This window comes from Prunus mume, linkage group LG1 (assembly GCF_029339155.1).
Source record: "Prunus mume cultivar Tortuosa linkage group LG1, ASM2933915v1, whole genome shotgun sequence".
Classification (NCBI taxonomy): Eukaryota; Viridiplantae; Streptophyta; class Magnoliopsida; order Rosales; family Rosaceae; genus Prunus; species Prunus mume.
The window spans coordinates 8,860,006-9,002,076 of NC_142698.1; the positions used below are offsets into that span (position 1 = coordinate 8,860,006).

General features: G+C 39.0%; 12 protein-coding genes, 1 long non-coding RNA gene, 1 other non-coding gene and 4 pseudogenes across 17 annotated transcripts; 6 read left to right on the plus strand and 12 right to left on the minus strand.

The window, feature by feature from the left end:
• Positions 1-3,223: 3,223 nt before the first annotated feature.
• On the plus strand, positions 3,224-6,180 carry LOC103333111 (Pentatricopeptide repeat (PPR) superfamily protein). Its single transcript, XM_008235904.2, has one exon. It carries the CDS (start codon positions 3,245-3,247, stop codon positions 5,582-5,584), a length of 2,340 nt encoding a protein of 779 aa, XP_008234126.2. The 5' UTR covers positions 3,224-3,244; the 3' UTR covers positions 5,585-6,180.
• A 3,148-nt stretch (positions 6,181-9,328) lies between these two features.
• LOC103333117 (alpha/beta-Hydrolases superfamily protein) lies at positions 9,329-11,769 on the plus strand. The gene is made up of 4 exons (XM_008235911.3): positions 9,329-10,074; positions 10,896-10,988; positions 11,080-11,147; positions 11,385-11,769. Exons 1-4 carry the CDS (start codon positions 9,451-9,453, stop codon positions 11,545-11,547), a joined length of 948 nt encoding a protein of 315 aa, XP_008234133.1. The 5' UTR covers positions 9,329-9,450; the 3' UTR covers positions 11,548-11,769.
• An 864-nt stretch (positions 11,770-12,633) lies between these two features.
• LOC103333125 (uncharacterized) lies at positions 12,634-14,263 on the minus strand. The gene is made up of 2 exons (XM_008235924.3): positions 13,127-14,263; positions 12,634-12,783 (listed from the first exon to the last, which is right to left on the minus strand). Exons 1-2 carry the CDS (start codon positions 14,022-14,024, stop codon positions 12,719-12,721), a joined length of 963 nt encoding a protein of 320 aa, XP_008234146.2. The 5' UTR covers positions 14,025-14,263; the 3' UTR covers positions 12,634-12,718.
• Positions 14,264-14,396: 133 nt separating this feature from the next.
• On the minus strand, positions 14,397-14,487 carry TRNAY-GUA (transfer RNA tyrosine (anticodon GUA)). The gene is given in 2 exon segments: positions 14,397-14,432; positions 14,451-14,487. It is a non-coding gene; the product is annotated as a tRNA-Tyr (tRNA).
• A 422-nt stretch (positions 14,488-14,909) lies between these two features.
• Positions 14,910-16,932, minus strand: LOC103333135 (linamarin synthase 2-like; annotated as a pseudogene). The gene is made up of 2 exons (XR_016123233.1): positions 16,282-16,932; positions 14,910-16,078 (listed from the first exon to the last, which is right to left on the minus strand). The product of XR_016123233.1 is annotated as a linamarin synthase 2-like (transcript).
• A 124-nt stretch (positions 16,933-17,056) lies between these two features.
• LOC103333146 (linamarin synthase 2-like) lies at positions 17,057-20,970 on the minus strand. The gene is given in 3 exon segments (XM_008235943.2): positions 17,057-18,197; positions 20,420-20,624; positions 20,626-20,970. Coding segments are annotated over 3 exon segments (1,443 nt in total). The 5' UTR covers positions 20,935-20,970; the 3' UTR covers positions 17,057-17,268.
• Positions 20,971-21,538: 568 nt separating this feature from the next.
• On the minus strand, positions 21,539-24,543 carry LOC148920950 (linamarin synthase 2 pseudogene; annotated as a pseudogene).
• Positions 24,544-24,647: 104 nt separating this feature from the next.
• LOC103333156 (linamarin synthase 2-like) lies at positions 24,648-32,456 on the minus strand. The gene is made up of 3 exons (XM_089043993.1): positions 31,902-32,456; positions 30,374-31,153; positions 24,648-25,018 (listed from the first exon to the last, which is right to left on the minus strand). The coding sequence occupies exons 1-3, from the start codon at positions 32,413-32,415 to the stop codon at positions 24,858-24,860; spliced, it is 1,455 nt and encodes a 484-aa protein (XP_088900119.1). The 5' UTR covers positions 32,416-32,456; the 3' UTR covers positions 24,648-24,857.
• Positions 26,887-27,663, plus strand: LOC148920951 (uncharacterized). Its single transcript, XR_016122850.1, has 2 exons — positions 26,887-27,005; positions 27,179-27,663. It is a non-coding gene; the product is annotated as an uncharacterized LOC148920951 (long non-coding RNA).
• A 5,551-nt stretch (positions 32,457-38,007) lies between the features above and the next one.
• On the minus strand, positions 38,008-40,830 carry SKIP (chromatin protein family). The gene is made up of 2 exons (XM_008235963.2): positions 40,633-40,830; positions 38,008-40,071 (listed from the first exon to the last, which is right to left on the minus strand). The coding sequence occupies exon 2, from the start codon at positions 40,048-40,050 to the stop codon at positions 38,230-38,232; it is 1,821 nt and encodes a 606-aa protein (XP_008234185.1). The 5' UTR covers positions 40,051-40,071; positions 40,633-40,830; the 3' UTR covers positions 38,008-38,229.
• A 5,957-nt stretch (positions 40,831-46,787) lies between these two features.
• Positions 46,788-48,754, plus strand: LOC103333177 (linamarin synthase 2-like). The gene is made up of 2 exons (XM_008235974.3): positions 46,788-47,429; positions 47,689-48,754. The coding sequence occupies exons 1-2, from the start codon at positions 46,913-46,915 to the stop codon at positions 48,618-48,620; spliced, it is 1,449 nt and encodes a 482-aa protein (XP_008234196.2). The 5' UTR covers positions 46,788-46,912; the 3' UTR covers positions 48,621-48,754.
• A 1,465-nt stretch (positions 48,755-50,219) lies between these two features.
• LOC103333185 (Haloacid dehalogenase-like hydrolase (HAD) superfamily protein) lies at positions 50,220-53,243 on the minus strand. Its single transcript, XM_008235985.2, has 11 exons — positions 52,765-53,243; positions 52,567-52,660; positions 52,219-52,263; positions 52,077-52,127; positions 51,773-51,847; positions 51,642-51,675; positions 51,196-51,251; positions 51,052-51,111; positions 50,730-50,789; positions 50,552-50,598; positions 50,220-50,461 (listed from the first exon to the last, which is right to left on the minus strand). The coding sequence occupies exons 1-11, from the start codon at positions 53,112-53,114 to the stop codon at positions 50,413-50,415; spliced, it is 921 nt and encodes a 306-aa protein (XP_008234207.2). The 5' UTR covers positions 53,115-53,243; the 3' UTR covers positions 50,220-50,412.
• Positions 53,244-60,823: 7,580 nt separating this feature from the next.
• Positions 60,824-61,776, minus strand: LOC103333197 (EPIDERMAL PATTERNING FACTOR-like protein). Its single transcript, XM_008235997.3, has 2 exons — positions 61,383-61,776; positions 60,824-61,262 (listed from the first exon to the last, which is right to left on the minus strand). The coding sequence occupies exons 1-2, from the start codon at positions 61,503-61,505 to the stop codon at positions 61,008-61,010; spliced, it is 378 nt and encodes a 125-aa protein (XP_008234219.1). The 5' UTR covers positions 61,506-61,776; the 3' UTR covers positions 60,824-61,007.
• A 27,992-nt stretch (positions 61,777-89,768) lies between these two features.
• Positions 89,769-92,121, plus strand: LOC103334441 (uncharacterized; annotated as a pseudogene).
• A 3,524-nt stretch (positions 92,122-95,645) lies between these two features.
• On the plus strand, positions 95,646-98,952 carry LOC103333815 (F-box protein FBW2-like). Of its 2 annotated transcripts, none has more exons than XM_008236715.2 (3): positions 95,646-95,899; positions 96,258-96,576; positions 98,058-98,952. In XM_008236715.2, exons 2-3 carry the CDS (start codon positions 96,269-96,271, stop codon positions 98,698-98,700), a joined length of 951 nt encoding a protein of 316 aa, XP_008234937.2. In that variant the 5' UTR covers positions 95,646-95,899; positions 96,258-96,268; the 3' UTR covers positions 98,701-98,952. The 2 variants fall into 2 exon arrangements, with proteins under 2 accessions (XP_008234937.2, XP_008234931.2); XM_008236709.2 differs by having other exon boundaries at positions 96,261-96,576.
• A 376-nt stretch (positions 98,953-99,328) lies between these two features.
• Positions 99,329-106,117, minus strand: LOC103333828 (ATP synthase subunit B). Its single transcript, XM_008236726.3, has 14 exons — positions 105,695-106,117; positions 105,404-105,469; positions 105,266-105,314; positions 104,273-104,418; positions 103,371-103,472; positions 102,886-102,960; positions 102,697-102,797; positions 102,523-102,604; positions 101,824-101,916; positions 101,077-101,141; positions 100,661-100,673; positions 100,488-100,565; positions 99,623-99,731; positions 99,329-99,524 (listed from the first exon to the last, which is right to left on the minus strand). The coding sequence occupies exons 1-14, from the start codon at positions 105,818-105,820 to the stop codon at positions 99,418-99,420; spliced, it is 1,212 nt and encodes a 403-aa protein (XP_008234948.2). The 5' UTR covers positions 105,821-106,117; the 3' UTR covers positions 99,329-99,417.
• A 2,178-nt stretch (positions 106,118-108,295) lies between these two features.
• On the minus strand, positions 108,296-113,103 carry LOC103333834 (uncharacterized). Of its 2 annotated transcripts, none has more exons than XM_008236739.3 (3): positions 112,265-113,099; positions 109,540-109,650; positions 108,296-109,004 (listed from the first exon to the last, which is right to left on the minus strand). In XM_008236739.3, exons 1-3 carry the CDS (start codon positions 112,898-112,900, stop codon positions 108,849-108,851), a joined length of 903 nt encoding a protein of 300 aa, XP_008234961.2. In that variant the 5' UTR covers positions 112,901-113,099; the 3' UTR covers positions 108,296-108,848. The 2 variants fall into 2 exon arrangements, with proteins under 2 accessions (XP_008234961.2, XP_088898606.1); XM_089042480.1 differs by lacking the exon at positions 108,296-109,004 and adding an exon at positions 109,364-109,407 and having other exon boundaries at positions 109,488-109,650; positions 112,265-113,103.
• A 1,372-nt stretch (positions 113,104-114,475) lies between these two features.
• On the minus strand, positions 114,476-117,197 carry LOC148920952 (uncharacterized; annotated as a pseudogene).
• Positions 117,198-142,071: the final 24,874 nt, after the last annotated feature.

Consider the following 142,071-nt stretch of genomic DNA (forward strand, 5'->3'; position numbering starts at 1 on the left):
TGGCCAGTCTTTGATGGGTATAAGCCAACAACGACTGATTTGCATGCCAGAAGTGAAAGTTGGACTTTATTTTGCTCATGCATTGATTACAAGGAATTGGATGCACAATTTTCTTTTGATTGCAATTACAGATTCCTCTATTGTTCTCATTATGATCCATAATTCCCATAAATAAATAAAAGGTTCAAACCAAAAACCTATCTACAAATATTGTTTTGCCATGCCACTATGGCAAATTCATAAATTAGGCCAAAGAGAGTGCCTTTTGAACCACTTGCCGCAACTTTTAATTCATTTGACTATTAGTAGTGTGCCCCCATTCACTATTAATTAATTTGACCATATGCATGCTAGAGGAACAAATACAATGCTACTCTAGCTAGGAATTTATCATCTTTGTCAACATCTCATCTAACACATGTAAGAATGAGAAAGAGATTCAACTCACTTAGACACAAGTTGCATTTTTTTCCACATATACTATATCTAGTTGGTGATAAGATTCCCAAAGTACGATTCATACAATATAATCAAATCAACCCCATCGTTTACAAAAAGAAAAAGAAAAAGGATAGTGCGTAGCCCCGTCAATCTCATCATATCAACCCTCATCTTTGGTCCAATACCAAATCCTAGCTCCATAGCTCCCTATCTCCCAAAAAATATTTTTATAGTCATTTTCACTTTGAAGCAAAAGGAAGTCAATGTTCTTCCTCCCATCTCCCCTCTTCTCTTCCTCCCTCTCTTCTTCTTTCATTTTGTTATGATTTTCCTCCAACCATCACAGATAGCTGTGTCTCGATCGGTGTCGGATCTCCACCTACGTTTTGGCGTCAGATATCCACCACCATCCTTTTGAGGTTTTTTATGTTCGGAATGAGTCACAGAGACTTTTTTCTCTGTGTAGTTTTCACATCTCATTTCATGAGAGCTTTCACCTCTCCTTTGTGATAGCTTTATTTGTATTGTTATGGCTTGGTCTTTGTAAGCTTTATCTTTTTATGATTATTCAGAGTTTGCAATCTTGGTTGGGATGTCTATGCCAGAGTTTCTTCGGTCCTACGTGATAGTTAATGGAGACACACCAGATTGTCTTAATTTTGATGTTGGACCGCTCCATTATTGTAATGGCCCTTTGTGGCTAGTTTGTATTGGTCATTTGTGGCTAATAGCTTTTTTGGCTAAATTATGAATGCAATTCTAAATTTCTCAACAACCAAAAAAAAAAAAAAAGGAATAGTTGATCATGAAGATACTCCATTAACTACTATAAACCTCCCTCATTTTAAAGTCTTTAAAGGCATGAGACCCCTTGGTTTTTTCAAGTATACAAAAAATTTCATAGAGTATGAATCCCATGATAATAAAGTATTAGCTCTGGAGCTATGGTCCGTGAACTTTGTATCGACTTTAGATTTAGTCCCGTAACTTTCAAAATTGTTTCCACAATCCCTTAACTTCACTTTCATTTGTAGCAAAGTTCTTGGAGTAACTTCTGTTACTTCTTTTTGTCAAAATGAGAGTTTTTTAGTTCCCACCAACGTCAATCTCATTTTCCATTTTTCTTCCTTGGCATCCTCTGGTTCTTTGACCTTCAAGTTTGAGAAAAAAAAAATAACAAAAGAAGCCCCAAAACACCTCTCTTTCCTATCCATTTCCCAACCCGATATTAACAACCCACAACCAATATTATTGTAACCAGGGTAGTGTTTTACTTCTAGGATTTATAATAAATTCAAAAAATTTAGCACAAATAAAAGTAGTCAAAAAAAATTTCTGGGCAGTGTTCTTCGACCTCCAAGTTCATATATGCCCTCACCGGTGGAACTTTCTGCGTTCACTGTTCACCGCCACTACTAGAATCAAATCATACTCATTCCCCAGATAAACCTCCCACCCCTCACACTTCTCCAAACTTTGCATAAATATGAACTTAGACTTGCGAGCCTAAGACCAGTAGCAAACTCATTAAGGCGCAAGGAAGTGCAGTGCACCTCCTCTAGCCGAAAAAATCATTGTAGTTTTTTCAAATTGCCCATTTGCTCAGTTAGTAGTGGCACACTCCAGATGTACAGATTACCATATTTCCATTTTCCGATTTATGTAAATGTTTTTGTACTTTTACTTTCATTTATTTTTATATTACTCCATTTACTTAAGTTTACAATGTAAATAAGGAAGTACCCCCATTTGGATTCAAATAAAAATACTAGAAAATCAAATTATTACCAAATCAAAATATGAAAATCAGTTTAAGTGCAAAATATGATTTATGCTAAAAATGATGGCTCATTAAGTTAATATATACTTCATACTAAAATCTCATGAAATCAAGTTTTCTTATTTGATGTGCAAGGAATAAAAGCCGCCAAAAATTATCTTGAGAAAATGATTATTCCGAAAAACTATTTTTCATACTTAGTCAATATTTTTACATAAAACAATTTTTCATGTATGATATGAACGCATGAAGGGACTTAAGGTCAATCTACGTACGTAGAAAGCCTTAAATGTTCAATCCAAAAAGAGTGTTTATCCTTTCATAATTGCACCTCAGCTAAAAAATTCCTGGATTCGCCAGTGCCTGAGACAGAGCCCAAACACATACCTACTCCTACATCTCATCACAAAATCTTCAATCCCTGATGAAGATGGGGACCCTGGGAAGAGTAATCTACACCGTTGAATTTGGGATATGCGAGACCGGCCAAGCCATTGATGGCCTTGGTTCCTGCCTCCAGGGCAACTACTACTTCCAAGAACATCGTACGCCTCCCAATCCTTCTCCTTCAGCTCAATTCCTCCAAACCCTAATATGCTCACACGCACAAATGCACAATTTTGATTATGTTGCTTTTGTTTATCGAATCAAATTTTTGATATCAATGAGGAGATTGACGTTTGTGGGAACTACAACCCACCTAAAAGGACCAAAACAACTATCATTTTGACGGAAACAAGTAACATAAATTACTCCAAAGCCTTTGCTATAAACGAAAGTAAAGGTAAGGGACCGTGGAAGCTATTTTAAAAGTTGCGGGATTAAAGCTAGAGTCGATGCAAAGTTCAAGGACCATAGCTCCTAAAAAGCTTAAAGAATTTTACAACGATCTTCAATCATATAATTTTTGCTTTACTTTGTAATGGTTAGTTTTAATTTAGGGAGTATCAAAGCGACACCGTTTTGTGCACATCTTACAAATAAAAGGCGACAGCGCAAGGAACATAGCCGTTAGAGAATCCCATGTTCATGGTCAGACACAAACCCATCCACCTCTTCAGACGTGTTCCCTCCTCTCTTCCATTTTGCTCATTCTCTGCTTCTAACTACCTTAACTGTCGGCTTGACTCTTTCCTCTCCAACCAAAATTCAAATCTCCAATATCTCTCTCAATCCCATGCTCTCATTGTCACTTCTGGAAACTCAAACAACATCTTCATAGCCGCAAAGCTAATCTCTCTTTATGCGTCTCTCAGCAAACCCACCTTTTCCACCAAAGTGTTTGGTTCAGTTTGTCCCAAAGACACCTTTCTTTGGAACTCCATAATCAAAACCCATTTCTCCAATGGCGATTACTCAAAAGCCCTTGATTTCTTTTTCCAAATGCGAGCTTTGGGTTTCGCTCCTACCCAATTTACTCTTCCAATGGTCGTTGCCTCCTGCGCTGAGCTAATGTTGCTAGAACATGGCAACAATGTTCATGGGTTGGCTTCGAAACTCGGGATTTTCTCAGGTAATTCGGCAGTTGGGTCTTCGTTTGTGTATATGTATTCGAAGTGTGGTCGAATGGAGGATGCATATTTTATGTTTGAGGAAACTACTGTGAGAGATGTGGTTTGTTGGACCGCGCTTATCATCGGGTATGTGCAGAATGATGAGAGTGAGAAGGGTTTGGAGTGTCTTTGTGAGATGCATAGGGTTGGTGGCTCTGATGAGAGGCCAAATTTTAGAACATTGGAAGTTGGGCTTCAAGCTTGTGGGGATCTGGGTACTCTGGTAGAAGGTAAATGCTTGCATGGTTTTGTAGTAAAAAGTGGAATTGGGTGTTCCGAAGCTGTTAAATCTTTGCTTTTGTCCATGTATTCCCGATGTGGGGCACCTGGTGAATCTTATCTTTCGTTTTGTGAAATAAAAGATAAAGATCTTCTATCATGGACTTCAGTTATTGGTGTTTATGCCAGATCAGGTTTAATGGATGAATGCTTAAGTTTGTTCCAGGGAATGCAGGTCAGTGATATTTTCCCAGATGAAATTGTAGTCAATTGCATGCTTTCAGGATTTAAAAATTCCACAACTATCAACGAAGGAAAGGCCTTCCTAGGATCAGTCATAAGGAAAAACTATGCATTGAGTCAGATGGTTCATAGTGCACTGTTATCCATGTACTGCAAGTTTGAGTTATTGACTCGTGCAGAGAAGCTCTTTTTTGGAATGCAGCATCAAAACAAAGAGTCTTGTAATACTATGATTTGTGGCTATGCTAAGATGGGACTACATGTAAAATGTATAGAACTGTTTAGGAAGATGCAACATCTAGGCATTGAAGCTGATTCTAATAGCTTGGTCTCTGTGATTTGTTCGTGTTTCCAGTTGGGAGCAATCCATCTTGGGCGATCACTTCATTGCTACCTAATTAAGGTTTCTATGGATGAAAATATATCGGTAGCCAATTCACTCTTAGACATGTATGGAAAAAGCGGTCATTTGAACATTGCAAGGAGAATTTTTAGTGGGACACAGAGAGATATTATAACATGGAACACAATGATCTCATCTTACACTCACGCTGGACATTCTGCTGAGGCTATAGCCCTATTTAAAAAAATGATTGCAGTAAATTTCAAGCCCAATTCAGCAACATTGGTAACAGTGCTTTCAGCTTGTTCTCATCTAGCATCTCTGGGAGAAGGTGAAAAGATTCACAGTCACATTAAGGAAAGACGACTTGAGATCAATTTATCTCTTGCCACTGCATTAGTTGATATGTATGCAAAATGTGGGCAGCTTGAGAAATCAAGAGAACTGTTTGACTCAATGGAAGAGAGGGATGTCATTTCTTGGAATGTCATGATCTCAGGTTATGCAATGCATGGACATGCAGAGCCTGCATTAGAAATTTTCCGCAAGATGGAAAATTCAAATGTTAAACCAAATGAACTCACATTTCTTGCTCTTCTCTCAGCCTGTAATCATTCAGGACTTGTCGAAGAAGGGAAATATCTGTTTGGTAAAATGCAAGATCTTTCTCTTGAACCAAATTTGAAGCACTATGCTTGTATGGTAGATATTCTTGGAAGGTCTGGTAATCTGCAAGAAGCTAAAGATTTGGTTCTGTCAATGCCTATTCCTCCTGATGGTGGCGTGTGGGGGTCATTGTTAAGTGCCTGTAAGATTCACAATGAAATTGAGTTGGGTGTAAGGGTTGCCAGGCACGCTATAGAATCTGATCCAGAAAATGATGGCTATTATATAATGCTTTCCAACCTGTATAGTTCTGTTGGAAGGTGGGAGGAGGCTACAAATGTGAGAAAAATGATGGATAAAAAGGGCATAGGAAAGACACAGGGTTGGAGTGTTGTCTAACTTGTGTAATCGAGAGAAACAGAATTTTTTTACTAGAGAAGTAATCAGGATCTACACTGACCGAAGCAAAAAAATTCAACCCTTGTATGTCCTGAATTTTGGTCCACCGGCGAAGAATGTGGCTACAACTGCTATTGAACTAATTTAGATTGCAGGTAACATTCTTGTTTAATGCACTGGACTACTTTTTAACCTTTTGATACTAGGCTGTTGGAGATACTGCAGAGAGAGACATGCATTGTGGAATAACTGTTATGCTTTGTTAGCAGATAGCTGTGCTGCCTACTGGTTATTTGGTAAGTGCTGCTCTTAGAACAAACTGGTTTAATATGGGGATATTTGGTCAATAGTTTCCTAAAAGCTTTAGCTCATCAAACACTGGAGCAGGAACTATTATTGGGATGGATGAATCTAATTTCAGGGACTTGATACATAGATCTTTATTGATCTGAATTTAGTTGCTACATAAAAGTTCACTTCTATGGTATGCTGGTGTTTCTCTTGAAAACAGCTTCCTTCTAAAAAGCAGTACAATGTCATCAAAACATAAATCTACTTCATTTCTCTAGTAGAAATTCTGATAATTTTTCTTTTTCCTACTTCCTCTTTCATCTCACTAGACTTAAAACCAAAGCTATACACTTCTGGGTCTGTGTTGACCATAATCGTTGTTAATAATTCGAACATGGGACCTCGAATGCAGGGGTACCTGCTCTAGAAAATGACAAGATGAAATAGAGCCTTTAGACTTAAGCGTCCTAAGCCAGCAAGCAGACAAACTGAATCAAAAGTAGGTGACTTAACACTCACAAAAGTGATAAATGTCATCAATTTCGACTTTAATGCATTGTTAACAAACTAAACAGGTCACCAACGTTGGGTCAAAACAAATGGCCTGCTTTCCCAAAAATAAACAGGTGGCCTGTGGAAAAAAAAAAAACATTATTTTGATGTGGACATCTATCCACAAAGATTGATTCTAGCAGCTGCTGCTCCTCATTGGTCTGGTGTTGTGTAAAACTTATTATTTATCTGCATCTGCATGCATCTCTCTACTAATAACGAAGTTGATAGGCTGGTCGGCTATGTTTTTCTACACGAAGCCTTTTTTTCCTTCGTAATTTATTTGAAGAGTCGTTTTATTATAACTTTTTTTTATCGGTTACAAGGAGGGCCGAAGCCCAAGAAAAGACCAGAAAGAAAACTGCAGTGGGACAAGCCTAGCAGTGGTCATCCTAACAGAATCATTTGCCAAGAGGCTTACAATAGGAGGAGGGGGAAGATCAACAACATGATAACCCAAATTGGAACTTTGACCCATACGTGCCATATATATGGTCAGCAACAATGTTTTGTTCTCTATAAATATGAGAAATGGAACACTTCCCAGTCACGTAAAAGTCTGTCTTTTGCAACTATGGATGAGGCTAGAGAGAGGGTGACAATCCAAAAATCAAAACTTCTGAATTACAAAACTTTGTTAACAATCAAAACTTCTGAATTACAAAAGCACTTTTTGTGCTTTTTTAACCGTCACTTGGAATTTTTAATCTAACATGTTTATAATAAAAGCACTTATAACTGAAAGTGTTTTCTACAGAAGTAGTTCCAACTTCAAACACCATCCAAAAATTCATAAAGGCGTCTCTTCTTAAAGCATGCAAATGTTTATTCTTAAGAAACAATTTTTAAAACAAAAATCTTTAGCAAAAGACTCACTAATATAGTAGTTAGGAGAAATTGCTCCTCATTAGAGGTCCTAGATTCCAGTCATGGCATCTGTGTAGTATGTGTGATCGATCCTCTCAATATAAAAGGTCTTTAAAAAAACATATTTTAAAAAAATATTTCAACTAAACACTATAAAAATTGTTTTTAGTTTGTAAAAACATTTTTGACGAGTTTTTATTGCCTGCACTGGTTATATATATATAACTAGCCTCTCCCCATGAAAATATGAGTCATTATCTGATTTTTCTTTTAATTTTTTTTAATTTCAATTCTTAATATTTACATTAATTAAGGATATTTTCTGATATTTTAAATATTTTACTATTTTTTTAATTGTGATATATATATAGATTATGCGCATATTTCGCTGATCACGTTATAAAAGCACTTTGGCCCACGCATTAAGTATTTCATGTGAAAAACAAAGGAAGTAGGCACAAGGATGTGACAACATGAGACATCAGCAACGGACAATGTCAAGTGTTGTTGTTGCTCTGTGCCATCCCACACACGCAACAATGCTAATATTTAATACTAAATTGACCAAAAAATATTTAAAACTAATTGCCTTTTTGGGGCTGTGCGGTTGACGCCCATCTTCGTTGATGTTGTAAATGAAGGTCAATCTTCATCATATAAGAGTCAAGTGTTTTAATTCAATTAATCAACGCCGTTCAAAAAAATTTACAAAGGCAAAAAGTCAACAGCTGGATAGAAGCTTCTGTTTGGCAACCAAATTCTCAATAGTAATAGGGTGTAGGGTATGCCATTTATGTCGTTGCGCGTTAAATTTTTATTGCATGTTTGAGTACATGTGCTTATGGTTATTTATTCAGGGATTTTAATTATTTTTTGAGTTGTGCGTATTCTTTCAAAATCAATTTAATTTGTTATTACGTTTGGTCACCAGAGAAGTTGTATTCATATTCGGCACTTTAGTTGCTTTGTACTTATTTTTATTTAAATTATTAATAAAATATTATCGCTCTTTTATAAATAAATAAAAAGAAAAAGAAAAAGAAAAAGTAATAATACAATCGTCAATTTCGATACATGCTATAGACCAAAAAGAAAAAAAAAAAACAAGGATTTGACGGAAGGGTGGAATTGGAGCACGTGCAGGACGACATAAATTAAAAAACTAAGTTGGAGGACTAAAATAAAAACCGGATACAAGACCAAGAAATCCCTAATGGCATTTGCATACAAATCGCTGAACTCCAAAATGGAATAAACGTTTGCTATGAAATTGTATTATGTAGGGAGGGAGTTGGGGCAATCCTCTTTATTAGTTTCACATTTTTTCTGGGGTTGGTAGACGAATATTCTTTCTTATATTAAAAACAATAATCATTTTTCAAAGGAGGAAATGCATTTACCACTTTGTAACAATCTATGCAAAGTTTCCTTCATTGTTTTTTTTTTTTTTTTTCTTTTCTTATCTATTTCTATCTGTACTAGAAAGAGAATCCTCCCCATCAATCTTGATATAGAAAATGTAAATGATACTCTTATTACATTTTTGTTTGACAGTTGCACTAAATTGTTTTGTCAATAAAATTTCTTGTTTATACTCATTTCAATTTGTAAAAACAATTACCAACTAGCCTTAACTAAGGTCATGGTAGACTAACCACAAAGCATGCGAATAGCACGTAGAGTATTTAATTGACTTTTGTCATCACTCCCACATAGATAGTGGCAAGACGATATATAATTCGGATAAGGTTCGATACTTTTAATGTGACTAACTCCATTATAATGGTGTAATTTTGTTATAGATGTATTGGCCCGTTATGAAAATAGTCTGTAAATATCACAAAAATACTCATATTAAGTGCCATAATAATCATAACCCACTTTTAAACCATTGAAACGAGAAAAAACGTGTTGATTTTCAATTTGCTCCTCCTCCACTGTAAAATAAAGACAAAGAGAAAATTCCACTTTGCCCTTTTTTTATCTTTTTAATTTTTATATCCCGCCCTTAACAAACCATATAAAGCCTCCTTGTCGCCATGTAATAAGATAGGCCGGCAGCTAGGCTTCGCCATTTCCATAAGCCTCTCTTTGACTCTCCAACTCTCAAACTCCCACCATTTTCTTCTTCTTCTTCTTCTTCCACGACCTCAAAAATGCCGGGCTGCTTTAGCTTGACAGCGTCGCGCGACCGCTGCTTCCGCTACTCCTTCTCATCGCACGGCCTAAAATCCACCACCACCGATTTGGGCGAAGGCACAATCATGCACTGCTGGGTCCCCAAATCCCACTCCCAATCCAAGCCTACGCTGCTCCTCATCCACGGGATTGGCGCCAACGCAATGTGGCAGTGGCACGAGTTCGTCGCCCCTCTCGCCGCCCGCTTCAACCTCTACATCCCGGACCTTATCTTCTTCGGCGACTCCTTCTCGACCCGACCCGACCGCTCCGAGACTTTTCAGGCCCAGTGCGTCGTGGGCCTCCTGGAGGCCCACGGGGTGAAGAAAATGAGCGTCGCTGGGATTAGCTATGGTGGGTTTGTGGCCTACAGCATGGCGGCGCAGTTTGGGGAGCGGATAGAGAGGCTTGTGTTATGCTGCGCCGGGGTGTGTACGGAGGAGAAGGATATGGAGAAGGGGATGTTTCAGGTGAGGAGTGTGGAGGAGGCTGTGAGTATTTTGCTGCCTCAGAGGCCTCAGCAGGTTAGGCAGCTGCTGAAGATCTCTTTTCACAAGCCTGCTAAGAATGTGCCCTCTTGTTTTCTCAATGATTTTATTGAGGTAAGCAAAACTTTCTGAACCCTCCTTTGTTTTTTTTTTTTTTTCCCTGAGAATGAAATTGCATGTGTCTCTATGTGTGTTTTGGCGTGTTTAATTTGTTGGGTTTAATTCAAAAGAGCAAATTGGCATCTTAAAAAAAATGAAGTTTCTTTCTTTCTTGCCTAATGCAAGTTAATATAGTTGATGCATTGTAGAAACATACATTTCAGTACCATATGAATCTGGTTTGAATATTCACAGAGTATCTGGGATCATACATGAATCATAGCCAAATCAATTGTCAATTGGCTGATTCGTACTCATAAGAAACAAGATAAAATGATGCTTCAAAACTGTGAAACTAGCAACTAATCAATCACGGGAAGTGATATTTGTGTTCGGTTGAACACAACAAAACCCGTTTTGGTCCTGTTTGTAGGATGAAGATGGTAAATTCAGATTGACTTATGCACATAATCACTTTCATCTCTTTTGCCAATAATTTCTTTTTTGCGCTATCAGATTGCATCTCTTTTGTCTATTTTGGACTATGTTTTGCCTCACATAAAGACAGAGCTTTCCTCTGTTATTCAGGGATATGTGTCAATCCTAAGTGTCAATGGGAAAATCTTTAGGCTGCCAGAGACTACAGTTCATGGTCATAAAGTGCTCAAAATATTGTTTGTTTACCGTTGATTCTGTAATGCAGCGGCAATCATGGTGCAAGTCCTGTTTGTTCGTATTAAATGAAGATGTTCTTCAATATTTCTCATTTCCGAATATTATAGGCGATATAGTGATTTCACCTGAAACTTGTCTCATGAGTTTCGGTTGGCTGGCAGGTGATGTGCACAGAACACCTTCAAGAGAGGAAAGGATTGATTCAAGCGTTGCACAAGGACAGAAAATTGTCTGATCTTCCCAAGATATCCCACGTAATTTTCTAACATGTTTTGCATTTGGGGGCATTGTGTTTATCTTTTTGGTTTTCTGGAGTTCTTAAAGCAGAATTTCTTCTTGATGCAGCCCACACTAATCATCTGGGGAGAGCATGACTTGGTATTCCCACTGGAATTGGCGCACCGATTAAAAAGGTAAATCGGGTGGGCTTAATTATTTCTATAACATTATTTGTGTGTTATTTCTACTGAACATTATGATTAAGACAAACCAAAATCATGTCCATGATGTTTACTTTTTGCCTTGTTTAAGTTGACTTAGACAAACATTGGAATTCATCCAATGGGAAGACCTCTTCTAAACATAATTGCATGGGTCTATGCATCAATTTTTTTCGAAAGTTTGGTCTTACTGTTCTTCCTCTGTTGCAGGCAAATAGGTGAGAGTTCACAACTAGTGATCTTAAAGAATGCAGGGCATGCCATAAATGTAGAGAAACCCAAAGAGATGTACAAGCACATGAAATCTTTCCTCATTGATCCACTTCCTCCACCTAAAAAAGAAAGCCACAGCAACGGCCGCAAGGTGGATTGAAATTTGAAGAGAAGGTGAAGAGCAATCAAGATGACTAGATAAGTAACTGGTTTTCATTTAAAATCTACGGTATGAGATATGCTGGTGCGTATTGTGGATTATGTGGTCATTTTGTATATTTATAAGACGAAAAGGTGTATATCAGCGCAGTAGAACCGGATTACGCAGATGTTTCTTTTAATGATTTCATGAAAATATCATGAGGGAAATGTTTTCTTACTAGATTGTCGGTGACATAGGATACTTGTATTGCCAGACTATGAATCTAGACCTTTGGATCATATTAATTCTCACATGAACGCTTGCAACATAAGCAACTATTTGGCAACATAATAAGGGGTAATAAAGACTATGCTCTTAGGTTCCATTTTGGATTTGACAAGGCTAAATTTGCTATAGAAAAGAACTAGAAAACATTGGATTCAATTTATTTCAAATAACTAGATGTAAAACATTTGTAATGGATTTAAAATGATTATATGTAAGGACTCATTTGAAATCCATTTATTTTCTTCATTTTCTTATACAAATCTTAACATATGTGTATCATGGATTGTAGTACAAACAATTTAATCCCATATTTGAAATTACTCCATCCAAGCAAAGATAAGATTGCACTTGCCTTGGAAGCTTTAAAAGTTACACTCATGTTAGTGCTTTTAAAAAGTAAAAATTATGTTGGTGTCCATGAAAATGTATATGTTCCATTCTCACGATTCTAAAAGCCAGTAGCATCATGAATTTAGCGTTTTTATAATTTGCAATAAACCACCCAAACTTCCCAACCAAAAGCATATCAATTGGTCAACGAGGTCTAGTCCAGTGAAAAAGGGCATTGAATTTGACTTGTATATCAGAAGTCTCAAGTTCGAACTCTTATATGGCATCTTAATTGTGTGTGTGTGATAAACCCCATTAACTATAATGTAGACTATCATCGTACTATAAAAAAAGCATATCAATTGATCCGATCCTTGAACGTACCTGAGGCTGAGGTTAATTTAATTGGATGGTTAAGGTTTCCAAGTGGAGCATCACATCCTATATGTGAGGAAGATGCTGATGCTTTGCTCACCTTTATTCCTCTTCCTTTTCAATTTGACTGTTTTATTATTCTAATTTTGTTTTTTTCACATAGCCACATAAATATTTTTTGGGGTCCAATTACAATTCAAAAAAGATCAAAACAAGAGTAGGAGATTTCCCCAAAAACCACGAGCGCAAACCACATTTTCCCTGCAAAATTGAAAAGATGACGAAAAAGTCAGCACTAAAGTTTAGTTCCCCATTTGCTAATTCTGTAGCTTCCGCCTTAAGGCCTAAGCTATCTCTTCTTTTTGCTCACGCAATAAAGTTGTCTTTATCCTCCAATACAAGTCCCATCCCAAACAAACACACAAAGTTCTGCAAAACTGGACTGCACTTTCCACTAAAGCTCAAGAGCATCCGGTGGCATTTTATGACAGCGAGGCATCAACATTTAAAAATGATTATCTAATCAAAATGAAAACTTTTTTTTCTTCTTTAATAATTTAAATTAAAAGAAAAAGAAATATATCGAAGAAGAAGAAGAACTTACAAGCAGGTGGTAACCTAGAGGCAGAGCCCCAAAACAGGTCCTGATCTGGACTGAAATTATTGTTGCAATCCGAGGAGGTGTTGTAGCCATTCTTACACACGCAGAGAAACGAATAATCATCAACCCTATACCCACAAACCCCATCACTCATCTCACAGCTCTTGCACTTGGTGTCCACAATGCCATTATCCAAATCACCATGGCTATACTTTAACGCCACCCCATACTCCCACCGGGCGGGGTCCGTCGGGTAGTCTCCAAGGGACACCACGGAGGTATACCCGGCGCACTTCAGGCCGCAGAGGTCCAGCTCACCCTTGCTATCAAGATTGCCCGGTGAATACACACAGCAAGTGTTGGTAGGGGGGAACAAAGGCAGGCCAAGACCAACCACAGAAGGGCACGTGTAGATAGAAGCACAGAGGTTAGAGTAGGAAGGATCACAGACCGGGATGCCGGAGGAGCCTCCGAGCGTGAGAGAAGAGGTGGGGGGTGGGCAGGACAAGAGGATGAAAGTTGATCGGCCGAGCTGAAAAGGGCTGGCCCAATCGAGGCCGAAGTTGGATGGGGAGGGTTGCATGGAGGAGCAGGAGGACATGGAGGGCGGCGTTAGGGTTAGGGTTTGGGTGGAGTAGGAAATGGAAGTGATTGGGTATGAGGCAGTGTGGGTGGTGAGGAGGAGCTGCTGCTGCTGCTTTTGGTCCTTGCTGGTAATTTCGCAGGTAATGTAGGGTTGGAAAGTTGGGGAGCCACAGCCAGCGCCTGTGCCAAAGGGATATTTGAGTATAAGGGAACCACATGTGGTTTGGCATGCAGGAGGTTTTTGGGCTATGGTGAAGCAGAGGAGGTTGAAGAAGATGATGCATGAAAGAACTGGTAGGAGTGTCTTTTGTTCCATTGTTGGGATTCTCTTGGCTTCTTTGTCTAATATATGATGATGTTATGATCTTATCCAAGAGGACCAAGAGGTGTGTATTTGTGCTTGCTGGGTATAGGAGGAGAGACAGGGGAACAGATGTAAGCAAGCAGTGGGCAATCAGATAAATTTACTACTTTTTTATATATAAACGATATGCTAAATTCATCTAACTTATAGAGGAAGAGACTTGAGTTTGAGTGTAAGGGGACGAACTCACTCTCCCCCACATCGCCCACAAGAAGTGTAGAAGAATTGATACAAACAAAAAAGAAGAAAAGTGTAGGGGAAGAAAGCAAGAATCATTAAAGATTTGCATAATATAAAGGTACTAAAATTGATAATAAAAAACTATCCGACCTGCCGGATTCGAACCAGCGACCTAAGGATATCTACCAGGTTACCCCACTACAGTCCTCCGCTCTACCAACTGAGCTAAGGTCGGTTGCTTGTTTGTCTTGGTGGTAAATAATATTTATACCTTATAGATGTGAAAATAATTCAAAAATTCCCCTTAAAATGTCCGAAATTTTGAGTCAGCCCTCTAAAATTGGTGCCATTCCGTGATAGTAAAATTGAGTCAGCCCTCTCAAAAAGAATACTATACCAAAAAGAATAATAAAATTGTCAAGTGATAGTATATGTATAAGAATTACTCTTGACAAAAAGAAAACGACTTGTACATTGTCTAATGAATAATGATCTTAAGTTGAATTGAAACGGTACTTTTTTTATATAAAAAAATCTTCGACAGAACGAGGAGAAATTTTAAAAAGAAGAATTAAACAGCAAGGGGATAATTGGCCAATAAAGCCAACTCCAAGAATGAGATCAAACTAAACATGCAAAATCAACGAAAGCGAAACATGAGAAAACCCACCAAATCTTTAGCAGAATCGGTAGCAGCCCCAAAAAATTGAAACCGTACTTACATAGGAAGAGATTCAAATATATGACTTTGGAGTCAAACATTCCACACTCAAATCTCAATATTAGGTAAAAAGCTTTGACACTAGGTGGTGTAAATTTGACACAAATGGACAATTTTTGTCCTTTAAACTGAGATGCCCGACTATGGGGCTAGATAGTGCTATACACTAGTCATCCGTCGTAATGTAGATCATTTTTTATCAATCTCTCAAAATTATTATAAGAAGGTCCACCAATATCAGTAGCTTCAATTGCCTTGTTCTTCCATTCTAGTGCCTTTTGCTTCAATTCCTTCCCCTTCTCTCCTTCCATCATTTCCTTAACAAGTGCTTCAATTTCATAGCGCTTCACATCATGCTTTACCTCCAAACCAATTCCCCAACTGCTGCATGCATATCCACAGTTCGTCTGTTGATCGGCGAAAGAAAGGCCAGCAAATCACAGGCACACCCTCACACACAGTTTCCAAGATAGAATTCCAACCACAATGTGTCAAGAAAACAGCAACAGATGGATGTGCTAAAACTTGCTCTTGTGTGCACCAACTTGCTATCTTTCCCCTATCTTTGATCTCCACAAAATACTCTGGAGGCAGAAGTGCAGAGTCATCACTTCCCATTACCACGTCAGCCCTAACTATCCACAGAAATGGGTGCTTGCTATTTGCCAGCCCCCATGCAAATTCTTTCAAGTGTTGCTCTGTCATCACAGCCACACTCCCATAATTTACATACACCACTGAGTTCGGTTCTCTCTTGTCAAGCCATTCAACACATTCTCTGTCTTCCTTCCATAAGCTTGGGCTTGAGTGACTTGATTTGGCTGTCATCAGCTGGGACATGCCTGCATAGCAAAGGAAGTGGACCTATTGTGTAAATGTTGGGGAAAATCCCCGAGACTTGCTTCTAGCACTTGGTGTTCGAATTCGTCGAATGTGTTGAAGATGATTGCAGAGGATTTCAAGCAGTTTTGTGCTTCTGATCCCATGAAATCAAACATTATTTCGTTAGGGTGGTAAGGGATGTCTTTGAGCCTAACATTTTTCATGCCCGGGATCCAATCGATTAGCACATCAAGTGTATCATCTTGATTATCCAAGTTTTTCTCTGAGACACATACATGTAATGGAAATTTGTGATCAGATTAAGAGCTGATGGTCATATAAAGAGTAATTCTGCATATTTCAACAAATTTGTCAAAGCAAGTAATTCTTCATATCTATTCATTAACTAACACTTAATATATTAAGATTCCTTGAACTCCTTAAAATTGAGGGCTTGAATGAAAACAAGAACTGAAAATTGAGCACCTTTGAATGGAACCAAGCCTCTTTGTAGGAGTTCACTATACTGCAAGTAACCCATGAAGCCACAAGCAGAGGCAGTCCAAAACTGAACCTCTGGAATGCCCAATTCCACCGCAGCCCTGCTCCCAAACCCCATGACCCCATCAGAAATTACGCAAGTAACTGGGGGCACTTCAGACAATTCACCAAGCTTAACCAGAAGCTCTTTGAAGGGACCAAGACAGTTTTTTCTGATGGAATCACTGAGTGCAGGAACATCTTGGGTAGCATCTTTGTCAGATGGTGGAAGCCCATCTGGTATGGCCTCAAATCTAAAGCCAGGTAAGCCCACAAGGGATGATGGGTGCCCTTGAGACCTGATCAGGCGCCTGTGGTTGAACTCAGAGTTGACAAAGGTTATGTGAAAGCCCCTTGAGTGTAGGAGCTTGGCTAATTGCATCATAGGGCTAACATGCCCTTGTGAAGGGTAGGGGACACAAACAACATGGGGTTGTTGTGTTCTGCCTCCAACTGGAGCCATCTTGGGTAAATTTTACTTGGCAAGAGGCAAAAGCTGCAACTAGACATGGAAGAAGTCTCTTGTTTTAGACGCTGATCCATAAATTGGCCTTCCAGTCCTTCGCTCTCTTTTTTTTTTTTTTGGAATACATCCAGCCTTAGTGATCTTATCTCATCATATTCATTGGCTTTTGTCTTGTTTTGTTATTCAACTCAATACATAGTCAACAGGTAATTCGAGTATCAATCATATATATGCATTTGGAACAAACTAGAAGGCTGAACGGAAATATTAATTTTATTCATAAGCTTAGCCAAGTCTACTTGGAAACTGTAACAGAGTTGGGCTGCAAACAACTGACGTCCAAATAAAACATAAACATTATTACAGCACTTGAACATGAAAATAAGATAAAACCCCTTAGCAAATAAAAGCTTAGCCAAGTCTTGACAAGGAACCACATTTGTTCTTCATTGTAGCAGTCATCCACCTTAATGGAGAGACTTAATCAATCTATCAAAATTATTGTACGACGATCCTCCAATATCAGTAGCTTCTACAGCTTTTTTCTTCCATTCTCTTGCCTTTTGCCTCATCTTCATCCCCTTTTCCCCTTCCAGCATTTCCTTAACAAGTGCTTTGATTTCGTCACACTTCACATTGGGGCTCACCTCCATTCCAATCTCCCAGTCAGTGCATGCGTATCGACAATTCGTTTGTTGCTCAGCAAAGAAAGGCCAGCAAATTACAGGCACACCTCCGGATACACTTTCAATAGTAGAGTTCCAGCCACAGTGTGTTAAAAAAGCCCCAACAGATGGATGATCAAGCACTTGGTCCTGTAGACACCAGTTTGCTATATAACCCCTATCCTTAATCTCCTCAAAAAATTCATCGGGTAAAATGGCTGAGTCTCCCTCTACCACATCAGGCCTAACAATCCACAAAAATGGGTGCTTGCTATTTGCAAGCCCCCATGCGAATTCTTTCAGATGATGATCTGTCATTGTAGTTATGCTCCCATAATTTACATACACAACTGAACTAGGTTTCTTCTGATCAAGCCATTTCAAACATTCTGTGTCTTCTTTCCATAAGTTTGAGCTAAGTGACCCGACCAATTTCGTTTCGGTTTCAGGCAATTGCCTCTCAAGCAACTTAAGGGGGCCAATGGTGTAGATGTTAGGGAACATGGTCGATATTACCTTTAACACTTCATGTTCAAATTCATCATATGTGTTGAAGATGATTGCAGAAGACTTCAAACAGTTTCGTGCTTCGGATCCCAAGAAATCGAACATTATGTCGTTGACATCTGTGACTCTGATGAAGCTGGGGATGTCCCTGAGCCGAGCATTTTTCATGCCTGGGACCCAATCAATTGGTGTATCCAGTGTACCATCATGCAGGAAAGTCTCATCTGAAATATGCATGGAAGGTGAACAATATGTGTGATCATACTTTATATATGGTCACATTATAAGAGTATATTTGATCTCAAATATTACACTAAACTCATAGGCTAATATTCCACTTCAAAGTGTTCAGACGAAAAATATATATTCCAACTCAAAAATGTTCAAGAACTGAGATTCCATACATACAAAGATCATAACTATATATTTTTTTGGCATTAATGTGCAACATATATTTATTTATTATTCTACGAGGAAACGTTTCACTAAACCAAATGATCATTAGTAAGAGGGTAAATTACTCAAATGGTCCTCAAACTTATACTAGATTTACATTTTGGTCATTCATTTAAATTATTCGTTCAAATAGATCAATCAACTTTATATTAATTGCTCCATTGATCCTACTGTTACATTATGTTAATGTTGCCATCAAATGTAAGGGTACAACCTTCCATAATCGTCCTATGTTCCCAAAATATGTGATAAAGTGATGATACATAGGTGATACAGTGGTGATAAAATAGTGATACATAGGTCAAAAGTCTTATTTACTCCCACAAATGTAGCATGTGCTGCTCACATGACTAAATGTAACAGAAAATGTAACGTTAGGATCAAAGCGCCGATTAATAAAGAGTTGGTGGACCATTTGAACGATTAATTTAGTTTAGGAACCAAAATATAAATCGGGTATAAATTTGAGGACAATTTGAGTAATTTTCCCATAGTAATATATTGATTCTTCGATGAAAATATACAATAACAGAAAGGATTGTAGCTAGGTCCATCTAACAACATTGTTTTCGGCGCTGGTTAGCGAGAGTGAGCATTTACAATTCATCCAAGTTCAAAATGCAAGTCCCCCACAATAATTGGAGTAGTTTTGTCTGGTTTCTGTTGTTTATTATTCATTATGCTCCGATTCTCTTTTGTGCATCGGTTACAACGATGATGTTTTGGCTTTTTGCTGATTTTTCTTGTTTTTTCCTTTTTCTGCCTTGTTTAAGCACTATTTAATTCATGCGATAAATTTATCCAATTCTATTTTTCGCTCTGACAAGGAAGATAAGATTTATCACGCTGTCCCCAGCAAATACAGTAGTGGAGATAGACATTGAAAAACGTAGGATAAGACATCACATTCACGTGTCTTTCCACATGCCAAACATAATTTTTGCAACATAATTAAGGGCGGACTCAGATAGTGGACTGTAGATCCAGTGATGTTTTCTTAGGAAAAAAGGAAAATTACACCTATATAGTCCAATGTTTTGACCTTAAAATACACAAAGTTAAAAAAAAAAAAAAAAAAAAACCAATATGTGAAGTCTTTAGTCCTAACTCTCTAATTTTATTTTTAATGAAATTTACTCTTTTATGAATATATTGGCTCTAATTCTATTGTTCTTGTGTTAACAACTAATATATGCACGTCAAAGTTAATTATTTATGTTTTTATAGTTTGACGTCAATAAATTTAAACTGACTCAAACTGCAAAGGTCATATTTAATTCTTATTATGCTAGTGGTTAATTTTTTTAATATTTTCATTTTGAATAATGAAAAATGCTAGACATACAACATTGTGTATTATCTCTCTAATAAAAGTGAGCCCCATCATATGAAAGCCGCCATGAATCTTAATAGCAAAAAAACAGAGAGATGCACCCCGTTTGGTTTCTCTTGTTTATTATTATTATTATTATTATTATTATTATTATTCTGTTATGTTTGTCGTGGGTGCAAGTTTAATATGCACTTCCTCTCTCTGAGAAATTTATTTATATAATCACGAGGTTAATCAGGTGATATTATAATAAGTGCATAGCTTATTAATTACTTTATAATATAAACTATATATTCTCACTCACCCATTTTATAACAAAATTTCTTAACTAGACCTAACTTTCCGAACAAAATAATTATGTATTTTGAAAGTGATTAAGAGTATTTACTTTACATTCTAACTCTTATGTTTGATTCCCCCTCAATCAATATTCTCCATCAATATCGCTTTGAAAGAAGTTAAAAGATTAGTCTTTTGAAAAAGCAAAAAGCAAATGTGCTTGGAATTGAATGATTCAACGTCAAGTCATGCGTGTCTTGATAATTTATATACACATAATAGTTAAAAATGTTCATAAGCCTAAAATAAATATGCAACGGATTAAAGGTTAACAATAAAAATGGGTCCACAATAATTAAGTTAAGGAAGTATATATACCTTTGAATGGAACAACGCCTCGCTTGACGAGCTCACTGTATTGCAAGTAACCCACGAAGCCACAAGCAGAGGCAGTCCAAAACTGGACCTCCGGAATGCCTAACTCCTGAGCAGCTTGCCTCCCAAATCCCGTGACACCATCTGCAACTATACAAGTAACTTGTGGCACTTGAGATGAGGAGTTGATCTTAGTGACCAGCTCCTTTGAATGGACCTAGACAGGTTTTCCTGGTGGAGTCGCATAAGGCTGGAACATCTTGGGTTGCATCCTTATCCGAAGGAGGCAGCCCGTCCGGTATGGTCTCGAACTGGAAGTCGGGCAAGCCCTTGACGGAGTCCGGGCCTTTGGACCGGATTAGGCGCCGGTGGTTGAACTCTGTGTTAACAAAGGTTATGTGGAAGCCTCTTGAGTGAAGAAGCTTAGCTAATTGCATCATGGGGTTAACATGACCTTGAGCTGGGAAAGGGACACAAACCGCATGTAGTTTTTTGGGTGCTTCTCCTATTGAACCCATCTCTCTTTACCAATATAAGCAATACCTGTGTGGTGAAAGCCAACTTTGCTCGTGTCGTGTCATTTATAGAAAATGTGCCAAGCCTTGCCTCTTCGGCACTTGATACCGACATTGGAGTAACTTTTGTCAGAACAAAACAAAAATTACAGTTTACTACTATACAAGTGATGTGTCAGTAACAATAAAATTGCCCATTTCACTAATGCTTCAGATCATCACATGGGCCGACATGGGATAGGTAGAAATATGTATGATTACCTTGCCCTTGCTGAAGGGCCGCCCCTGCCTACCAATGGACACCTGTGCGTGTAAGAGCTCGTTTGTTATTTTCCTTTCTATGCTGCTAGCTTTCAACAGATGAATGACCCCGGCAACATTGGAGGAGTAATTAATTTTACATCGTTGTCATTGAAGGGCACGTTTTCTGACTAAGAATATAAATATTGTAGGTTCATAGAATACGGCCGTTCCTGCAATTTTGAGAATCATAAAATATAAATATTATAGCTACATAAAGTATGACCGTTCCTGCGATTTTGAGAGTCATAAAATATAAATATTATATAAATATTATAGCTACATAAAGTATGACCGTTCCTGCAATTTTGAGAATCATAAAATATAAATATTATAGCTACATAAAGTATGACCGTTCCTGCGATTTTGAGAGTCATAAACAACAAACGAATACAACGAGGCCCTTATTTTCAAATTTGTTTACTTAACACAGAGAACAATATCGTGTACCCAAAAAATAAAGAACAATATCATGCATTGATGAGCACAACACAACACAATGCTTACTTGTTTTAGTCTTCGGTGCGCACTAAGAGGAACAAACACGTGGGGAAGAAAAAAGAACAAAAGAACAATTGCATTGTTTATTTGTTGTGCTTGCAAACAAATCCGCAACAATCAACACAACAATAATACATGCGGGTTAATCTGGCAGAGATGGTTAGTCAAATACGTGTGGGAATTTTGGGTTTCCTTTTTGGGAGTTTCTATTCCCCCCTCCCCCTCCCTTTAAGTAAATTTAGGTTTTAGCCAAAAAAAAAAATTCACTTTTGGAAAAAGTCAAAGCTTTTTCAAAAAAGATAGAAAAACCTCTCAACTTTCAAATTAAAGACATACAAATGTAAAGGATTCTTTAGGAAATCCACAAATAAATAAGGGCAATTTTGTCCATTTTGACTTCTTTTACAAAATTTCTCTCTCCTTTGTGTTTTTCCAAAGTCTCCCTCTACTTTATGCGATCTTTGGGTAATGGGTTTATTAAATATGTTAGGCCATTTTTGTTTTAGCTAGTCTAGTTGCAATTTTTGCTAGGCTGAACCGATGAAATTAAATTGTAATTATCGATTTGGTTTGATTTTGATTAAAAAAATGTCAAATGGTTTAAAAATCGAATCGGACCATGTATGATTTGGTTTGGTTTGATTTTGAATTTTTATAAACCGCTCTAAATCAAATCGGATCGTTTATGTGTATATATATTTTTATTTTATATTGTACATGTTTAATACTCTAATCATGTAATAACTATATACGGATATTTGAATTGAGCTATATTAGTTTTTGAAATTTGAAATTTTTATGGCATGTTGAGCTTTAGGATGGTTTCATACTATAGAAAAAAATTAAGTATGGAGCAAGTTGTAAATTTGTTGGTTGTAATTGGGCTAACAATGTTGAAAAAATGCAAAAGGAAAGAGAATTGGGCCCAAACCGGCCGAACCAAACTGAACCAAATCGTCTTAAATTGATTTGGTTTGGAATGATATTTTCTTGACTTTTGTCAAAATCGAACTGAACTAAATTGTTATATTGAAATTGGTTCGGCAGTTGTTGGGTTCATTTTTATACATGATTTATCATGTCATTCACCCAATGTTTTGAGTTAGTTCTTAAAATTTTATAGTTTTTTTACTTCCTTTTTGTGTTTTTATGGATTTTACTTTGGTTGGAATAAATGTGAGCTAAAAGTGCATTATTGAATATAAAATATGTTTTTGCTCATTTTCGTAGGTCAACTTCTTGGCCTTGGTCAGAATGTTCCGGTGCTCGGATGCGGTGAAGCTCTTCATGAAACTTGTTCCAATGGGTTTTGATTACAACATATCCAAAAGTTAGCTCCATTGAAAAAATATTACCTCCCCAACTGATCCAACATTGATACTAATTCTGAAAATCTATTTTGGGTCACTTTTACCCCTCTTTTGGTATCATCTCCCCTTCTAATTGTTACCACACCTCTTGGTAACAATTAATTACGTTGTAGAGATTTGATTTCAGATTGGTAATAAATTAGAATCTCTTTCTATGTATTAAAACCAAAATGAAATGATGGAAGTGAAGAAAAGTGGAGCATATGCCAAAGACTTTGGGTAAAAGGTAAAGTATCTTATGGATTATGAGTAGAAAGAGAGAAATAGAAGAAGGTAGCTAAGGGGCAGCAGCCAAGCAAGAAAAATCATTCTCTACACTTTGCAATTTCTGATTTTTAGAGAAGGAGGAGAGCAAGAGCAAACAAAGAAAGGGGAAAATGACATGATAATTGGAGAGAACCTTGGGGAGCCTTGAGGCAAGGATCCAAGAGGTTGAAAATGCAATTCTCTTTCTCCTCATTGTTTTTAGTTTCTTTCATTTTATTTATTTATTGTATTTTCTTAGTGTCAATGTTATTTCTTATTTTTCTAGCGCTTAGGTTGAACCCCTAAACATAATTACACTTTTGTTTTGATATGCTTTGAGTTTATGAATTTCTAGATGTTGTTGATGAATTCATTTTCACTAAAAATAAGAAAACAAAAGGGTCCAAGAAAATGAGTACCTTTGAATGGGACCAAGCCTCTTTTTAGGAGTTCACTATACTGCAAGTGACCCATGAAGCTGCAAGCAGAGGCAGTCCAAAACTGAACCTCTGGAATGCCCAATTCCACCGCAGCTCTGCTCCCAAACCCCATCCATCTGAAATTATTCAAGTAACTGGGTCCACTTCAGACAATTCACCAAGCTTATCCAGAAGCTCTTTGAAGGGACAAAGACAGTTTTTTCTGATGGAATCACTGAGTGCAGGAACATCTTGGGTAGCATCTTTGTCAGATGGTGGAAGCCCATCCGGTATGGCCTCAAATCTAAAGCCAGGTAAGCCCATAAGGGATGATGGGTGCCCTTGAGACCTGATGAGGCGCCTGTGGTTGAACTCAGAGTTGTCAAAGGCCCTTTGAGTGTAGGAGCTTGGCTAATTGCATCATAGGGCTAACATGCCCTTGTGAAGAGGGGATACAAACTACATGGGGTCGTGTTCTTCCTCCAACTGGAACCATCTTTTGCTAAATTTGCTTGGCAAGAGGAAAAAGCTGCAACCGATCAAATATTGTCAAGGCTTCTTTTATTATATTTTTACCAACTATAAGTTGGCCTTCCAGTCCTTTGGTCTTTTTTTTTTTTTGGAATACATCCAGTCATTTCGTCTTGGTGATCATATCTCATCATATTCATTAGCTTTTGTGTTTTTTTTATAAGGTTTCTAAATTATAAAAACCGATTTTGGTGTTTGGAGTCAAATTCTATTTTTGAGTTTAAAAAATCGTATTAAAATAGAATATATACCAAACGAGCCCTTAGCTTTTGAAACGCTTCGAAATCTAAAACAGGGATCGACCCAATACATAATCAACAGGTAATTCGAATATCAATATACGTATGCATTTGCAACAAACTAGAAGTCTGAACGGATATTAATTTTATTCATAAGCCCAGTCTGCTTGGAAACTGTAACAGAGTTGGGCTACAAACAACTAGAGAAACAACTGACGTCCAAATAAAACATAAACATTATTACAGCACTTGAACATATACATATTTGGGAGTTCTTAACAAGGAACCATATTTGTTCCTCATTGTAGCAGTCATCCACCTTAATGGAGAGACTTAATCAATCTATCAAAATTATTGTACGATGATCCTCCAATATCAGTAGCTTCTACAGCTTTTTTCTTCCATTCTTTTGCCTTTTGCCTCATCTTCATCCCCTTTTCTCCTTCTAGAATCTCCTTAACAAGCACTTCGATTTTGTTAGCTGATGTTACTAGTGACACGTGTCCTTGGTGAGGTGGCAAGTTTGTTAGCCCTTCACGTGCTTAGTTAGTCTGTTAAGCAATCTGTTAAGCAGGTTAGCTAGCTATATAAGCTTGGGTCTGTGGTTCATTTAAGAACTATGTAAAAACACAATTTCTGAGAATATACAGAGCTTTACTTTTCTCTCTTCAGCACTTCTTCTTCTCCATAGTTAACATGGTATCGAGCTTCGGCTCTTGATCTCCGGCTTCCGCTCCGCTTGAAAAGCTTGATTCTGTACCTTTCATGGCGAGTTTTCATGGAAATTTTGTGCTGCACAATCTTGCGATTCTGGATGCGATTCTTTGCTTGTGTTTGAGCTTCTTCTTCGTTCAATAAATTCAGCTCTGGTATGAATTCTAAACTTGTTCTATGCATCGACATTGAATTTAGATCAAATGATTCAGTGAATTGAGGCATAAAGCTCCTATTACGGCACGAAGCCTATATTGAAGCACGATCGTTTAATTTCGATATTTTCTTTTCCGAGGCACAACGCCATTGTTGAAGCACGAAGCTTTTATTGAGACACAAAGTACAGATCTGAGGCACGAAGCCCTGTTTTCTTGAAGCACATAGGTTTTCTTGCTTATATTTCATATCAGCAGTTGATTGTCAATCATGACTTTTCCGATGCCTAGAATTGAGGGTTTATTAGGAGTCTTAACCATTAAGCTGTCAGAAGATAATTTTGTCAAGTGGCGTGATCAATTGCAATCTGTACTACAGGGATATGATTTGTATGGGCATTTTGATGGCACTACTGTGTGTCCACCGAAATTTACCATCTCTGAGTCAGAGGGAGTCACAACAGAGATTACTGAAGATTATAGGTCTTGGATTCAAGTTGATAAGGCACTTTTAAGTCTTCTTATTGCCACATTATCCGATGATGCTATGGAATATGTCATAGGTTGTAAAACGGCAAGGGATGCTTGGTTGAATTTAATTGATAGATATGCCTCAGGTTTCTAGAGCACGAGTTAATCAACTCAAGACTGAATTGCATACTCTACATAAGGGCAGTGATTCTATTGAAAAGTTCTTGCTTAAGTTGAAACACATTAGGGATCAATTGTCTGCAGCAGGAGTTCACTTAACTGATGATGACATTATCATTGCTGCACTTAATGGTTTACCTCCTGAATTTGACATGATTAAAACGGTGTTAGTAGCAAGGGAAACACCAATCAATCTCAAGGAATTCAGAGCTCATCATGTTGTCTGCAGAACGTAATATTGAGGCCAGAATTGTAGCAATGTCTCACTCTATGCATGGTATGATGGGTGTAACCTCCTTTGAATTGGGATCTTCATCTACTGCTAACAATGTGCATAGTTCTTCAACCAATTCATCTGCTACAGTGGGAACCATAACTGGTCCTTCTCACTCAAATACTTCACCAACTATGGGATTTAATGCCAGGTTTCAGTCCTCCTCTGTGCCTCATTCTCAACCAACAATGCATTATTCTCAAGCAAGTCAGCCTACTAATTCACACTACAATAATAGAGGTCGAGGCTTTCATGGCAATAATGGTGGCCGTTTCAATTCTCAACCAAGGTCTTTTGTTCCCAAGTTTTCTTCTGGTCCAAAAACACAGGCAATTCCTGAATGTCGATCAGAATAAGAGAGGTCACACAGCTACAAATTGCTTTTATCGAATTCCTGAAAATTCTGCTCCTCCTCCTATTGTGGAATGTCAAATCTGTGGGAAACGTGGACATATTGCTTTAAATTGCTATCACAGAGCGAATTTTGCGTATCAGGGAGCCACTCCACCTCCTTCTCTACAAAGCTATGACAGACACGTGCCTTCTGTATGCTCCTGATGATCTGTGGATAGCTGATAGTGGCGCTTCACATCATATGACTCCACATGTCTCCAACCTTATGACTGCTACTCCATACTCTTCTGAGAATAAAGTGACAGTAGGCAGTGGAGAAGGTTTGGTTATTTCTAATATTGGTACTTCTATGTTGACAGATCTCCCTGGATCTTTACATTTAAATAATGTGTTCCATGTTCCTCATCTTGCTGCCAATCTCTTATCTGTTTATCAGTTATGTCGGGACAATCACTGCAGGGTTATCTTTGATGAACACTACATCTATGTGCAGGACAAGCACACCAATCAGATCCTGTACCAAGGGCAGAGTAGACAAGGCCTCTATCCCATTCCTCAGTTTGAGAACAATGCCTCTTCTACTTCCCTAGTTCAATCTAATAAATCTGCCACAGCGTCTCAGCCTTCCCCAACGGCTTTTCTAGGACAACAAGTGACGTCAAAGCTATGGCATCTTCGATTAGGACATGTCTCCAATGAAGTGCTGCTTCATATACTTAAGACCTCTCGATTCCTTGGCATGCAGATACTAGTTCTGAAGTTTGTGTTGCTTGTATTCAAGGCAAAATGCATAGATTACCATTTTCTCATTCTCAATCTACCACTATAGTACCTTTTCATAAGCTTCACAGTGATGTTTGGGGACCTTCAGCATGTATAGCAGTGGGAGGTTTTCGATATTATCTTACCATCATTGATGATTGTACAAGATACATGTGGATTTTCCCACTTATTAATAAATCTGATGTTTTGCCAACATTTGTCAAGTTTCATGCCTATGTTGTTAATCAATATCAAGCTCATATCAAAATTTTTCAATCAGATGGAGGGGGTGAGTATACTAGTAAAGCTTTTCGGGAGTTCTTGTCATCTAAAGGTATTAGTCATCACCTATCATGCCCTTACACTCTCAGCAAAATGGAGTTGCTGAGAGAAAGAATAGACATGTGATAGAGACAGCTATTACTCTCCTACAGACAGCTGAATTGCCTCTAATCTCTGGTATTATGCAGCAGCTCATGCGGTTTTTCTTATCAATAGAATGCCTTGCAAAGGATTGGACATGACTTCTCCATATTATAAGTTCTTGGTCATCATCCGGTTTTAAGTGCCATGAAGGTGTTTGGTTCAGCTGTATATCCTTTGCTCAAACAGATAATACTCATAAACTGGAATCTCGATCATCCCAATGTGTGTTTCTAGGATATTCATTGAGCCATAAAGGAGTTTATTGCTATAATATGCTCAGTCAGAAACTTCACATTTCTAGACATGTGATTCATGATGAGAGTCTCTTTCCCTTTAAGGTGTTAAAGTCACCTCCAATTTCTACTACAGTTGCTTCATCTAATCCAAGGCCAGTCAATATCTCGGTTACTTTGCCTCATACATCTTCCCAACAATCTACCTCTTCTGCTCAGTCTTCTATGGAACCTCATTCAGAACTTCCAATGCCCAATAATATTGAGCCCTTGGAGTTCTCATCAGGTTCTATATTACCTGTTACTTCAACCAATCAATTGGAGGTCGTGTTACCTATTCCATCTAACTCAAATATTCATGAGTCATCGGATGCCTATGCAATGCCTCTTTCTACTAATTGTCATCCTATGCAAACCAGACTCAAGTCTGGGGTTGTTCAGAAAAGACAATTTCCAGATTTCTCATGCTTTGCAACTATGCTTACTTCATCATAGAACCCGAGGCTCCAACTTATTTTAAGGCAGCAGCAGCTCAACCAGAATGGCAACAGGCTATGGCAGAGGAAATTCAAGCTCTTCAATTACAAGGTACATGGAATCTTGTTCCTTCTCCTCCTGACAAGAATATTGTAGGATGTAGGTGGATATATAAAATAAAAAGAAATTCAGATGGAACAATTTCTAGATACAAAGCTAGGCTGGTCGCTCAAGGATTTAGTCAAGAGCATGGTTTGGATTATGACGAAACATTTAGTCCTGTAGTGAGACACACCACAGTCAGATTAGTACTCAGTTTAGCTGCTATGTTTAAATGGAATCTACGGCAATTGGATGTAAAAAATGCTTTCCTTCATGGGGAATTACAAGAAGAGGTTTATATGAGGCAACCTCAAGGTTTTACTGACTCTACATATCCTAATTATGTGTGCAAATTACAGAAATCCCTATATGGTTTAAAACAGGCACCGCGTGCATGGAATGCCAAGTTTACAGGTTATCTGCCTTCTTTGGGGTTTCAATCATCTCACTCAGATCCTAGTCTGTTTGTCAGACAAAATTCTACCTCTGTGGTTATTCTATTATTGTATGTTGATGATATAATCATCACTGGATCAGATACACAAGTGGTACAATCTGTTATTGATTCTTTGGGGGAGGTATTTGATATGAAAGACATAGGTCGTCTTACCTATTTTCTTGGATTGGAGGTTCATTATCAGGACAATGGTGATATTTTTGTCAATCAAGCTAAGTATGCTCGAGATTTGTTTAAGAAGGCAGGCATGGACACTTGTAAACCATGTTTGACTCCAATTAAACCTCATCAGTCTGTGTTGAAAGATGAAGGTACTCTTCTTTCTGATCCAACATTGTATCGAAGTCTTGTTGGAGCATTACAATATTTGACCTTTACACGACCAGATATTGCTTTTGCAGTAAACACAGTGTGTCAATTTATGAATGCTCCCACTGATACACATTTTGCTTTGGTCAAACGTATCTTGCGATATCCGCAAGGTACTCTTCAGTATGGGATCACATTCTCTCCTGGCTCTATGCTTTGTCTGGCTATTGTGACTCTGATTGGGCAGGTGATCCTAACACCAGACGTTCTACCACAGGTTATGTTGTATTTCTTGGTGATAATCCAATCTCATGGTCATCGAAGAAGCAAGCTGCAGTCTCTCGTAGTTCCACTGAAGCGAATACCGTGCTCTAGCCAATTGTGCAGCAGACATTGCTTGGATTAGACAGATAATGTGTGATTTACATATGACACTGCCAGAGGCACCTATTATTCATAGTGATAATATGTCAGCATTGGCTCTTAGTGTCAATCCAGTTTTTCACTCGCGTATTAAACATTTGGAGATCGATTATCACTTTGTTAGAGAAAGAGTTCAATGTCGAGATCTGGTTGTGCAATATATTCCCACAGATGGTCAGGTTGCAGATATTCTTACCAAGGGACTTCATAGTCCAGTGTTCATTCGACATCGTTCCAATCTCAGGCTAGGTAACAACCCAGCTGAGATTGAGGGGGAATGTTAGCTGATGTTACTAGTGACACGTGTCCTTGGTGAGGTGGCAAGTTTGTTAGCCCTTCACGTGCTTAGTTAGTCTGTTAAGCAATCTGTTAAGCAGGTTAGCTAGCTATATAAGCTTGGGTCTGTGGTTCATTTAAGAACTATGTAAAAACACAATTTCTGAGAATATACAGAGCTTTACTTTTCTCTCTTCAGCACTTCTTCTTCTCCATAGTTAACAGATTTCGTCACGCTTCACATCGGGGCTCACTTCCATTCCAATCTCCCAGTCAGTGCATGCGTATCGACAATTCGTGTGTTGATCAGCAAAGAAAGGCCAGCAAATTACTGGCACGCCTTCGGATACACTTTCAAGAGTAGAGTTCCAGCCAGTGTGTGTTAAAAAAGCCCCAACAGATGGATGAGCTAGCACTTGGTTCTGTGGACACCACCTTGCTATATAACCCCTATCCTTAATCTCCTCAAAAAATTCATTGGGTAAAATAGCTGAGTCTCCCTCTACCACATCAGGCCTAACAATCCACAAAAATGGGTGCTTGCTATTTGCAAGCCCCCATGCGAATTCTTTCAGATGCTGATATGTCATTGTAGTTATGCTCCCATAATTTACATACACAACTGAACCAGGTTTCTTCTGATCAAGCCATTTCAAACATTCTGTGTCTTCTTTCCATAAGTTTGAGCTAATTGACTCGACCAATTTGGTTTCGGTTTCAGGCAAATGCCTCTCAAGCAACTTAAGGGGGCCAATGGTGTAGATGTTAGGGAATATGGTCGATATTACGTCTAACACTTCATGTTCAAATTCATCATATGTGTTGAAGATGATTGCAGAAGACTTCAAACAGTTTCGTGCTTCGGATCCCAAGAAATCGAACATTATGTCGTTGACATCTGTGACTCTGATGAAGCTGGGGATGTCCCTGAGCCGAGCATTTTTCATGCCTGGAATCCAATCAATTGGTGTATCCAGTGTACCATCATGCAGGAAAGTCTCATCTGAAATATGCACGGAAGGTGAACAATATGTGTGATCTTACTTTATGGTCACATTACAAGAGTATATTTGATCTCAAATATTACACGAAACTCATAGGCTAATATTCTACATAATACGGTGTCATTTTCTAGTTAGGAGAACTGGACCTAACTTTCCGAACAAAGTAATTATGTATTTTGCAAGTGGTTTAGAGTATTTACTTTGCATTCTAGCTCCTATATATTTGATTTCTCCTTCATCAATATCGCTTTGTATATAAAAAAAAACAAAAATAAATATTTTTATATTAAACAAAAAAATTATGTCTATGTTATCATGCATACAAAATTAAGAGTGAATGACTTTCAACATGCTTACTTGTTTTAGTAGTGGGGAATCCTAAAACTAGTTCTTAGTTTAGTAATATTTTTCTCCGTTTTGCTTGACACCTCCTCAAAATCTAATGGAACTTTTTTCCATTTTTAAAAAAAGAGATATCTAGTTTTCAAATATCTAAAAGGAACAAAAGGATACAAAAGAGTCAAAAGGATAGAAGGATAACACCACAGCTCAACCAAGAAAAAGCAATGGTTGAAAAACTACGCAAGTGTATCATTTGGTCTACCTCAAGCCTCATAAAAAATTTATCACTCCAAGGAATATTATCGTGGGATTGAATGATTCAACCTCACACATAAAAATGTTCATAAGCCTAAAATATTAAAGGTTAACAATAAAAATGCGTCCATAATAATTAAAGGAATATACCTTTGAATGGAACAATGCCTCGCTTGACGAGCTCACTGTATTGCAAGTAACCCAAGAAGCTACAAGCAGAGGAGGTCCAAAACTGGACCTCCGGAATGCCTAACTCCTGAGCAGCTTGCCTCCCAAATCCCGTGAGACCATCTGCAACTATACAAGTAACTTGTGGCACTTGAGATGAGGAGTTGATCTTAGTGACCAGCTCTTTGAATGGACCTAGACAGGTTTTCCTGGTGGAGTCGCATATGGCTGGAACATCTTGGGTTGCATCCTTATCCGAAGGAGGCAGCCCGTCCGGTATGGTCTCGAACTGGAAGTCGGGCAAGCCCTTGACAGAGTCCGGGCCTTTGGACCGGATTAGGCGCCTGTGGTTGAACTCTGTGTTGACAAAGGTTATGTGGAAGCCCCTTGAGTGAAGAAGCTTGGCTAATTGCATCGCGGGGCTAACATGGCCTTGAGCTGGGAAAGGGACACAAACTGCGTGTAGTTTTTTGGTTGCTTCTCGTACTGAACCCATCTCTCTTTACCAATACAAGCAAGACCTGTGTGGTAAAAGCCAACTTTGCTCTCATGCCATTTATAGAACATGTGCCAAGCCTTGCCAATTTAAGCAAGATTGTGACATTGGAGTCACTTTTGTTAAAATAAAAATAAAAATTACTGTTTACTAACAATAAAATTGCCCTTTTCACTAATACTTCAAATTTATGTCCCGTGTGCATCCGGAGACAATTTCTCATTTGTTTTTAAATTGTCAATATGCTAATCACTGGCATAATCTTTCACCTTTTATATAATTAATTGTTTTACTGTTTGCTGGAAAATTTGAGAACCAAGGAATCGTCTAGTCTTTCAAAACAAGGCACCACAGTTCCATGAGGCCATTTCACACCTAAGAATTGAAAACTAAAAATTAAAATTGAAATGGTAATCAAATGGGCCCAAGATTTTGAAAAATATGAACTATAAATATTGGCTATGGTAAATTTGTTAACATGGAAATATAGTTTTTGTTTTTTTTTTTCCCATATACAAGCAATACTCTTAACCACTTAAACCACAAGTTCTTTAACCACAATATGTGGTGCGGTTGGCAAACTGCCACCTCCAGCTGGCGGACTGATCCTAGTACCTAACTGGTAAGAGTTCGAAATCAATTGGAAACACTTTGTGGTTAGAGGCAAGTCGAACTCCGAGCGGGGATTAGTCTTACCCTTCGAGCGTGTGGACACTTCGTTGTATATATCCAAAAACCTACAAGTCCTTTGCTGACGTGGAAAGATAGTTAATGGACCTGCAAGTCGTTTTTTTAGAGATTTTCTATTTAAACCTCACACTTCTCTTAGTTCACCCCAACTTTTAATTTAAATTTTCACATTTTCTAAGAAAACCCCACTATCTTCCCAAACGACACTTAAATACACCCCAAATTGAAAAAATAAGAACTAAAAGAGATTTTCTATTTAAACCCCACAATTTTATTTGTTCTTAGCAAAAAAAAAAAAAAAAACAAACAAATGAAATCCCAAATCCGAAATTTAAAACTTTCTAGAGAAAGAGAACAACTTTATCTCTCTCCAAGAACTATAACTGGAATTCTAACACTTGGGTATTATTGAGTTGAGAACTTGAGAGAGAGAGAGAGAGAGAGAGAGAGAGAGAGAGAGAGAGAGAGAGATTTTGTAAATAGGAAGTTGGAAGGAGGTTTCTAGAACTTGATATGAAGAGTGATGGGATATGTGTATAGATGTACTAGGGTTAATTATTAAGTTGGATGACATTTTTTGTCTTTTTACACAATAATAAAATTTAGGGAGTTTCACTAAAACACCCAAAATGAAGGTTGAAATTATAAAAAAACCCAACACCCAAAACACTTTATAAACACACCCAAAACCCATCATTACACACACTCAAAACCTATTTATAAACACACCCAAAAAGTTGACTTTGGGGTTGATTTTGGGTGTGTTTCTATGTTTAAATAGTGCTTGGGTTTTTTTATAAATACATGTCTAGGATTGCTTATTTATAAATTTGTATAAAATTTATAGTTTAATGATTTAAATATTATAATAAATAAAGAGAAATGCGAGGTTTAAATAGAAAATTTCTTTTTTATATCTAATTTTCTATACATAAAAATTCAAGTACATTCATTTTTTGGTCAAAAAAAAATCCAGGTAGAATCTTGACCAGTGAAGATAACACCAAATAATGTGTTGTGTTGTCTTACAAACTCAATGCAAGTACGCATCCTGCTGTTACATCACATCATCCATCACTCAACTAGTTCATCAAATTTCGGACTTATGGACAAAAATGACTGCTTCTCACTTGCTGTTTGTGCAAAAGGGAATATGTTTGCTTCAAATATCGGCCACATGTCACAACATGTTGCATCCTTTTAATGTGGGAGACTGGGACCACCACTAAAATTTAATTTAGAAGAAGAAAAAAAACTCCAAAGAAATTGAGATAAACTCTCCTGTCTTCGTCTTCTTTCTATTTTTCTTCCCTCTTGCACAAAAGCCAGGGTCCCGATCAGCTAATTAATCATACCTGTACTCATGCGAAATTTTCTTACGTGTGTGTCACTTCTATATCCCTACCAATGGAAACCGGTGCGTGTAAGAGCTCATGTGTCATTTTCTTTTCTATGCCACTAGCTTTCAAGAAATGAATGACCCCGGCCACATTAGAAGAGTTGTTTGAGAGATTGTTCTCTGTTTTGGTCTTCTTAAAGCACTGTTTGTTGCTGATTTATGGATCCTCTTCATCTGTAACTCCAAGTAAGCTGGACTTCCAAGTTGTATATTTGTTCTCACTATATCCTACAATGTTTGTGTCTGTTTAATCATTGAAAAGTTCAATAAATGGATTCTCAAGGTGGCCCTATGGATTCATTTTCAACCCATTCAAGTTTATGACATATCAACCTATTCAAGTTAATTGCGTCCCTACAGTGTGGTAATAAAATCCCGTATAGCTTGTGCTGAGTTCAAATCCACACACCCTTTATTTTTGGGATTTTTGTTATATCACAAATGGTCCTGAGGTTTGTGAAATTATCATATTTGGTCTTTAATGTTTTTTTTATGACACTAATGGTTCTTAAAGTTAGTCTCCACTTATCAAAATGGTCCCTATCGTTTGCTTTCATCAAATTTTTTGTTAAATTGATGACGTGGCACATGTGTGGTACCCACACATCCAATGGTATAGAGCCACGTGGAAGCATGAAGGTGAGTTCTTGAGTCGTTTTGTGAGGGAGAGCATGTGGGAAGCACAGGTCACGGCTTTGGTGCCGAGTAGTGTTAACAGTGGCAGTACTAGTAATATGAGGGAAACCCAGTTTGACAAAACAAAAGAATTATGGAAAAAAAACCGAGTATAGCCGAGCGTCTATACTATTCTTGGTCAAAAATTGGGAAAACTGAGTATCGCCATCCGCTATACTATTTCTTTGAAAACAATTTAAAAAGCCTCGATAGCCGCACGGCTATACTATTTCTTTGAAAAAACATTAGACAAAAATGAGTACAGCGATTTCTTTAAAAAATATAGAAAACAGAGTATACCAGCCCGGCTATACTATTTCTTTAAAAACAATTTAAAAATCGAGTATAGCCATACGCTATACGATTTCTTTTAAAAACATTAGTAAAATCGAGTATCGCGCTGGCTATACTATTTCTTTTATAAAAAAATGTCTTTGAAAAAATTAGAAAACCGAGTATATCCGGCAATGATATTGTGTCTTTAAAAATAGAAAAACTAAGTACAGCCGGGCGGCTATACTATGTCTTTAAAAAATAAGGAAAACCGAGTACAAAGACAGTTAGCCTATTTCTTTGTAAAAATATGAAACCCAGAGTATAGCCGTATGCTATACGGATTCTGAACGACCTGGTTCGGTTTCTTGGAGAAATTGTGTGGGAGGGCTCATGTACTCTGAGCCGATGACATCCCTAGAGCTTGCCACTGCACCATTGCCCCGTCTCAGTATTGTTAACATGGACCTGTGAGCAAAACTCAAAACTCCTCCTATTTTTTTCCTTTATTAATTTCTAATTCGAACTTTACTTTTCCCCTACTTTCCTAGCAACCAAACAGATTTCCTTGCGTGTTATGGTCTCTTTGATTGCTTAATCTTACTGATTGGAACGAATTTTTGGTGTGTGCTTAGGTTTCACCTGCTATTCAATGCATTGCCTGGTCGAATTTGCCTGTTGTTCGTAGAGAAGACGGAGCACACGGTGACGGGCGTTGTTGTTCATCAGTATGAAATGCGGGCTGATCCCTAGTCTCACCAAGAAAACGGAGAAGCCCAATCACTATAAGATGGTAATAGTAGTTACATTTGTGGTTGATGCTTTCCAATCATGGTAGTTTAAATTTGTTATCTTTCTTCAAATTTCAATCTCGATTTTCCATATAAGCAAGCTTGGATTGTGTTGAGATGCAATTTGTGTTTGAAGCCGCACGGCTATACTATTTCCGGATGTGGGCTTTGATCTAAATCAGCATGATGAGGATGGTGCGTGAAATGGAGTAATCAGCCATAAGGAAGATGTGTTACTTTACCACAAGTCTCTAGATTAAGTTGAAGAAGATGTGGCATGGAATGGAGCACTTTTGCCATCAAACTTTTTGTGAAATGCGAATTCTTGGAAAAGTTTGTCTGCCCACGAAAGCAATGGCAAGCCAAGTCTGGACTTCATTCAGATAGAAACATCGTGTATTATAGGCTTTTCTTAAAAGAAAAATGAAAAAAACTTAACTCAATGAATTTTTTTTCCTGCAGTTTTTGTTTTTGTTGTATGAAACAATTTCGTACAAAAAAAATTTGGCATATCCTCTCCTTGGTCTGAGCCTAACCACTAGTTCGATGTTCAAATAACTTTCAAATGTCTTTTACAAGCTGTTAAAAGAATCTATCGCTATATTAAAGACACCATTGAACATGGTATTCCGTTCCTCCATTGATTTTTCTTTGCAAGATTTTTTGGATGCAGATTGGGCTGGATCCTTGGATGATAGACGTTCCACTACCGGTGCTTGTATTTTCCTTTGTCCTAATTTGCTCACATAGACTACTAAAAATCAATCACGAAGAGTTATGCGATCCTGAAGCATAACTTGCACACTTTATGTGATATTTATGAATAATATGAGTAGAGGTTGATGTTGCACATTTGGTAGTTTACGGATATAATATTATACCATTCAAATTCTGCATGTCATTGTCACATATGGATTAGTTAATGAGTCCTGGTTTCAGCCATCCATTAGTTATATTAGTGGGTTAAATAATTTTTTAGTACACATATTAGAAGACAGACGTCCTTAACAAATACATCCATTATTTTTGCTTTATTATTTATTATTTTGAAAATATTTGTGCTTTTATTAGCAAATTACTGGAATATCCTTTTAATGTAATTTGGGCAGAGTTAAACACGAAATGGCTTAGAAAAATCGAGATGGCATAGGTCCGTTTGATAACCACTTAATTTTTAAATTTTAGTTTTTATTTTTTGTGTTAGAGTACAAAGGAAAATGAGAGTGAGAATGGAGTGAGGATGAGATAGAGAGAGAGGATGAGAGAGAGGAGTAACAAAAGTGAAAACAATTATCCTATAGATTGCAACACTACAACAAAAGAAGATAACTGGCATCGTCAAATTTGGGGAAAGATTACACACAGTAACCGTAAGATAATTTTTTCACTGCAAATCCTACAAAACACAATGTAAAGTGAGTAGATATTGACATTAGCATCAAACTATCCATCTGGCCAGGGGAAAAAATTTATTTCGAAAGGAGAAAAGCAAGGCATCGATGATTATTGATTGAAAATAAATATATAATTATCGGGCTGGGGTACGGGTACCCGTACCTGACAGGAATTTTTACAATTCAGGGATCCTCGTACCCGAACCCCAAATCTCCCTTTATTAAGACCGAGGACCCAACAAGAATTTATGCCATCCCTCACTTCCATTTGCACTCCTTTTCCTCTATACTTACACAAAAAATAAAAACTAAAAACTAAAATTCAAATGGTTATGAAATGGCCCAAAATTGCCATATAAATAGAGATGGATTGAGAAAACAAAAAATTAATAGAAAATTCTTCGAAAAACATTTAGAGGAAATAATAACAATGCTCCTGAAACACCATTACACATTTGATTAAAACATGGCACATCCATCACCATCGTATATTACATAACCCATTGAGAACTTCACTTACACATCAACCTTGGAAGCAACCAAAGAAACATCAAGGGCAAGTACAGACCAATTCCAAGCAAGTTGAAGAGAGTTAGCGACCCCTTTCAAACCCAATACGAGTTCTGCTGGAGCCCCCGCCTTCATGGCCATCTCGCATTGAAGACCCAGCACTCGCTCTCATTGTTCCTCCTGTACCAACTTTTTCCATGGCTTTCTTACCCTTCTTCACCTCTGTCAAGAACTGGTCCAGACCAAATGGATCGGCTTCTTCAACATCCTTCTCAAACTCCACCGGCCTATCTCTTGGACCGCTCCTCTCAGCAGCTCCCCCAAATCCTTTGTCCGGTTTGAAGCGATCAGTCTTCATAATCTTATCCATCTGCTCATCAGCACCTCCATACATATCAGCATCAGCATCCTTCTTCGGCCTGTACAGGGTTGAGAGTGTAGGCTGAGCAGTAAACAAGCCTTTGTCATAGACATTGTACTGGTCATCAGTGGCAAAACCAGAGTCCATTCCTTTCTCCTGGTTGAACAGCCTCTGGTCATACATGACCTCTCCCCCTCTTCCTGCTCCAGCAGAAGCCATGCCAAGGGCAACTTTCTCACTAATATCACGATCTCTGTCTCTAGTAATTTTACTCTTCTTTCCCATCGCTGCATCTTTGGCCTCCAACCTTCTTTCCCTTTCCCTTTCTCGGCGTCGCTCCTCCCGGATCTTCTCACGCTGCAACCTCTCTTCTCTTTCCTCCCTTGTCTCCTTCGGGTAATCCGTCTCCTTTTCCCTTGGACGCTCATAATCCCCTCTCATTTCAGTATCCATTATTGTTTTCTCAGAAGGCATAGGGACAGAAGCAGGAGGTGCTGCACCTGTCCTCTCAGAACGAGCTTTTTGAGCTAATGCCCGCAGCTCCTGCTCTTTCTTTTCCTTCTCCTTCATTATCATCTCCTTCTGAACTTTAGATCTCATTGCAACTGCTTCTCTAGCCTTCTGCTCTGCTACATACAAAGACTCGGAAAGCTTTGCAAAATTATCATTAATCTGAACATCTTGAAGGCCTCTCCCATCAGCTGCTAGACGTTTGTCCAATGGGATGGTGTACCCTTTCGGGTTCTTCCAGTTTGAAATGCAAGGTGGAATCTTCCAATCCTGCTGGTCTTTTACGGTCACTGGACGAGGAGGGGAATGCATGACTGGCACTGGTGGGGACCCAGAAGCCCTAGGAACACGCTTATGCTTGAACTTAGGAGGCTCAAGTGGATCCACAGGCATCTCCACCATCCTGATAATCCTCTCCTTGGCACCAGAATTAAATGCCAGTGATTTCTGTGATGGCTTATACTTGATAAATTTCGAGTCTGACGACTGTTTGGGTACATTTTTTGGCTGCGCAGCACTCAATCTCACATTCACAATCTTCTCAAGTGCAGCCTTTGTTTCTGCTGTTGTTTCTTCAATCTCTTTCTGCAGCTCCTCCTCTTCATCATCATCCTCTTCCTCTTCCTCATTTTTCAAAATTTTAGGCACAAGATCCTTATGTTGAGAGTAGACAATCTTTTTTGAATTCTCATTCTGCTTAACAATAGCATCATACGCAATGTTTCCATGTGCATCAACAGTGACTGGAAGTATCTTCGTTCCAAGTTTTGTGGACTTGTCCCTACCCATGCCAAGAGGGTACTGAGCTATGTGAATCTCAGGGAAAGCACCCCCATCCCCAAAATCCTCTACTTTCCTAGGTACAAAGCCTTGACGCTTCAAGTAAGGAGGTACAGGATTAGGCTTGATGACAGAAGATTTTTCTTCCTCAGCTGAACTGAAGCGCTGCTTGAACCACGGATCATTTGAGTGGTCATAGTAAGTTGTTGTGGTTGATTGTGCGGGCGGCAGAAGCTCCTTTAGAGCTGCCATGGTGATAACCTACTTATGGAACTGCACACAGAAAACGGAAAACAATGACCAAATTAATTGGTTCACAAACATAAGCAAAGAAATACTAATCGATTTCGATAAAATTAGAATAAAAAAGACATCCAAAGACTTTGGGCATCTCTGGAGTACACGCCTAAGGAACTTGTTCACTTCATCTGTCTATGGAGTTAAAATTCTTCAAACGATTTTCAATTCCTTGGGCATCCCTAAGCCATCAAACTTCACAAAGAAATTTTACAATTGACTTACCCATTTCAGTTCTAGTCTGTTTCTCCGCAAATTAAAGTTATTGGCCATATAAAAACGCACAACGGAAAAAATCCAATAAAATTGTTGTATGCTATAAATCGTAAGGAGAATAGATTAGTGCAGATCTAATTCAATCAAATATAGAAAACAAAAACAACCGTAAGAGAGCAGATCAAATTCCAAAAAGTTCTTGCATACAACATAAAAGATCAAATCAAAAAACAAATTTGTTGGATTTGACCCAAAATTTATCGGCAAGAAGATGAAAAATCAAAACCAGAGGCATGAAGAAAAAATGAAAAGATAACTTACCGACAGAGAAGTTGGTGCAGTGGTGATGCGTCGTCGAGAAGTTCTGAATTGCAGAGAGACCCAAGTGTCGTTTTCAGGTACGAAATGGATAAATCTGCAGGTGAAGAGAATTTAGGGTTTGGCTAAAGCTCAAGGGAAAAATAAGCGACAACCAAAACACCAGGGAGAGGAGGGTTTTGTTGTCATCCAATCCGATTTTCATCACGCCACCAACGAACCGACCTTGTTCTCAAGCAGCAGGGGCCCGGCCCAAAGTGATCGGGCTTGAGCCCAAGTTTTTATTGCTCTTTTATCATGCTTTAGGCCATGTCCAGTCCTTGGGCTAAATGTAGTCCAAGATTAAATATTTAGCCCTCTAAAATATTAATTTTTAAAAAAATAGTGCAGGGCTAAATTGTTTAACTGTTTTTTTTTTCCCAGGATATCTAAAACCAGAGGCTATCAGGATTTCGCCTCAAATATCCGTTTTGTTTTTTTGAGTGCGGCGGATTGTAGTTATCACTTGTATTTTATGCATGGTTTTCTTTTTCTTGTGTTAGCCACTTGGAACATAAATTAGTCCCAAAGATTTGTTGGATCGATGATTGCGACCCGCAATACTAAATTCGGCGTCGTCAGGTTTAAGGTTATATTATAAACGACCAAATAGGACCACTTAAAGGCCCATGAAAAACAAAATTGACCCAATGAATGAGCCACAAACGATCAGAAAGACCCACTGGAAAGCCCATAAAAGGCCCAATGAGGGGCCGATAAATTACAAAATAGGCCCGAAGGATGTGACTATGTATTGTTTAATTTAATTAAACTACTAGAAACAATATTCCATGACCAATATTTTTTTATAATTTTATTTAAACAACACTTGAAAACATTTAAAAATGTGACCACATTTATTTATTATTATTATTTTAAAAAGGATGAGTTTCAATGGTCTGACCTCCAACAGTCATGACCAATAATTTTTTATAATTTTTTTAAGAATAAAAACATTTGAAAAGTTGACCACATTTATAATGTATAAAAAATAAAATAAAAAGGTTGGGTTTCAATAATCTAACCTCCAATGGTCAAGACCAATAATTTTTTCTTAAACAATACGAATTGAAAACATTTAAAAAGGCTTTTAAAAATATATTGATGACGTCAGCGCTTTTATTGTTGGTTGCTGGATATGCATTTGCATGAGATGATTCGTGCTCTTGCCCACACTTGATAATTTATCTTCTTCAAAATCACATGCATGAGACCCACAAAAATTTGGTCTATGCCAAAGTGGCTAAATGTGGCTGACGAGGCTAAAAGAGCCAAATGCCCTTCAAATTTAAACTTTGTTTAGCCCATGGCTAAAGATGAATTTTACATTATTTTAGGACTATATTTGTGATATAGCCCATGGCTGGAGATTACCTTATCGAGCTTAATAATTTTGTAAACCTCAAGCACGTTTTGTAATTTATTAGTTATCACCCAGAAATAACGACTAAAATATCGATAAATCAACGAAATATCGAGGATATTATCTTTTTTTGGGTCTATGATATTTTGGAACATATCGTATAAGTATCAATAATATCGGAAAATATCGACGTCAATAATTTATCTCACACTTCAGCAACATTTGACCAAAATATCGATATAATATTTCTATAATATCGATAATATCGAGATGTTGAAGATAGCTAAAAATTTGAAGAGTTATTACACTAACACCCCCTGAGGTTTCTTGTGTTTTCGTAAAACCCCTTAGGTCTCAAAAATTACTCAAACACCCCCTGAGGTTTCAGTTTGTTTTCACAAAATCCTTTTTCGTTGAGTATTTGTCCAAAAATTGATGATTTAATTGAAAATAAAAAAACTTATGCACATGAAAAAATTAACCTCAATGATGTACATGCAATCTAATCTCAAAGGCAAACTTTGTCATTTGGAGAAGTTTTTGTATAAAATCATCAATATTTAGATGAAAAATCAATGAAAATGAGTTTTGTGAAAACAATTTAAAACCTCAAGGGGTGTTCTTGTAATTTCTAAAACCTCAAGAAATTTTGTGAAAAAGATGAAAACCTCAGGAGGTGTTAATGTAAATAACTTAAATTTGAACCTTATAGGAACTCTACGTGGTACTATCTTACCATGCAATGTATAAAGTATAAAATATTGTAGTAAATCATTATAAATAAATGATTATGGTGTTTTTTAATCTTCTTTCATTAATTACTATATATGTTCTACAATCGCAGTGTTTGTCAGCTCGTTATATAATCAACTTAAATCAGTTAAACCCATCATGCAATGCATTTCCTTTTAATTATTTTTTTTGTATGATAAAGTAATAGATAATTAACTAAAAAAACATCATCCAAAGTTTCAAGAAACTTTTTTCAAGTTTTTCTTATAATTTATGTGGTTTTTATTCAATTTTTATCAATATCGATAATATCATGATATTTTCATTGAAATTTTCGTATTTTTGAACTACATATATTTTCGAAACCATCAATATTTTAAACCTTAATGAGGACACACTCTCACAATTTTTCTTTTTGGTGTCTTTTTTGTCTTCGTTATCAATATTTGATTTGATTTTTTTTTTTTTTTTCAATTGGTGGGTATTGTGCCAAGTTAAGAATCCAACCAAGCAAAAAATGTGTATCAATTGGTGGGTATTGTGTTCCAATTGTTGGTTATCTATTTTAATTCTTGAAAAAAACAACCTTAAAGTTATAAATCCTTACACTATTGGCCTCTCCACTGGTCTAACTCTTAATTACATAGCACTCAGTTGGCTCGATATTTACTTGCATGTAAGCTAGATTGATGACGGCCAAGAACCTTTATTTGAGTTTGCTGTGTGACTTTTCTTTTTGTTGATGGTGCTTGGTTAACCAAGTTTGATGACTTTATACGTCAGGTCTGTGTTGGTCTTTTCTAGTTGTGGTTGGAGGAAGGCCACAATAGCTTGATGATAATGCACTATTCTGAAGTAATATTGGTCGTTGGTCATTTGTGGCTAGATTAGGAATACAATTTTCACTTGATAAAAAGAAAACTTAAAAATACATCCTCAAATCAATTATCTAACTTCTTGAAAAATTATCCTACTGGATTGGTGTGGATTCCTATTGTTTTCAGGTCATGTTCATATTAAAGAACTATTTTTCTTCTTGAAATTATAAGTACAAATAATTATGATATTATAATTATTTTTCGTATAATCCATAGTAGTGGGATGGGCAGAACTTACCCTTCAATCATGTAAATGAGTTATTCCTCAGCGGGATCTCAAATGTGGTTGTCATTGATTTCTTGGCTTCTGGCAGTGGCGAATCCAGGATTCTCAGGTCATAGAGTCACAGTTCGAAATTTTGTAGGCTAAATTGTTAAGGCATTTTGTAGAACAAATGAGTCATTTCCTATCCATTTTTTTTTAAAAAAAAGTAAAAATAATAATAAATCTAAAATAAATTAAAAACAGACACACACATACACACTAATACTCTACCATGAACCCAACCTACCCTAAAAACCCTCTATCTAATAAGCGCAAGAAGAAGTTTTTTTTTTTTTATAGATAAATTCATTACTAAAATTTAAGATTTTGAGCTATCTCTTCTTCCTTTTCTTTCTCTATCTTTTAAGATTTTCATATAATTGTTTCCTACGAATTGTAATAACCCAAACCTAAAATTAACATTTAATTATTAATTTATTTGAGAAAAAGACAAAAATACCCCTAGAATATTTTATTAGTTTAAAAGTTGACTTTTTGATCGGGAAGGAATTTGGGGATTTTAGTTGTACGTTGCGTAGAGCGACGAAACGAGTTCGTAGACATGTAGTGACTCAAATCGGAATTGTAACGAAGGAGTTACGATCAAAAGAAGTTCAGTGGCATAACCGTAAATATTTCGAAGTTCAGATTTTATAAACCCAGATTTTTCTGGGTTTCGGCAGAGAGGACGAGCCGACTTTGGGAGCTGTTTTCTCTCAGCTCCGACCTCCGATTTAGGCAAGACCAGTGCCAGACGAACCACCAAACATCCCTCTTCCAACTTCAGCCCTTGGCCGCCTCTATCTGCCGCCATAGTCGCCGGAAACATCCGCGAAACAGGCGGTGTTCGACAGTTTTTTTGTAAACTTTCGCCGGCTCGTTCTCCGTCATCCGGCCACCATTTCCGGTGATCCAGGTATGGAAACTCGTCTATTTCTCGAGCTCTAGCTGCTGGTTGGGTAGGATTTCAGAAATTTCTAGCGTAGATAACTCGATCTTGGATCCAACGTTTAGCCGAATTTTGGGTTGAGATTCCGGCCACTTCCGGCCAGTTTTTGGGGTAGGTCCAAGAACAAAAGTGGCTCCAAATAGGGTGTTTTACCTAAGATGGGAGTCTTGAGCCGAGATGTTGAGATTTTCCGGCAAGCGTTATCGCTTTCACCACGCGCTGCCAGCGCGTGTGGCGGCGCGTGGGCAGTAAGATGGGGACCACAGTCAATCCAGAATGATCTCCTAGTCCTCACGAGCGCAGGATTTCGCGGATCTTAATCGGATATCGTTTGAACTCGAACGGATCTCGCCATCATGCGATTTCCGCTCAATACATTTGAACCGTTGGATCGTAGTTAATTCAAGTATGTTAATCTGACTTTCCTGCGATCGTATCGTATTTGACGGATCGTAAACGAGTCCTGGATACTCAGAAAGAAATGCAGAACTACGTGTGGCATTGATCTCTCAAGAAGTGACGTTTACGCTTATTAGCAGCCACGAGGTAGGCTCAGGGTTTATGTTATTGTTTTGGTATTTTCGCTTTTACGATCCATGATATCGCGCCTTTTTTAAACGGGATTCTACTTGTGGAATTTGGGTTCTTTTCACGAATCATTTGTAATTTCCAAATAAAAATCTCAATAATCACATCAACACATAATAAAGCTAGAAACAATAATAATAAACCAACTTTTTAGAGCAATAATTTAATTAAAAGATGAAGGAACAATAAAACCTGGATTTGTATGCTTGCTTGCTTAATGAAATGAACATATTTTCAATTACCAAAAAAAGAAATGAACATATTTTTGAGTTAGAGCTTTAGACCAGTCCGTTTGACCAAAAAAAAAAAAAGACTTGGACATTGGCCTACTTTTCTTTATTTTTTTTTGGGCTACAACTACATGCCCATCACTTTGTGCTTAGTGCTGCATCAGTACCTGGCCTACCACTTTTCATATTTTAAGTTTTTTTTTTTTTTTTTTTGCAGCAAAGGCTGCTTTCTCAGCTGCGTGCTTCAACTTCTCTTCTACTGAAGTTTTTGTTTTTGTTTTTGTTTTTGTTTTTTTGTTTTTTGTTTTTTGTTTTGTTTGTTTTTTTCTCTGCGCGCAGGCCTTTCTGGCCTTTCGTCGAGCATCTTGTGTGCATTCCACAGCCACATTTTTGGAATGGGGTCATGTGACCCCTCTTGTACCTGAATGGGTCCGCGAAGAAAAATAGAAAGGACCAAACAATAGAGACTTCAAGGATCTAAAAGCTTTCCCACCCAACCCCAATGGCACTTAAACAAGAACTAAAATACTAATCAGAAGTGGGATCTCAAAATGTGGTTGTCATTGATTTCTTGGATAGTGGTGTCGTTGGAAAAGAAAGTGACACATCAATAATTTACATGCTTTCTATACGTGCTTGTTTCCATTATAAATGATCTTAAATTTTCCCCTTTTACTACAGTAAGACTTTTTTCTGATACAAGGGACATTAAAAAAGAGAGAATTCTTGAATGGAGAAATTAGATGTTCTTAATCACTTGAGCTATAAACCCTCTGCTTATCTCAATGACTCTTAAACAAGAATACATGAGCAATAAAATACGAACCAAAACTACATTATTTGCAGCCTATAAAACTCCATGGTCAAGATATATATGTTAATATGTGTTTCTAATTTCTTGTAATGTCGTAGACACAGCATGGAAATTCATAAAGACATCTATCTATGGTAATTAAGTTCTAAAATGTTCAAGGATTAAAACCAACTCAATCCTCTCAGTCGAAAAAACCAGATTAAAAGTCCTCATTTTCTTTTATACGTCTACCCTCTTTCCACACCTACACTCCTACCAAAGGCAAGCTTGAACTGTCGTTACAAACCACAAATTATGAAGGATGGGTGCCATAATACCATCTACCCTCGGAAAAGTAGGTTGTTGCCATATATTTTCTATAAATGCCATAAAAGCAAAGCTAGGTTTCGGAGCCAAGTTAAAGTCTTGCCTATATTAGTAAAGAAATGGGCTCAACAAGACTAGGATCCCAAAAACTCCATGCAGTTTTTGTCCCTTACCCTGCACAAGGCCATGTTAGTCCCATGATGCAATTAGCCAAGCTTCTACACTCAAGGGACTTCCAGATTACCTTTGTCAATACTGAGTTCAACCACATGCGCTTAGTCCGGTCTAAAGGACCGGACTCTGTCAAGGGCCTATCCAACTTCCGGTTTGAGACCATACCGGACGGGCTGCCTCCTTCGGACAAAGATGCAACCCAAGATATTCCAGCTTTATGTGACTCCACTAGGAAAACCTGCCTAGGTCCATTTAAGGAGCTGATAATTAAACTTAATAACTCATCTTCTGAAGCTCCACCAGTTACTTGCATTGTTACAGATGGTCTCATGGGCTTTGGGAGCAAAGCTGCAAAGGAGTTAGGCATTCCAGAGGTTCAATTTTGGACAGCCTCTGCTTGTGGCTTCATGGCGTACTTGCAGTATGGTGAACTTGTCAAACGAGGGATTGTTCCATTCAAAGGTACGTACTTATGTCACTTACGTGTTTCTTCCGTCAATTTTTTGATGGAGCTTAAGCTATATATTCCCTATGAACTGGAACAATTGATAAATTATATGAATCAAATAGCAAAAATTGAATAAATTATATGAGATAAATTGTGAAAAATTGAAACTACATAATTTACTAAAGGGAACAAAATCAAATTTGTGCTTCTTTTTTTGTTCCGAACCTCACCAACAGTATCTAATCACACATTTCACCTAACCTTGCATGTCAGATGAAAATTTTATGCACGATGGTACGCTCAATACACCAATTGATTGGATCCCAGGCATGAAAAATGTTCGTCTCAAGGACATCCCTACCTTCATTAGAGTGACTGATGTCAATGACATAATGTTTGATTTCATGAGATCCGAAGCACAAAACTGTCTGAACTCTTCTGCAATCATCTTCAACACATTTGACGAATTTGAACATGAAGTGTTAGAGGGATTATCAACCATCTCCCCTAAAATTTACACCATTGGCCCCCTTAAGTTGCTTGGCCGCCATTTTCCTGAAAGCAAATTGACAAATTCAGTTACCTCAAGTTTATGGAAAGAAGACACAAAATGCCTAGAATGGCTTGACAAAAAGAAACCAAATTCAGTGGTGTATGTTAATTATGGCAGCATAACTATGATGACAGCCGAACATCTGAAAGAATTTGCATGGGGGCTTGCAAATAGCAAGCACCCATTTTTGTGGATTGTTAGGCCTGATGTGGTGAAGGGTGACTTGGTAATTTTATCCGATGAATTTTTTGAGGAGATTAAGGATAGGGGTTATATAACCAGTTGGTGTCCACAGGACGAAGTGCTAGCTCATCCATCTGTTGGGGCTTTCTTAACACACATTGGTTGGAATTCTACTATTGAAACTATATCTGAAGGGGTGCCTGTGATTTGCTGGCCTTTCTTTTCTGAGCAGCAAACGAATTGTCGATACGCATGCACTGATTGGGAGATTGGAATGGAGGTGAGCCCCGATGTGAAGCGCGATGAAATTGAAGCACTTGTTAAGGAAATGCTGGAAGGGGAAAAGGGGATGAAGATGAGGCAAAAGGCTAAGGAGTGGAAGAAAAAAGCTGTAGAAGCGACTGATGTTGGAGGATCATCGTACAATAATTTTGACAGATTGATTAAGGATCTTCAATATGGTGAATGACTTGTAAAATGAGGGTTTATCTTATTTTCATGCAGGATCACTACTGTTTTGTTTTTATGTCCATCTTTGGTTTGGATTTCAGTTGTTTCTTTAGGGGGTTTGAAATTTATAATCTCTTCCATCGTATAAATAAACAACTGTGTTGAATGTCAAGCACTCCAGTACGAACTGCAAACTAAAATGAGGCCTGCCCACTTGGCTTGATCCTCCAGTAAGAACTGCACAACACACTCGGTATTGAAGAATAGTCAGAAAGTAATATAATGATGATGTGATATTCACTCAATAATTGTATCACAAGAAATGATTCTAACCATAAGAATCCAGTGGATACTTTCCTCTCATGTGGCAGGTTGGGTGACATGTATGGTCTGGATCAAATTAGTCAAGTATTAGAAAATATCAATCATAAATAAAAACTTATACAGTAGGTGACATGCCAACCTAATTTCTTGAATTCCCCTTACTCTAACAAGTGTACAGTCATTAATATATAAATTACAAACTTTAAAATTTGAAACACTAAACTCAATACACTGTTATAATTTGTGTACACTCATCATAAGCATATCGCATGATGTTATCGTTACACGTATTTATTTTTTAGGGAGTTTCACTAAAACACCCAAAATAGAAGTTGAAATTATAAAAAAACTCAACACCCAAAACACTTTATAAACACACCCAAAACCCATCATTACACACACTCAAAACCCATTTATAAACACACCCAAAAAGTTGACTTTGGGGTTGATTTTGGGTGTGTTTCTATGTTTAAATAGTGCTTGGTTTTTTTTATAAATACATGTCTAGGATTGGGTTTATTTATAAATTTGTATATTTTTTAAGCTTATTTGTTGAAATACCCTATGTTGTTTTCAAATTGTCTCAGTTTGCCCCTTGACGTTTTAAATGACTCAATCTCCCCCCTAAACTTCCATTCTATGACCAAAGTTGCCCCATTCCAATAGTTTTAAGATGAAAATAGTTAATTCCGGCTGACTTAACATGAGTAGTTTTAAAATAAATATTTTTTCCTTGGAGAAATTATTTTAAATGTTTAAAAGTAAATTCCCACTGTCCCCACAAACGCAGTTGGAAAAGCCAAAATCTTTTTCACATCCACTTTCTTCATATTGATGTTCATTTTTATATATTTGTTAGATTGGTTGAATGGATCTCGTAAGGAAGCTGTGGCTGTTCATTTTTATATTTGTTAGATTGGTTGAATGGATCTCGTAAGGAAGCTGTGGCTGGGTTGTGGTTTCGATGAAGGGTGGGGCGACTAGATCTCGCAAGGAAAAAATTGAGTCATTTAAACTTCAGAGGGCAAATTGAGACGATTTAGAAACAACGTAGGTATTTCAATAAATAAGCCTATTTTTTATAGTGACTCTAAAGAGCTGGTGATTAAGCTAAATTGCTCATACTTGTCTTCTATTCTCTTTATTTTCTAGCTCCTCTCCATTTCTCTTGCCTGTAAAATACTGCTTTGGTTCTACATCACATCCATCACAAAGAGATTGATGGATAAGAAAGCGAGTGCATCCTTTTAATTTGTTACAGAAGGCATACGATTGCTACAAGAAGAAAAACCGGTAACCAAATCAATAATTTGATTCGTCCATGTGAGAGAGAGCCTTAGCTTTTTATGGTAGAAATGTTTGTTATTTTACATATGTACATGTAAGCTGTTAATGAATACATCATATCAGCCGTTTGTGAATGAAAAATTCAACAAAAAGACAATGGCAGATGGTCACTCCTTAATAATCCAAGTGCAAGAACTTTCTTAATTGGCAATGACAGCATTTTGAAGTAATAATTCCAAGTCTTTCAGTCTGCAAGGATTGTATGAACCGTATGTAAGCACACCGAACAGTTTAACGAAAAGAATTTATACGCTCGTGAAGAAAATGGTTCACACATACCTTATATTGCTTAAGTCAGGATAGATTGCTATTGCATCTTTAAAATCCTAATTGAATATGAAAATAGAAAAGGCTCAATCATCACAAAATGCAGTTATCTGGCTGTCAATTGCCAGCTATTGTAGATCATCTCAATGAAATCCTTCATCTAAGATTGCTACAGAGAAAGAGGCCTCACCTGGTCAGCTGTTGAATGTGTGTAGGTGATCACACATGACATCCCAGCTTTTGTTGCTGCCTACAGAGACAAATTTTCATTCTCATAATAAGTAAACCATGTTTAGTTAATTGGATTTATTGGGTAATGACAAAATAGATGAATTGGATTTATTGTCTGAAGTTTTCTGTGCATCAGTAATTCTTACTATTGTTTAATCATAAGCCAATTTGATTCATGAAATATTATTCCATGGCCTCCAATGTTCCAATCTTCCTCTTCAAATACAACGCTTAGAGGAACTGATTACTACAGAAAATGAAAACGAAAAACAAAGATTTACCTGTAGCCCAATAACACTGTCCTCCACAACCAAACAATCTTTCTCTGGGATACCGAGTTTCTGTAAGGCATAACAAGTTACGGTTTTGATGGTAAAACTGCATTCACATTTTCAGGTTCAGATTTAAGACGTTAGATTACTGACCTTGGAAGCTGTAAGATAAATTGAAGGATCAGGCTTCTTTTGCTTCACATCATCACCTGTAAACAAAATTCAGAGAAATACGAATTAAAACGTCTAATTTTTCTTTGAAAAAAACAAAACCAGTTCAATCTGATTCGATCAAGTAGAAATTTTTAATAATACTAAAACAAATGAAAAGGACCAGAACAATAACAATAAGAAATGGAGGGAAAGACTTGACTTGCAGTTAAATTTATCCATAAACAGAATGGGATTTATAGAAGCTCTTGGGCATCGATGCACTATAAATTATCATACAATGGAGGGAGTGAAAATTAATCCATGTCACTGATGCGTAATTGAAATGCTCCTATGCACATAGCAGAAGCAGATACAATGTGTCTCACGCAAGATTCAACCAAAACAAATTATATAAGGATGTTCCAATTCAAAAGCAATCAACATACCAGCAAGGAAGCAATCAAGACCTTGAAAGCGCTCCTACAATAAGGTAGAATAAATTGATGAGCGCATGTTGTAGAAACAAAGAAGCAAATATGAGTTAACTGTAATAACAATGTCAGAGAAAAAAGCTTACAATTCCTATAAGGTTCTCAAGACATAATATTACTGAACTTTTAGTTGCTGCAGAGCAAACAGCAAGCTTTTTCCCCTGCAACAATAGAGAGTGAATCACTCTTACAAGCATAAAAATTGCACTACAATGCAACAGAACAGATACTAAACAAAGTGGAAGAGAAACAAATCATAAAGAAATCCATACATAAGATGTAAAGAGATGCTCATAAAACTAAGCTGTTGATCAAGGAAATACATATAAATTAGGTGGACTTAAAGTACCGTGAAAAGAAATTGAATTTTCAAGGGTAATATTAGCTTACAGCAGCCTTAGCCTCGTCCATTAATCTTAAAACTCCTGGTCTTGGTTCCACCTGGTACAAAAGAATACAGAACAATCTATTCAACATAACTGATCAGAAAATAAAGAAAACAACAATGCAGCAAGTATAAATGTCTCCTTACAGTTCCGGATTTGATAATTTCTTTGTACCTTTCAGTTTTCCAATCCTACAAGACCATAAAAGGATCAACATACTATGAAAAAAGTACACGGCATTCAACCAATCTATGCCCAAAATTTCAAAACATTGATGAAGAAAAGATATATCTCAAGCACTGCAACCTCTGTGCAGTGACAGTGTGATTTTCTAAGATAAGCTGAAAATTTTCTAATTAGTTTAAAATCAAATAGTCGCAAGATTTTAGCAACTGAAAATGGGGTAAAAATACATTGACACTCAATTTGCAAAATGATATACTTTTCTTTCATTTTCTCAGAAGCCAAACAACCGGAAGAAGCAAATTAAAAACCTGAAGAGTATCGATGATCTTGGCCCGGCCCTCATCATCTTCCGGAGGCTTCTCGAAGATCGTGGATGACGGCCACCCATGCTCCTTAAAGTACCTAAAACAATCCAAAAACCCCAATTTAACTAAAGGAAAAAAAACCCAAATTTGAAATCTTTTTAGAAAATCTAGAAGAGAAAAAAAGAGGAGAGAGAAAGGGACCATCGCATTTTGGGTTTTCCACCGCCGATTTGGTTTTGGAGCTGATCGTAGAAGTGGAGGTCCCAATTGAGGGGCTGAGAGGCAGAGGAAGAGCAACGAACATTGAAGTGCGCGAAGGCCTCGTTGTAAGCTTGGCGGTGCAAGTGCTCAGACTCGAGGATTACCCCATCGCAGTCGAAAATCAGAGCTTGGAGAGAAGAAGAAGACGAAGCAGAGACTGAGACTGAGAGTCGTCTTCGTGAGGAGGAGGTCGAAAGATGTCTGGGGCTTCTGAAACGGAAAATGGTTGTGTGGGAGAGTAGAAAAGAAGAAGAGGAGGAGGAAAGAGAGAGAGGTATCGTGCATGCCATGGCTGGCTGGCTGGCTGGCTTGGGTTGCTGGTTGGGTTTGGGTTGGGTTCCTGTGGCTTTGGGCTGTCGTCGTAATTTAGCGGCTGAAGCACGACCGTTATGAACCCTTCAAATTTTACTTTGCATTTTTTCGCCTTTCAAAACTATTCGGAATAAATAAGAAACAAGTTTTATCCCAAGTGGTCCCTAAAGTTTTAAAACATTCTCATTCTAGTCTTCAAATTCTCAAATTAATGAATATGGCCTTTCTTTTTTTACAAATGTATAAATAAACCCAATCCTAGACATGTATTTATAAAAAAATCTTCATACTATTTAAATATAGAAACACACCCAAAATCAATCCCAAAATCAACAATTGTATATTTTTTGGGTTTGTTTATAAATGGATTTTGAGTGTGTGTAATGATGGGTTTTGGGTGTGTTTATAAAGTGTTTTGGGTGTTGGGTTTTTTTATAATTTTACTTTCATTTTGGGTGTTTTAAGTAAACCCCTTCTTTTTTCGCATCCTGACAAAGTTTTCATTAAAATTGGTCATGGATCAATTTTTTTTTGCATTGACCTCTTTCTGGGATGTGGGCTTCTTATGTGCTAGATGCCATGTTTGATCAAATAAAATGAAACGAAAGAAAGTAAACTGTTGTGTAGTATACTAGTATGTATAAATGTGTTTCTATTTGTTTATGTAGTGTATGGCTGTTTTTTTTATTTCATCTTAAAGCAAACCCTAAGAGCATCTCCAGCCCCAACCCAACTCGGGTAAAAGGTCGCCATAGAGAGCCCGAGCAAGCTCCAGTAGGGTCTGTGAGTCTTTCGTGGTGGGTCCCACGAGCCCGAGGAAGCCCAAAGGCAATTCTTGACCGGGCTCAAGCCCGAGTTTGATGACGTCATCTCGGCGTCCGACGCCAACAAGATTTGCGGTATTCAAATTTTTTACGCTGGCGGAATTACACGCCAATGCTAAAAAATTTGACTTCCGTCTTGGCGCGACGCCAAAGAATGACGCCACCTCTACGACTCCAACGGCGTGTGCCACGTGGCGCGACGGGACTCTCCGATGGATTTTTCCAAATCCGACGGTCCTCGCTTTTTTGGCTAAAAATTACAAAAAAATCGAAAAAATTCTGAATTTTTTTAAAAAATACCCAAAAATTCTGTATTTTTTCTCTATAAATACCTAACCATTTTATTTACTTTCCACACTAAATCTTCATACAATTTCTTCTCCATCCAATATTTTTTACTTTTTATTCACATTATTCACTTTCCACATCAATTCTTCATACAAACTTTTCTCCTTCCGATATTTTTTTATCTCTACTCACATTTTTCACTTCCACACTAATTCTCCATACAAACTCTTCTCCTTCCAATATTTTTTACTCTCCACTCACATTTTTCTACTACTTTCCATTTGTATAAAAAAACGAATGACATCTTCTATTGAAGTCGGAGGCTCATGGTCAACGAATGAAGATCTTGCGTTGTGTCAATCTTGGGTGAACATTAGTCATGACCCTATCACGGGTAATGAGATGAAGTTTCATCACATGTGGAGCAAAATTCATGGAGAATTTTGTCAAAGATCGGGTTCTATTCGGACCGAAATGGCGTTGTCTAGTAGATGGAAACTTCTGCATAAAGAGTGAGGAAAATGGAGAAATGCCTTGACAAAAGCAAAGGCGAACATTCAAAGCGGTCAAAATTTGACCGATGAGGTAAAATATTTATAATTGCCATTTTAATCAATTCAATGTCACTTTTTTTTTATTGCATATTGTATTTGTTTTTCTTGCATATTTTTTTTTCTTGGTGCACCTTTAATTTGTCTATATTTTCATGCATAATCAATTTTATTTTTGCATTTCAAAATAGTTTATATTTTCTTGCATAATAATTTTTGTTTCTTGCACTTCCAATTATTTATTTTTAGTAGATCATACAAGCACAAATGTGGTTCGGTGCCATGGGGCAAGGCAAAAAAAGTTTCGTGCACTTCCATTGTTGGGAAATTGTGAAGGATTGTTCGAGATTCAAAATTATTCCCACCGGTCCGCCGATTGTGATGAATGAGACGCTACTCCACGATTCTCCATCAACCGATTCTCCATTGGACTCCCCAATGGAAATGGAGTCACCATTTGTGCCACGTCCGCCAAGACCTATTGGGAGAAAGGCGGCAAATGCCAAGAGAGGGGGCACTTCGACCAATGAATGTATACAATTATTGGAGCAAATAGCTAAGAGCACCTCACTAAGAATGGAGAGAGACTTGAAAAGAGATGAAATAGACATGGCACGAGAGGAAGCATTTGTCTTGCAACAACAAATGGCACAAGAAAAAGACATAGAGGATAGAGAGATGAAAATCATGGCCATGGATACGAGCCATATGTCTCCCGAAACAAAGGCCTATTGGAAGCTACGACGAAGAGATGTGATGAGAAAAAAACTTTTCAATGACGACGGACCTAGCAATACGGATTGGTTAAATGATGAAAACCATTAGGTTGTATTGAAACACCTTTGCCATATGTTGTATTGTTGTATTATCCTTTAATTTGTTGTATTGTTTCCTTTTTATTCAATAAAAAAAGCATTAAATAAAATGACTATTTATTAAAAACATTTGAGCATCAAAACAAATATTAATTTAAAAAAACCTTCATTTATTGCAAACAACACACAAAACAAACCATACATAAAAGCATAATAATAAAAAGCATAATTCCAAAAAAAACCTACCACAAAATAAAACATAATTAAAAACAAAGCATAATTCCAAACAAAGCACTAATCTTGACTTCATCTATTGTGATTGCCTTTCATCTCCCACAAGTGCTCGACCAAGTCACCTTGACGTATCTCGTGAACATATGAAGATTGCATTTCTTGATACCGATCAATCATGGGGTTGTTGAATTGACCATCCCGAAGTAAGGGTTTGGGCTCTAGTGGTAGTCCATTTGGTCCAATCGGCCTTTCATATATTCTTGTCAACGATGTGTTCATTGAATCGGGTTCAAACACCTCTTGAGCATCATAGTCATACTCATCCTCCACAATCATGTTGTGAAGGATGATGCAAGTCATCATAATACTCTGCAGCACTTCCTCATCTAGCATCCGAGCAGCACCTCTAATAATTACCCAACGAGCTTGCAAGATACCGAAACACCTCTCCACGTCTTTCCTGTAACCTTCTTGAAAGGAAGCAAAGTTTCTTTCCTTCTCGGATTGGGGATTCGGAATTGTTTTCACGAATGTCATCCACCTAGGATAAATTCCGTCGGCAAGGTAGTACGCACCAGAGTAAACGGTATTGTTGATTTGGTACGTGACTTGGGGAGAATGACCTCGCAATACCTCGTCGAACATTAGGGATTGACCAAGGACATTGAGGTCATTCTGAGATCCGGCAACCCCGAAGAAGACATGCCAAACCCAACAATCGAATGAAGCTACGGCCTCCAAAATTATACTTTTTGACCTTCCGATTCCCGTACTCCCTTTGCCAAGCAGTAGGGCGCTTCTTCCATTGCCGTGCATGCAATCGATGCTTCCAATCATTCCTGGAAACCTCGAGCCTCGCTTGTAGAAGCCGTGCAGGTCTCTTGGCGTGGGTTTGCGAAGGTACTGTACAAATTTTCCACTGCATCACAGAATCTCACCAAGCACTCTAGGATAGATTTTCCCATCTTACAATCTCATCCACTGCTCTGCAGATGCCCCATAAGCAAGCATCCGCAGCGCTTGTAAGTTTTGCTCCAGGATAAGACCCAAAGCTCCAACAAAGATCATGCTTTTGAATGAAGTATGTGTCGTAATTACAAATATCATGCATGATTTTTTGGAACAAATGTGGCTGCATTCTATATCTTTCTCGAAACTTAGAAGCAGGATATAACGAATTTGGGATAAAATAATCCTCCATGAGATTCTTACCCCGAGACTCCCTACGTCTGTCCACATTCGGGCACGACGACGACGGTGTTGCCTTGATTGATCCATCATACACACCACCGCTACAAGCAGTTGCTTCCTCTTCTTCATCGGCGTCCCGATCTTCTTGAGCACGTCTACGCCGGATTTCTTCCCTTTGTTTCTGTTGCCTCTCCAACACCCTCGACAAGTTTGACATTGAGAGTAGAATGTGTTTTCTAAAATCTAAGAAATGAAGGAATAGCTAAGAGATGGTGTGAGAGGTATGAGTTGATGGTGTAGTTTTATAGAGGGATTTAGAAGATAGAGATGACACGTGACACAATTTTAGAGGATGAAAATCTTATCTAAAATCTGAGATTATAATTTTTTTAAAATATCTGAAAATCTTATCTGACATTTGACACGTGGCACAATTGTAGAGGGTGAAAATCTTATCTGAAATATGAGATTATAATTTTTTAAAAATATCTGAAAATCTTATCTGACATTGGACACGTGGCACAATTTTAGAGGGTGAAAATTTTATCTGAAATCTGATATTATAATTTTTTTTTCAATATCTGAAAATCGTATCTGATATGGGACACGTGGCACAATTTTAGAGGGTGAAAATCTTATCCGAAAATTTAATTACAAAAGATTATTAAAATTAATGGTTTAAAGTATAAAAAAATAGGAAATAAAATACAATGAATAGTAATTACCCTAGACTTGCCCTAGACTTTGCCCTTGTGGGTGGAACCACAAATGCAAAGGCTAACACTATTCACATGAATAATGGCAGCCCTTACTTGCCCTTGCCTTAGACTTAGCTCTTATGGGTGGAGATGCTCTAACGAGTGGAAAAATTCAACCACAAACATGACTCGTTAAGCTAACAAGTGGAAAAACCCAAGTTTGAACGCAACCTGTAAAAATGATGGATAATAATACGATACAAGTGTAAAAATTTACGCACGAACATCACTCGTTAAACTAACAAGTGTAAAAACCCAAGCTTGAATGCAATCTATAAAAATGATGGATAATAACATCCCACACAACCAAACCGAACTGGCCACCGACAGAGCTTTAGAGAGAGGGCTCCCTTCTCTCTAGAACTTCTCTCCTTCCCACCGCCTCTTCTCGAGCAATCAGGTTGTGTTGTCGCCATTTAGGACAGCACCTCTGCCACCCTCCGATGTGGCTTTTCTTTCTCCCTTTTTCTATTTGTTTTGGTTTGCCATTCCAATCTTGATTTTCCAGATGTAGGCCCAGATCTCCTCTACATCTCCTCCACCATTACTCTTCAACCATTACACCTCTCTCACCCTTTTTTCCTCTCATACACTTACCCCCATCACTCCATTTCTATCTCCTTCCCACGAAAACTCAAATCTTAAAATCCTCCTCTTTCTTAGAATTTTCTTAGTTGTCTACTGGTTTGATGCTGCTATTTTCTACCCTACAACCCATCCTCAAATATGAGATCTTGATATAGAGGTGTGGACTCTATAGTTTAATGGTCAATTTTGACTTGGATTGCTTGAGAATGATGCATGTTGGTGGCTTGTTTTCCCAATCCCACGCTCTATTTTGTTTGGTTGAGCCCTTATTTTTTATTTTATGACTTATGTATTGGGTTTTTATGTAACTCTCTATGATAATGACATGTTCATTTCTTGGACAAAAAAAAGTCACAAGCAGTGTGTTCTTAAGCCATCTCCAACCCTAGAGGACTCAAACCCAAAATTTCACCCTCTAAAATACAACTATTCATGTATTTTTAGGACTTAAACTATTTTTTCATCCAACCTTGCGGACTCATAATTCGAGTCCGCAACTTTATTAAATTGTTAAAGAATAATATAATCCTATTTTGTTTTTGTGGTTAATTTTTGCATATTACTCTATGATTTATTTTTTGAACATTTTGACATAAATTTTTTGAAATTTCACAAACATAATTTTATTAACAATTTGATGGTTATTTATAGAGTTTAGGATATGTTTTGAGGTTGCATCCACTTAGAATAATATATTTACTTATTTTTGCCTTTGGATTTAAATTTCAACTGTTGGATTATTTTTTTTCCCGTTGATCCAGCCAAAATTTAATATCAGCCGTTGATTTCTAGCCTTTAGGTTTGAAAAAAAAAATATTGAAAGAAGCCAATTTGAAATGCAGCCATTGAAGTGCAATTTTTAAGTTGCCTAGGCTTTGACATGTGACCAGCAACTTGGGATAGTGGGCAACAACCTATCATTTGCTTCAAATGAGGCCCCACGTGGCTCTTGTTTGCTACGACATGGTTAAAGAAGGTTTCGGGCTAAAAGTCCCAAATTTTAGGTTTTACCTCCTATAGTTGGAGATGGCCTTAAAGAACAAGTTGTATTTGGTACAAAGCCCACTCAATAGGTCCAATTCTAATTAGGGTCTCAACTATTATAAAGATGTGAAGGAAAGTTGTGAGTTTTCAATATGAGACTAACTTTTCCTACTCAAATTTCAACACAAATTATAGAATTAAGAGCTTAATGAATAAAATAAAACAAATTTTTTCTATTTCTTAACGGGTTTCCTTGTTATCAACACAGCCCGTCAAAGTTCGACTTGAACACTCAATTTTTCGTGTGTGCGCATGTCGTGTTACCAAATCCTATACAATGTTGCAGCTCAAGAGTGTTATTGAGCTTGTTATTCTAGCTAAATTTGGCAGAAAGGGTATTTATGAATCTAGCTCGTCACACTTGGGGAGCCAAAAAAGAAAAGAAAACATTAATTTCCCACAGCATCGGATACTCTTTATATAGGCCCGTCAGTTGACCCTTGTAATTGACCTATAATCTGTTTGGCGTTGCTTGAAAACCTGACTTGGACAAGGCCTTTTGCCTGTTGTCTCCAATTCTAGAATTTAGGGAACAAACGACAAGGTTGGCATTTAACTTCTGCATGGCTAGCTCTAGCTAGGGTACGGTTGCGTTGTGCAGATGCAGGAGGAGGTTGCTAGGGCACAGAAAAAAATTACATAAAAAAATAATATATATTATAATCACCAAAATAACCTTGAACTGTCACACATCAGATCTTGAATGCTGAGGCGCATTTTGGTCAGTTTGATGGGGATTGTTACAGTAACCAAAAGATACGAGAGTGGACCAGTGGAGCAGAGAGTGATGTATCGTATATATGGTGATGGGCCATGTACCCCAAGAGATAAGGAAAATCCAAAAATAATATTTTAAATAAATTTCATGAAAGCTGTTCACAGGTCTTGTAATTATTTTGTGGTTCATAATTTCAGCTCGGTGGCATTTATTTTTATTTTACTTTGTAATTATTTTGATGAAATTTTTCATTTTGAATTCCTTTTATTTATAAATTAATTTAATTTTTTACTATTATTTATATATATAAATATCTGGGTGACACTTGTAATAATGCCAAATTAATTATTTTTCCAGAGTCAAATAGAAGGAACAATACAGAATAATTGAATTTAGAAAAGAAAAAAAATAAAGAAGACAAGAAAAGCTCATCACAGAAATGAAAGCACGTCAAAAGCAAGATCACGATTCAGAAGTTTGTTACAAATTTATGTACATTGTATAATATAATATATCTAAGTGCAGAGATTTAATGGTGACAACAACACCAGACACATGCCCGTTTGTGGATAAGAACGTAAACACGGGATAACATTGTTTTGCTATTCACGTTTCGTCTTGTGAAAAAGTTATCGTGAAGGTCGAAACAAAATTTGTTGAGAATAACAAAACAGTGTTATATCCGTGATATACAAGTTTTTCTCTTATTTGTTTTTAAAGAATTAATGCCCTCTCCCCTTAAACAAAATTACAAAATCCCAAATCACAACTGAAAAATCACAAATCAATTGTAGTTTACAAATCTAAACGAAACCCAGCTCCATTTTGACATGAAATTTCCCCATGGAACTTGAACTAGCTCAAGGGTTGAAGAAGTGGTCACCACAGTGGCATTTCCAACCCAGAGGCTTGTAATTGGAGTACTTGTTGTTGGTACCCGGATGAGATGGGTCGAAGAACATCATTGGGAAGGATCGGGTCATGCCCGTTTCGACCCGATCGTGGCTGGGTATTGTAGGCACCTGGACCGCCATGCATGGATGGCACTGGTTGCACTTGCTGTGGCAGCTGGGCGGCGTGGATCCCAGCCTGGTTTTCTCCTCAAATAAAAGGCCCTGCAGAATGAGCACAACAAGAACATCATAATTTGCAATTTAATCAAACAAATTAGGAAATATATTTTGTAGTAAATTGAAGATTAGTTGAAGTGGAAGGGTTAAATAATTTGTTCTTACCCGGAGAGAATGAGTGCTAAAACAGGAGGCTGGAGAGAGAAGAAGAAAATGCAGAAGCATAATGGCTCTGGTGGCTTTGAAGAGAAGATAAAGTGGATTATTCATGGCGGTGAAAATGCACATCCTGTCACCATGAAGTCATCCACCAAATTCAAACAGAAGCCTTGAAAATGAAAATTATAAATTTAAAAAAAAAACAGTAGAGACCCAAGAAGCAACAAATTAACACTGAGAGAGAGAGAGAGAGAGAGAGAGAGAAGAGGTTTAGGGTTAAATCTGTGTAGGGGTTGGATAAAAGGAAGGGAGGAACAGGAGGTGAATAAATGCGGGTGGTGTGGTGTGGTCTGTGAGAGAGAGAGAGAGAGATGCAGAAGGGGAACAGAAGAGTGAAAGGAACAATACGAAAAAGGAAAACAAGTTACTGTTGTATAAGTCTAAAGTCTGCCTTATCTGCAGCAAATTTACTGTTGTAAATTTAAAACAAATTTACTGTTGTCAAAAATCAAGGAATCAAAGAGGAGGCAATACAGTTATTAATTACTAGTTACATTGAACGTTCAATGAGTCTGGTTCTCTCCTCCTTCAAGCAGTCAGATGAGGTTTGACTGCAGTTGCCATTGTAATAATAGGGTTTCTTGTAGATTGAATGAAATTTTTTTAAAGAAAATGCTTGCCTCATTTCTTGGAAGTAAGAATTTCTACTTCTCTGCTAATTACAGGTTGACATGTTTAGAGAGATTTTTCATTCAGTGTCTTTAATAAATTATTTTTACATATATGTTAAATTGTGATTTACAAGAAGTATGAATACCTCCTTTCAAAAAAGGAGGAAAGCAGTGTATTTTTTTTTTTTTTGGTGGGTTTGTAGCACATCTTCTCTATGGTATCCATCCCTTTACATTTAATTGTCTTTATGATGCATTCTTGTTGACTAGTCAACTAAATAGGAAACAAAAACTAGACCAATCTTGTTTTTTACCTTTCAGGCAAGTACACACTTATAAGATTAAAAGAGTTGGTAATACAAACAAAAGACACATGGAAATGTAAGCAGGGCTGCACTACACATTTTGAATCATTAAATTGAGAAACAAGATTATAAGATTAGCAGTTTAAATGAGTCGAACCGGTCTATCCTTTCGTCTTTCTCTCTTTATCTCATTAAATCGAATCTACAAACTATTAACAATTAGATTATAAAATTAGCAGTTTAATTAAATCGAACCGATTCAAACATGTAACACTTAATCACTTGAGTTACAAGTTGTTTACGAACTAGGTTACCTTTTAACTTTTGGCTTTGGTGTTTTTGTCTTTTGGCGTTTCTCGGACTATGCCGCTGTTACAGCAGTGCAATCATGGCTTTTTTCCATGTTGGTCCATACCTCCATGTTGTTGTGGCGGAAACTTCCGCTGGCGGCAGGGTCTCTTTATTGTTTTATTGGTTTTTGGTTGTGCCTCTTTTCTCTGTCAGAATTCTGTTAGGGCTTATAGGGTAGTTTGGTTGAGTTGCTATCCTTGTTTGGGCCTGTGGTCATTGCAATTTTTATATGAAAAGGCCCATTAACTGTAGAGGGTCGAACTGGGTAACATCGTCGAGTTTTATTCAACCCTAGCTTAGTATTAGGCCTCTCTACTGCAATTTTCTTTTGTTCCTTCATCTCATCTAATGAAATTTTTAAAAAAAAAAAATACAAACGATAGTCTAAACTATAAAGGTAAGTAGCCTATAGTTTTTTATTAGGGCTATATATATATTTGAATCTGAGACCTTTGTTTACAAGTCAAATTTAATGAAATTTAATGTTTAACAAATAAAAGTTAACAAATGTACCAAGCAAACTGTAACCGAAAAAAAAATTTATTCTCCAAGAAAATATATTCTAATCTCTGACAGATGATCTTCAAAATTGAAATAAACAGAGATTTCGTGAAGCATTGTGCATGAAAAGCAAGACGTTTCTGTGGCTTTTAGTTGGTAAAGAATTGAATGATCCAGTGGCTCTGCCATGCCAGGGTCCTCTCTTCACTATCCTCCTTTTTACTTTTCCTGATTTAGTTGCCGTGATTCTAAGTTACGGATCACAAATCGTCAAGCTAGCTGCCATCTGCCAGCTGCAGATCATTGACAGTGATTCAGTGAAGTTGCAGACAGACGACAGAGAGAGAAGGGAAGAGAGAGAGAGAGAGAGACCCAACGTAACGCCTTTTTCATATTGAGGGAAAGAAAAGGGTTTGAAAATGTCTGCCATGCAGTTTTGGTTTTTGATGTTAACCTTTAAAGCTGATCATCATCAAAAAGAGTAAATATGGTTTCTTCTTACTTTCTTACTCAGATTTCTTATCAGTAGTATTCAGTTCTATACTATATTTTCAGAGCATAATCTTCTGCAACCCTCAAAACTCTCTCTCTCTCTCTCTCTCTGAATTGTTGTTTCTTCTTCTTTTTATTTATTTGTAATGTTTTTGGAAAAGAAATGTCATGTTAAGAACTAAGTACATACTAATAAGAAATTCTTTTTTAAAGAATCTTAAGTATTGCTTTATATGGCGTTAATGTGAATTTCTTTGACTTCAATGGTAGAACACTTACTTTCACACTCCCATCAAGAATCATCAAGAATTTGATTCTTGCCTTCCTTCTCCTATGATTTGAAAGAAAAAGGTGTAACAATAATTCATTACAAATTTTATATGTACATACATAGTTAATGTCTAATTGATTACAAATTCATAACAATAGCAATAGCATGTGTGGTTAACAAAATTAAAGTTAGAGATTGTTCAAGAACTTACTATGCTTGAGCCAATTAAAAAAAAAAGGGTACCATTCTTGAGTGTCATGGAGTAGATGGCTACTTCTTGTTAGATCTGTGAATTTGATCGTGCAGTGTGTTTACACTATAATCAACCGGGCATATCTAGCCTCAAAACGACTAGAACCAAGGCAGACACATCTTCTCTCCCGCCAAGGAAGACACTCTTCCGAGGTGTCGATACCGCCAAGCTCCCGATTGCAAGTTCCCAACCGAACCTAATCTCCAAGACACGTGTCACCACCACAGTAACTCGCACAAAGTCCCACATCGAAACTTTGTGCAATGCTCCCATTTTCACTTCTCTATAAATAGGGAACAGACTCAAGTAAAAAGGGTAATTATTTTATGACCTTTACTGTTACTCGACAAATTTACCATTCATAGCCGACTTAAGCATCGGAGAGCCTTCGACCGCATCACACCGGTGTCGAAGCTTGACGATCGCTTCTCATATTTTGTCTTCGCAGGCTCTTCCCTTACCAAGGTCCTTACCTTCTCCCTGCACAAGACTACCCACTTCTTTCTAAATTGACCTCCAAAAGAGCATTAATTTGGCGCCGTGGGAACCGACTCAATCCCATTCTTCTCTACCACCAATCGACTCCTTCTTCCATCCGCCTCGCGCTTCTTCTTTACTCCCACATTCTGCTATGCCTACCGTGGATAGCCACGATACTCAAGACCATACCCCTGGGATACCTCCCGAAGGAAACCTTCAGATGTCAACCTCTAGGCGAGGTCGAGCCTCTTCACGGTGCAAGATAGTTCGAGAAATACGAACATCTTCACACCAAAATATCGAGTGAAGCATGACTACTGCACCTAAAGCATAACTGGAGAATACTCAGCCCGTGGCTCCCAACATGACATTACCTCAGATGTTGAACATACCTAGCCAAACCAGCCATGCACTCTCGCCATAGTGCCTCAGCCTAGGCTCGGCAGGGTAAAGGCCCTCCATCCGGAGACAACCAAGTTGCGAAACTTCATATCTCCTCACCAAGGACTGCCCCATGAACCGATGAAGGTCTACAGAGATTACCTGCCACCTGCACTTATCCCTATCCTTATCTTTGTTAATCTCATAGACCAAGGGTGGTACACTTAGGCCCACCATCGAAGCCTACCCACCTACCTACCGGAGAAGGTGCAGGAGAATCGGATAACTAGGAGCCTTACCATCCAGATGACTAGGAGTCTTATCACACCAAGGCGTATGAAGAGTGGGAACCTTACCCAGCCCCTCGCCCACACACACGCGCAGATGACTTGTACATGCTTCGACAGCAGGTGAAGATGAACCCTTCGGGAGTATGCAGCCCGCTTCAGCCATGAGTACTCTTGTTGCCCAGAGATTGGCGATCGCGCTGCCTTCGTTGCTTTCAAGAGTTGCCTCCTCAAGTTCAACTTCTAGTACCTGATCCATAGCAACCTTTGGAACACATATGCGGAGCTAGCCCATTTAATTTATCAGGTCATGCCGTGCTAGCATATTTAGTAAAATCATTGATCCCGGCCCGGCCCAAAGCCCATGTACATATTGAAACGAGCCAGGTCGGACTCGTGCCGTGCCCATGCTCGTGCCATAATCAGGCCCAAGAACTAACCTATTTAATTTGAATTTTTTTCACTTGATTTTTTTTTGCCCACTAAATAATTCAAATTATAAATATTAAAAATATAATTATAAGCAAGAAATGATGAACTACTTGAAAATATTAATCAATCAAACATCCAAACAATATAAAGGGGCAGAGAGCAAAAAATGTCCAACTCCACAAAGTCCACTTCAACTTTTCATCTTTAAACAGCTTATTATTTTATATGTGAAGAAATGTCTTGCTTTGATTATAAGAGAAGTGTATATGTTATATGTATTGATTAGATATCAAGTCCAATGTTGTTTAATTAATTTGTAGTTGATATGTAACACCCCGACTCCAACTATTTCCTATTTTAATTTAATTAAGAGAAAATATTAATTTACTCTTGGGTTAAGGGTAATTTTGGTCAATTTCTTATCCGGGAATATTTTGGGACCATGAGTGGTGTGGTTGTGTAGGTGGTACTGAGACGAAACCGTAGACAAAGAGTAGGCTTGAATTGGAGATTTAACGAAGTTTTGGCGATCAAAACTTGTTCGGTGGCAGTAACTGTAAATATTCTGAAGGGTTTAGTAAAAATCAGATTTTTACTATTTTCACCTCACTTTCTCTCTCTCTCCGCCTTCTCCTTCTCCTTCCTTGCGATTTTCCCTCCCCGCCACTGCTTCATCGATCGGAAAACTCATCACACCACCACCTCCACCACCCCGTCCGACGAGACCGGTTCTGCTCGAACCGCCATCTCTCCTCTCTCTTCCCGCCGACAGCCTGAAACCTTCGGACTAAAACGCAGGAGAGTGACAGAACTTCCACCGCCGATCTCTCTCCTCCAGCCACCATTTCCGACTGCAAGGTGAGGTTTCTCATCCATTTTCGTGGTTCTAGCTGGGATAGGTTTGGATCGATTTGCGTTTAAATTCATGAATTCCGCCACTTACCGTCCGAATTGGACGCTGCCGTAGTTGAAAAAGTTGCTCCATTCTTCGAGTAGTATCTAGGATTGGAAGGGTGGTTCGTGATTTGGAGATTTTCCGTTGCCGGAAATTTCTCTACACACCCGGCAGCGCGGTGGCGCGTGGGCAAGGCGGGTGAAATTGTTTTTCATCCTGATGAGATCCTTAAGATGTCACGAGTGCGTAGGATTTTGCGGATCTCAATTTGGATATCGTTTGACTATCGAACTGGATTTCGCATACCGGCGTTATCCGGTTCGATAAGTTCTAACCGTTGGATCGCTTCCAAACTGAAGTATGTTGATCTAGGTACTCTCAGAAACCTATAGGAATTCGCGGATCGTGAATCGGAGCGGCGGATGTTCCGATTCAATAATTTGAAGTTTAGGGAAATCGCGATTACCGTGCGATCGGGAAGCGATTTCCAAACCTGCAATCGGACCTTAGGATATTCCTTTGGACGTGAGCGCACCGGGAACTTGGGGATTTGAGTATTTCCTTTTGTGAATTTCTATTTTGGAAGTACATGATATTAATCAAGGATTTGTATCTCGAAATAGGTACTTTGCTGATCACTGCAGAAAGTGACCCTCACGGGGCCGGGCAGCGTGGGATTATTTGTGAGTGGACTTTGTTTTAAGCATATGCATGGTTTTATTGATGAAAGTTTTGTGCATATATCTTAAACGGTGACTTTGAGTTAATAAGCACTTGGTTGATGGATTTGAATATTCTTATACATCTTGGCTATATATATTTTGAGTATAGACATATATATATATATTTGAGTATGATGAATATGTTGATATGGATGTTGGGATGACTATCTATATTATCTATGTATAGAGTATGAGAGGTTGTTGTGGTGAGATTGTGGAAAGATGTGAATTTGGGGGATGGTTGTGAGATGTATGAGTATGTTAGGTGAGTACTATTCCCTAGTTACTAGGCTTCCCACACACGTCTTGGCGTGCCGGTGGGGTGGGAAGGCCATGAGATTGCGGGTCTCACACATGTCGCTGGCAAGATGCAGGTGTGAGACACTTTCCATACGTGTCTGCGCTGGCGATGGGAAGAGTATGTATATTGCTTGAGTATCATCACACACGCTGCGGCGGGGGTGATGATGTCTCACGCGCTGCAGAGGACTTGTTATGAGATTTGTGAGCTACACGTGTCGCGGCGGCGGCGCAGAACTATGGAGTTCCGTCCCGGTTGGACTACTCATCCCGGACGCGGGTTAGTGTTCGAAATCCTGCGTACCAACAATCCCCGGTTGCTGATTGTTTCCTCGGTACATTAGTATGGAGAGAAGTATATATTATATTAAAGTCCTATATATATATGGATATATATATTTATATATGGGTATTTACGGGTTGATGAGAGTTGCATATCTTTGGGGAAATGAGTTGTGGAGTTGAGAGGGGGAGATGTATTGGACTTTGGGATTTTGTGTTTGAGTTTTGGTTTCTGAATTGTGAAATTGCATGTTAGAGCATTATTTTTACATGGTGGGGTTATTATGTTGTTTTAAAGTGCAAACTTTATTTTTGTCCACTCACATATTTCTGTTTTGCGCCCCCCAGCATGAGTTGCTTGGAGGCATTCGAGCAAGTCACGAGCTCCAAACTTGTCGTCCGCTTGTTAGGGTCCAGATAAATTCTTTCTACTCCCCGCTTGTTGTAAACAAATTCTGTAGATGCTCTGCTATCGCCCATGTTAGGCTACTACTTGAGGCCGGAGGCCATTTTATGTTGGATTGTTGTATGTTAAAAGCATGCTGGCAGCTTGGAATATATTATGATGTAAATTATGCAGTTGAATATTGTTGGGTTTGAGCTTTTTACAGGGGAGACTCAAAATTTTGGTAGGATGTCTTGGATTTTTTGTAAGTGGGCCCGCATCGGATGTCGGCACCAAGACGGATCCGCCTGGTTCGAAATTCTGGGCGGGTCCTGTCATGATATGTTTAATTAATTAAGGACCCAAGTAATTTTCATAAAATGAAAGACATCAAATATACGTTTATGATTAAAAATATATATATATATATAAACAATGACATTAGATGTCAAATTATTCCATTTTGAATTTTGAAAAGAAAAAAAGTTATGGGCGGGCTTGGGCTCGTGCGTGCTTGAAGTGGGCTGCAGTGCCCAGCCCATGTCGGGTCATGGGTTGGCTCGATTCACTATACCTATTTTTGATCCCGGCCCGGCCCAAGTTTTCGTGTTGCGCCGAGCACGGCCCATTAATATTCGTGCTCGTGTCGTGCTATGCCTCATTTAAACGGGTTGGGCTCGTGCCGTCTGGGTTGGCCCGTCCCAATTGACACCTCTACGTAACACTTTCGGTGATCCTCCACTTGCTTCAGCACCCACCCCAGCCCCACATCAACATTCTGTCCCAACACCAAGTGTCCAGCACCCCAAAGGAAGGATAGCTACGATACCTTCAAATAACAAGTGTGGCGGACATGACAACCACCACCAGCCTAGTGGAAGCAACCCTCCCAGTACAAGTGATCGGGCCACACTTCCCTTCACACCCAAGCTTAGGTTTGAGGTCTTCACCACCCTCAACACCACCTATGAGAATCTCTTGGTGCACGAGGCACCCATGATACCCAAGCCTCCCCCTAGGAGACCGACCAACAAGCCTATGCCAAACACAGGTGTCTTCTACCATTTTCATCAGTTCAATGGCCATGATACCGAATCTTGGGTTGTCTTGCGCAACATCATTAAAGGACTTACTCGTGAGGGGAAGCTGGATAAATATGAGCACAACCTCCCACCCCCACCTAACCCTCACCAAAGGCAGATCAACATGATCTCCACCATCAGTTGTGGTCCCACGTTGGCCGGAACCTCTAACAACTCCATCAAACATTATGTATGTTCTTCTTATGCGTACCAAGTCTTTAGCACTTGAGTAGGGTTGCCTGCCTAAGACTCAAAAATCAGGTTGAGCCCCATCACCTTCTGTGAAGAGGAAGAACGTGGCGTCATCTCCCACATGATGACCCACTCATTATCCGCGCAGACATTTCTAACCGATGTTGGGTGTATTACGGTGACACCGGCAGCTCGGTTAGTGTGATGTTTGCTGATGCTTTCAACGAGTTCTAGGTCCCTACTCATTTGCTATACGAAGCATGACACCCTTGTGAGCTTCTCCGGCGATGTTGTTCGGCCCCTTGGCAGCATCCACCTTCCTATCTCTATCGGTTCAGACCCGATCACCACTCCCTTCCTTATCGTTGATTGCCACACACTACAATGTCATCCTTGGGCGCCTTGCCTTGGCACAAATGAATGTTTTTATTTCCACACATATGCTACTGCTGAAGTTCCCTACCCTCCATGGCATGAGCACGGACACGGTGCGTGGCGACCAACTTAGCGCCAAGCTGCTATGCTTTAGCGGTCAAGTCCACCAATCACTAGCATAGAGTGAGGCCCTTGCGATAACCAAGGCTCCAGCCTCCTTGGTGGCAGAATGACTGAAGACCCTAAGGAGGAATCTTTCACCCAGCAAGCCTAATCTGTGGAAGACCTTGAGCTTGTTAGCCTCTATGATGACATCCCGGATCGGCAGGTCCAGATCGGTACCGCCTCTCCTAGGAGTTTCGCTCGACCTCGTGGCCTTTCTTTGCCTCAACTTCAACCCATTCGGCATTAATCCTACAATTCGACCCATTCGGCAGAAGCGTCGTGCTTATGACCCAGAGAGGTATGATGCCATGAAAGCGGATGTGGATAAGCTGAGCAGCATTTGATTCATCAACGAGGTGGACTATCCTACCTGGCTAGCCAATGTGGTAATGGTACGTAAACCAAAGAAAGGCTGGCGCATGTATGTAGACTACACCAACCTTAATCGGGTTTGTCCGAATGATAGCTTCCCTTTACCACAAATCGACCAGCTTGTTGACGCCACAACTTGCCACGCCCTTCTTAGCTTCATGGATGCTTACTCGGGGTACAACCATATCTTCATGCACCATGATGACCAAGCCCATACATCCTTCATTACCAACCGCGACCTCTGCTACTAAAAAGTTATGCCCTTCGGGCTGAAGAACGCCAGAGCTACTTATCGTCTTGTGAGCGGCATCTTTGCCTCACTGATTGGCAACACCATGGAGGTTTATCTTGATGACATGCTAGTCAAAAGTCGCACTGCTGACCAGACATCTCTAACATGTCCGCCATATTCACCATCCTGAAGTAGTATAAAATGAGGCTCAACCCCACAAAGTGTGTCTTTGGAGTAAGCCGGAAAAATTCCTATCTGCCGTGAGATATTGAAGCCAATCCAGAAAAAATCCAGGCCATCTTAAGCATGAAGATACCTAAGACGGTTAAGGACATCTATAGCCTTACTAGACGCGTCACGACCGACAAGGTTTGTCTCTAAGGCCACTTATCGATGCACCCCCTTCTTCAAGGCCCTTAAGGGCAATAAGCGAAATATCACCTGGACTGCCGGATGTGACAAGGTTTTACCGAGCTCAAGGAGTTTATGGTAGGGCCCCTTTATTGTCAACACCCAAGCCCGGAGACATCCTCACGATTTACCTCTCCGTCTCGCCACGACCATCACCTTTCGGTGCTCATCCGACCACATGAAGGTGCTGAATATTGAGTGCACTATGTTAACAAGGGATTGCAAGATGTCGAGATTCGGTACCCAGATATCAAGAAGCTGGCCTTTCCTCAGTGGTGTCGACCAGACGCCTAAGACCATACTTCAAGTACACATCATTCATGTCCTAACCAATCAACCATTAAGGCGGTATTGCGAAGCGAGACTTGGCAGTTAGTTAAGTGGGCTATTGAGTTGGCTGATTTGATATTCACTATAAACCTCTTGCCCGGCTACAAAAGGCCAAGCAGTCGATTTTATCTTAGAATTCACAGAACTCCAAGTTTTGGTCGTTCCCAGATCATAACCGAACCCACTCTTTTCTTGAACCAGAGTCCACATAGCTAGCAACGGAACCTTTGACCTAACCTAGCCCTTGTGGACCTTATATGTGGATGGCTCCTCCAATGCCCAGGGACGTGGGGTCGGCCTCGTCCTTATCTCCTCAAACAAGGTTGTTCTTGAGTACGCCCTCCGCTTCAAATTCAACGCCTCCAACAATGTCACTGATACGAGGCACTCTTAGCTGGCCTTCAACTAGCCAAAGAGATTGGCGCTAAGCAAATCCAGATATTCAGACTCGATTCATTGTTCATCAAGTCTATCAGAGACTTCACCGCCAAGAACATCTTTATGACGGCATATCTTCAGATACCGTCACACCGCTTGCAACTTTTGACGCTTATTTCATAAATCAGGTGCCACGCTCTAGTCATGCATAGATGCTTTGGCGAGCTAGCCTCACATAGAGCAAGACATCGGTTGCAATATCTATATGGAGTTCATGGATCAGCCCAGCACACAAACACTACTCATCTGCATCATAGATCACAGCCCCACATGGATGGACCCTATCCTTCCGTTTCTGCAGAACCGATACTACCTAATCCTGCTAATGGCCTGCAGAAGCATGGCGTCTTCTATCGCTATCGTTCCGCTCGATACTTGATCATCAATGATGCTCTATCCAAGGGTGGCTTCAGTCTCCCCTACCTTTAATGCCTGACTCCAAAGGAAGGTAATTATGTCATTCAGGAGATTCATGAGGGCATCTGTGTAACACCCCGACTCTGTTTAATTTCCAATGCGAATGGAAAAACTAAATTAAAATATGAAATTACGAAACTACCCTCGAGGTAGGGTATTTCGGTCATTTTCTTGTCCGGAAGGATTTTGGGACCACAAGTGGTTTGGTTGCGTAGGTGGTTCTGAGATGAATTCGTGGACAGGCGGTAGGCTTGAATCGGAGTTATAACGAGGTTTTGGCGATGAAATTTCCTTCGGTGGCAAAACCGTAAATAACTAGAAAAGGGTATTTGTAAAATCAAAAATCAGATTTTCATTTTTATTTCTCTCTCTCTCTCTCTCTCTCTCCCGTGCGGTTTTTCTCTCTCCCGCGAGTGCATCTCCCGATCGGTGCAACCACCGATTCCGACCACCACAGACCGTGACACCGGTACCAAACTGACAGTGCCCCACCCAGGAATTTTCAAATCGCTCGTTCTCTCTCATTTCTTCACCAAATTGGACGTATAAGGTATGGATTTCTACCTATTTTCCATGCTCTAGCTGATGGTTGGATAGGATTGCATTGATTTTGAGCGTAGGAGGTCTGATTTTCGACTTAGGTTTTGGCCGGATTTCGGGATGAAATTCCGGCCACTTCCGGTCAATTTTTGGTGGGCCCAAGAACAAAAGTGACTCCAAATAGGGTGTTACATCTAGGATAGGAGTCTTGGGCTGAGATTTTGAGATTTTCCGGCCAAGCTTAATCGCTTTGAACACCCGCTTGCTGCCAGCGCGTGTGGCGGCGCGTGGGCAAGTGTGGTGGAGCTGTAAATCATTCCAGTGTGATCCTTAGGTTGTCACGAGCGCGTAGGATTTCGCGGATCTCGATTCCGAGGTTGTTTGACAATCGAACAAATTATCGCATATTGGGCGTTATTCGGGTTCGATATGTCCCGACCGTTGGATCGTTTTCAAACTGAAATATGTTCCTCTAGATACCCTTAGGATCGTGTAGGATTCGACGGATCATAAAACGGAGTCCCGGATACTCCGGAAATGCTAACCTAGGGTGAGGGTTTCTAGTCCATTTGTGCGATCGTGAGCGATCTAACCGTCCGTTTCGGACCAAATGTATAGGACGTGTATCCTAGACCTCGTAAAACCTATAGGAACTCCCGGGAAGCTAGGGTTTTATTTTAAAGTTCTGTTTTGAAGCGCTTGACGCATCGTATTTTCGTAGATCAGTGGGTCAAGCTGTGTGGGATTACTTGTGAGTGGACTTTTCTTTTGAAACTCAGTATGATTTCATTCATGGAAATATGGCATATAGTTTTATTCTGTTTATCAAGAATTTATATATGCTCGAATGAAAGTTCGAGGTTTTTATAAAACTTATTATGATATTTGATTTGCTAGTTGGAGTGCGTTAAACACTATTTCATGTACCTCCCTTGATCTGATTTTGGTTACGGATACTGAGTACTTTTGAAATTATGAGAACTCAGAACATCCTTGAGGGATGTTGCTGTGGACCATTTGAGGTAGTCGTATTCTCGCCATGTGGACTAGTCAAACAGCTACAATTAAATATTGGTTATATTCATATACTATTAATATTAATATTATTATTATTATGTTACATCATAGATTGAATATATATATAATTATATGTATGTATGAATGTTCTTTGGTTCTATTTCTCAAGGACACTTCATTTTTGAGAATGTTTATGAGAGTCTAACCTCTCGGAACTCTTAAATTGAGTGGTGGGCTTCGTGAAGTATTATTCACGGATTACGGATTTGAGATCCGGTATAAATGTGTTAGTATGTATGCATGTACTGTTTATGTTGTTTTGTTGTGCTTATGGTATCCTGCATGTTTTAATAAAGGTGGGGGTTACACTATTTTGTTTTCACTTGAACTAAACTTGGTTTTTGTCCACTCACAACTCGACAGAGACTCTTAGTACCTTTTCCTTTGACCTGTATAAGGAAGGTTTAAATTTTGTAAGGCAGGCCTTGTTTGTAAATTATTGTATCATACGGTCAATGGCCCAATGGGGACTTGACCTCATTGGACCTATGCCCGAGGGCAAGTGACAAGTCAAGTATGCCTTGCCCGAGGGCAACTACTTCACCAAGTGGACTGAAGTTAAAGCCTTAGCCACCATTACTGCATCTTGCATTGAAACGTTCATTTGGCATAATATCGTATGTCGCTTCGACATCCCCCAACACCATTGTCATAGACAACGGCCAACAATTTGACAATGCCAAATTTAAACAATTTTATTCCAACCTCAAGATACGTCTTTGCTTCGCCTCCCCAACCCATCCTCACCAATGGCCAGGTCGAAGCTGTGAATAAGATCATCAAGAAGACCCTGAAGGCCAAGCTTGACAAAGCCAAGGGTTGTTGGCCAGAGCTTCTCCTAGAGGTTCTCTGGTCCTACCACACCACATTCCGTACCTCAACAAGAGAAACACCGTTCTCTTTTTCATTTGGTACCGAAACCATGGCACCAGTGGATATTGGCCAGCCCATATGCGCAACATCGCGTACAAACCGTGGCACCGAACCTCCACTTATGATGCCAAAGCCAATGACGAGTAGTTAGCCCTGAACCTCGACTTCATTGACGAGCTTCGTGACCAATCCAACATGCGCAACATCGCGTACAAACAACGCATAGTCAAATATTACGACTCCCGAGTCAAACCCATTGCTTTCAAAATTGGGGACTGGGTCATGCGCAAAGTTTCCTTAGCCACCAAAAACCCTACTAGAGGTACCTTGGGACTTACATAGGAGGGTCCTTATGAGATTACCAAAGTCTGTCGCCTCGGCACTTATCAACTTCGTGATCCCAAGGGCAAGACTTTGCCTCATCCTTGGAACGCTGATCACCTCAAGAACTACTATAAGTAAACACACTAGACCTTAGGAAATTATGTTTTCTTAGACTTTGGTCTTGAGCTTTAACTCAACCATCTCTTATACCTTCTGCCTTTCGGCACCTGCTCAATCAAAAGCTCGACTCTAGCTAATTCTTATCAATCACATGATTATCATTTTGCTAGCATAACTGATATTAAAGGACAATAAGTCTAATATCATAACAAATCGAAATAATCTTGCCCCAAGCAAGGCAAAATGTTTATACAAAGAAAAAATAAACACCAAGTATTCCAACAAAATAACTAGAATACATCACGAAGGCAACACCTTCAGGCATCGGTACAAGGGGCATCTGTGGTAGCTGGCTCTATCTCTGGAGTGGTCTCAGTAGTAGGACTAGGTGAAGGAGGCTCGCCACTCGTATCAAAGTTGATCTCAATCGAAGGGTTGAACCTCACCAGTCTCTCCTCCCAACACAGTTGCTCATCCACCAACTAGTCCATGATGTAACTCCGCAGCTCTTTTGAACTCCGAAACGACTCGACCCGCTTTGGCTCGTGCAACAGCTACCTCTTTGGCCTTCTTTTGCTTCGCTATGGCTCGGACGGAAGCTATCTCCTCGGTCTTTGACCGCTTTAGCTCCTCCACCTCTCGGCCAAGCACGCAACAACAGGGCGTTTTTCTCTTGGATGACCTCATGCGCCTCCGATATCTTGTCCTTGGCCATCTCATTGCGCCTCTTTAACCTTTGGATCTCCTTATCTGCCTTGGCCATATTGACATACATCTCGCCAAAGGCCTACAAAACAAAGCATCATCAGTCAAAGTAAACCAAAATAATAAGAACAAATCACAAAGATATAACTTATATAGGCATGGGTAAGAATCATCTTCTAGGCTCGATCTGCAAAGTAAGAGGCATGTGTCCTCACCAAAGCCTTGGGGTCACTCTTCACTCCTTCCAGGAAGATGTTCACCAAGGGAACCTCCTGCTGATGCATGACCAGGTTTACCTCATTCTTCTGCTGACGTAGCACGGAGAAGTCCACCTTCTTCACCCCTTCAGCAAAAACATCCTCCATATCGAAGGGGAGCTTCGACGACGCCTGCAGGGCAAAGAGAGGAAGCCTTGGCTCTATCCTTGTCATACTCTAGTGAGCTTCCTCCAGCGTCTTCTTCTTCCCCATCACGTCGGCAACCAACCATTCATCGTCATCTCTAGGGCACTTACCAGTCGCCTGCCTGACACCCCTTCTCCGCCTTTTCGCCTTTGAGAATCCTTAAGTCGCCTCTGCATCTCGGCCTCATGACCAGGTTTACCTCATTCTTCTGCTGACGTAGCACGGAGAAGTCCACCTTCTTCACCCATTCAGCAAAAACATCCTCCATATCAAAGGGAGCTTCGATGGCGCTGAGGCAAAGAGAGGAAGCCTCGGATCTATCCCTGTCATACTCTAGTGAGCTTCCTCCAGCGTCTTCTTCTTCCCCATCACGTCGGCAACCATCCATTCATTGTCGTCTCTAGGGCACTTACCAGTCGTCTGCCTGACACCCCCCTTCTCCGCCTTTTTCGCCTGAGAATCCTTAAGTCGCCTCTGCATCTCGGCCTCATTAAGATCCACAGCCACCTTTGTTCCCTTTATAACACTTGCCACTGCACATCAAAAGCCAAGTTAGTCACAACTACAAAAAGGTAGAGGACAAACAACAAAGGTAACCCAGGCACTTACTCCCTTGCAGGAGTCCGGACTCGAACAGATTCTTCTGGGTGACTAGGTTTCGGTACTCAAGCTCGGTCTCTAACAGTAGTGACCTCACCCTTTTCACCTCGTCCTCATTTTCCTTGGAAATAGGGCCCCACTTTACCGAACTTGCACCAAAGGTTAGATACTACTTAGCATTTATACTTGCAAAAGCAATAAAAAGAGAACCAATAATGAAGGTAGTTCAAACATAATACAACAACAATCAGTCTTAAGAGATGAGGCCAAAAACTTATAAACTGGAAGTGGGTAGGAATGTGTTCGGTGACGGTCGTCCCAGGTGGACACTCCCAATCCCCGTAGACCAAACACCATATGTTTCTCAAGGACTTTTGAGTAGAAGGCTTGTGACCAATAAAGTAACCCATCTCTTTTGCCTTTCGGCAATTGGCTTGTACTCAGCCAAAACTTCTTTGTTGCTTCGAAATTGAGTACAAGTACATGAATTGCTCAAATGTTGGCTCCCCCAATCTAGCCAACCACCAAGCAATGTACACCCCATGCAGAAGAATCTAGAAGTTTGGATTATATTGCCCTAGCGCATATTCCAGCTTGGCCAACATCATCTGTACTCAAGGATGAAACAGTAGTCTAAAGCCATGCTGGTACATATCGATAAATATCAGCACACATTTCTCCGGAGGATATTTAACCACATCAGCAGCAGTGAGTAATCTCAAGCCCACCGAGAGTGGGACACTAAAATCTGTCCGAAGCTCTGTCAGCTTTATCTCTATAAGTATATTACGCCTCGACAAAGGGACACCAACCCGTATATCCACTCCCTTTAAAGCTGAAGCCATGGCTTTACCCACAGACCCTAACGGTGATGCCTGATTGCTCAAGCCCACCTCTGGTGTATGAGGCAAAGCCAAAACTCGATCATCTATAGCCTCTAACACTTTGTAATTCCTTTGCATCTCCTCAGTTGACCCAGAGTCTACTGATGGCTCACCCCCTCACCCTCATGCACTACCATCCTACTCTCTATAACACCTTCTACCATACCCTCTATCTCAGAACTCTTACTTTCGGAACACACATATTGGCTGGCCTCCTTACTTCTAGTATCTTCCCCACCAAAGGCAAGGGGGTCATGACTTTCTCTATCAGAACTTTCAAACATCTACAATATGCAAAAACAAGGAAAATGAACTAATGCACATGCAAGAAATATTGAAAACACAAGAACACAAAAAGGATGGCACCCCTACATGCTCTTTGATCTAGAAGCATACATTCAACAAGTTCATACCAATGTTCAAGGTGTTTATCATGTTCATACTCATATTCAAGGTGTTCATCCTAGTCTTCAACATGTTCATACCAAAAAGGACATTTCAATTCAAAAGTTCAAAGAAAATGAGGTCTAACCTTGTTTGCACCACCACGAATAAGACGCCAGAAATCACCATAGCCATAGCATCACCACGAGGTACCTTGTCGGAAATCTCCTTCTCACTTTCTAGAAATTTTTCTCAAGACTCAAGTATGTTTACCTTCGCCACCCCAAGTTTCTATTTATAAAGCCTCAAGGGTACTAACGCCTCAGTTCACGAGAAAACCCTAGCACCCTTCCATCTTCCCTCTCAAATTCCTTGTACCTGCTCTACAATTTGAATTTCAAAATCAAATTCCAAAAAAAAAAAAAAAATGGAGCAAGGAATTGGGAAGACCTTGCTGAACGGCAAGGCCCAACCAAAAGAAATGGGGGACACAAAGTTCTCACCTTGCTCAAATCCACTTGCCAAAGGTGGACGACCCAGCTCCAATCCCTGAGATGAAGAACGACCCAGTCACAAATTTTTACCCTTGCCGAATGGCAAGGGCGTGAAGAAATTGAGAGCAGGCTCACAAAGTCCCAATTACAAGTCACCTCTGCCGAAGATTCAAGGGTCCAAACATTCACTCCCTTCCTCTAAGAGATCAACTTGCCGATATCTTCTGAGGCCAGCTAGCGATGCCCGGCTCAAGATCACAAGCAACCCCGACTACCCCTTGCCTAAAAATTTGATCAACACACCCTTGTTGAATGGCAACGGTTGTGCAGAGACTATGGAGGTGCTCACAATAAACCCAACAAATCCACCCTTGCCAAGTCGGAAGCTCAAACCTGCAAACATAACAACTTTGACGTCAACTTCGCGAAAGAAACCAAAGTGCGGACAATTTGAGCTGAGGAGCCAATGGGGCGAACAAGACAACCTACCCAGCCACCCTTGCCGAACGGCAAGGGTCATGCCCGAGTCTACTCATGCTAAAATTTTTACAAAGTCAGATTTAAGAACACCTACTGATCACGGACGATAGAATCTTGCCGAAGATCTTAGCCATGAAAACAAATGTGGGCTTAGCCCACTTGTTGATGATTACACACATACAAATGGGTTCGCAATATGGGGATGAAGGTTTAGGGCAATCTTGCCGAACGGCAAGGACCGTGCGTACAAAAAAGAGGCCCCTAAAAATGACAAGTTCCCAGATCCGCCTTATTGCAAAATCAAAGAACCGAAATCAACCAAATTTAACCTTAGACTAACTTTGCTGAATGACAAGCAATGTGCGGAAGGAAGGAGGCCTTGAAATAGTACTTACCTCAACACCTGCCGAAGGCTTAGCTCCCAGGACGACTGTAGCCTCGCGAACATCCCACACCGAACATGCATACCTTTGCCTCGCGAAATCTTCAGCAAAACTCAGGTCAAACACTGCGTTCGGCAAAACTCCCAAAAGCTGCGTAACAAAAGCGATCTTGCGAACCTAATCTCCAAGACACGTGTCACCATCACAGCAACTCGCACAAAGTCCCACATCGAAACTTTGTGCAATGCTTCCATTTTCACTTCCCTATAAATAGGGAACAATACCCAAGTAAAAATGGTAACTATTTTCTCACATTTACTGTTACTCTCGTAAATTTACCACTCATTGCTGACTTAAGCATCGGAGAGCCTTCGTTCGGCACCACACCAGTGTCTGAGCCTTCGACCTTCATCGGTACATAATACACACTCATCTATTAACGATGGTGATGAGATGGATGATTGCCTTCTCAGTTTGAAATCATACAGTAAGTGGGACCCCACAAACCTTTCTCCAGATTTCTGAGTAATTGGTTAGATTTGTTTGAAGAAAGCTGCATGCATGTAAATGTCAGTTGGCATGCATGTTCCTCAGCAGGGGAATTCAAATGTGGTACCATCTATCTACCGTCGAATTGTTCCTAGCTTTGTAACATGTATGAGAGACCTACAGGCATAAGAAATTGTTAAGATTTCATAGAGATAGGTTTTGACAGGACCTGACCCAAATTCCACTTTGGAATCCGAGCCGAACCCTGCGCGTCAGACACTTAGCGAGTGTCAGGCACGAATGACCTATTTGCCCTTCCACTCAAAATACAATGAAATTCAAGTATGACTTCTGCCGAAAATTTGATAGAGTCTCCCCTGTAAATTGAACATTTCCCAAAAATTCCCACCTGTAAAACAAGCATATATATTTATATATAACCCAACTGCCAGCATGTACCGAATTATATCCAAAAATCAAGCATCATATTATTTTGGCGTCATGCCTCAATAAATCGAATAAATCATTCTATTAGCCACATTCAATTCAATTTCTTATAACCTCTCCAGAACAGTGTTAGATTTCATAGTAACTTAACTGTACTACCTTTTATTACTTGACCTCGTGGCTGCACCTAGAACCCTAGGTTGCCTACGTACCCTTAGTAAGGGATCAAGCCACATGTAGTTCTCATCTTCCATCTCAGCTTCTTGTTCCAAGCTTTCTGGCATTACTCATAAGACAATATATATAATTAAATTGAAGGAATGAAGCATTTAGATTCAAGAAATCACTCTTGGAAAGCCATAACTATTAATTCCTCGTGACACCATTGGTGACATGTCCTGCCCTGTAATCCTTGCTCCACACGGTTCGGACATCTCTATGACCCGTGGGGCAAAATATGCTAGAAAACCTTAAGCTATTTAATACTATATAAAATAATAAAAGATAAAGATAAATTAACATACTAAAATAAAATAAAATAAAACAAAATAAGTTAAAGATTTATAAGCTCCAAAGACCCTTATATCCTTGTATCGAAACTTATGTACGGTTCATAAAATATATATATATATATATATATCAACAACTTAATTAGAATCTATATGTATGTTTCCATCTATCACTTGTAAAACAAATGTGACGCTTAAGAAAATAATGGTAACCGTATAAAATCCTCAATTTAATTTAAAAGCATCTTCAAATCTAAATCCTCTCCACCTAGGCATACCCCATTCTTGATCCGTCAATTCCATTAATACCGTCAATTCCGTTAATACCATCAAGTCCAATAATAATCCGTCAATTCCAATGTTAGTCCGTCAATTCCATCCTAGCAGGTCTCAGAAACATAAAGTTAACCAAGCCGCGTCTTCGCAGGCCTCAAATGACCATTAGTCATCCGAGCCACAGTCCTCGCACCACACGGTTCAGGCGTCCCCGAAACTCATGGGGCATTGTCATAAATGACAAATCCGTTTCCAAAGGCAACTAGGGGGTACTCCTGAGGTGGGTTTGAAAACCATATTCTGAAACTTATTTCGAAGTTCCTCTTGTTTTACAAACCTTGCTTATATTCTCTACTCAACTTTCTACAAATCAATTCTCAATATTACATAATCTCCAATCATCGAAAATATCCTTTAGGTTTACCATCACATACAATAATACACCTCTAAATACAAAATAACATAAATATATATATATATATAATTTAGCCATCCATATGTATACAATCATATACTCACTCCATAGTTATATAATTTCATAATAAGTGATATAGTAATCTAATCCATGAAATTAATGTCATTACTAACCAATGAACACTCACACATGTTTTCATATCAATTCCATAAAATATTGTATTCCAAATCATATAAATCCGTAATAGAGTACATGAATGAGTCTCAGGACCAATCCTATGCCCATTTAAACCTTTCGGATAATTGGAACGGTCTAAGAAGACCAAAGACCCCATAAGCGATAAATTTCCCAAAAAGTCAACCCGGGACACATGGGGTCCACAACCTCAAAATTCCGATCCGAGAGTTCCTAGAGGTTCTAACATGCCTAGGACATATGTCCTGAAAGTTTGGCCTCGATCGGATGGTTGGATTAATCACGATCGCACAATCGTATGGTTACTATAAACCTAGCCCTAGGGTTGGTATTTCTGGAGTATCTAGGGCTCCGATTTACGATCTACCGAATCTTACCTGATCTTGGAATTGTCTAGACCAACATATATGAAATTGACTACAATCTAACGGTTCAAATGTATTGAACCCGAAAATCGCACAATATGCGAGATCTGTTCGGGGTTCAAACTATGTTCAAATTAATATCCGTGAATTCCTACACACTCGTGAGGACCAAGAGATCATTTTAGGATCTGAAAGTAACTTCCTGAAAGTAACCGTTATGCTGCCCACGCTGCCAAATGCGCTAGCATCGCGTGGGTGGCTTGATCAATTTTCGGCAGCAGGAAATACTCCAAACAGCTGGCCCAAACTCCTAACTTAGGTAAAACACATATTTGGAACCACTTTTCTTCTTGAACCTACCCCGAAAAATGGCCGTAAGTGGCCGAAATTGCGATCCCAAAACTGGCAAAACTTTGAACCCAAAATCGAACCATTAACGCTAGAAATTTCTCAAATCCTACCCAACCAAAAGCTATAACATCTCGAGAGGTTGAGAAAGCATACTTGGACCGACGAAAATTGTGGTCGGAGGCTTCCGAATGAGCTCTGTGAATTTTGGGTTAAAACCGGTCGGTTTTTGGTATTTTTCGCGAGCACAGGTGGTTCCAGCAATTGAGATTGGTCGGGATGGAAAGAGGAAAGTGAGCTTGGCGTTTTGGTACCAATATCACGTAGTTTGGTGGCCAGTGGAGAAGATGGTGGAGTAAAAACCAAACGGATGAATAGTGACAAAGAAGGGCTGTTTGCATGCGGGGGAAAGAAAGAGAAATTCTGGTGTTTTTAAAAACCAGTTTTGATAAAATTACGATTTTTCCCCTACTTGAATTTTGATCGTATCTCTCTCGTTAGAGCATTTCTAGCAGTTTGCGGGCAACTACTGTTCACATGAATAGTGGCTGCCCTAGCCTAACAAAGTGTGTTTCCAGTGAGTTGCCCTTTGCCGTGGCAAATACTATTCATTTTTTTGTTTTTTTTACATATTTTTTTACTTAAAAAATTAATTTGGATAAGATTTTTGGGTTCCTACGTGTCAATACTATTCATATCGGATAATATTTTCGGATAAGATTTTATTTTATTAGTTGTATTGGTTGGAATTTATAGAAAGAAAAAAAAAGGTATGAGGATTTGGTGTTAAAAGTGAAGAGTATTGGTTGGTATTTATAGATACTGGCGAACTCAAAAGATGGAAATGGTTTTTCGGAATAATAATTTTCTCAATATAATTTTTTGGCGGCTTTTATTTTTTACACATCAAATAAGAAAACTTGATTTTATGGGATTTTAATATGAAGTATATATTAACTTAATGAGCCATCATTTTTAGCCTAAATTGTATTTTGCACTAAAACTAATTTTTCATATTTTGATTTGGTGGGAATTTGATTTTCTAGTATTTTTATTTGAATCCAAGTAGGAGTACTTCCTTATTTATATTGTAAATTTAAGTAAATGGAGTAATATAAAAATAAATGAAAGTAAAAGAACAAAGACATTTACTTAAATGTTGAAAATGGAAATAAGTTATAGAGAAAAAAATAATAATAAGTAATTTTTTTGGTATTTTTTTTTTTAAATTTCAATTTTTTTATTGTACAAAAATTAGCTACCATTGGATTCTTTGGAAAAAAATATGATCGGAGAGCCGATTGCACGCCACGTGGGCGATTTAAAAAATTTGGGCCTTGGGTGAAGTGGGCGTGGCGTCGCCTTGCCCTCGGGCTCGCGCTCGGGTCAAACTCTACCTCGGGCCAACCTAGTCAGTGGCCCCACCTCCCCAGGCTACCTTTTGTTGCTTTGGAAGCGCCTTTTCACCCAAACCCCTTAGCCCGAGTCCAGCCTGAGTTGCTGGACTTGCTCTTCCAACTCAAATTTGAGCTCACTACGTGTCTACGGACTCATCTCGATGTGCTTTACGCAACGGTACAATCGGAATTTCCAAACTTTTTCCCGGTCAAAAAGTCAACATGCTCTCTAATAATTTATTATAGGGGCAAAATTGTCTTTTCTCATAATAAATTAATAATTAATTATTAATAAAGGATTAGGTTGTTACAGGTTTGCGGCGAACTACTAATAACACCCATATTGTCCTCAACTTAACCACCTACAAAGCCCATTAAGTGTGAGATTTTATCACAAAAGGCATCGGTATTATTAGTAGTAGAACATTCATTATATTTTGTATTTTATTTAGTCAAGTTTTCGATGTGGGACTCATAACTTTCAACACACCCCCTCACGTGGGACCACCATATAGTGGGCCATACGTGCAGCCAAGTCCACATTGGAGTCAATTATTCAACCTCAACATGTGAGCACCACGTATTGGGTAAATGGTAAGGGTAAACATCAAGCCCAACATGTGAAATATTGGGTAAGGGTATAGGCCCAATTCAAGCCCAGCCAATCAACCCGCTCTGATACCATGTTAAATTTCAGAAAGACGGGCTTGCACCACTAACAACAACGATATTGTCCCTAACTTAACCACCTACAAAGCTCATTAGATATGATGTTTTATCACAAAAGTTCTCGGTATTATTAGTAATATAACCATAATATGTATCCACCACCTTCATGCTCACAAACTGTTTACCTACAATGTTGTTGAACGATATATTAAATTCTCGTGTTTGTTGACCTTCGAATCTATTCAGCCATGTGTTTATTATCTTAGAATAAAATAATCTAGTGGGCCAATCAGGCTAAGTAATAAAAAAAAAAACATCCTTCTTGGTGTGGATGTGCACAACGTGTCAGGACCACCACAACCGAGTGAGTGGTGGATGCACTGAGATAGGAATAGATTCTCGACTGTAAGGTTTTAGGCCTTGACTACAAGACCTTTGGAATGAGCGTGTGGTTGAATAGCCTCACCGAGCTCGGTAGCTTAGTGGTGGCAGTGGGCTCGGTAGCTCAATGGTTTCAGACAACTTAAAAATACGGGTATCTTTTGGAATTTGGATGAATTGGATGGTGCTCTCATGACTTTGTAAACGACAAACAAAGAAAATCTTGTTGATATGAGAAATGAATTATTGAAATGATGAATGCCCAAGAACTCAAAACCTTTCTGAGTCCCTTTTAACAAAAGTTACATTAATTTCTAGGGAAAAACATTAAAAACTATTAACAACATGATAAAAGGGTGCATTTGAGCAGTCGTTGGGCTTGATTTGTTTGATTGGTGTTAGGGGTGGGCATGGTCGGTTCGCCCGCTCTCCTTAAACTCGAAATCGAAAATCCACTGTTCATCTGGTTGGTTCGATCCGATTTTCATTAAAATACCTTAGAAAATCAGACCAACCCGGACCGGTTTATATCCGGTTCGGTTTCCGATTTTCTAGTTTAGACCGGATCTTGAGCCCAATTTTTTTTTTCTTGAATTTTCAGAAATTTAAGCCCAACTGAATTTTTAAAAACTTTTGGGCTTACAAATTCACAATTAGCCCAATTCCCATCCAATCATCCCAAACAAAATCTAGCAAACATTAAATTTAAAATTACAACCCAATAACAAAACAAAACCACATATATCAAATATAATTACAAATAAAATTACAGAACATTCAAAATGAGTATGGGAGGAAGGAATGATTTCCATTCATTCTCAATCAGGAATGAAAAATAAGTGGGCCCCACCTCAAAATCGTAATCACATTCCTCAAAATCGATCAACTAGGGAGTAGTCAATCGATTCTCATTCCTGCTCTTATTAACTTCCAAAAATACCCTTACTACTTTACTATTCCAAAACAACTCAAACCCTAAAATAAAAAAAATAAAAATTACACGCTAGAAGGAGAATACACATAAGGAGTTCAAACAACTCAAACCCTTAACGTTGCTCCCTGAAGCCAGAAACTTGTAAGTCACTCCATCTATCTATCTATCTATCTACCTTTTTCTTCTTCTTCTATCTTCTGTCTTCACAACTCAACCCATAGTGATTGCTGCTGTTTGGAGTTTCAATCAATGGATATGTGATAATTACTACATACGTGATAATTACGAGTCTCCCTTCCACTTTATAATTCTACATACGGGATATGTGATAATTACTACTCTTACCACTTTACTATTGTTGTCATACAGAACAAGGATTAGGCTTAGGTAACCAATATTCGCATTGTGTTGATCAGAAAAGGAAAAGAGAAAAAGCCTTCATGCCATAGATCAATTGTTTCTCTTTTGTTTTAGTTTTTGGTTTTTCCCAATATCCTTTTACAGGTTTTGATGTATTGTGTTGATCAGAATCTTTTCACATATGTATTTAATCGTATGAAGATTATGCAAGTTATTATTATTTGATTGTTTACTAGTTATGTAAGTGAAAGATATTTGTTTATTGGAATTTATTTTTTCGTATGAAGATTTCTTTGATAACGGATTCCCTCTTACTGATAAATTCAAAACCCCCTTTCCAATAGTTTGGTACATTCTTTGCATATTTATTGTGAATAGAGAACTGAGATAAATGAGAGAACTGAAAACAGAAAACAGAAAAGCAACACATGCAAATGCAATTCAAAACAAGAACTAGGCAAAGCATCAAAAAACCAAAACACAAATTAGCAAAATTACGATCCATTGATTAAATTAAAAATGAACATGGATGACACTTGACACTCACAGACAGCAACACAATGACACGAACTCACATGTAGAAATATATCCATCACTTTGACTTAGGCACTCTTTATTTATACTACATATGTTGTCGTTCTTTTCCTTCTTCTTTACGTTCATCTCCTCTCCAATGTCTCGAATCCTCAAAGCTTGGCTGGTCTTTAAGGCTCTGCTTACTTCACTTGTGCAAATCATGTTTACACCGCATTATTGAGAATTATATATGTGTTGTAGTGAAAATGTGTAGGGCATTTTAGTAATCAAATTAATTTGGATTCTGATTCATGAAAATTAGTAAACAATAACAATGGGAATCAACCCCATTCCTTAACTAATTCCGTATGTTTAGTAAACAGCGTAATGGGAATGATTCTTCCCATATCGATTCAGTAGTTCTCCGATTTCTGAATTCTCTGATTCCTTCTCATACCCATTAACGTAAACATGCTGTCAAACTATTCCATCTTCCAGTGAAAACAAGAGCCAAAAAATGCTCCATCTTGCCCTTGTCCCTTCCCCTTGGCAACACGAAGAGGCATCTTCTTCAAACCTTCTCTATTAAGATCCTCTTCCAGCCCCTGCATGCAGAAAAAGAGAATTCTTGGTGAAAATTTAAAATTACAACATTCGATTTTATAACATCAGATTTGACCTTTGATGAATTCTTGGTGAAAAACCACCTCAGTCTCAAATTCAAGAGCAATAATGCAAAGAACATAACAAGATGGCAAGAAGTCCATTAGGATCAACAGTGTATCATAAGTATGAGATCGTGATTATCAATAACAATATTACACAAGGAAAATTAGGAGGAGAATTCACCTTGCTGTTCATAATATTTGTTTAGAAAATTTATGCAAGTCAAACATAAATTCTTTTGAAATCATATATTCAATAGACCTCTAAGAAATTAATTAATGGCAAGAGAGGGATTAAAACCCACAACAACTTGAGAGAAACATTTTTAGGCCTACAACTGTTACTTACACAGAGACATACCCCAGAAAATAAAAAATAAATTTTAAAAAGATTTTACCCGATCTCTTCCTTGTTTACCACGGCAGTCTCCATGAATGGGTATAGATCTAATCTGATCCAACTGAAACCATGAGATAGAGATTAACTGAAAGACAACCCGCAGAAAGAGGAAGAATAAAGAGAGAGAGGAGAGAGAGAAGAAAGAGAGAAATGGAAGAAGAAAGAGACAAAATAAAAGAGAGAAGCGGCGGCGAGAAGTAAAGATGAGGGAGAGAGGAAGGAAAGAAAAGAAAAAGTGGCTTTAGGGTTAGGTGTTCGTTGATAGGCTTTGGTGGTTGGGCTTGGGTAAGGTTAGATGTTGGTAGTTGGGATTGGGAAGTGAGAAAAATCATGGATTAGTAGTTGGGCCACCAAAATATATTCATTTTTTTATTTTTATATCTAATTCCGGTCCGGTTTGGCCCGGTCCAGTTTTTAGAGATGTCAAATCGGAACTGGAACCGTCGAACCGTCGGTTCGATTTTAGGTCAACTCAACCCAGTTTTTGGTCAACTCAATTTTTCCGATTTTTTCGGTCCGATTCGCTCGGTTTTCCGGTTTCCCGGTTTAAATGCCCACCCCTAATTGGTGTTGGACTCTTGTTTCTTCAACTTTGCTTCTATTTATAGACTTTGTATTTCTCTGGCTGAGACAACAATCTTGGATGTGCTTTGACACGCGTCCAATTAGCTTTGTGGCTTCCTCCATATGCTTTCACTTGTGATTGGTCAAAATGGGTGGTGGAAAATGTGATCCTCGGTCGGCCTCTAAATCTTGCTCTCTCAATGAGGCAAGTAAGCCTTTGACCCTTGTTGTTTGCTCCCTCGATGGGGCAAATAATTCTTTGGTCCGTTCTTGTGGTCAAGCTCTTCCCTTATGAAATGCAAGCACTAAGTAAGCAGCTTCCCTCGATTTTGCTCCTTCGGTGGGGCAAATTAATCCTCTCTTTACTTGAAGAGTTCAAGCTCTGCAATTTTCCTAAGCCCCTAGTGTGATCAGGGATGGACACTGTGGACTCCATGAACGTAAGGTAGAAGGTCTCTTTCAACTTGTGTGTGACTTCATGAATGGCTGAAGGAGGAGCTGCAAATCTTAGGAAGAAGAAACTGACCAAAACGGCGTTGTTTTGGGTCGACTTCTAATTTTTTAAAACCAGGCTGGCGAAGCGGCGTCGTTTTGGACCAGCCAGTAATTTTAAAAGCGCTGGATCCAAAATGGCGTCGATTTGAACCCAAAGAAATTTTTTTAAATGCGTTGGCACCAAAGCGGAGTCGTTTTGAACCCAGTAATTTTTATAGAAAAACCTGGCCAAAGCAGCGTCATTTTGGCAGTCTTTGAAAAAAAAAATAATAATAACAGATTGTTGTTGAAACAGACCCTTCTCTTCGACCAAACAAAACAGACCCTTCTCAAAATTCCAAAACCCCAATTTCCTAAACCTAAATCCCCAATCTCCACCCACCCACGAACCTTTAAACCTCTTCCCACCAAGCTTTAAGTCCTAACTCCTCTATTGCCGCCACTGCCAGTAGCACTGCCGCTTCCAAAAGCTTGCCTCCGCTTTCACCACCTCACAATTCAAGGTAAATTCTAACTCTAAACCTAAATTACTTGAATTGAAATTGAATTTATGATCGTATTATATTGTTTTGATTTATTGGATGTTTCATTTATGAATTTGTTATGGTTAATTGGTATAAATTTGGTGTTCTCTTTAATTGATTTTAGTTATTATTTTGATTAACTTATGTAGAATTATGGAAATATTTTTTAAGAGAAAGTCATCATTGGGTAGTTCGGATAGTGTGGGTAGTTCAAGAACTTCAAGTTCAAGACAAAGTGAGTTAGATGAGGTTTTGGCTAATCTTCAAGCAGACCCGGGACTAAGAATTCGTATGATTGAGTATGATACTAATATTAAAGATGAGGTTCGAAGAGCATATCTACAAAAAGGACCTTGTCAACCTAGAGGTCATTCTTTCCCACAAAGTAATATCTCAGGAATTAAACGACGCTTCATTCCCCAATAGTTTGATGAATTTGATTGGTTGGAGTATAGTGTATCTAAAGATGCTGCATTTTGTCTTTATTGCTATCTCTTTAAATCCAATTTTGAACAAGTGGATAGTGAAGCCTTCACTGGAGCAGGGTTTAAGAATTGGAAGAAAGGGAGAGAAAGAATGAAGGTGCATGTTGGACCGGTTGGTAGTGTTCATAATAAAGCTAGAGAAACTGCTACAAATTTGATGAATCAAAATACACATATTGAAATGGTTGTGAGCAAACACTCCGAACAAGCTCGTGTGACATATCGAAGATGCTTAATTGCATCAATCAAGTGCACTAATTTTCAATTGAGACAAGGTCTTTCTTTTCGTGGAAATGATGAAAGTGTCACTTCAAGCAATAGGAGAAATTACTTGGAGCTATTGCAATTCCTTGCAGACAATGATGAGAAAGTTAAAGAAGTTGTGTTGGAAAATGCTCTGGGGAATCTCAAGTTAGTAGCTCCAAAGATTCAAAAAGATATTGTCAATGCATGTGCGGGGGAAACACTTGATGTTATCATGAGTGGTTTAAAAGATAGATTCTTTTCTATATTGGTGGATAAAGCACGTGATATTTCTGTGAAAGAGCAAATGGCTATGGTGTTGCGTTATGTGGACGACAAAGGGCATGTAATTGAAAGGTTTGTGGGGGTTCAACATGTTACCGACATCGCTTCAACTTCACTGAAGGATGCCATTGACATATTCTTTTCTTCCAATGGTTTGAGTTTTTCCAAGTTACGAGGACAATGTTATGACGGAGCTAGCAATATGAGAGGTGAGTTGAATGACCTTAAAACAAAGATTTTGAGAGAACAACCTTGTACATACTATGTTCATTGCTTTGCTCATCAACTTCAATTAGCACTTGTTGCCGTAGCAAAGAAGAATATTAATATTGCCTCTTTCTTCACAACCACTAATAATGTGGTTAACCATGTTGAAGCATCTTGTAAGCGGCGTGATGCACTTAGAGCACAACTCCAAGAAGAACTTGTGATAGCTTTTGAAAATGATTGTCTTATAACGGGGCAAGGTTTGCATCAAGAAACAAGTCTCAAACGTGCTGATGACACACGATGGAGCTCACATTACGGTACCATTATTAGCATCATTTCTATGTTTTCATCTGTGATTCATGTGTTTCAAATAATTATTGATGATAATCCCAATAATAGTGCCGGTGAAGCAAATAAGATTCAAAGGGAAATGCTTACTTTTCAGTTTGTGTTTCACTTATTCTTAATGAAAGCTATATTGGGACTCACAAATGATGTGTCACAAGCATTGCAAAAGAAAGATCAAGAAATTATGAATGCAATAGCTTTGGTGAAATCATGCAAGGAAAAACTACATTGGATGAGGAATAATGGGTTTGATGCATTAGTTGAAGAGGTGTCTTCATTTTGTGACAAACATCATATTGATGTTCCTAACATGGATGAGGCATTCGTAATTTCAGGGAGGTCAATGCATAATGCTCCAATAAAGACAAATCGTCATCATTATCGTGTGGACTCTTTATATATGTCATTGATGAGCAACTTATGGAGTTAGATGATGAATTAATGAGGTAAACACTGAGTTGCTTATTTGTTTGGCATGTTCGAGTTCGAATGATTCATTTGTAGCTTTTGATAAACAAAAGCTACTTCGTCTTGCTCAATTTTATCCTCAAGACTTTTCGGATAGGGATCTTTTGGCACTTGAAGATCAACTTGAGCTTTATATTCATTATGTGTGTTCGAGTAGTGATTTCTCTAACTTGCAAGGGATTTGTGATCTTGCAAAAAAAATGGTGGAGACAAGGATGCATCGGGCATTCAATTATGTGTAGTTGCTTATTACATTGGTTCTAGTTTTACCGGTTGCTACTGCTTCAGTCGAGATGGCATTTTCCTTCATGAATATTATCAAAGGTCCACTTCAGAACAAAATGGGAAATCAATGGTTGAGTGATAGCTTACTTGTTTACATTGAGAATGATGTTTTTTATTGTATTGAAAATGAAGCTATAATGCTACGTTTTCAAAATATGAAACCTCGTCGTGGCCAATTGTAATTTGTAATGTTGTTTTTAACATGAATTATGAATGCATGTACTATTGTTTCATTTTCAATGTTATTTTAATCTTTAAAAAAAAAAATTGAATTTTTACACTATGACCCTACAAGTTCATATTCCTGGGTCCGTCCCTGAGTGTGATCCTGGAAGTATTTTTCAGGCTCAAATTGCTCCTTTCTTCAATTGCCGCCATCTTTGAATGGCGCCCGTTCTTTTAGGCCCATGTACAAAAAAACTAAATTTAAACAGAGTTATAATATAAATGGACAATGAGTTTATACTTTAAACTATAGTATTAATATAAGTTTCTCTTTACTTTGAAGTGACCAAACATGACTTTTATGTCAAAAAATTCTATACAAAAGAAGGATTATGTGAAAGAAAGGTATAGTGGTGTAGTGTTAGCCAAAAATCTTTTAATGAAAGTACATCTTACCTACATCCAGGTGTATATACCATTGTGTCTATAAGGAAGATATGAGTACTGCAACACAAAAGTGTAGACACTTGGTAACATGGCATAAGCACGATATGAAGGCCAAATTGCAGTAATTGGCCTTATAGTTTCAAATTTTCACTTTCATCCATGTAGTTTTATTTTTTGCATTTTCATCATTATAGTTTCATTTTGTTACCACTAACTAGTCCAATCTTACAAATGAGGCGATGGCTTTCAAGTTGAACATAATTTAGACTTTCCATGTTAAACACATGATGGCCAAGTTTACCTTTGAGTCCGAAAAACTATATTTCAGCATACAAAATTATAGGAGTACTCACTAGCGGATCTACAGAGGTGCAAGGAGGTACAGCTACACCTTTCATTGTCAGAAAATTCATTATAGATGAAGAAATATGCCCTCCGCAGCTCCGCTAGTGTGCCCACCATGTGCTTGATGTATTGCCTCAAAGAGGCTTTATGTTTGTTGTGCAACACTGTGCAGCAAGTTGTGCCTATTCGTTTTTAAAATTTCCTGGCCAAAACGAGCGTTTTGGACTAGGCAAAAAAAGAAAGAAAAAGGAAACGTGCACAGTGAAGAAACTAAACCAGGCTTCTTGGTTTTAGTTTGACTTTTGTTGAAAGACTTTTGTTTAATTGCCCTAGTGGGGGTACTTCACAATTTTATTTTACTTTTTATAGAAGTGATATTCTACTTGAATCTAATCTAAACTACGGAGAGAGAGATTTGAACTTGGATGCAAACTGAGAAGTACATTCCCTCTAACCAACTTGGCTATGCCCATATCTGGAGGATACTCACAACTTGTAACAATAACTTTCAAATAATAAAATATTTTTAAGGATGGATAAATATAGTCAGAGAAATCAAATTTCAAAAGTTTCTATTTCAACATAGGAAGCAGTCAAGAATGGTTTTTTTTCTTTCCCTTTCTCTAGAACTCTTCAAATCTTTCTAAATAACTTGTTTATATTCATGGGTTTTACTTACAAATGGCGAAAGCAACATTCATGATAACTTTAAATTTAATTTTAAAACCTTGAATCAAACAATTCTCAAATTTTTAATATCAAACCCTAAGAAATTCTAGAAGGTCAACACTACATCATATGAGCATGAAAATCAAAATTATAAATCGATTTAGAATTCCAAAATAATATTTTTCAAAAACGCCAAAGCTAATGTTAAGCAAAAACAAACAAATCAAACTTAAGGTTTTCAAATGAGAAGATGTGCATAAAACTAGGGGGAAACATCAATTTTGGTCCTTGGAAAGGATTTTTTTTTCTTGTAGTTTGCCTGATTTTCCACTTCAGTCCATATAGTTTCAATTCTAGCAATTTCACCCTTGTAGTTTGATATCCCTGTAATTCAAGGACACTACCAAATTTCTGTCCAATTTTGTGACAGAATAAGTAAGTGTCAATGTGTTGGGGCATTTTGGACAAATTTGAAGAAATTTGATATAATTTGGGATGTGTCCTTGAATTGCAAAGATATCAAATTATAAAGGTCAAATTGCCATAATTAAAACGACACAGACCAAGGTGGAAAAATTGACAAATTACAGAGAACAAAACTGACTTTTTGCCTAAAACTATATGGAAAAAAATTACCTTAGTTGACGGATTGGACTAAGTGAAAACGGAACAAAATTACAAGGACAAACAATTCTAAAAGTAGAGAGACCATTTGTCCAATTTGACCTAATATGAATGGTGAAAATTGACGAAGTTTTGGTACAAGGACAAGTGTCATGAAGAGAGAGGGTGGTAGTTTAAGGCCTAGAGCAAGCCATGTGAGGAGACCTTGGGGCTGGGTGTACCAATTATGTTGGGTAAAACAACGTCACTTATAATGGTTTGCTTGGCCAAGAGGAAACTACTCCGAGATCACTTTATTGCATATGAATTTTTTTAAAAATATACAAGTGATATTGAAGAGAGGAAAAATGGAACAAAAAATTATCGGATACTCAAGTAAATATTATTAACAACTTGAACTACAAGTCCCTTGTTATTGCATACGAATTTTTTTTATATTAAAAAAATCAACCCTTTAAAACTCTAATCGATAACTGTTTTTTTATTTGTAAGTACATCCAACTACATTCCAAAATTATTGTTTTTAAAACTCAAATTGAGCTAACTATTAAATTTTGTAAGTAAACTCAACCACACCACACTAACATAGGGGTTGATAAATTATGCAATATCTTTGGCAATGCCAAAAGGATAAAACAGTAGATTTAAGAAACACATCTAATATATATATATATATATATATATATATTTTAGTATAAGTGATAGTCTGAAATATAAGAGCAGTTTCCAACAACAAGGGTTGGGGGTGGTTAGGCCTAAAACTATTTCCAGCAGCAAGGGCTAACCCAGCGAGATGAAGCCCACGAACCCAGGCTAGCCCTCGTGCAAGATTTGCCTTAGTTCCACGAGTTTCTTGTGTCGACAACAAAAAATTTATAAAAAATCTACAAAAATTTCAGATTTTTTAAAAATAAATACTTAGTTGTAGTTTTCACTTCCCACACCAAAACTCTATACAAATTTCTCTCCTCATATCTCATGTGAATAGTTATTGTCATGACAATTGGTGGAAACACTACAACTTTTTACAAGAACTATTCACGTGAATAGTAGCCCTAGCTATGGCAAATGGCAAATCGAAATTAAGGAGAGAGGTGCCCTTTTCTACTGGGTTCAAATCGAAATTAAGGGTATTTTTTACAAATTTATAAAAAAACTCAATCCTAGACATGTATTTATAAAAAACTCAAGCACTATTTGAACATAGAAACACACCCAAAATCAACTCCAAAGTCAACTTTTTGGGTGTGTTTATAAATGGGTTTTGAATGTGTGTAATGATGGGTTTTGGGTGTGTTTATATGTTTAAATAGTATTTAGGTTTTTATAATTTCAACTCCTATTTTGGGTGTTTTAGTGAAACTCCCTATTTTTTTAGTCTGAAAAAATTAAGGGGTATTTAAACAAGAAAAGAAAAAGGTGGGGTATCAATTATTAACTTCTGTTTCACGTCTTCTTTCTTCTCGTTTCGTCTCACCCTCACTCCTTTTTCTGGTAAGCGTCCTTCTCCTCCTTTTTCTTCTTTCTTTTTGTTTTTATCAAACACTCGATAAAGCTCCACCTCTGCTTCATCATTCAATCTGGCCCTAAATCCACCCCCCCACCCTCTCTCTCTCTCTCTATCGCTGGCACTCATACACAAAACCTTAATCTCAGTCCTCACAGAAAGATAAACTGGCGCCTTTGCAGATCCAAGAAATCCCATAACAGGTAATCTTCTATTCTATTTATTTTTTGTCCCATTTCTATTTCGCCTGATTGACTGATTGAATTTATTTTTTTTCAATTTTAGGCCTAATTGTTTAATGAATTGTATCTTTTTAATTGATCCTGACGCATTCATGCAATTGGTACTTGCCTTTTGGGATTTTCTTGGTTTCTTATTTGGTCTATTCTATATGTCATGTGGTGATGGGTTGTGAAAAACACATTTTTTCTGAGTCTTTTGATGCTGGGTATGTCTAATCTTAGCAGATCTTTCATCAGTGTGTGCGAATTTGTTCTTTTTTATGCATATAGAGATTTGGTTTTTTTGTGAGTTTTTCAAAGTAGCTTTCTTTCTTGCAAGAAGGAAATTAAATGGAGGAGGAGAATGAGTTCCGGAGTTGGGACGAGCTTATACCTGATGCTCTTGGGCTCATATTTAGGAAACTACCACTCCAAGAGAAGCTCACTGTAATCCCAAGGGTCTGCAAGTCATGGGGAAGAACAGTGGCCGGGCCTTACTGCTGGCAGGAGGTAGACATTATGGAATGGAGTAAATTTCGGACGCCGGAGACCATTGCACGAATGCTTCAAATGCTGGTTTTAAGAAGCTCGGGTTCACTCCGCAAACTCTGCGTTGCTGGCCTTCCCAGTGACCAGAGTTTTTCCTTTATTGCTGACCAGTAAGTGCAACATCACATTATCATTACCTGCTTTCGGTTACCATTTTGTGATTAGCCACCTTTATTTAATGTGGCAGTGATCATAAATGTTTATATTTGTAGGAGAAGAAAAAGAAAAGAACATATGGTTTTTAAATCATTGGTTGTATATAATTTGAGTTCATTTCAACTTTATTGCATCTGTTATTTCAAATTTCAAATACATTTCAAATATATGTTACATTTTACTGTGATTATAGCTTCGCAAACTAATCTAGTCTTCCTGTCAAATCAATTTCCTTTCTTTTAAGCCATTCAATCCAAATGGACCCTTATAGATTTATCTATTCCGTGATGTGGCATACCTTTGTTTTCCCATCCAGTTTCACGGTATGCATACATGCATGGGTTGAGTGTGAGTGACTTGCACAATGTGCCACATATATAGGCTTGTGATGGAGCAGAAGGTTTTGCAAGATTTGGGGTATATTTAGCATTTTCCTTAACTATGTTTGAATAATATTGAATAGTCCACAACTTAGATGATTGCACAGCTTCTAAGGTGGACACATAATCAATCTCCTCATTTATATATAGGAGCTGATGCACCATTCATGTACTGTGCGAGAGAGGTAGTGTGTGATGTGTAAGAAGTGAGGTATAATGTTGTGAGTGTCCAACTGTGTGAGAAGGCTTTCTAAAAGTGCTTGAATTTTGATGTAACGTTGAGGTGTCCCCATGTATGTGTGCTAGTGTGTTTTTAGTGGTAATATCAATCCTTGTTTGTATGCATTTGTATTATGTATTGTTTGCACTTTGTTATATTCAAAGTTGTAGTTGACTTGGCCCATGGGTAAGTACCCATCTTGCCCTAGATTGAGATTTATTAGCTGCAAAATCAAATTCAGAAATTTAATGGCAAAAAATCTTTTGAAACAGAAATGTCTGGAAGCTGCAGTTATTAGAAAATGTGCTCATGTACATTGAAAAGCAAGATCTGACGATAATTCAATGTTCTAATGTAAATCTTGTTTTTGTGAAACCATGGAATATGATCATGCAGCTACAATAGGAAGATAGTTATCTGTGGGTTGAACCACAACATTAACTATTCCAAAATGCTATGCACTATATAAATACAAAAAGACCAAGCATGCATAACGCGGAACACCTCACAACCACACCAAGCCTCAAGAACGTCACTTCTTTTATATGACACACTACTAGCACATACATGAAACATTGGAGCACTAGCTTTTATAAATGAGGTTAGTTAGTAGCCAACCTTGAAAAGCTCAAGAGCTACAAGCTTCTAGATGGATAACAAGTTTGTTTAAACAAAGATAAGGTCTCAAATTTTGGTGAGAACTAGAAAGTGTGTGCAGCTAACTATCTTATTCTTATGATTAAAACAGATTAACTGTTGATTTGGTCATGCTGGTTATATTTTATTATTCGGATACAATTTTTTTTTCTCTAAGACAAAAAATTCTGTTTGCTAGTGCCAATTCTCTTCGGACGTTGCGGCTGCCAAGAAGTGAAATAAGTGATTTGATAGTGGAACAGGTTGCTGCAAGGCTCTCTACCCTAACTTACTTGGATGTAAGCTACTGCAAAAGTATTGGAGGTCCTGCACTTGAGGCAATTGGAAAGCACTGCAAACATCTCAGAAAGTTGCAGAGATGTATGTATGGATGGGAGGTACTTGACAAGGTCTCTCAAGATGATGAGGCCCTCGCAATAGCAGCCACAATGCCAAAACTCAATCACCTTGAGATACTCTACCTCCGTATTAGTACAGAAGCTGTGTGCCAGATACTCTTGAAGTGCCCTGAGCTCCAGTTATTAGATGTGCGAGGGTGCTATAGTGTAAAGCTTGATGAAAGGTTTGTCAAGAAATTCTCAGGACTGAAGGTGATTGGACCAGGTTCAGACAATGAGGGCTGGGATGAATGTTCAAACTACTCAGTTTCTTCTGGCTACTTAGCTTGGGACTTCGTCGCCAGTGTAATGGATGACGATTTTGACGAAGAGATGTTAGATGAAGCTTGGGAAGACGACCAAAGTATGGAGGATGTAGAAATGAGGTTCTATGATGGTTTTTATCTTGACAATGGTGGGTTCGACTGGCCCCTATCTCCTTGAATTCTCCTGCTGGAGTGTGGTGGAGTTTCCAGTGGAGGTTAGAGGTGAAAAAAAATACTTGAACCCTGTGTAAGAAATGTTGTTTTTCCTAGTAATTAGCAGCCACTAATATTTCGGCATGTGTGTTTCTGCATAAGTATAACCATGTTGTACTCTGTTGTTTGTATATCAATCCAAGTGAAACTTGTGAGGCTTTGTATGTATTTCTCATATAAATAAAAAGGCTTTGTTCAAGGCGTTTTAAAAGAATAACAGTTGATTGAGAGTAGTTGGGAGTTTAGGATTTCACAATAAGATGCAGTCACCCCATTGATCTAAAGGGCACTGAAAATCACACTGATTACCTGATTGAAGTTCAAATACTACCATGAATAAGCTGGGATGACTGTTTAAGCTGAAATGGTTATGCTACCAGAAAAACATCTCCATTTTTTTTGTCCTTATTTTTGGATAAAATACTATTCGTCGGCCTTTTCTTTCCAAAATTAGTGGTCTACCCTATAAGCCTCAAGCATTTTTTTTTTTCAAATATCTTCAACTCAGAAAACCATGTGAGCAGAAGGAAATTTAGTTTGTGCGGGAGATTGCTGGTAGCATAATCAAAGTAGGGGAGGAAACAGAAAAACAATGAAACGAGGAAGCAAAATTTTTATAACAAAACAGAGAAAATCCTGTTCCATTGACACTGAACCAAACCCCATCTGTTTAAATCCAAGGTTACAACTGCGTCTTCGAATCTAACAGACTGGATCGATAAAATTCCTCATCTAGTATTAGAGGTGGTATACTCCATGTTCCAAGAGGATGCGCAGACATATTCCCTCCTAAAAATTTCAAATTCCATAAACATCAGCAGAACCTGGGGCGAAAGAAAAGAGGACCCAGTTTCACATGCTGCAAAATTTGAGGGTGGCAAACTTACCTTCCTTAGTTGCTTCTACGCATCTTCTCTGGTAATTCAAGGACAGCTGAGGATCCAGCATTTTCAGTAAATTGTTATACTTCTCTTCAGCCTCAGCTATGTATTTTGCCTGAAGCGGTAAATGTTGGTGGGTATTATTAGAGTTCATACATATTTATCCAAAATCAACCTGATGAAAAAAAAAAAAAAAGGACTGCAAAGGTTTTTTTTTTCTTTTTCGAATTGATGAAATTCCACTGTTCTAGGAATTTAACATCATGACAGATAATACCAACAATATATATAAGTGGAAGCTATCATATTTCTTATATCTAACTACACATAAAGCTTGTATTTCATTGACAACACAGCAATAATATTGTCTCAAGGAACCACTGTATCAAACCGATGTATCGTTATCTCAGTCTACCAGAGTTGAAGCTTATAGATTTAAGGCTGCTGTTCCTTAGCATATGGTTTATTTCTGTTTGCTCCAAATCACAAATTCCGTTAGTTACTACCTGCTACATTGGATGTCTCTGAGTAGAATGTGTAAAACATGCAAAACGTCCGTTCAAAAACAAAAGAAACTGCATTTCTTTTTAGTGCATACTTGTACTAAGTAATTTGTACGCCGTGGGCAACTAAGGACACCAATTTATCCTGAACTTCATACTTCAAATTAAGATAAAGTGAATTGCATTTAATGGAAAACCAAGAAGCGACTAGTGTCACAAGAGGTACTATAATTCAATCGCGAATATCAGCGAGCAAGCCTGGGCCTTGTCCCTTCGTCCCCCATCTAAAGAAAACAGAAGCAAAAAAGAAAGAAAAGGTTTTTTTTCTTTCTAAAACGGTGCTTAAATGACATGCTTGGCATACTCACCAGCACAGTTGGGGCACACGCTCCATATGTTCTGACAAACATGCGCAATATATTGAAGTTATTTTCTATAACATCTTCCTGCATGATGAGCAGATATTTTGGAATAAAGAATCGGAAAAATTAAAATGGGACGGGATTCAACAGTCATAAACTCTGCAAATTAAAGAGCTCACCTCATAGTCAAACCTAAAACATCATTTTGTCAACTCAATGGCAAATGATACAGATGATGTGCTTGCAAAAAAAATTAAGTGAAATAATAACATTAGTTTCCCTAATAATAGATAAAGGTAGATGCAAAATAGTAGAGCACTTAGTATCCCTTGAGAGATGGAGAGCACATAGAAGCACATGTAGGCATGTTGTCATGTACAAATTTCAAGACGCCTCTCCCACAGGCATATAGTAAATGCAAGATAACATACGGTCTAGTACAAGAAAATATTCCAGTCTACCAACATGGCAGTAACATATTGAAAGGATGTCAAACACTTACAACTATAAGGTGAAACGCTAAAATCTCTATCATGTAATTAGAGCATTTGACTGAAAAATAAAAATAAAAATAGAAAGAAAGAAGAGTACTCACAGATCATCAGCTACCTCAACTAGGAATTCTGAGATTGATAGAAACTCCATATGCAACTCATTAACCTTTATTACAGCTTCAAAGGTGAACACAATTAGCCAAATGAAATATACTTGTTAAAGACATGTGAAGCAAAAGATGAGCTACATCACACTTCATTTCAAATAGACAAAGAAAACATCAATTAAATACTTTTGCAACATTTCAGTAAGGCACAAGGAGTGCTGTAAGGGGATTTTATAATCCTTTTTTCTTTTTTTAGGTGACAGATTTTATATTAATACTATGAGAATAGCTATAATGTTCAAAATGGAACATCTAACACCATCATATCATATTGACAACATCCGTTCTTCTATTTATCAGAAGACAAACCAAGTTCTATGATCTTACACCTCGACATGGAGAGAAGCATCCATGCAACAATTTATATATATAGGGGTGGATCCTTGCACTCTATTTTTTACACAAGTTCTTGACCATTAGATTAACACGTTATAAATGGCTGAGATTAAATCTCACTATTATTTATTACTATCTTTTTAATAATACTTTTTGCCGAAAATTACTATTATTTTAATAGACTAATTAAATCTCACTAACAATTTAGATGTAATCAGACGCATGCATAAAATACATATGCACACACCCAAACAACAGATATGTACAAAGGAAAAATATTTATAAATCAGCATAGATTCAGTTCATTAAGAAACATGGATACAGATAAACAAGCTACTACTACACCTCTTCTCCTCTCAACTGGTACAGTAAAAGATTCAGCACTCGATAATCGAAGGACTTCTGATTAATTGCCTTTATAACATCTTCAACAGGGATCTGTGAAACCAAATATTATCATTTTCTTATTAGAGAAGGCTTGAGCATGCCTATGCCTCACTGCTATATAATTCATCAGAATGGAATGAAGAACTCTACAAAAGAGTTTCTGGAAGTAGAAAATTCATAACTAGCATACCTTCAATACCTTAAAATTAGAAAGTAAAAATTAAGCAGAAAATTTAAATCTGTAGTTATATCAATTAAGTGGCTTTCGCAGTAGAAAGGAAAAAATGACAACAATATGAAAGAGGTTGGGACTTGGAAAGGCTTGTGAGTCATGTGATGGACACTGAGGAACGCAAGTGGAGCTTAGGTTGCAGTGGATTTGATGGTCATCCTGGAGTCAAAGAAAGCGGGTAGAGTTTTATCATAGAGGTTGTGCTTGAACAGGCAGTGAACCTTCTGTTTGGCGACTGGGTTTTCATGAAGGTTTTGTGATATTGTCTGGAATCTTCAGATGGGACGGGTAGAGTCGGTATGGCAAGGTGACAGATTTTTTTTCTACATGTTGATAATTTCTGAATCAATTTCTGATAAACATTTCTACAAACATGTTGAAACTAGCTATATTTGAAAAGTAACAACCTAAGATGATAACCATACCTCCGTTTTATTTATCAGTGCATAACAAAGCTTTCTTTCCAGCGCCCAATATCCTTCTCCAGACTTAAACTCATCTTGTATCCTAAACCCATAAACAGAAGTGAAATAAACACAAAAACTTCGGATTTCCTTTATTTTCCCCCAAGAATTAATATAATCAGAAAGCGATAGTACCTTTTTGTCAAAAGGCCATGACACTCAAGTAGACATGACAGTGGTCTGAATGGGTCACTTTTAAACACGTTTGTACACCTAGAAATTAGCCACTGACCTTCCTGCAGCCCAAAAGATATTGGTCATGTAAAAGTTAATACCCGAGTTCAAATAATTTTGTGTTTATTGCTCCCAAGTTCTTAGCAGTACCGCCTGGCTTCCTCTTTCTAACATGTTCATTTCGTCGCTTGGTGCATGCAATGTCTTCTCATTCAAACGATCAAGCTGTAACAACGAGAACCATGATTTCTAAGAGAATGAGACAAAAGGGAAGAAATAACATAGATGCTCACCAATCAGATATCAATTGGTGACAACTCTGCTCATCATACCATTGCACTCTTAATCAACCAAATTTGCGATTCATTAAAAGATAATTTCACTGCTTACTGCATAGTCCCTCTTTTTTGTTTCAAAATTTTACTAACAAGTACGAGCAGGAAGAAATGCAGGCTCACAAAGCTTTGTTCTTTTTTCCAAAAAAATAAAAAGGTAGTGTCTGATTCCTTGTGGAACTGCATAGAAATAGTTTCCCAAGGGCGTCCCACAAGTTCAATAACTGTTCTAGGAGCTGCATTTTCTCCTTTCGCAAAAAAGAGAGAACTGAACTTGATATCATTTGTGTAGATTATTACCTGATAAATGTAGCTTTCTGTGAATGAAAGCACAGGTAGATATTGGAATACTGATTGTGGTTTGTTTATATCCATCCCATGAAACATAAAATAAGATCTGCACTGAAAAAATGAGTTCACAATTATTCCATAACCTGATTATACTACTTTATAGTTGAAACACATTCACAATGCATTTTTGCCAGTGGGCATACAACTGTATTTGTTTCAGCCATAGCATGCAAATTTTGAAACACAAAAATTAGCAAGAAATAATGTTGAATTGAGGGTTAAGTGGTTTAGCTAAATTTTGTGACCTGCACATGTAAAAACTATTTAATTGGAAGAACTGAAGTTTCTTTCAACCAGTGTAACAACCACTGCAAGCATTTTGAACATCAATATAACAACATTGTTATAGTAAAATACGCTCATCAACTACTGGATGAACGTAAGAAATTTCGTCATACGGTTCTTGAGGCATTGAATGCAAAGGACAACATAAGTAAAATATATTAAGATTGAGGCAGTTGACATCCTTGAGGATTGTATCAATCAACTATTTCCCACAGAACTTCATACAAAAGGTCCTACTCAGAGAATACTATACAGTTCTTATAAAAAAGGGTTACCTGAGGTTGTTAGATTACTTCACTTTCAGAAACTGAAAACTATAATAAGAGAATTGTTTCAATACTATCATATGTAGCATTCCCCATCGGCAACCGAAATGCCCAAGTAAATTTGATAAGAAAAGTGAAATTTTAATATAATTCAAATCCGTAAGCTTTCCATGTTAGCTTTACTACTAAATCTGCAACTAGTCATTCACTTACGTGTACTATGCACTGATGAATATTCAACTATTAAATAATGCACATTATTATATATAGAATCAATCTTCAGGAACAAAGCCTGCTTACAAAATCTTCAAGGGTAGAATTTGCTCGTTGCATTGCGTCCAGTCCAACCATAGCCATTTCTTCAGAATTATTGTCCAATGAGCTACACTCAGGCTTATGGCTACAGGCAAGCTGCAAAGCATTTTCAACAGACTTTTCTTCATAGCCTGTAAAAAAAGCAAAAGTCAAAGCTATAAAAATATGTAAAACTATTTGTATCTGTTTATTTAAAGAAAATCTACACCAAAATCAAGTAAAAGGGGTGATGTCCTCGTTAACAGGATATATACAGAAGCCCAAACAAAGTGAGACAAATCAGCTCGTAGAGAATGAACAATGAGCATCAAGAAGAAAACAGAAACATAGTAAGAAGACATAACCTAGGAGGAGTGAAAATCAAGAATATAAAGATCTCACATAAGATCGCAATTCTTATGCTAAACTGCTAGCACTCAACCCTCATAAGAATGCAACACAAGCACAAAGGTTATCCTCTGCATGCAATTCAATGCTTTCCGTTCCCAACTACACCTTCCCCAGAAACATAAATATAGTAGGAAGTGTAAACACCAGCACCAAGTAGTATGCACACCTACTGAACCCAACCAAATAAACTGCTTCAATAACTAATACGATCCTTTGAATTTGAGGAAGCTAAAGGCAACCATTCAAAGTATAGCACTTGTATCTATCAAGAAAATGGAAAAAGGAAGGAATCTATTTGCATCTGTGTATAATGTTCAACACAACTGCTTTATTCCATGACGAATCAAGCCAGGAAGTGTGGCATCACATCAACATATTCACGGGGTGGGTATGATATCAGTTGTAATATGTGCAGCATCATAGATTAAAAACTAAATAAATCCTGTTAATATAGCCTACAAAATATCTTTAAATGTAGATTTTACTCTCTGTATGTGCATATGGCGCGCAAATGGAAATCTGTTAAGTCTCAAATGCACGTCTGCGAGAAGTACAAAAAACATATTTTTATTTTCTATTTTGGTTTACCTTCTCCATTAAGCCATTTGGATGCTTCATCAAGAAATGCAGCAGAAATCTGTGAAACAAGTGACATAAGCACACACCCATTTCTATTGACATTGAATTGAACAAAATCAGATAATCAGCTAATGATATAATGCTCACCTTTGGCATATATTCAGAAACCAAACTGCACTTTTTGCCCAAGTCAAGTTCTCCACATGGTTGTACCTTTGGCATAGCATTTCCAAAGTTTAGAAGAAAAAAACAAAACAAAACAAAAAAACAAAAACAAAAAACAAAAAAACAAAACATAATAAACAAAGCAGTTTGCATCAAAAAAATTATGGTCGTTTCTACAAATTAAAATTAGAAGAAAATCTAGAACCAAATTTTTGGAAGAAAATTACTTTCTTGACAGTAAGACTGCAATTATAATGTTTAGTTGTAGATTACCAAGAGGAGGATGAGCTTAGTAAGAAAGCAACTACAGTCGTCAGGGGACGACGTCGTTGGAATGCCTCGAGATTGTACGAACGTCAGCATTCTCTGTACCTCTTCCAGCTTCCTCAACTCTTCCATCTCTTTCTCACTCTGCGCTCTACACTCCACTCTCGGCAGCGGACCATCGGTTTGTTTTTATATTTTATTTTATTTTTTAATGGAGGATAAAATTGGCATTACTAGATTTTAAAATTTTAAAAATAACAAAAAAAACTTATAAGAATGCTTTGAAAAATTGGAGGTGACTATACTTGATTTTCGGACAGATCCGAAATCAGTATTCCAATTACAATGAAATGAAAATTTAACATAAAAATTATGTTCAAATTCCGTTATAAAAATTTCAACATCTATTCTGATTTAGAGAGCTCGAAATTTTGAGAGTATGCGGACAATTTTGAAACTTAGGCATCTTCAATCATGGACTACTAAATGTAGCCCCAAAAATGTGTAAAATCCATCTCTAGTCACGGACAAAAAAATAACTCAGGCCAAATTTTGAGGGCACATTTAGCCTGGACCCTTTTCCTAGGCTACATGTACCCCCTAGCTTTAGCCCAAGTCAATTTTTTTGTGAGCCCAGAGCATGTGCTACCTAACTAGAGGAAGAATCACGTGTGGGTGTGATCAAGGGATTAGTTTGTGCAACTGGAAACTGACAGGCGCATTCATTTGTCCATTGAGATCCAAGGGCTAGTATTAAAGGCACATTAACGATAGTTAGCTGTTACTTTTTTTTTTTCTTTCCCTTTTTTAACTTTGAAGGTCATGTTTGGTACGTCTCACTAGACTGGACTAGATTAAATAGCACTCAAAACCCCTGTTTGGTAAGAAATGGGACTAACTTAAATGAGATTGTATAGTCTAATAGTGGAAAAAATGTCTCACTCGCTCGTCTAATACAGTGAGTCTGAAAAGTTGTTCGCTAAATAGCACACTCGCTAAATAGAACACATGAGTCTAACGCCTCTCTTTAAAAAATATCAGAATTTTATTTATTTTCTTTTAATTATTGTTTTAGATCTTTGAATGAGTTTTTTTTTTTGGGCAGCATTTATTTTTTATAGATAAAAATCCTCAATTAAATTTAAATACTACAATAATTATTTTGATATTGCATTTGGAAAATCAAACTATAGTAATTTACAAATGTCTGATATTTTTTTGATATCGAAACAAGTTTAATAATTCATGATGTGATGCTTTCCTTATCTCAATCAATTTTTACCTTGTCAAATTATATTTTTCAGTTTAAAGTTAAAAGTCAAATATACAAAAATTATACATATATATATATTTAATTATTGTTTTACTTGGTCTTTGAAAAACCTAGAATTATATAGAGTGAGCTTAGCTCCTTATCAATGTTTCGACCAACTAAGATTAATTTTGAGAAGCCAAAAAACAAATATCATAATTTTATTCTTCATATAAATAAAAAAAATTATTTGTTTTCTTTTTATTATTGTTTAAATTTTTTTTTCTTTTTTTTTTTGCCAAATATTGTTGTAAATCTTTGAATTGGGTTTCTTTGTAGCATTTATTTATCTTTTAGGTCAAAAATCCCAATTAAATTTAAATATTATAAGAATTATTTTTTAGTTCGACACAGTTACCAAACATAGGTCTTCACTATTTTTACAATTCAGCTTCTTAGTCCGACCCAACACCAAAGGTAGGTTAATACTTAATCTAGCTTAGCACAATCTGAGCTAATCCAAGACAGTCCCAGAATTTAGTCCAATCCATGACAGTCCGCCGTGCCAAACGACCCCGAAATGTATTAAAATTCATTTATATATATACAGAGAGCTCCATTGAGGGATCCCTCAAATTAGCTTATTTAAGGGATACCCTTGTAGGGGCAACTCCGTATTGTATTTCACTAATCCAAATAATCAATTTTGTAGATATTCATTCAAAGATCATTGCTACAAAAAATCACTTCAATCCGATATCATTTAACCACTCAATTAAATTATTGAAATTTTAGTACTTTCTTGAAGCATTGTATTCATTGATTTTGTAGGACACAATTAGATATTGAAACGGTTTCCAATTTGTCTAATTTTTTGCAAAAATGATCTATGAATGTAGACTTAAAAAATAGATGATTTGGATCATTAAAAAAAAAACCGTAAAGGACCCTAAAGGGTGTCCCTCAATAGAATGAGACTATCTATATATGCGGATGTAGAGCCACTGTAGCCGAAAGAGGCCCCTTTTGATAGTGGGCAACCATGATTGATGCTTCTTTAGTGCATAGAAGAAGAAGATTTCTATCTTACTTACTAAAGCCATGTCTGACCAAGGTAGTATTATTGAATAAAGACATGAAATAACTTACAGATGAGAGATACAAAACATATAAATATTATGGGTTATTGCAAAGTGATATGGCTTATAGGAAATTAGGAATAATAGCGTTTTCTGTAGCTGTAAAGTTATAAATAGAAAAGTTTTAAGATTTCTTCAACTATTCTCCTACTAGATTCTGTAAACTTCACCTACCCTTATAAGAGAGGGCTGATGATTATTTGAGGATCAAAATAATTCAAATCAAAATTAGATTCGTTAAAACTGACTTAGTTTCGATCCAAAACCGTTCGCGGGAGTTAGGTAAACTTACACCCACAAGAGGCAAAGTTTGCGGGAATCACTTATCTGTTCTTAATACCAGTTTCAAGGTCAGTTACAGAAGACCAAGATGATACTGGAAATCATCAATATATAAATAGCGACAAGAAATCAGATGCGCACATAACTAAGAATTACAAAACACGAATGAGCAGAAATTCCACTCCTACCTTACTAGTACAATTGTACTGCTCAAATGGTTGCATTTCTGTTTTACAATTATTCTTTCTTTGTTGTTTATCCTTTACCACCCAGCACTGCATATATCCAAAAAGCATATGAAACTTTTCCCTTGGCTGAAGGCCCGTGATGCCCCCACGATTCAGCTGCGTTGATAATCAGCAGCAGAACCCGTCTGAGAGGAAATCCACATATTTGACTCGTGGCCAACAACAACGTTGGAAAAATGGTTTCATTAGGATTAGTAGCTCCCAAATACTTGGTTGTCTGCATTGCTTCCGTCCAAATACTATATTTGGTGGGCTTCCTTCTGTTTTGAATCCTCCTCACTTGAATCACGTATTATAGTGGTAGTTTGTTCTTGATCACGTACCTGTCTACTTTCCCGAAGCTTCCCAGAAGTTGCAATCGCAAGAATCAGCTCAAGTTGTTTTTGCTGCTGCTCCTGCACATGACAACAGGTGCAACATATTCTAATCAAAATTATGACACAAGAAATGGATCTCAAGTTAACAATAATTTGTGAAAATCGAGATGACATAAAGATTTGAAAAGCAAATAGAGAACAATCACAAGCAGATAGAGATATCAAATATTCTGAAAGTCCATTAATCTTGGCATTGTAGCTCATAGAAAGGATAATAAGCAAACTAATTAAGAATAATTCACAAGAATACAGTCACAAACGGATATAGATATAAAATATTATGGGAATCCATTAGCCTTGGCATCGTAGCTTGTATACGGGGATAATGACCGCATTAATCAACAAAATGGAAGAACTCCATGGAAGGCAATATTATTCTAAAAAAGAAACAATTAATTCTCAAATTTACATATTGAGAAACCTAGCAATTCTTCATTCTGTAGAAGGCAATATTATTCTAAAAAAGAAACAATTAATTCTCAAATTTACATACTGAGAAACCTAGCAATTCTTCATTCTGTTTAGCTGTCACCCGGGAGTGGAGAACCCTTACCTGCATAGCCAACAAAACCTTTTGAATTTCTCCAAGCTCCTTTTCCAGATTGTCTTCTTGCACTGCTAATGCTCGAGTGGCCTCAGAATTTTTTTGAGCCAAAGCTGCAGTCTTCAGAAACAAACAACTAGTTAGAAGTTGTACCAGATAATCATCTTGCAATATCAGCCGATATAAGTTTATTTTATTGATTCTTTAAGCCCAAAACATTCCAGTCTTTCTGCATTCAACATAGTAAATTAACCCATTTCTCAGAAATAAAAATCCTAGGGTCCTAACCATTTCAACCTGTCATAGTGTAAGAGCATTGAGATTCCTTTCACCAACTTTACCCACATTGCTTAACATGCACACCATCACCCACACTAAATTGCATCTGCCAGTAGGTGATGTCCTCTTTAAGCATATCTTAATCATCTGCAAGGGTCTGCTATTAGACAACTTATTTAAGGAGCTACTGGAGATTCTACAATACCAATTTCCAAGAAGATCACTGGGTTCTACACTCTGAGTGACTCTTTGTTTGCATGGATATGAACTTTGACATTTCACAATGATTAGTGATTGTGTAGGGAAAGAAGAAAATGCATCTTTCCTTTTTCGGCTGGAGAGAAAGCATGGTTGATTGCCTGAAATGGGCTTTGGTCACCAGGCAAAGATAATGATGATTACTAAGTAGGTTACCTTTGAGCCTGTACTACTCAACACAGAACCAGACTCTGAATAGATGGTATTCACTAACTGGAACCAAAAAGCAGATTAGCCTATAAAATGAAAACCACCCAAAGGCAATTCTCTGCCAGTACTGCTCTTTTATCACACTTTCTGCTCATTTCCATTCAAATCCTGTTCAAGTACCTTAATTGAATGCACATGTCAAGCATCCATTAGACCTCTTCAATTATTCTTTATGGAGTGCAACATTGAAAAGGATCCCAGCATATTCAACATTTGAGCCAGCCAATCAACCATGACTGAGAGATATAACAAATGCCATATGTTCAAATAGATATTTAGCTGCTTGCTTTTCTTATTTCTTTGGTGGACCATTAGGAGAGGGAATTTGAACGTAGGAGCTCTTTTTAGTAGAGAGGTGCTTCATGAGATAGCTTGACATGTTTACAAGTTAGCACATGAGATTCTCCCCTTCTTCAACACTCTATTCTCGATTTCACCCACTTATATCATTCAGCATTAGGTTTTACTCAATCTCTATTTCCATCTGGAAAAGTATCATATTAAGAGGGAACTAGAATTTAAAAGCTTTAAACTGCACCAAGAAATATATATAGTGTGATTGAAATCATAGCCATGCATATGGCCAATATTATCACTCAATGTATACTTATTGCAACATGGCAATTTTGGACTGATGCAAGTTAGAATTAAAGACTGCACACTTATCTTTAGCATACTACTGATGTCACTCAGGCTCTAGCCTAAGCAAACAGGTGGATGATGAGTTACCACAAGCGACTTTAAAATTTTAACTTAACTCTTAACCACTTAATCAATTAACATGTTGAAAATTGTTGGACTAAACAAATCCAACTATGCATGGTTATGCAAAAGACAGAATTTGAATACCAGTCAAACAATCAATCCAACTAAGTTACACTAGCACAAGGTTGTAACTATGTAGTTCCATGTGCAAATGCTTCTCGTTTTTCCTATTCAGTATCCCATTTCAAATGATGAACTAATATTCTTCTGAAAATGTTTAAGCAGCTCCATTGCTGACCGGTGTATCGAACATTTTTGGATGGGGAACTTAATCCAAATTGGGAATAGATAGATGAGATATCCCAAATTTAAAAAACACAGCATGAAATTTCCACAAACTGGCAAAACAACGAATTGAGTTATTCAGAAACCACCAACAAACCATCAATCAAATAGTCACCACCCTAATCATATGATGTGTGATACACACTGTCATATGATACATCCCTTCAGAGGTCACGCTGCCAGTGGAACTTAAAAAGGAATGGATGTCCTCAAACGATAAACTATTAGGGGTGGCAGTTAAGTTGTGCTAGTCCAATGAAACTTATTTATGTTTAATTCATCATGTAAAATCACTTGACACTAACCCAATCTGTATATTAATTGTGTCATGTTTGTGTTAATACACATATCTATTGAACTAGAAACTCAAAATATAAGCTCTAATTTTAAACCAAACTCATCACTTGTAAACATCCATAAATAAAAACCTACTCAATCTAGATGCTAACAAAGGAAGGACAAAAGAAGTATAACTGTATAATTCTACAATTATTTCAAAAAATACAAGATAATGAAGTGAAGAAAAGGGTGAAATGCATTTTCTACATACAAGACTAGTTAAACACAGTTATCGTGTCAAACTAAGGCTATTCATACTTAGCTCGCATCATTATTGTCTTCGTACTGAGCAATAATCCTAACCCACTGATTTCGTGTTGGGTTCACATCGTGTTGTGCTCAAACACTATTTTCAATTTCCAAAAGATGTTAATTTTATTCCAATACTGCATTTCCGTTGCCTAATGTTCTTTACTTTCCAATTAAAAAGGCCAATGCTCAAAAACCAGTCCAAGTATTTGCCTCTTCATATCATAAGGTAGTTCTTTGAAAAATCATGTGCACTACAACAAACAGAAAACCACCATAGCAAATGTGCACTACAACAAACAGAAAACCACCATAGCAAACTTATCAATTACCGGAAAAAGAATGTTACCTCAGCAATGGGCTCCTTCAAAGCCTTGCGGGTAACCCGAAACCTTATCCCCAACTTCTCAAGCTGCCTCGACAAAACCCGAATGATTGTGGCCGAGCTCCTCAAATCTTCCTCCAGCTTCTCAATTCTCTCAAACAAATTCACCTCCAGCCCACCCTTCACTGACTCCCTACATATCCGCCTCCACTGCCGCATCCGAATCCACGCCCCAATTCCGACCGCCATTACCAAAGCCACAGCCCCAGACGCCAAAACGTTGTTCCCCATTGCCACTAAAGCCGTCTTCTTTAAGCTCAAAACAGCGCAATTCAATGCAAAACCAACCGAAACGAGTGCCGACGATGCAAGGCACAAGAACTCGGCAACCGAAAGAAAATAGTCCAAATTGAAAGCACCGTTGACGACGTCGTTTGACTGTAGAGTGCCATCGGATTCGTATACTCTGAGACGAGAGTGATGGGAGCTGAGGGAGGTTGAATTGTGAGGGTTTGGAAGGCTGTGGTTTGAGATTGGGAAATGTGGGCGAGAGGTGATTGGGAGAGAGAGAAGGGCGGGGGTTTTGGGAAGAGAGGTGGTGATGTAAAGGGTGAAACGAGGAGGTGAATTTATGAATAGCTGATGACAAGTGAATGACATTGTTTGAAGGATGAAGCGTGTGTGGGTCTCTGTGTTTGGTTGGGTTCAGTTAGGGTTTTGGTTTTGGTCCATTTGATGGTTTCAGAGAAGAGAGAGGAGAGAGATGGGGACAAAGGATTGGCGATGGATTCGATAATTGGCGCGCGGGGAGTGTGTGATTAGCAAACACGAAGGAAGCAACACGAAAATGGTTTTGGACTCTACGCTTATTTTCTATTTGTAACAAAATATCGGCAAGAAGTTATAGTATGTCGGATTTACTATTTTGATCCTAGTTTTAATTTTGTTAATTTTATTTTTTTAGTTTTAAATTTGAGTAATTCAACAATACGTTATAAATTTTGTCAAATTTCTTCCAATTTGGTTACAAATTCTGTCAAATTTCGTGCTCAAAATATAACATGAATCAAATTGTAATATATCATTGAATTGCTCGATTTTTAAAAGAACATGGATAAAATTGACAAAATTAAAACTACAAGAATCAAATTGACAAAATTAATACTACGATGACCAAAGTGATATAACCAACTACAGGAAGTAAAAGTGATTACACGTAAAACATCAACTCAATCAACAGCATTTGTGGAGGATGCGATCTAATTGGGTTTGAGTTAGATCTTGAATTGCATATCAATTTAAAGTAACATTACAGTCGGTTTGGTTGAGTCCTCAAATTAGTATAATAACATAATCGAACCTCTTTTTTTTTTTTTTTTTTTTTTGCTATATATGGGAAGGAGTTTCATCGATAGCCGTTTAATTACAAAGATTTGCAGTACAATAAACTCCTTAAAACATGAGGGTTCCAGCCAAACTCAACACACACAAGAAGCACAAAGTTAAAAAAACAGTGAGCCAAAGAAACACAATAGATGCAGCTTACTAGAAGCCCAAACAAGGAGAAATGCATAGTAATTTAAATAAGAATTATCAGTGCCAAAGCAGAACCCATCAATCAGACAAGGCACCTCCAGCTTGAGAGGGAGATAGTACCACTAAGAGAACAAGCATGGCCATTCAAGGGTCGTTTGGTATGGTGGACTGTCGTGAACTAGACTAAATCTTAGGATTGTCTCGGATTAGATCAAATTGGCCTAAACTGAATTAAGTACTAACCTACATTTGGTGCTGCGTCGAATTACGAGGCTGGATTGTAAAAATATTGAAGACCTATGTTTGGTGCTATGTCGGACTAAAAAATAATAATTTTTAAATAATTAAATGTAAGTTTTTTTGTTATTAGAATTACCAAATTAACATGTACATTTCTTTTCCTCCAAACCAAATTAACATGTACATTTCATATATGCAAAAGTTAGAAATTCTTCATATATGCCAAAGTCATCTACATGACTCAGAAATTAGAGGTTCAATTCACACACATTCTACCACTTATACATACAAATAAACATCCACAATTTTAAAATGAAAATAACCATGAATCATCTGGCTTTAATGCTAGCAATATGTTATACAATTTGTGGTGTTTCTAAAATGAAGCCAATCTTATCAATACATCATTTGTGGTGTTTCCAAAAAGACAGATGCATCAAATTTAGCTAGGCCATGTCCTCAAGCATTGCCACTAAGCAACTACTCAACAAACACTTTCTTAATATCATCATCCAAAGACATGAACATAGATATATTTTGTGGCTTCTCCAAAATGAGTTTTAGTGCTGCAATTTGATATAAAGGATAAAATCCCATTTTCTTGAGTTCTTTGGCAATATCAGATCGATCTTCATTACCTTTTATTATAGCCTCAGTCACCATTTGCATCCTTTTCCCAGATGCTTCAAACAATTTCTCCAATACAGTGACAATCTTCGCTTCATCACTTGAGCTTGCAACTCTTTTCCTCTTATTTTGACTGTTCATGGATTGGCTTCTTTCTTTGTTTAAAGACATAGGAGATGCATCTTCCTGGACACAATTATCACTAGCATTAACTTCGTTATTGCTTTGCTATTCTATCATGTCAGCGAGGACTTTAGCTCTTTGTCCGTTAGCACAATCCTTTCCAAAGATATTAGAAAGTCTATTAAACAAAGGAAATGGTTTGCTCCTCCATTCAGCTGCTTCCTTGTGGTGCTATGATAAAACAAGACACCACTTAGCTTATTGTCAATATGTTATAAAAAAAATAAAAATAAAAAGTAATAAAAGCAAGTTTAAAATCTACACTCATTAAACCCACTTGACATCTTCATTTAAGAAAAATAGCAAAAATAAGTATGTACCTGCACATAAGTCTCCCATGTATCATTACTGTCAACCTCAATACACTTTTTAATATACAAATTTATAAATAAACCCAATCCTAGACATGTATTTATAAAAAAACCCAAACACTATTTAAACATAGAAACACACCCAAAATCAACCCCAAAATCAACAATTGTATATTTTTTAGGTGTGTTTATAAATGGGTTTTGAGTGTGTGTAATGATGGGTTTTGGGTGTTGGGTTTTTTTATAATTTCAGCCCCCAATTTGGGTGTTTTAGTGAAACTCCCTTTTTTATATCATTCCAAGCAAATCCATTTGTGTTTATCATGTCATAGACTATACTATATTGTTTTTTTTGCTTCTTCAATTTTGATTCAATATGAGGACATGCTTTTAGCCCCAAATTAGGACATTTAATATTCAAAGGCTTCTCCATTTGGACCATAATACCATATTTGAAACTACCAGTCTCACAACGTTGGCCTACAACCACAAACTCATCTAACACGGTCAAAAATGCATCTTCCTCAAACTTGGACCATGGCTGCCTAGTTCCTTTCTTTCCTTGTTCAGAGTTTTGATTGTTACCTTCACTTTCCATTCCTAAGAATAATCAGTACAAATAAAATAATACCACAATCAATAATTGGAATCTGCAAAGAAAGCATAACTTTGTTTCAAAGCATGACTCTTCTCTAGTACATCACATAACCTTAAAAACAAAAGGAAAAATAAAATCTGCAAACAAATTGATAAATTGACTACAATACCATAATTAATACATTGTTAAGGATGAATTATCATGCCTCAAATACAAATTACTATCACATAAAAAATTAAACACCCTTAGAACTCAAACATAACCATATCACCTTCTATCACATTTTCCGTCTCTTCAATCTCATTTATTTCATGCTCTAGTGGATCTCTAGACATCCCCCTCCTAATGAGATTATGTAAAAGACAACAAGCCGTAATTATTTGTCTATATTGGATAAAATGATGGACTCCTTAGTATACCTCACCTAGCATTTAGCAACCCAAAATAATGTTCTATTACGTTTCTTGTTTTAGCATGGTTCATATTAAGATATTATTGATGATTTACAAGTGTATTTCCTTCTCTCCATTATGATAGATGATACCTTGTTCCTCTATATAGTATAAGAAATCTCTCACCATTTGAGTACTCACCATCTACAAGGTAATAATAACCAAATAAAAAATAATAAAAAATCAATTCCTATGATTATGTGGTTATTATATAAACTTACAATTATTTATAAAGTGAACTAACTAATGGCCTTACCGGTAGGAACTCTTAATCCATTAGGCCTAGTTATAGCATCTCAAAGGACCCTAGAGTTGGATGTGGTCCCTCCCAACCTAGCAACACAAATATAAATTGCATGCCACGTGAGTAAACGGCCAACACATTTGTTGCAATTTCTCCCTTTCTAGTCTGATATCTCGATTTTTTGGTTGTAGCTACTCACACTTTAATGTATGTTCCATCTAGTGCTCCCAAGAAATTCTATAAATAAATAAAAAAATTGTAAACTTTCATTAAGTTTATATGTTGCACAGATCATAGGAGAGAAAGCCAAAACATAATAAACATACCTTAAACCATTTCCATCTATGATTTCTGCAGTTATCACCTATAGGTTCCGGTACTCTCAATAGGCTACCTTGTAATTTTAAAATGCCTTGTAACACAGAACTGAAGTTCCTACTAATAGTCTCTCCTAATTGAATAAATCTATTTATAATAGTACGATTCTTAACATGATGAGCAACCACATGCAAGAACATACATACAGTCATCAAACCATCATTCTTTAACCTTCCATCCGTGCAAAGCAAATCGCATAATAAACCAAATGTCTTTAAATCCATTCTTAGTTCACTCACACATTCTCTGTCATTGCCTAATATACTGTTCAAATAACGTAATCGATTCTCATGTCTAACAAACGAACGGTTATTGAGGGAACATCTTTCTAAAAGTCTTCAATTTATTCTCATATTTTTTAGCATCATAAGCACAAGAATTGTGCAAGCACACATGGTCTCTAAATGCCACATCTCCAATAATAATATCAACAACATTTGTCTTTGATCCTTATCTATTAATCAAAAAAGAAAAGAATTATTGCACTTAATCAATCCTCTGGCTACTGAAAGTGAAATAACACCAAATTGAAAACAAACAGTTTCATATGAAAATAGAAACAGAACAATTAATGCAAAGCCATAATTAATACCATGTGCAAAGTATGGAAAATTCACCCCAAATGGACCAAAAATTATCAACCAATGTGTGCTTAATACCACATCGCACCCTCCCAAAGTGTGCCTATAAATAAATATGATATATATAGACTTTCATCATATTCTTCACCTTCAAATTATTGGAGCTCTTTTTTCAAATCCCTCATTCTCTCATCAAGTTCTGAAATCACCCAGATTAAAAGGAACATGAACTCTTTACTTTTGAGTGAAATAAAAATCGTGCAACAAAACATCTCTCATAATATATTCAATGCAAACACCATTAGGTATGGTATATATGGGAGTAAAGCCAAGCATGATTGGCAAGAAAAAGAAACATAAGAAAAATATTCATAATAATGTTACTCAAAACAATAAATGATAAATGCCTTATTACTTATGAGAAATATGAAAATGAATTAGACATTCACAAATAATATAAAGAAAAAAACTTCAGGTTGTAAGTGAACTAAATAAGTTCCAACTATCTCTCAATAAATAAATTAATGAAGAAATACAGTTACAGTCCAAAGAAGCGATCTTCTAGAAAAATGGGGCTACCTTCGTAAAGGGCAAGCTTTACTTTCCTTCCTTTCCAATGTTTGAAAGCCAAAAGCTCATAAAGTTATCTATTTTTTAGCTCCTTGTGGTGAGGAGGTCTCTCGCAAGGAGAGGAGGGTTTTGCTTAGGGTTTGCAAAGCCGGGCTGTGGCGGCTGCCCTATGCAATCTTAGGGTTTTCGTTGCTTGGGAGTAACGTTAGTAATCATTGGGCATCAGGATAATAGGGTTGGGGCTGCTTTGGACTAGCGTCTACAGCACGTTTCTGCGAGGCTTGGTTGCGAGTGTTGTCCACCTAGGGTTGAAAGAGACGTAATAGCAGTGTAAGCCACATACTGTGGGCAGGAAGGAAACCACATCCTAGCGGGATCTAGAGGTACCGATAACTACGAAGTGGGGTTATGGAGGAACTGGAAAACAGGTTTGGTGCGAACCTGCAACTTTCGGACAAGGAGCTACAAGGCGTGGCGATCGGCGAAGATGAGATTGCTACGGTGATGCGGGGCTCTCGTTTTACCCTTGTCGCACGCGTTCTCACGGCCAGAGCTGTACACCGGATAGCTTTGTGGGGGCTTTCAAGAGGATGTGGAAAGGCATCGATGAGGTTTCAATCAGGGAGATCGATGATAGCTGGTTCTTGGTTCGCTTCACCAACCAACGTGACATGCATAGGGTCTTGGACATGGAACCGTTGACTTTCGAGAATCATTCGTCCTTCGGTGAGGTGCGACCAGCCTCGACGCCGAGATCTGTCAACCTTACGTTGGGCACCTTTGGGTGCAACTCCATGGATTACCATCACTGACCATGACAGCTGCGGTTGCTTGGAAAATTGGGTCTTTGATCGAGCGAGTTATCGAGTTGAGCAGACGGGGATGAAAACTGCACCGGGCATTTTCTAAGGGTACGTATACTCATCGATGTGTCGCAAGCTCTTATGCATGGAGCCTTTGTGGATTTTCCTGAGGAAGGGTCGAGGTGGATTGATTTCGATATGAGTTCCTACCGAGTACTGTTTGCTATGTGGTTGCTTAAGTCATCCAAGTCGTATGTGCAGAACTTGCGAAACTACCGAACACTTTGACAGTGAGAGAGGAAAGAAAACTGGCTTTTAGGGATTAGAAGTGAGATAGACTTAAAGGGGAGGAAACTGAAGTCGATGGAGAGGCGATCCAAAAGGAGTAATATGAATAGTCAACTTATGAGAAAATGCAGTGATAGCGTACGGTGACGCAGAGAGCACAATTATGGTGATAGGGACAGCGCCTCACTGCAGTCCACTAGCAATAGATCTTCTAATACACTTTGGAGGAGACCTCAGGGAGCCGATTTGGACGACACAGCCTCTTCTCCATGCAAATCTGCTACGACAAGTAACAGCCTAGCAGAGCGTATTAGACGGCAACATGAAGAAGAACAAAGGCGGCGGGATCTTATGGAGCAGGCATGGGAAGCTGGAATGATAGACCCAGGGGTGTGGGCCTAAGTGGGGGTAGAGAAGAGGCAATAACCCCAGATGGCTCTGTGGAAGGGGTGGGAGTGAAGCAAGTGATCCAAGAAGTTCGGGGTCCCCTACCTCGTTGGCTGAAGGAGGGGGGAGACCTTTTGACCTCAACATCACAATGGAAATAATGGAGACAGTAGAGGAACAATCAGAACGAGTCATGGAGAGGGTGAAGTAAGATATCCATCATACCAACTTTGATCCTTTTGAGCTGGGCCCTTTAATACATAGGATACAAGTACAGGAAGGACAACACGGTAAAAAGAGGCAGAGGAATACGGTGGGGAGGAAACTGACGGACGGAGAGATAAACGACTGAGAAAACCCTCTCCTAAACAAAGCTCGGGAACTTACGTGGAACTTGTCGGAGCTAGACGACCCCTTTCTTTTGGATACTCTGCTAAAGAGGCATTGGAGACTGCCATAACGGGTCTCCACGGTCGTCATGAGGACAATAGTATGGAACTGTGGGTATTGGGGTAACCTGACAATTTCTAGTTTGAAGGAGCAAGTACGGCTCCACACCCCTGACATAGTGGTGCTTCTAGAAACAAAGACCCGGAGTCATCGCTATGAACATCTTAAGCGGCAACTGAATATGGATTTTTTACATGCAGTAGAGCCACGAGGGCTCAGTGGAGGTCTAGCATGTTTTTGGAAGGATGCGAATCAAGTTGTTTTTGTCATTGAAGTATTGGTTACAGATTCAGAAACAGGCAGGGCATGGCGTTTTAATGTTATCTATGCAAGTACAGATGATCGCGTCCGACGAGGTCAATGGAATATCTTAAAGGACCGAATACATGGAGGGGTTGAACCGTGTTTAGTAATGGGTGACTTTAATGATATTTTAGATAGCTCTGAAAAGGAGGGAGGGAACTATCGTACACTTAATAGTATGCATGATTTTTGTAGCTTTGTGGCTGATAGTCATTTGCTAGATTTGGGATATATTGGCCATCCTTTTACTTGGAGGAACAGACGGGAAGGTGGTTTTATTCAAGAACGACTCGATTGAGGCCTTGCTACGGAATCATGGATTAATTTATATCCTAATGCCCAAGTTTTACACCAGTTATTACCAGGTTCCGATCTTTCTATGCTAATTTTGGATACGACTCCCATGGTAAGGAAATGGAGGAAACGATTTATTTTTGACCCTCGATGGGGAAACGAGGAGAGCTGTAAGGAAGTAGTTCATGGTTGTTGGCAAAAGCAATTTCAAGGTTCCAAGGGTTGCCAGGTATTTGAAAAATTGAAATATGTGCGGATGGGGATTTTGAGATAGCGCAAGCGGGAAGGTTGTAATAACATGCAGCGGGTACAACTACTAAAACGAGAATCATCCCAAGACTATCAGGCCAATTGTTTTAATGGGGAACAAGTGAGATGGAAGGAGCAGGAACTTAAGAAAGCCTTGAGAGAGGAAGAAGGGTACAGGAAACTTAAGTCCAGAATACAATGGTTAAATGAAGGGGATAAAAACATTAAGTTTTTTCATTCCAAGGTCACTACTCGGTGAAGATGAAATCGAATTATGGGCTTAGCGGATGCTGCTGGTCAGTGGCATACAGATGAGGCCTCTATTAACGATATTGCAGGTCCTATTTCACGGATATGTTTGCGACGACCCACCCTTCCCGAAGCCACGAAATTTTTGCATGCATTGAGCAACGGGTTATAGACCAAGATAAAAGAGAGCTCTTGAAGGCAGTGAAGACGAAGGAAATTTATTCTGCGATGAAGGACATACACCCATTAAAATCACCAGGGCCTGATGGGTTTACAAGAAGCTTTTATCATCAATTTTGGGGTATGGTTGGGACTGATGTTATAGGAGTTGTTCAAAGTTTTTTTCACTCTAGGAAGATGACTAAGAAGTGGAATCATACACACCTAGTTCTTATTCCAAAGGTGTCTAGCCATAGAACTATGATGCAGCTCCGACCGATTTCTCTGTGTAATGTGATATACAAAATGATCTCTAAGGTGATCACAAATCGTCTCAAAAAGGTCTTACCAAAGATTATAAGCCAACACCAATCGGACTTTGTGGCAGAGAGACAGATCACAGATAATATTTTGGTAGTACATGAGATTTTACACTTTTTGAAACAGAAAAAGGGGGTGAGCCCTGCTAGATGGCGATCAAGCTTGACATGGCAAAAGCCTATGATAGGGTGGAGTGGTGTTTTGTAGGTGACATGCTACGTACCCTGAGTTTTGGAGAGACTCTTTGTCAATGGATAATGGAATGTATCTCCACAGTCACGTATAGTGTAATGATCAATGGAGAGGCTACGGGTCACATTGTGCCGTCGAGAGGGCTCCGTCAAGGAGATCCTCTCCCCCCTTTCCTTTTTCTTATTTGTGCGGAGGGTTGACAACTTTGCTTCGTAAATATGAGGAGGACATGTTCATTCATGGCTTTCAAACCAGAAGGGGTGCAGATTTCTCATCTATTATTTGCGATGATTCGGTTATTTTTTGTAGAGCTGAGGAACATTAGGTTTTAAATGTGCAGCGGGCGTTGAAGTGCTACGAGGAAGGGTCGGGACAATGCATTAATTATGAAAAAAGTTCCTTATTCTTTAGTAACAACTGTCCAATCCGACAAAAGTTAGAGGCACTTATTCGGATACGTCAGAAAGAGGAGTTTGGGAAATATCTGGGTATAATTGCTGACTTTGGACAGTCAAAGAAGAAAGTTTTTGAGAACGTGCGGGTTAAGATTTCTCAACGATTGCAAGGGTGGGCAGAACAATTTTTATTTACAGCCGGGAAGGAAGTGCTTATTAAGGCTGTTGCAATGGCTATGCCTACATACAGTATGTCATGTTTCAAACTACCCATTGGTCTATGCAAGGAGCTTGAGCGGGAGATCACACAATTTTGGTGGAAAGGACAAAAGGATACTAAAGGAATTCATTGGGTGGCATGGCAAAAAATGACGCAACGGAAAACAAATGGAGGGTTGGGTTTTCGCGATATAATCTGTTTTAATCTAGCTATGTTAGCTAAGATTGGGTGGTGTTTGGTTCTTCACTCCGACTCATTTTTGGCACAGCTTCTTCACGATAAGTATTACCCTGGAGGAAGCTTTCTTTCCGCTGGTTCATTCAGATTCCTCTTGGGCTGGAAGGGTATTCTGCAAGGCCGACGTGTTCTAGTTGCGGGTTTACAATGGAGGGTGGGCACGGGTGACACCATTAGAGTGAAGGAGGACCCATGGTTACCAGTCCCATATACCTTCAAAGCTCTCTCTAATCATGTGGAGATGCCAATATATGTGCGGGACCTAATTGACCCGGCTACTAAACAATGGAGAAGCCCGGAGGTGGACCGTTTCTTTCTGGAGCCGAAAGCCGAGCTGATTAAGGGACTGGCGATCAGCAGATGGGGTTGCCCAAACAAACTCATATGGCAGTTCACGAAACATGGTGGTTTTACTGTTAAGTCGGCTTATGAGGTAGCCCAATTTTTACAAAGAAATGGGGAGTTGGGGAGACAAGGGCAGGGGGAACCCAGCGTTAGGAATAACCACCGACCGCTATGGACAAGTATTTGGAAGCTAGAGGTACAGCCAAAAATTCGGAGCTTCCTCTGGAGAGCTTGTTTGAATGCACTAGCGGTTCGCCAAAATCTTAAACGAAGGCATGTGGATTTGGAGGATGTTTGTGCACTCTGTGGATGTGAAAAGGAATCTCAGGTACATCTTTTTTTCCATTGTGAGTTTGCAAGAGCATTCTGGTTCACTTGCTGTGCGATTCGACACGAGGTGATCACGAAGGAGATTTTCTATCATGCTGGCAGTTCCTTCTCAAGAAATATGAGAATGAGGGTAACCGCCAGGATATTCTGCAATGGTTGGCTATTGGGCTATGGCGGCTATGGAAGAACAGAAATGCTGCAATTTTCCGGGGGCATCATGCACACCCACAAGATGTTGCTCTCACTTGTCAAAGGCAAATAATGGAATTTGTGGCAGCTGGTCCAGTAAGTATACCGCTTATTCATGACCAACCGAGACCTCAGGAGTGGGATCGTAGCGGCGTCCAGACTTGGTAGAAACCGGCTGACGGTTGGATGAAACTTAATTATGACGGTGCTTAGGAGCAAGCACCCATGAGAGGTGGAGCAGGATGGGTGGCTCGAGATAGTAATGGCTGGATGGAAATGGCAAAGGGTGTAGGGGGCTTCTCGTGTCAATCGGCTTTGGCTGCTGAAGCGGAAGCTGTGCAAGAGGCGGTGGCAGCAGGTCGGGGGCGAGGTTTACCAAGATGGTGGTGGAGACAGACTCGAAACAACTTGTTGCAATGTTACATGGGGACATGAAGACGGATACTACTATTGATGGTATTATTCATGATATTAAGTTAATGGTCTCTCAGGTGGGTCAGATATCTTTTAATTTTGTGAACCGTAGATGCAATGCAGCTGCTCATATAGTAGCAGCGCATGTATCTCGTTTGGGTGGGGAATTCAAATGAGATCAACTTTGGCCTGAGTGGTTGTTTGACACTCTTGCTGCTGATGTACACATTCCAATTCTACTTTAATAAATCCTTTCCATCGTTTGGCCAAAAAGGAAAAAGCCAAAAGCTCATATATATCAATCTCTTCAAGAAGAATATCAATTGCCTGATGATCTTTCTACAAATCTCACAAGAACCACAAATTAAATGGGAAAGAGTAAAGCCTTAATACTTAAGTTCCCCTCCTCTTACACCTAAAAAAAAAGGAAAAAAAACAAAATCAAATGGCCGGTACTCATAAATTCAAAAAACAAACAACAAATTCTTTAAGAATGCCGCATAGCTAGTTCTACTTTCTTTTGCTTTCCCTCTCTATCTCGCACATGTGAATTTGTTATTGTTTTAACAATAATGCTATGGGCACCAACTTGTTTACCAACTTTTGGATACCAACACATGTGGCACATGACATGGCAACCCATGTCATCTGCCATCTCATCTATTTTAATTACATAATTTGTTATATAAATAAAACAATTTCACACCGAAAAAAGAAAAAAAGAAAAAGAAAGAAACCCATTTAATATTTAGGTCGCTTCCGTCTTCCTCCTTGGCTCCCCCACCATCTCCTCTAGAAATTCAACAGTCCTCCATGACATCCAATGTATCTCTTAGTATGGGAATCAAAGCCAGGATGCCAATCCAGTACCCAGGCTTCAAATTGACTATCCAAACTGACATTAGCAATTTCATTAGACTGCTCATTCACGAGAGATGGCCCATATATAGGCTTGGTGCTTTGAATTTGAGAATTTTCAACTGGTGGCTGTTGAAAGGAAAGAGCTGAATGCTTTGATTGGAATTGTCCATCCAATTATGGTTACAATATGAAAAATCCACATCCACGACACTTGCACCTAGATTATCTTGCAAACATATATTTTGGCTTGAATTCTGACTTTGATTCCCATACTGATATCCACCTTGACTGGCATCCTGGCTTCGATTCCCATACTGAGATATATATTGGCTATCATGGAGAATTGTTGAATTTCTAGGGTTTTTTCAAGAGAGGAGAGGGTGGGGGAGCCAAGGAGGAAGACGGAAGGGACCTAAATATTAAATGGGTTTCTTTTTTCTTTTTCTTTTTTATATTTTCGGTGTGAAATTCTTTTATTTATATAATTATGTCATTAAAATAGATGACATGGCAGATGACATGGGTTGCCATGTCATGTATCACATGTGTTGGTATCCAAAAGTTGGTAAACAAGTTGGTGCCCGTAGCGTTATTGTTGTTTTAATATAAGAAACAAAATTCTTAATGAAAAGAAGAAAACTACAAGAAAGATGGACAAGGTCTACAAAATAATCAATCTTACTTTCAAGTTTCAATAAACAGAGCTCACATTACATCAACTCATATTCCCCCCCAATCAAGATGAATTACACTATGTTGGATAGAGATGCCCATAGAAAGGCTAGAATTTAAATATATCCACAGTAAACCCACACCCTCTTTATCACAAATAAAACCCATTATTTACTTCCAAATAATCTGCAAAGAAGCCAAACTTGGTAATCGCCTTTTTGTTGGCATCCAAATAATTCTCTACTAAAAAGAAATAACTTATAGGACAAAACACACCAAGTAGGAAATAAAGACTTTCTTAAACAAGTCAGAAAGTACAAGGAACTAAAGAATTTTCTCTAAAGAGCCTACAATCCCAACTTATCCGTCCTACAAAAGAAACTCCACAGCAAGCATAAAACAAACTGAAATTGTACTTTTAGTTGGCTATTTCCTAGCAAATGTAAAGAGTTTGTAAGTTGGTCATTCCTAGTCTTAGAATTAATTGTAACTTGCAACGGTTGGAGCTTGCGGTAAACGAGGAGCATGATTGACTAGTGTTACACGGCAAAGCTCTTTTCTGGTAAGAATAATTTGCATTCATATTGGATTTGGTTTCCCAATTAAAGATTGAGTTGGTGTAAAGTCTATGCAAATCTTCATAGAGTCTTAAATAAGGAAGTGGTTTAAATAAGGCCAATCTCTTTGTTTATTAGGAAAAAGAGTTAACCTAGTATATAAAGGGTTGGGCTGAAAGTTTTTCTTGAACACCTCCTTTTTTGCACTCTAATCAAAATCATGAGATTGTTTTATAAGATCAAGGGAGAGAGATAAAAGGCTGTTAAGTCTTAGATTTATCTAGGTGATAGTCTGAGAGCATAACATATTATTCATTCATCATGGAACGTTGCGGAAGCTTTGCTTGTGAGGAAGATCAACTTGCGTGAATTGGTGTTCATCCAACAAAAAGTGAAGAGGACGTGTTTGTACAAGACAAGTGTATTTGATCAATCTTCTTTTGTGGTGTAAGAAAGTATCAATTGAGTCTTGTATATGTCCTTACGTTTTTAGTGAAATTGGCTGTGTGCCTTGAGGTTTTTCTCTCCTGTGTTGAGGGTTTTTTCCTCGTATGAGATTTCGTACAAATACGTTGTGCTTCGTTTATATTCTAAGTTTGTTGTGTGTTTGATTTTTGCTGTGTAGTACAAGGATTAAATCACATATCATTAAATCACATATCAATCCTGCATATTGCGTTTTAATATTGATCCATCCAGGTTTACAATTACACAAACACTAATCTTTCTTTGTGTAATCTTTTAGAAGAACTTTATTTGATTAATTGGAATCAAACAATCAAACAGCTCTCCTAACTTCTTCCTTTCAAAAGGTGTAACAACCCAAGGCCTCATCCAAAAGTCTACTTTGAAGTTGACTTATGAATTTCTAGGCTTTCTTAAATACCCAATTGCAAATTGATTGCCAATTAACATTGAGTGTGTATATATATATATATATATATATATGTCGCTATAGTAGATATGAATTCTACGAAAATTAGAGAAGACAAGAAGAAAAAAACAGAGAAAAGGAAGGAAAGATTCAGAGCACACAGTCAAAATTGTTGAGGACAATCAATGTACTTTGTAAAAAACAAAGCGGTAGAAGAAGGAAGAAGTTAGGTATTCAAAAGGAGAGACCAAAAAAACTTGTCTAGGTCCAGATTCGAAGAAGAGGAGTCGATGTTGAAAGAGAGAGAGGTGGAATTCGCTTGTTCAATTTAGTGAAGGGCTTATTTTGCGAACCGATTTTCAGCTTCTCTGTATAAGGAGAACGAGTGAGGGTTTTTTTTTACTATTGGATTCTACAATCCCATTTGAGTTAGTCCTCTATCTAACCAAACATGGGCTTCATGTTCTATTTAGCACAATCTTATCTAGTGAGCCCTACCAAACAAGCCCTCAATTTTCTCTAGCTTGAGTTAGCATTTTAGGTCAAGAGTACTCCTTTTTATATTGGGAGTGAATGCCCTTTTTCTGTCTTTTCTTTTTTGTCAATGTGGGATTGTTAGACCTCTGATGATGTGGCATCTTAGGATAGGGTAGTTAATGTTATCCTAGTGTATGGTAATTTCCTTTTGGGATTAGTGTACACATTCGAAATGCACATTTACGGGCCTCATTCCTAATATCTAGGCCCTTTTAAAGGCGTAAAGCATGGTTGTGATTGTCATGTGGTCCTAGGTGGCCTTTGTGTGTAATTTTAGGCCTGGGTGGCCTTTCTCCTTCCTGATTAGGCCTCGGCAGCCTTTGGGGAGGTCGATTGTAGGCGCCTTGGAAGGGTCCAGTCACTTCCCCATGCAATATGGGTCTGAATTCCACTTGGGCTTTTGGGAGTGGGCCTCATTGACATTTTGGGTACAACAAACATAATTATCTTGTTTGGGTCGAACAACCATAATTATTAGTATTAGAAAAACGTTAACACATGATCTATGCTCTATAAAAATATAGTGAACAAGATATGTTGTCTAATAGTTTAAATGATCCTAGATATCTCTCTTAATTGTCAATTGATTTTGAGTTGGATATTCACATTCTAATATAGTATCAAAAAAAGTTATCCACATATTTGGCCTTATGGCCCATGTGCTTCCACGACTCCCACATCACCCGATATATGTTGTCTACATATTTGACTTGAGCTATCTTACTCAACACAAATACATATTAACCTCGCATCCATATAAGTGGAATATATGAAAAGGTTAATTTCAATTTAGTACCTTGAACTCTTACCCTAAAGGCACGTTTACTCATGTACTCTCAATTTTAACAATTACATACCCTAAGTTTTTCTTTTTTTGTAATCTAGATCCAACGTTAACTTCACCATCAAAATTTTAGTTAATTGCTTGCGTAGCAAGCCTGGGTCCCACCTATTGACTCCTTTCAAAGTCAGTTGAAAGGTATTTTTGGGTATTTTGTTCAAAAATGGTTTGGAATTAATCAGTGACGATTCTAGGATTAAAAAGCCGATTGGGCAAAACTTGCATACTGTAGGTGGTTTGTTCCAAAGAATGACTGTGAATGGGCCTGGGCTGGAAGAAGGCAACGAGCAAAATCCCCAAATGCCTGAGTTCGAAAAACAAGCTCCCAAGAGAGTTTTAGAAAATCTAATGAGATTTTAAAAGAACACTCTCAGGATCACTTCACTAACACCCAAATAAGCATGAGGATTTCATTAATGGCTTAGCTTGAGGAGCATGTGGCATGGGAGCTAAGCTTTCACAAGTTTAGCAATTTGAGAGAGAGAAGACAGCGTGGGTTTCTTACGGAGGAAATATCAGTGCGAGCCCTATCCTAAGAAGAAGAAAGATGAACAGAAGAAAGGCTTGGGTGGCTTGAGGAAATTCCAGATTTGCTTGACAAAGCTTGGTCAAGGTCTGGATCGTTGAGTTGTGGATGGATTTTCTGGATAGCAAAAAGTCTCCTTTTATAGGCGTTAGGAGCTCCAATTTCGTCTGGTTTTCTTCTTCTTTTTCCCTTGGCAGCTCCTACCTAGCTCTATTTTGATGAATTTCCCCACCCAAGGAGCATGGGTAAGGAACCCTTTATGGTTCCAATGGTTTGACGCAGCTGGGCTTTCCCATAGAGGGGAAGGCGCCACCTGCTTTACTTATGTTCTCTCCAAGGCAGAGCTTACAGAGGAAAAGGGGAGAGATGGAGCCTTTTGTCCGACGGACACTTCCCTCACCCCCATGGATTTCTCTGGTCTTGCCATGGCTCCATTGTTTGGAATTCAAACGGGAATAGGACTTGACGCCAGATTTTTGTAAGTTGTTGGGTTTGGGCTTGTACATATGGTATTGGGTCCTCTGGTTTTGCTGCTTCTAACGTTTGGCAGGCTTTTGTCAAGCTGCTGGAAAGGCTTTCCCTTTAATTCTATTGATGTGGGCTGGGCTAAATATTTTGGTGGGTTCTTTGGTGTCTTCCTAGAGCATGGGTCAATTTTTCTCCTCTCTCTCATGCTAACCCATATGCTTGGGTTCTAGGAACGGGCTTGAGTTCCAAAGTCCCCAAGTGGCTTTGAAACCTACGTTCCTTGAACCCTCAATGGGCCCCGTGATTGCTTGTCACCTTCCATACCACAACCTTCTCAGTAAGCCCCGGTTGATTTCGTGGCTTGGGCCCACTTAAGCTCGTGACGTAGCTTGGTATTAGAATGCGCATAATTTCTATGCTCGTGCTTGGGGTTTCATTATGCCATGATAGGCTAGAGTCGGGCCAAGTAGCACCGAATGGGCATGTGAGCATGATTTAGTAATATCGGTATGTCCTTGGCTTCTTCTGCATGTGCTTGTTTAGCATGATTCGTGGCTTGTAGCTTGTGTTGGCGGCTCTTATAAATTTCCTTTTATCCCAATTGAGCTTATTTTGCATCCAATTACCCATATTGGGCTAAGGATTAATTTGGGCTTAGCCCCTTGGATTTTTGGGCCTCAACATTAGCCCCCTTGATTATTGGGGCCATGAGTAACTTTGAGATGGGTCAAATAATCAAACCTGGCCCAAAAGAAAAGTCAAATCCAGGCTGCTGACGTGACCTTCCCGTTTCCCGCGTGTGCGCCGCCATGATTATTTTCCAGTAGTCCCTTGCATTCTCCAGGTACGCTTCCATCAATCCTGCTTTATTTTATTTTATTCTTCTTTCCTTTTCTTCTCTTCTTTCTCCCTCTTCTGCACGCGAGCCCTAAAACTGCTAGTTGCCCCTTTTCGCTTTTGCTGGTTTCTTCTCATACATGGTCTAGGGAATCTTGGGAAACGAGAAATCTCAGTGAGGCCCCATCCACAACATGGTTGGTTACGTTCAGGAAACCGCTCGCAACGATTGGGAAAAAGCCACAATTCTTCTTTTAAAATCCTCAAATTTCTTCAATTCGCTCTTTAATCCGTCCAAAACCAAGCTTAGCAGAGTCACTTGGCAAAGTGTGGAGCAATTTCTGTGAAATCGCAAGGCGTTCCCTCCTCTCTTGACTTCGCAAGTCTTTGGAAGAATTCCATCGATAGCAGTGGTAAGCATCGTTCCCCCATTTTTTGTTTTCTACTTCTTGTTACTCTGGGCACATGCATCTACACACATGCACACATACATACGCATATATGTGCATGTGGAGGCACCATTTATATTTTTCGAGAATTCCTCATGAACAGGGCACCTTTCTTGGTCTGAGTTTCATCTAATTTCCCAAACCCTAGGCTCGAATTTCGGGCATAGACCACTGATTTGGGATTTTAAGCGTGCTTGAGGCGGTACCTTACCTTGATTAACTGCAAAACCTCTAGATGGTGTCGAAGCATGGTGGAAGGAACAGGAACAGCCACTCCATGGCTTCCTTCGCATATTTTATCCCTGTGATTCATTTTCTCCTTTTTCTTTTAGCACCCGATAATCTTTTCCCCTCTCATAGGAAAGATTTGCATGATGATATTGAATTGGTCTTCTTTTCTTCCTTGATATGGTCCTGGCATGATATTACAGAGATGTGCGTGCATTCAACAATTCGCGAGGGTGCTGGAACTTATGCATTTTGTTCTTTCTTCCTTTCTTGCAGGTGTCCGTGACTCAGTAGGCCTGCCATGGCGTCTACTAACCTCCCGCCGATCATGCTAGACCACCTCTACTCCATGGATGACGATCTTAAAACAGAAGGGCCGCTCCTGTTGCTTAAAGATGCCCGTAAAAATCCCGTTGTTGGTGATGAGCCATCCCCGAGATCGCTCCTCGTAATTAATCCCGCCTCCATATCCAGATGCTTGCATTGAAAAGGGCCTCTTTCCAGCCGTTCCCTATTCTTCCAATATCCTTGCGGCATCAGTAAAGGTTGGTCAGAATAGGTCGACCGTGAACTGCGGGATCCATCCACATGCAACATCCTGCGCAGAGCACAAGTCCTTGATGCCATCTTCCTTTCCAAATTGTGGGACATCCATATCGAAGCGAAGATGCTTCGTCACGTGGTCCGGAGGTGGAGCACCGCTACTCACACCTTTGTGTGCTCATGGGGGGAATTTACCCCTACCCTTGAAGATGTGGCAAATATCTCTCGCCTTCCTGCTGTGGCCGTAGTCCTTTCGGCATCGCCCTCACTCTGAAGAAATAGATAACCTTGCAGGTCTTGCGAAGAGGCGCTCCCACCTCTCCCAGCACTTCACTCCGATTTAGCAACTGGATACAATATTTTGGGGATGCAAACAGACAGAGTCCCTGCCGTTTGGCTGCCTTTATAGCTCTGTGGCTTGGGCGGTTCGTGCTCTGTGACCTTTCTCATGACTGCCTTCATGAGCGTGAATTTCCCTTGGCTTTGGCCATAGCCCGAGGCGATACCATCCCCTTAGCCCCCATGTTCACTGGGACATCTATACCATCTTCGATACCCACTGGAAAAGAGTGCATCAGAACCATGGGCGTAGAGACCTTCTAAATTCTGGTTTCTTGCAGGTGTTCTTGTGGGAGCGTCTCAAAGGGTTGGATGTGCATTCACTCCCTCATTCGCATGCTTTAAAGTTGGCTGACTGGGGCAATGGTTCCTTTATGCCAAACAATCTTCCATTAGTTTGCAGGTGGTTCAAGAGAATGCAGAGGAAAGGCCAGAGTTTCTTAAAGCTGCTAGACAATGTCGAGAATTTTGTCTTTCGTCCTTATGGCACCTCAGCAGAGTCCTTCACTTTCGTGCCCTTCTATGCTGACGTCAATGATACGGTTGAGGTTCCAGCAGCTGTGTTGCATAGTGACCAGTTTCGGAAGCATGCCTTGTTGAATATCGCTCCCATCCCCTTACCTATTCTTGGAGACCACCGTGCAGAGGTTTCCGTGACCTATTCTCCACACCGAGTCGGAGGCTTTGGGCTTGACCAAGGGGTACCAGCAGCCTAACCATGATGACCCTTTGCTTTACACAGGATCTTACGGAGTAATTACCACATACCAGCCATTGCAGGCCCATCGTTTTAGTAAGGTGGCGAGGGTCGGTGGCTTCTCTAGAGGCTACCAAGCCTACTGGAACCGCCTCTCTTCCTTTCGTGAGTTCTAATCCTTTCCCTGGGACAGACGCCTCCTACAACGGCCCGTCTCGCAGTTTGGTTTCAAGAGAAAGCCATCCCTCTCACCAAAAACGCAACTTGCCCTTCATTTCCAAGAGCGTGACATTGTTGGGGAATTTCCTAAGACGGCCGGCCGGTACAGAGTCCTGGCGGCTCCAGAAAAGTGCAACGCCGAGTCGAGCAAAAGGAAGCGAGAGGAGGAGCGAAATGTGAGTGAGAAGCGGTGCCAAAACCCAAAAGGTTCATTCCAAGGTAGCCCAAGTGGCCCTCCTCGAACCAAAGGAGCAACTCCCTGCACAGCCACAGTCTTCGAAGCCTCACAGCATCCGGGAGCGGGTCGCTCGGCAAGGTGCCGGAAACTACCCCTCTCCGCCGTAAGTGTTCTTGACTTCCAGATTTCTTCATGTCCCTCCCTTTGCTTTGCGTGTATGATATGTGGGTAGATACTTGTTTACATATATATTTTCTTATAGGGAAAATGGGTGCCACCCCAAAGAGAAAGAGAAGTGACACACCCTCGGTATCTCCTCAGTGACCCATAAACGGCGAAGCGTGCGCATTCTACATGCGAGATTTTCGAACACGCACTCTGTGAGGTCGCCGGAACCCCAACTGTAGTGACAGTTGACGATGATAGTGATGATAGTGACACCACCGAATCCGAGGCTAATGTTCCAGAGCAAGAGAACGTTGACGATGCTAGTGAAGATTCTCGGGGACTTCAATGAGGGTTGCGGTGAGGATGCATTTGCTTATTCCAGTGACTATCCAGGGAGGACAAGGTGGTTCGGATGTTTTCTTGAGTCCACTGATAGCAGTGCACGCCGCTTTAGCGCCGAGGTGTAATCGCCAGCGCGTTTTAAGTTTTGTCCCCTCTTCTTCCTCACACCATAATCAGACACTGACGCGTGCTCATCCTGCGGGTTATTAACATTCTCAAGACCCAAACCTGCTGCGGCCATTGCTAATCCCGCTGGACCCCTCTTGAGGTATCCGTACCGATAATATTCTATTTACTTTCTTCTCCTATTCATTTGCCAATGCCCATTACCTGTCAATTATCACATACTAACCCTTGCATGCACACCTTTCTTTTTTTTTTTTGCAGGCTGAGCATCATGCTTCGAATTTGGAAATTGTGCCCGTAGTACCTTCTTCCTTCAACACATTCGATACAACTGGTCGAGGCAGCCCTCACAGGATCCTCTCCAACCACGACACCAACGGATTCTCGGGATGAAATGCCTACGCTCCAAGTTACAAGCCCTTTACCACCTATCTTCCAACATTTTCTCCAGAGAGACCTTGATCCTGCCATTTCGCCACCCTTCCAAAGAAATGCCATTCGAGCAACACCCTTGCCGTCCATGCAACGCTGTCCGTTCCATCTCACGTTCAACCACTTCTCCGGGCGATGAGCCTAGTCCTCTAGCACTTCTTCCAGGTTCAACGTGAGAATGCGAGCATCGCTGAAACGCCTGTGCTATCATTATCTGCGGGAATGCTACTGCAGAACACCTTCGCAGCATGTCTTGGCTAGAGTGGGGAATCATTTACTACCTTCATGGCTTTCTTTGACAGCGGTGCTCAGGTCCTTCGATCCGCAGATGAACTCCTGCCGCTCTACCATCGGTTTAATGGTTACGCATACTTCCGGGGAATTCTTGTTTATCCCGAGACAGTTGCGGCTTTGAAGAATTTTTCGGACAAGTACGGGATTTCATGGACATGACTGGTATTACCTCTTCATTCTCGCGATGTCGCTTCCGGGCCCTCGGCTTGGTGCTCATGGGATGGATACCGTGCGGCTGGACATTATCGATCATGAGCTCCTCTGCTGGCGGGATGCGATTCGCGAGGCTATGACTCTAGGCTTTCGAGCGAGTCTCTTCTCAACTCGTGAAGGGTTTGCACGTGTCGTATTTGGGGCACGAGCAGCTTCCTAACATGAAGTCAAATCCGCCCGATGAAATAAGGGCAGCAGAGGCTTTGGTCTTCAAGCAACGCCGAAAACCAGTAGGGAATTGCATGGCCTCCTTTCTCGCTCAAGGTATCTCTTAAGCGATCTTGTTGTGTGATGGAGGCGGTGACAAGATCTTCTCACGGCCTCCCGTTCCCTTCTAGCCATCCTTGGTGGTACTCACTCATCCATTATATTCCCCCTTTTTTGAGACTCTAACGACACGATGCGTCGTTATGCCTTTGTAATTTTGATATTAAACTACCAAAGCTTGTATGAATTTCCGAATGCTTGAGGCATGTTGCATATTTTCTGTGTAGATATGTATATGTACTGCTTTGTTGGCCAGAATTGTCTTTATGAACTGCTTGAAATTTTTTTTTTTTTAGCAAATCCTCGAGAGCTTCTTTTGCATGGCTTATCTAGATTCTAGGCTTGACAAAATAGCTTCCCACCTTCCCCAAAGGGTCGAACCAATATGTGCATGATTTCTACTCGGGCTTTATAAAGCTTCCAGGTGTTGTATCGTGTTGTTCCAAAGATCATCCAATCTTTTGATGCCTTGGAAGAAGATCACCAGGCGCTCTAGATCGCGAATCGCCCCGAATCAGCCGAATCGGCTCCGATCAGCGAGCGGCTCCGATCAGAATCGCTCCCGATCACCGGGCGCTCCGATCAGCCGAATCGGCTCCCGATCGCGAGTCGGCTCCAGATCAGCGAATCGGAAGAAATGCGCATGATCAGCGGTTGGAAGAAATGCGATGATCAGCGAGCGGAAGAAATGCGATGATCAGCCAGAATCGAAGAAATGCATGATTAGCGAATCGGCTCCAGATCACCGAATCGGCTCTGATTTACACTCAGAGATCACAGAGACCTAAAAGGCCAGCCTTGTCAAATGACTACTTTGTTTACCTTGCATTGCCAATCCGTTCCAGCATCTCTGCATGTTTCTTTGCAACATGGCTTATGCCATTATTATTATTTTCTTTGCTTAAGCGTGATGCTTGGGGACCCCATCTAAGTGACTTTGCCCGGCATGTTTTACTGCTAAGTAGCATGTTTATATATACATATATAGATATGGAAAATTTGATAAAGGGTTAATAATAGTAAAGTTTTGGAGACTCAGTATATATTTTTTCAAAATATTCCTTCATCTTCATTGCAAAAGCCCCTTGCTACCATAATGGTGCATCATACAAAAGTGTCTTTTTTTTTCAAAACATGAAAATAAGACAGAAGGAGTCTATTTTTTTTGACAGAGAGAAAATACAAAAGTACTAGGCATAAAGTTAACTTAGCAGTAATAGAGCTTGAGCCACTTCCCATTGACGGGGTCGGTCAGCGTGCCTTCCTTGACAGAGACCAAGCGATAATAGCCGCTGCTGTGAACCTCCTTGATGCAAACGGGCCTTCCCATTGCGGCGCAAACTTGGAAGGTCCCGACACCTGTCTTCTTACATGCTCCGCAACTTTTAGCACGAGGTCTCCTTGCTTGAAGGCGCGAGGCTTGACTGTCCTGTTATAGGCTTGAGCTACAGCCTGTGGTACAACGCTGTCCTCTTTTCGGCTTCCGCTCTTTTTTCATCCAAAGCTTCAAGATCCAGCAGGCGCCATTTCGAGCATGACTTTGTATCCCATTCAAGGTCGTTAACAGCTGCTGGGCAGTGGGGATGGTGATCTCTACCGGCGAAATGGCATCGGACCCATACACAAGCGAATAGGGCGAGAAACCTGTGGCACTTCTTGAAGAGGTGCGGTAGGCCCATAAAGCATCCGGCAGGTGAACACTCCAACCTCCCTCGTATTCATAAACCATTTTGCTTAGGATCCTCAATAAAGTCTTGTTTGTGGCTTCCGCTTGACCATTTCCTTGTGGATAATAAGGCGTGGAGCGACGATGCTTGATACCATAACCACTAAGTGTCTAGCTTACTTGCTTATTGACAAACGGGGTGCCATTGTCGGTGACAATCTTGTATGGGATCCCAAACCTACATACAATATTCTCACGGATGAAATTGGCAATGGCAGCTCCCGTGGCCTTCCGAAGAGGAACTGCCTCAACCCACTTTGTGAAATATTCGGTGGCTGTGAGGATCCATATGTAGCCGTCGGACGGTGGATGGATAGTCCCGATCAAATCAAGCCCCCAAGTATGGAAAGGCCAGGGAGTGCGCATGTCTTGCATCTATGTAGGAGGTTTGTGGCTTAGGTTAGCATGGATTTGGCAGGTGTGGCATTTCTTAACAAAGTCATGTGCATCCTTCTTCATGGTGGGCCAATAATACCCAATACTCAGCAGCTGCCGGTAAAGCTTTTTATTCCTTGGTGTTCACCACATTCTCCAGCATGAATCTCTTGCATGACTTGCTGTGCTTCTGATTCTCCCAAGCACTTTAATGGCTCACCATTAAACCCCTTCCGATAGAGAGTTGACCCATCAACAAAATACCTCTTTACGGTCTTTTTGAGCTTATAGGCAAGCTTGGGGTTAGTCGGCAGAGTTCCTCCAACAAGGAATGCCAAGTATGGAGCCCGCCAATCTTCTGCAAATGAAACAGTGAATGACTCCTCCGTAGAGGGTATCGTAGAATAGGTGGGACAATCGAATTGTAGTTCAGCCGCTTGCTTCTTCATCTCTGGCCAATAATAACCTTTGCGTTAAGCGCCCAGCCGACATCGGTTCCAAGCCATAGTGGCATTGTGTACCTCTTGCAACCTCCTTCTTGCTTCGCCATCCCAACACAAGGGTCGAACACCTCCGAAGACGTCTGTAGAGTTCCCAAAGATAGTCACATAGTCTTTCAAGTCTTTAATCGCTCTCTTCACCTAACTTTTTCTTCATGGCTTTCCAATCATCCTTTTCCAGCAGTCCCAGCCATTGCTTCGACCACGTGTGCTTCTCCTTATCACGGTGATGTTGGGCTGCTCTTGCACAAATGAGAGCTTTGATCCCAACGTGGCCAGAGCATCAGCGTACCTATTGGTGGCTCCTGGAATGTGCTCCATCATGATTTGCTTGAAGGAATTAATGAGCCTTTCAAGCTGTCCGATATGGTGCCAAGGTTGCTTCCTTCATCGCAAAGCTTCCTTGCAATTGACTTAGCACCAGGTTTGAATCGCCAATGATCTTCACCTTTTCTGCGCCCATTTCTCTTGCTGTGGACAATCCCGCAATAAAAGCTTCATATCCTGCCACGTTATTCGTGCATGGAAAGTCTAGCTTGAATGAGAGAGTCGTAGCTTGCCCATAGGGATTAACGAGCACAACACCTGCCCCTCCACCTTTTGATGTGGAAGACCCATCAAAGTAGAGGGTCCATGGTTCATCCTCTGTAACAGTAGCAACCATTTCCGGCAGCTCTCCGAGGACTTCCTTGGAAAGGGTTGATCCTTTTATTTCGGGGAATAGAGCTAGCATGTCAATCACAGCTTGTCCCTTGATGGCCTTAGGAGTTGTGCATATGATATCAAATTCGGAAAGCTGCAATAACCAACGTGCGAGACGTCCGGATAATACTGGCCTTGTGAGCAGATATCTTACGGGATCGGACTTTACTATGAGTTGTAACTTGTGAGCAAGGAAGTAGTGTCGCAAGCGCTGTGCAGCATAGACAAGAGCAAGGCATAAGAGTTCCGTTTTTGGGTACCTTGCCTCAGCTCCTCTCAGTTGTCGGCTTACATAATAAACGGGCTTTCCTCCCCGTTATGGCCGTCCCCGCGCAAGCAAAGCTCAAACCGCAGATTCGCCGCAGCCAAGTAAAGCTTGAGTGGAAGTCCAGGAATAGGTGCCTCATCGTGGGCAGCTTTGTGATCGATTGTTGTACCACTGTAAGCTTCTTGGCATCCCGGCTCCATATATATGGCTTCCCTTTTTAAGGAGAGGAGTGAAAACACTCATCATTGCAGCAAGGCTCGGAATAAAACGCCAATGTATGACAATCTTCCCATAAAACTTTTCAATTCCTTTGATTCTTAGGTGGTGCAAGAGAGCATATGGCTTTGGTTTTCTCAGAATCCACATCTATACCACGCTGGTGTACCAAAGCCGAGAACTTGCCGGATGAGACTCGAATGCGCATTTCTTTGGGTTCATTTTTAACCCATACAGCCGGCACCTTTCCAAAGACCCGCCTCAGAACTCCCTGATGACTTTCTCTGGTTTTGGATTTTACTACGAGGTCATCCACATAGTCTTCCACCTCCTTTCCCATCATATCATGAAACACTGCCGCATGGCCCGTTGGTAGGTAGCACCGGCATTCTTGAGACCAAATGGCATGACCGTGTAGTAGAAATTTCCATAAGGTGTTCGAAAGGCTGTTTTCTCGGCATCCTTGGGAGACATCTTGATTTGATTATAGCCACTAAATCCGTCCATAAAGGATAGCATGCCTTGACCCGAGGTTGAATCAATCAAGATATCCATGTTGGGCAGCGGGAACTCATCTTTTGGGCAGGCCCGATTGAGATCACGATAGTCTGTGCATATTCTCGATTACCCCTTTTCTTCTTTACGGGTATGATATTTGCTAGCCATGTCGGGTGTTTGATTGGCTTGATGAATCCAGCGGCTAGCAGCTTTTCGACTTCCACCTTGATTTGTTTCTCAACTTCTGGATGAAAATTCCTCCGTGGTTGTACAACAGGTCTTGCACCGAGCTCAATATTCAGCGTATGACTTACCAAGTTTGGATTAAGGCCGGGCATCTCTTCATAACTCCAAGCAAACACATCTCGAAATTCTTTCAATAACGACACCAAAGCTTCCCTTTCTTCCCCATTAAATGAACACTGACAGAGATGGGTCTTGGGACAGAGGGGTCATCACTTAAATCAATTAGTTTCCAGCCGCTCAGCTACTACGAGCCATCTTGCATGTGCTTGCGCCGCTATTGGTTCTGAAAGGACAAGGCAAGGGTGCTTTGCCATCTAGACTCTCGCGCTATCTCGCTTGCATAGTTTCTCCACCATACTCGGGCTTTCCTGAGGATACGGCCAAGCCCCAATCCCGCCATAAGTTTATATGGCGCCCATCCTGGCAACGTGACCTTTGAGCATTGAGGGTGATCGTGAGGCATGGCTGTTGGCCTCCGAGTGCCTTTTTCTTTCTCGATCAACGATGGTTATGAGCCTCGTTGCTCAGATCACGAATCTCGGTCCACGATGGCGGTAAGTCCCACTTTGGATGGGTTGCTTCCGGCACTGGCACTCAGCAGAATTCTGCCTCGAGTAGTGAGCTTCGCTTTGATTGAACGGTGCTTGATTCCCTGGTATACGGAGTGGTCTTAGCCCAATTCTTCCCTTTACACATTGATGGTACGTAGAGACCACAAGTTTATGTTTGTTGAGCCATGGCCTTCCCAACAAAGCATGATAAGCCACATCTACGTCCACCACATAGAACTTGGTGAGTGACCGGATGGGCCCTACCTTCAAATTTACTTGCATATATCCAACCGTAACCTCACTTTGATTCCCAAAACCGCTAATGCTCGTTTGAGACTGCACGATCTTGGATAGTGGAATACCAGCTGCTGTAAGTACAGACAGAGGCAAGATGTTAATGTAAAACCTGCGTGTCTACTGTGAGCCCTCCGTATGAACACATCATTGATTTGTCCCTCCAGGTAAAGCGGCCTCCTATGATCCGGCTATGGAACTTCCATGTCCTCGTCTGTGAAAACGATAGAGTTGTCATTTTCCAAGAATGACCTTTGAGGTTGAGCAAGAAGCAATAGGTTGGCTCTCGCAGAATATTCATAAGGGCTACAGCAATGCTGCTTCTCGCTGAGGCCCAAACCAAGTTGGTCAAAGAGTGACTTAACTCTAGGATTCCTCGAGGGCTCGTGAAGCCGTGGGTCCTGCTTCAACCCAGATATCGCTTCCACACAGGGCCTCAGCCTCCGCCTCAGAAGGGAGTGAAATGTCACAGCAGACGTTTCCTGCCGTCCGGAGGAGGCTTTCCGGCATTGTTCTTCCGCATGTCCAACATGAACACCCCATCGTCTGCACACTATCCCAGCCATCGAGTGGCCATGGCGTGTCATAGCTTGGTGGTTTCGAGTATTTGCACCAGTAAGCTTTATCCATGTTTCCACAAGGCTCCCAAATAGCCTCCGGTGGCTTTGGATCATTCCTCCATGGGGGCATAATTCGTCATCGTCGAGCAAATCATCTGAACACGTAATAACAGCAGCCGCTTTTCTCCCCCTTCGCTTTGGCAAAGGGTCCTCATCAATAGCTCGCTTCCTAGAGGGAAGCTCAAGAACTCCCTCGTGTATTTTGCCATGTAAGATCCTTCTTAAACTCTGACAAGCGATGGTCGGATGTCCTACAAACCGTGATAGCGACAAGATCTCGGGATCACTTTTTCACCGGTGGGGACCTTGTAGGCTCGAGAGGTTTGATTGCGCCACAAGAATCATTGTGTCGAGGATGGCATGAAACTCTTCATCTTTGCAAGGCAATGGCGGTACGCTCCCTATCTTTCGTATGTGAGCAAGTCGTTAGATGGCTTCTCATCCGTGGCTAACACCTGATGTGATTCTTCTTCTCACTCCTCCACCCTTTGTCCAATGTCGGTTTGACAGACATGCTCGTTTTCTTACCGCTTCCAGCCTGCAAAATTGGCTGATGTTTATATTTTCCAAGTATACTTATAGTCCGCCACAATGTTGCTGATGCAAATCTCAACAAGTGCCTCCTCATCTTTTTCGCCATAGCAATCGAGAGCCAAGTCCCGAATCTTCTCACGAAGTCCACGGATCCTCCCTTGCTTTTTAGGCAGTGTTGTTGAGCTGCGTGGTGGTGACCCTCTCCTCGTGGCCAAAATATTTTTTACAAACCTGCTCGCCAAATCGTCCCAGGAACGCATAGAACCTGGTGCCAACGTGGTGTACCATGTATAAGCCCGATCGGTGAGGCTCTTTGAGAATTCTCGAGTCGCAAATTATAATCACCAGCGTTGCGGCCCCAAAGCATCAAGGAATCGCTGACATGTTCCTTCGGGCTTCCTTTCCTCCCATCGAAGAGAACAAAGGTTGGTGTTTCGTAACCTTTGGGATAGGGCTGCTGGAGTAAACTTGCTGGTACGGTGGCTGAGGAATGTACTTCCAATCCTCCCGACTTCGACTAAGCTCCTTTCCAAACATGGCAACGACATCTTCTGAGTGACAAAAGACGGTCCCTTTGTTCGTAACCTTTTCCAAGAATGCGATTCTTCAAGGACGCCTATCCTCTTCGCTTGGCTTGGAAGCAGCATTTTTAATTCTTTGATAGTGTCCATCATCTCCTTCTGGTTTCCCCCATGGCTCTGCATAGCCGTGATGAGATCGTGAGGGTGAATGCTTCCTCACTTGCACGCTCTTGTCCTCTAGAGGAAGCATTTTGCCTTGATTCAGAATCACCATGGTCAGGTCCATCTTGGGAGGCCATGGTGTTGCTTCGGGTTTTCTTTCTTGGAGGCATCAAGAAATGGCAGCTTGTTCCCAGCTGAAGTCGCCATTTATGTAGGGGTTTGTTCCAAAGAATGACTAATGGGCCTGGGCTGCTGGAAGAAGGCAACGAGCAAAATCCCCAAATGCCTGAGTTCGAAAAAACAAGCTCCCAAGAGAGTTTTTAGAAAATCTAATGAGATTTTAAAAGAACACTCTCAGGATCACTTCACTAACACCCAAATAAGCATGAGGATTTCATTAATGGC

What these genes read in the sequence shown, in the direction of transcription:
- LOC103333177 (XM_008235974.3), top strand. Translation starts at nt 46,913, where the DNA reads ATGGGCTCAACAAGACTAGGATCCCAAAAACTCCATGCAGTTTTTGTC. An exon ending in AGGGATTGTTCCATTCAAAG is followed by an intron (nt 47,430 to 47,688) that starts GTACGTACTTAT and finishes CTTGCATGTCAG; the next exon opens with ATGAAAATTTTATGCACGAT.
- LOC103333185 (XM_008235985.2), bottom strand. Translation starts at nt 53,114, where the DNA reads ATGGCATGCACGATACCTCTCTCTCTTTCCTCCTCCTCTTCTTCTTTT. An exon ending in TGGACGAGGCTAAGGCTGCT is followed by an intron (nt 51,848 to 52,076) that starts GTAAGCTAATAT and finishes CTATTGTTGCAG; the next exon opens with GGGAAAAAGCTTGCTGTTTG. An exon ending in CCTGACTTAAGCAATATAAG is followed by an intron (nt 50,462 to 50,551) that starts GTATGTGTGAAC and finishes CAATCCTTGCAG; the next exon opens with ACTGAAAGACTTGGAATTAT.
- LOC103333834 (XM_008236739.3), bottom strand. Translation starts at nt 112,900, where the DNA reads ATGTCATTCACTTGTCATCAGCTATTCATAAATTCACCTCCTCGTTTC. An exon ending in TGAAGGAGCCCATTGCTGAG is followed by an intron (nt 109,651 to 112,264) that starts GTAACATTCTTT and finishes TTGTTTCTGAAG; the next exon opens with ACTGCAGCTTTGGCTCAAAA. An exon ending in AGGTTTTGTTGGCTATGCAG is followed by an intron (nt 109,005 to 109,539) that starts GTAAGGGTTCTC and finishes TGTCATGTGCAG; the next exon opens with GAGCAGCAGCAAAAACAACT.
- LOC103333197 (XM_008235997.3), bottom strand. Translation starts at nt 61,505, where the DNA reads ATGTGCATTTTCACCGCCATGAATAATCCACTTTATCTTCTCTTCAAA. An exon ending in TTAGCACTCATTCTCTCCGG is followed by an intron (nt 61,263 to 61,382) that starts GTAAGAACAAAT and finishes CTCATTCTGCAG; the next exon opens with GGCCTTTTATTTGAGGAGAA.
- LOC103333815 (XM_008236715.2), top strand. Translation starts at nt 96,269, where the DNA reads ATGGAGGAGGAGAATGAGTTCCGGAGTTGGGACGAGCTTATACCTGAT. An exon ending in TTTTCCTTTATTGCTGACCA is followed by an intron (nt 96,577 to 98,057) that starts GTAAGTGCAACA and finishes TCTGTTTGCTAG; the next exon opens with TGCCAATTCTCTTCGGACGT.
- LOC103333117 (XM_008235911.3), top strand. Translation starts at nt 9,451, where the DNA reads ATGCCGGGCTGCTTTAGCTTGACAGCGTCGCGCGACCGCTGCTTCCGC. An exon ending in ATCTTCCCAAGATATCCCAC is followed by an intron (nt 10,989 to 11,079) that starts GTAATTTTCTAA and finishes TTCTTGATGCAG; the next exon opens with CCCACACTAATCATCTGGGG. An exon ending in TTGGCGCACCGATTAAAAAG is followed by an intron (nt 11,148 to 11,384) that starts GTAAATCGGGTG and finishes CCTCTGTTGCAG; the next exon opens with GCAAATAGGTGAGAGTTCAC.
- LOC103333125 (XM_008235924.3), bottom strand. Translation starts at nt 14,024, where the DNA reads ATGGAACAAAAGACACTCCTACCAGTTCTTTCATGCATCATCTTCTTC. An exon ending in CTCTAGGTTACCACCTGCTT is followed by an intron (nt 12,784 to 13,126) that starts GTAAGTTCTTCT and finishes TCAATTTTGCAG; the next exon opens with GGAAAATGTGGTTTGCGCTC.
- LOC103333828 (XM_008236726.3), bottom strand. Translation starts at nt 105,820, where the DNA reads ATGGAAGAGTTGAGGAAGCTGGAAGAGGTACAGAGAATGCTGACGTTC. An exon ending in CAAATGGCTTAATGGAGAAG is followed by an intron (nt 104,419 to 105,265) that starts GTAAACCAAAAT and finishes CTTTTTTTACAG; the next exon opens with GCTATGAAGAAAAGTCTGTT. An exon ending in CACTGATAAATAAAACGGAG is followed by an intron (nt 101,917 to 102,522) that starts GTATGGTTATCA and finishes TTGGTTTCACAG; the next exon opens with ATCCCTGTTGAAGATGTTAT.
- SKIP (XM_008235963.2), bottom strand. Translation starts at nt 40,050, where the DNA reads ATGGCAGCTCTAAAGGAGCTTCTGCCGCCCGCACAATCAACCACAACA.
- LOC103333156 (XM_089043993.1), bottom strand. Translation starts at nt 32,415, where the DNA reads ATGGGTTCAGTACGAGAAGCAACCAAAAAACTACACGCAGTTTGTGTC. An exon ending in AGGCATTGTTCCATTCAAAG is followed by an intron (nt 31,154 to 31,901) that starts GTATATTCCTTT and finishes TGCATATTTCAG; the next exon opens with ATGAGACTTTCCTGCATGAT. An exon ending in TGTGAAGCGTGACGAAATCT is followed by an intron (nt 25,019 to 30,373) that starts GTTAACTATGGA and finishes TAGTAACATCAG; the next exon opens with CTAACAAAATCGAAGTGCTT.
- LOC103333111 (XM_008235904.2), top strand. Translation starts at nt 3,245, where the DNA reads ATGTTCATGGTCAGACACAAACCCATCCACCTCTTCAGACGTGTTCCC.